Genomic DNA, 144,179 nt, shown 5'->3' with positions numbered 1-144,179 from the left:
AAAACTATAGCTCCTGCATGATTATATTTAAATTAATGTAAAGTTTTTGTTTTCAAAATCAAAATGTATTCATTTAATAAAAAGGTGTATACTAATTAATATTTATTAAAAAATATATTTTAGATTATATTATATGTATTTTCCATTAATATTTTCCTATAATTATTACTGTATTCAATTGTAAATTTAAATATTTTGTTTAAATTTAAACTATTCGGTCTTATTTATACAATGGTTTTTACTCCTCACAAATAACTTAAAATATATAAGCTTATAAAAATATTTTATTGTTCTATCAAAGCTCCGATACAAGTCTTTTAAAAATGGTTATCAAATAAAATACATAATAAATTATTTTATTATACTTCACAATAAATTGGATTATGATAATAGTTTATGTGTATTATACTCTAATGCATTTCAATATACTTAATTGCATTTTTATTCTATAAAAATGCATTTAAAAATTATTTCCTGAGCAATTCAAATTGTATTTGTATTATAAAATAATTATACAATATAATGGCGGTGAGACATAACTCAACACAAGGTCATAAACAAAATTACAGTATAAATAATGTTTAAATAAATAAAATATGGTGTCACGTCCATCATGTTATCAAAAAACATAAATAGAAATATTAAATAAAGGTAAGCATGAGTAACAGACGATGTTAAGAACACTATAATGTGAAGATTATGCTATAATATATTTTTTTGGAAATCATTAAGGTATGCGTCATAGATCGTTGGCTAGGATTTAATCGAAATAATATGTTACATTAATTTACCGGAGAAACATAAAAACCTACCCATATATTGACATAAGTTAACATGAATTAATCTTATGCGTGTGATACCCAAATTATAAGGGTCGTTTCAGAAACAACGAATAAACATAACTCTATCTTGACGACTAAACGCACCTGAGAACCCTTTTCCGCGATGGCGAATTTCCGAAAGTGGGAAAAAATGGATAGAATGAAACAGGTTGATATGATGTATTGAATGTTAAATTTTAACTAAATTAGCCACGAGTTATATTAGCGTTATTTGGACATTTTTCCCAACTATATAAGATTAAAACTTTCGTGGCCAACTTTAATTATTGCGGAGAACAGCAGCAATCATAAATGTTGTTTTTTTCTTTACTCACTACCCTCTGCCTGCTCAAGACGTATAGTACAATTTTATGGTAATTCAACGATTACTATTGCGGCGTACCCCAGAAAATCCTTCTCTTATTTAGCATATTTGGCCGTAATGCGAATCCGATTTCCGAGCTTTCAGACCCCTTCGCTCCGCCATGCTGTTTTCTTCTACTGTATTGTTAGCGCCATTCAATTTAGTATACGAACACTCGGTGCCGGTCGAGGACAAATGAAGACCATCAAATGCATGTACGCTATTTGGCAAGACTCTCCAACTTCAGTAATCCACTGCAATCATCACGAAATTCGTAAAGACCTATGCAGAGTGAGAGTATATATTATTGCATGATCCAAACTCCGGCGATGATATTATTATCCACCGGCGGCTGTGACAATAACACTAATTTAATACTGTGACCGACTTTTAAACTATCGTAACTCCGAGTCGTACACTTGTCACGATTTTAAAACCTATAATAACACAAAGTCAACTTCAATCTAACTTTGATTAGACATTATATCCTCTGGGAGTTGAGCGCGGAAATTATATAGATTATTCAGCTGTCTTTACTCGAATTTGACGATAAATTAACAAAAGTTAACGAGTAGAGAAAAAAAAACCATAATATACCAAATGTAAATCGTATAGTCACTGACATATCGTTATTTGTGATGTTTTCACTTCCTGAAAACCTAATTAAAGAAATGTTACCAAAATGGTATCTATTACAATGAATTCCTATCTCTGCGATAATAACAATTCACGGAAAATAATATTTAAGTGCGGTGCAATAATGGAATGCCTTTTATTCAATAGTTTTGTATAAGAAAGAAAAAACGACTACAAAACGAAAAAATTGACAATACTGAATTTATTAGGAATAATATCATCGTTTCATATAAGTTATATGATATTACTATAAGATAAAGTGTTATATAAACCTGAATGGTATTACGTATTATTGATATTATAGGTCATGTATAACTAATAATAGCAACAATACAACACATAATATTAAATTGAATCTTAACATCAATTTTACATAAATAACACTAGTGTAATCCAATTTAAATTTAATAATTTTTACCGATCTACAAGTATACTGCACAATACATATACATTTTGGTTTGACACTGAACACACTACTAAAAATAAATTAAAGATGAATCCAAATAGGTAGGTACATTGTAATTAATTTCAAGAATACTTTTCAAAATTAATCTCAAGCCAATACATAATATATATGAAATAAATGAGAGATTCATTCAACTACGAGCAAAACTCTAAAAGCCTTTATACAACGCACATATTATAGAATGCACTATAAGAGAAACGACAGGAATACTCAAGACAATTGAGTGTATAAACGAACAAATAAAAGAAACACCAGACTGTAATTAACTTTGCGATTCAAACAGTTTTTTAATCAATTTTCTCAAATTCACTAACACATCAACTTACAAACATCGACGAATAAATATTAAACACTGATTTAAAAATCAAGAACCGAAATAAGACGTTTCGAACAAGACATTCGTACTACAAAGTACAAAATACAAATGAATGTTTTACCAATACTTTCGATTTATGTAAAAATAAAATCAGATGATAAAACTCTTGCTATGAATATGATCATCAATAATCATTGAACATTTATCTAGTATGAAATACGGCAATATCAATGTTAAAGTAAATTAATTTAAAAAAAAAAACAAAGAACGAACATTCAGTGGAAACGATTACGGAATTACTGTACAATCAATTTAAAAGTATTTTATGAATATCTACTATAAGATTTACAGTAAAATACCTTTAAATTAAACAAAACATTATTAAATTACCTACCTGTTTTAAGTGAGTAATAATTTTAAGTGTTTTTTTTTTACTTTTACATTGTTGACGTTTTTTTTACAAAGTAACAATAATTGTTCGCTATTGATGATTGAATTTCTACCAACATTCATAATATTTATAACAACATTAAATCAATTGATTTTAACATTTTTTTAAATTTTATTTGAAACTATAGAACCAATAAATAAAATACTCAAAAAATATTAATTTAAAATTGGATATTGTAAACTGTTTACAAAACCTTAACTATTCAAATTATACATCGCATAAAAGCTAAATTATACTTATTACTGTATTTATAAAAATGTATAAAAGAAAAATTAAGTTTAAATTCAATCTGTAATTTGAGGTTACATTTTTGAAATATATTCCCTATATCTACAGTCATTTCAAATAAAAATCACAAAATCATTAATTATCTTTGTTTCCAAATTTAATCGCAAAATATTTAACATTTTTATAAAATATATTAACTGTATTACAGCATGATATAATATAATTTGTACTCAAATCTAAAATATACATAATACAATGTTTACTGTTTAGCCAACGCCCAACTCTTAAATAAACGTTAATTATATTTAAAAACAATTTTAATAAAATGTAAATTAGATGAATCCATGCAAAATAATTTTGGTTTTTAAATAAAAATTGTAATTCACTCCATTTTTTTCATTTAAATTTGATTTGCTTATAAATTGTTCATAAATTAAATTCATAATATTAAAATCAATTCTAGTTTTTTTGTACATTCCTGTTTTATTAATAATAGAGTTCACTGTATCAGATTTATATCATTTATTTCCTACACTCATTCTATATACTTGTATAATATTATAGTGACATATAACCGTGCATTTTATTTTAGATTTTATTTACTACTATAATTTCATAAATTTAGATTATTGTTTGTTATTAGGTACACATATGACCTCATTTTTGCAAACTACTTATTATTTAGATTTTGTAATGCTGCTCAATTTTTTTCTATAGCTTTTAGAAGTCAAAACAATATCCTGCAATCAAACATAATTAATAATTTAAACCCTGTTTTCTAGTTCATATGTATATGTAGTATAAATACGTAAAGATAAAACATGAGTGGATAAATTTTACATGCAAACGTCAACTTTTTTTTTCAAACAGTTTTACATCAAATTTATGATATTTAGGTCAGCCACAAAATATACCCAATTTACAAAATATTATTTATATGGAAATGAGGTAAGGATTCAGGAAATAGGTAAATATATTTTAATATATAATATTATTCGGAAATATTAATGATAACTAAAATGGTTAAAATTTTAAAAACATAAACAAACCAGTTGGTCGTAACATAAAAATGTATACACATAATTTAAAGCAAAACGTAAACGGTTTTTTATTGTTTTACTCGTAAAGTGAGAATTTTATTTAGTTTTAAAAGTTTTATCATACTATAGCTATATAAAACTAATGCGACCATATCTAGAAAAATTTCGTCTATTATTAAATATTATGTTTAAAAGAAAATCTATTTGAAAAACAAAACGTGTAAATATCTTGGACTCGAAGATGACTGACCATCCGACACGATAAAGTTAAATACTATTATATTCTTAGCTTAATACCAGCAATGCTTGCTGTATCACTGCAATAAATTGGAATACCACCACGTGATATCAGAATTGTATTTTGATGTGGCACTGCCATACTGATAATTATAATAATTAAAAAAATTTTCACCTGTATAAAAACTAAGAAATAGTATTTTCATTTGGGGTACTCCTACGTCATGATAATCTCATGTATTATACAAGAAAACGAGTTTTCGATTAGTTTCGTAAAATTGACATAATAATAATATCACCGACCTATTAACATTCCATTAATCTTGAAATATTACGTGTTTTACATATTGTATTCACACCCATCGATTGTTATGCGTTTACACGCATGTTCGACATATTTTAACGTGAAAAATCGAGTGTTGGAACGAAAAAGAAATTTCCGATACACATTATATTACACACGCGTTGTGCAGTCTGCGTGGTGATACTATAATATCACACGAATCGATTACAGAATGCAACCGCCGTGACCCGAACCGGACCACATCACAATGGGCAGTGATAATAGCATGAGATATTCGTGGCAGCCGATTGACGGATGCACGTTTCCTCGTCGGCATCACAAGACACATATTATATTTATTATTATAACTAAGTACACGCGTATAGAGTAGGCCGTCTCGATGACCTCGAACACGACTACCGCGTTGACCGCTGGCGGTATATAATATGGTATACCGCACACGATTACACGGGCGGGCGGGTACCCTGAAAACCACGGTTCAACTGGTCCGGAGACTGACGCGAAAACAATATTATGTGAGCACTTCAAACGGCTCGGCAGACGGCCCAAATCGAAAACGTCCGATATGCGCGATTCGACGACAACAAACCAACGCCGCACCGTCCCCGGGCCAAGACGGTGTTTTTGCAGACTGCTGCAGCAGACGTCGTCGGCTCCGAACGGTCGTAATGGCATTTTTCACGGTCTGCAGTCTGGACCGGAATCTCCGCCGCGTGTCTCGGCAGTTTAATTTCCAATTAAACCGCAAATGCGATGTTTACAGTGTACAGAACATCGAGTGGAAAATACACAACGAGTTGTACGCACATTTGGCAATCACTTCGTGTTTTCGCGTCGTGTCGAGCAACGTCGGCGGGTCGGCCTATGATACGCGGAAAATTATCGCCGACACAAATATAGCTCTCAAAAATAACTGTTTGACAATGACTTTAGACTCGCGCGCGCGCGTGTGTGTGTGTGTTCAAAGATTATAATAATGTGCGCGACGCGCACCACTTGCATGTACGCCAGATCGAAGTGATCCGACTAAAATGTGCCGATTTATTTGTTGTGCGATCTGTACACTCTGCGTGTGATACTGACGATCGTAATAAAAATGAAAAATAAGTATTTTATTTCAGGATAATAATTTTGGTCGTATTAATCTGCCGTGCACGTGGTAGACTCTTTATTCCGGTCCATTCTCTCTAACGCGTGTTCATTTTTCTTATGTTTTCCTCCGGAAACCTCGAGCACTAATGCATGTACGAGACGAAAAAAAATATTTATAAGTAAAATAAAGATAGTGGTCCAAAATATTACTTACCTAGGTACTCAAAGAAATTGGTTTTCACGCGCTCAGACATAACATTTGACCTCAAATAAACAGTTAGGTGCATGGTAATTGGGAATTAACCATCGTTAACTCCGAACAACCTATATAAATTGTACAAAACACAAGTAATCATCATAATATTATTATCGCTCTAAATGGAATTACGAACACTCTCCCTTTTCAAACTTCGTTTCTTGCCATTATATGTACCTTCCTATATGTATATGACATAGAATGTAAGTACTTATTTTTTATTAATATTCTCCGTTAAAAGTGCGACAATATTTGACTATTTATAGATAGGTAAGTAATTGGTTTATCCGCCTTGTGTTATCTACAGGGCCGAACTTCCGCCTAGGCCAAGTAGGCAGCTGCTTAGGGGCCCTTGCTTTCCTGGGGCCCTCAGGGAAACACACACAAAAAAAAAGGTATCACACACATAAATTGATTAACACGGAAAATAGTTCGTGTATAATATAGAATATTATTGAGAGGAAGTAATTTAGAAATTAATATTATTATGTTGTGTTTTAGTTTTATGGAACCGTATATAAACATAAATAAATACATTTCATGGTGTTTATCAGTGATTGTTTCTTTCTGTTCGATTATATTTATAGCCGAAACCCGTAAATAAATGTATAGCGGTAAACACTAAACATTTTTTTTTCGGAGCGAGCAATATTGTTATAATAATTGTTTTATCTATTAGTATGTTGAATATATACAAATTAAAAGCAGTTTTTATTAATATATATTTAAAAGGGCCCTTCTTTAGTAGCTGCCTTGAGGCCCTGAGACCCTTAAGTTCGGCCCTGGTTATCTAAGCTTGTTAGAAGTTAGGAAGTTACGGTCTTACAGACCAGTTACTATATTCTATTATATGATTGAAGAAAGTATAAACATTTTAATTAATATCCAAGCACTGTGTAGCAGGAAAGCAAAATTCTTCTAATTGAGATGCGTAGATTAAAAAAAAAAAAAAACAATTTATGTACATCCTTGCATATTGAACGACTAAAATACGTTTTACTTCATTAATTAGATAATCTTTTTGAAATTGAAAGTATGATTTATTTAAATAAATTTTAAGATTTTGAGCGAAACGATAAATGTATTTGTTTTACAATTTTGATGTTGTTTTTATTTTCGTCTGGTGACACTAAAGCTTCTATATTCAATATTAAGGGTGATCTTTGGCTAAAAATTTGATATATTTGTTATTTTAAAGGTTAAAAATAAATGTCCAGTACTTTTCTGAATAATCGCGTAAAACTAAAAAAAAAAAAAACTCTTAAAACGCAACACAAATTTCGACAGCATAAAATTGGTCAATTGACCATTATCCCGTCCATCGGAAATTTTAATGCATAAAAATATACAATTATCAAAATAATTCTATTTTAATGTTTGAAGTTCTCGGAAAAATATTCTGCTTAGGAATATGAAATTTAAACTGTACGACTGTTCAAAGCAGTAAAAAAGCCTATTACCGAATTTATTAATTTCGAGGTAATGGACGTTAAGTGTTGAAAAAATCACCCGGCAGCCATACAATCAATACAATTCAATACAGTACAATACACATGACTATTGTAGTATGTAAATATTATAAAACGCAAAAATATTTTTAAAAAACGTTGTCATATTATTCTTATAAATTTAAATTAAATTAATTTTTAATGGTTAGTACTCAAAATCAATATTGCGTTCGTGCATGCGCTAAAAAATATAAATTGAATTTCTGCGTGTTGCGTGGGTTCTACTAGGTTGTATTCTTGTATATGTCACATTTTATAGTATTCAGCATTTTTTTTTCTCGTCTAGAGTTTAACATTAGGGAGTAAGGGCTAATTAACGCACAGCTCTTTTTTTTACTTATTTTTGCCTATACTCATTTTATATTTTGTGCTATTTTATACAGTTACACATTATGCATGTTTAATGTCCACCCATGTACAAAGGCTCTCAAATAGGCAACGCCCAACCAATGTAAATTACACTACCTCTTCGTTCGGTTATGATTAATGGCATTAAATGCGAACAAGTTATACACCACCTATATCATTTCAAATATATTTTTTACGTGCACGGATCTCCCCATTTGTCAAAGATTATCCCGCTGTTATTCAGACATTTTCTACTTATCCTTTATTCTATGCTTGTGTGTATACAAATTATCGCTTTTATACGCGCGTATACGGAGAATACATAAATCGGCTATTCAAAACACTTCTTATTAACATGACGAAACACGTCCGAACAATAAATAATAATTCACACACTATGAAGTATAACATACGGGTATATTATATGCCTACACTCGCAAAATGTCAAAAACAATTATTATTCACATATTCATTACATTTCAATAAGTCGTTTGTACTCTTTCTGATAATGTTGTTAGTATATAACGGTTTGAACGAGTATTATACTTTTACAACGCTTCAAAAGCTTCAAAAAATCATCGATATTAATTTTCTTAGCAATCATCAATAAATTACTCGCAGTAAAACGCTCATTAGGCATTTGACATGAATTGACAAGTGACGCCCAGCCAACAATTTCTGGAGAAATTACAATTTATTGTTTTTCTCACTATTATGTTTATGATAATATAAGCCATACACATAATATTATTGTAACGGAATTGGAAATTGTTGGAAATTATTATGTATAGTCTAATATCAAGGTTCATCAACAATATACTTGAAATCTTATTAGAGTTAGTGGATTTTATGTGATTCTAACAAAACTTTCATCACGATAATCCTAAACAAAAACTATAATAGTTTTCAGTTATATAAGCTTTAATCGTTACAAGCTATATGTTTGTAAGCTATTGGCAAAACTTAAACGTCAATATTCAATACTCAATTCAAAATAGGCGTCAATCCATATATTTATAAATACATTTTGATTTTGTGATTTTAAAAATTTGTAACCTAAAATTATTTTTTTTTTTTTGTTGAAAAGATGTCAAACACTAATTTATTTAAAACTGTATTCAATATTATTTTCAAAATATAACCACTTAGTGTTCACTGTTAAAATGTTAATATTCAATTAAATAACGAAAATTACCATAAACAAAAAATTAAAAATTGATTACCAAACCTCATAATTACATTACTAATCGTATACAACTTCTTAAGCCTAATTTCTACAAAATAAATTGCTTCTCTGATTGGTCATTTCAAATACTTACCATTTTTATTTTATTTATAAAGTACAATTAATAAATGCATATATAATTATTGTATAGTCAATGATACATTAAATATTATGAATATTATTTCCATATTTATTAATATTGTCTTTACTTGTGATTTCAAATAAATATCATACTTCATCTTCAGCAATTCATTAGAAAACCTGGTAATCAATTTTACTTATAAACTACTGTTTAATCTTGTTAAAAGAACTATTTAATTTAATAATATTCTTTTACTTATTTTAGCTGTATAGCTAGGACAAAAAGTTTGTATCATTTAAAGCAAAATGAACATCTCGAAAAGTACTGTAATACTCAAATTTATCTCATCATAAATAAAACTAACTTATTTTATATCTGTTCAAAAGATTTTGTTTGCACGAGCTACAAAAGCAAAAAAATCTTCTAAAATGAACCACTAGTATAGTACTTATAATTAGGAATTTCTTTGGAGAGATTATTTTATTTCACCTAATTCTTTCGTAAATGAATTAAATATTGTTTTTAAATTAAAATGAGCAAATATAATATAGGAACAATATTTTATTTTAAATATAAAAAGTTTTACTTTTAAATTTCAATAAACAATTAACAAATTCAATGGTACATAGAACTATTTGCATTTAAATGTTTTGTACTTTTAAATAGTTGTATAAGTAATATATTTATTTATGTTGTATACAAATAGAGTGTACTGGTTTTCTTTAATCATTTAAAGTTTAAATTTTAAACTAACGATAAATGATTATTATATATATTTACATATATTTTTGTTTTTAAATTTCAGAATTTTTTATATTTTGTTGCATTTTATTCCAATAGATAACCAAAATACATAAGCTATGACGATATTGTTACTCTGATATTAAAAGATAAATTTGTAAGTAGATAGGTAGTTTACTTGATCTATTTCTTTAATATATGCATTAAAATGTATGTTTTTATTATGAAAAAAATATTTCAGAGACATTTGCAATATGTTTGTATTATTATCCGTCTTAAAATTAAAATAATTTGTGAACTAAAATATAATTATTCGTATAAAATTATTCTATGTATATAAAGCTATTTAATAAATATTATTCTGATTTGGTCCATTCTTCCAACTTTTGGATTCTTATGTCAATGTTTCAAAACTCTTTCCAGATTACAGCGAAAGTTACTGAATATTTGAGAAATTATTATTATTATTTCCAAAAGCTAATTCATAAAATAAATTACGAGAAAACTTACCGAACAAAAATGATTTAACTGACAGACGGAGGTTTTATATAATACATATTTCTACGAGGTAAAAAAAACAGTCGTAGGAACAAAACAAATTTTGAACGATATTTCTTAAAATTCAATTCCTTCAGTTAAACTGAACATAATATATTATTTGTTCAAATGCCTAAAGAATCGTTTACGATTTGTCTTCAACTTGCTAAAAATTGCATCAATATACATTTCTTATTTCGCTTACTGTACGACTTAGTGTACGTGTATACTGCATAGTGAAATATTTACATGCATACATCAAAACTCAAAAAGACCAATAAAACTATTTTTCTAAAATGTAATAAATGGAAAAGAAATATTTGAATTCATTTCACATAAGCCTGTAGGTAATATATTCTTCAGCTATTTATCATAAAATAATATGTTGTAGCATTAATATCACATTTAACATAGTTATGTAAGGAAATTGAATGTGTCAACTTAAGTAATATCATCACAAGAAAATAAATATTAAGTACCTATATATTTCCCTGTATGAAATAATTTTTTTGCTTTTTTATGATTCAAATTATAAATAATACAACCTACGAATGAGCAAAATGCAATTTTTTGTTCATACTATATTATCGCTATTGAAACCAAATGATTTTAATTTCTAAAAATCCGATTAATCCTTGGTGATGTCACATCGTGGTAAACGAAAACAAAGTCAACTATAGTTATTCGAGCAAGAGACGCATTTGAACGTTACAATGCAGTATATTTTGTAAATCTCGAGGGTCTTAAAAATGTGATTGGTTCGATTAAGTGCGTTCGATATATTATACGGCATATACGCTTGCCATTATTCTATCACAAAAGGCTGAATTTTAGCCCGACGCTTTAGAACGGTCAACCGATCTCTTAATTCGCCTGCACTATCCACCCTGCAGCCGCCATGGCTAGTTGTAATTTTTTCGCTGCTCTCTACGTTTACCCGAGACTGTAAATTTCGGATTTAACCGGGCAGCGCTGTGTGGGTGGGTGGGGAAACGTGACCCGACATCGAAAGTCCGATTGCCCCTATTTATCCTCGTCCCACGCAGTTGACCCGACCCTACGACTCACCCTCCCCCCTACCGCCTCCACTGGCTACGTTTTTGAAACACTGTTTACATATACATATATATATATACGTATAATATGTACGTAATCGTATACATAATGTCTCCGGTCGGTAAGTTTTATTGTGCTGCTAAAACGAGTAGAAGGGGTAGGAGAGGGAGAAAGGAATAATCTCTTTTAACCGTGACCGAGCCACGGCGGCGGCCGTCGGGACGTCAACCCAGGTCTTTCCGGCACGAAAGCTGCAGCCGCGGCGGCGGTGACTCCGGAACGGTCGCGGACAGGATGGAAAGTGGAGGTGAATGCGATGTCGAGGATAGGAAAATCCCGTTTTATTACCGACCTTGTGTGTGTGTATGTTTGTGTGTGTGTTTGTGTGTGTGTGAAAAGATATTTCACCATAAAGTGTTTTAAAGACCCGATAATGTGCATGTGATAATGGGCAAAGTTGGACGGACCACGGGGCATGAGAGGAGAATGGAGTGAGAGGATAAGAATATAGGTACTCTCGTGGTTGGAGACGGAAGGCGATACGATACGTACATACAATTGATAAGAAGACGGGGTGCGACGGTATTATTAGAGCAGATCAGCAAAAGTTTTTCCGGAGAGAAAGGAAACCCCTATAGGTACGGACAAAGTCGCCGAAGAGGAAACGGTGAACCTTCTGATACAGGTGGAAAAGGATTATTTCGGCGTGTGCCGGTCATCCGTGTGCCTACACTGCAGGTCCTTAAATCTAAAATGTGGAACGACATGATTACTATGATAAGGACGTGCTCGGTCAAAAGGTTTTAAGACACATTTTTACTCCCTCCTCCCACCCCCTCTTGTTGGAGTGAGGGTAACACAAATTAATATTACCACGATTGTGGTTATTGATTCTTATAACTGGTTCGAAATATTCGGCCAAGACTAAAACAGCTACAATAGAATTTTCGATCACCGCAATCTGTTTATACACACGTGTGACGATTGTAATATTATTAGGTACATTGGTTATTGATTAATGATTACGAATGGTGGTGAAGCGCATTGACCAGGAATTTAATCAGTCAGTTGTTACTTTTAAACATTAAACATTCGGTTTTGTTAAAAACAAGTTCTACCTATAAGTAATTAGTGGCTGGTTTACGGATTCTCAAATGCCTCTTTTATGATTTAAATGCTTACCATAATGTATTTATAGTTTTATGACATATTTAACATAAATAAAAAAAAATGTGTTAAAATAGTTAGCCGAAACAAATATTTAATTTAAAAACACTCAAAGAGCAGCAGGAACTCAGTAGATGATAAAGAAATCAAATGAAACAGCAATATTTTTACCTAAGGTTTATTTTATATTTCAATCTTTATTATAATAATAAAAAAAAAAACTTTTCTTCGAGATGATATAAAACTGTAAGATGTAAATACTTAATAGTGTTCCCTCAAAAAAACCTACAAACTGCGAATAACTTACAACTGTAATTATTACCTACTTAACATCGCTGCATAGATAGGTACTGATGTCCGAATAAAAGATTTTGAATAAATCTCCCGTACTGATGTATGAAAATTGGATTAATTATTGTAGGGACTACGAATTAGTTTCTGTAATGTTGAACATAAAATAAATATATACATTCGGAGTAAAATTGTGGGGGGTACCTTGATTTTATCCTCAGTTTTAACAATAACTTTTAAGAAGGTCGGAAAAGTTTTTGATGCGGCGGCCGGCGAATCGTGGTAGTTGGACCGGAACATTACTTTGGTACCAAAGTCTTTGCTAAACAGCAAAGTTTTTGCTGTTGTTCAGCGCGTTCAGAAATGTGGGCTACTGAGGATTCTAAGAAATTAAAATACTATGCCAAGCACAACGCACTCAAAACTGATATATTATGTTTATACACAATTATAGTGTGGCATGACTACTTAAAATCTACAACAAACCATTTTTTTTTAAATAATACGAATATAGTTCCAATAAAATAACACAATTTAGTCCATGTTTTTTTTTTGTGCACGAAGTTTAGTAAAAATTGTGTTTTAAGAATCGTCCCCGTTCCGAATCCTCCATAAATCAGATAAATAAATTATAACTTGTACTTTAAATCTTCCATGTAATCAAAAATGTCTGGTATAAATATATGTGTATCACTGCAATATGATAACTACCAAAAGTTCTAAATTTTTTTCGGATATTTAAATAATGGTGTTTTGCGTTTAAAAATGGTTACTTTAAAAATGTATTGTTCATCCGTGTAAGACACATAACTTATCCGAAAACACTTTCTCTCCCCGCCGTAGCCTTATAAACTATAATTGTATTTATTTATTTTTTTGGAATTATTTTTTATTTATTATTTGCTTTTAAACCGATGAATTCTCATTAAAAATGATGTATTGCGCATTTTAAACTATCCGCAATTAATAACTCCTACAGCGATGTCGCTGTAAATGTATAAAATAAATGATCTATATAAAATCTCAAACTATAGCAGTAGTTTATTCCATATCAAAACCTAACTGCTCGGTACGTTATTATTGTCTTTATACGAAAACAAAACATTTTGTTATTATATGATGGACACAAAACACGATTTTACCATCATTGTTATACATTATTTTACATTCCAAGAAGAAATTATGTGTATTGAAGTAAGAAGTTATTTTTAACAACATAAATATTACCATTTTTCGACGACAATCTAGCAGTATAATTTATTTCATAGACGACTCACACGCTGTTTTTAAATTGCTTTAACTTTCAAGTTGTATCCAATTATGTTGTGTTGAATGATGTGCGTATATCTCGAAAATTTTTCCAACAAGTCACAGCCTCAACATGAAAGTCGATTTTTGTTTTTTAAATCACAATACATAGATAAGTAGTAAGTTAGTACCTACTCATAAATTATAATATTATTATTATAAATGTATGTGTATAAGTCATCAATAATGAAGCACCACAACGGTAGAACTGTGCAATGAATAAGTTTGTCGTATAAAATACAATTACCTCAAAAATGTGTCTAAATAATTTGAACATTCCAAGATTTTATAGAAAATAATAATATAAGTAAAATACCTAGTTCGAGTTCTAAAAAAAAACTAAAATCCTCAATATAACTATTATTCAATTACGAACAAAATATGATTTTAAGACGCTCGTCGACTTGTTAGCAAGAACAACTTATGAGAAACCTTTGCATTAAATTTTCAAACTTCATGACTTGAAAAAAAATTCCAGAATTCTATAAATATCTTAAAAAGTTCCAAAACATATTTTTAATTATAATATCATGTCATGATATTGTGATTATAAATATTTTAACTGTCCCTAAAGGTAACGTCTGATACCATGGGCAAAAAACACATCATTGTAAAAACGAAAATTGATCTACCAGCTCAGAATCTAAAATGATAAATACATAATGGGTACTTTTAAGTTATCAATTATTTATCCACGATGTTTATGATAATGGTACCTACCTACCCCTCGAATAACTATTATTTTGATAGTCTAGTTCATACATAAAAGCCATTTTATACTTATTTAATACAATTATCTTTTAGTTGAGTCATAATTTTTTTAAGGAAGTACAGACAATTTTACGAACTACTCCATTGAAACAACATACTCGTAAAAATGAGTTTAGTAAAATAAAGTCTCAAAACAGGAACCTTCAAGTTTAATAAATTACGTATATATATTAGATTTACACGAGACGATAATATGTCTACGTTTTTATACACTTGTACGGAATACTTCTGAGAAATTATACAGACATTTCATCGTACTTGTGGTATCAAAAAATTTAATTTTCTTTTGGTAAAATTTGAAAGTATAATAAACGAAAAACTATTGTTCAGAGTATCTAATATTCTGTGGAATATAAATAATGTAATACGCTAAAAATAATATGACATTTAAAATAATTTTCTTTAAACTATCTGACTATTTATGCTAATCCTATACTTCAGCTTATACTTATTACAACATTATATTATAACAATATAAACATAAAACTTTTTTTATATTAAATTATAATTTCAAAAACTTAATAACATTATTATATAATAACCTTTTTATTACATAGGTAGCAATGATATTGTATGGATAATTTTTTAAAATGTACAGGCATCGATAATAGTATATAGTTTCCATATATAGATTATAACTGAATTTTTATCCAATGAATTGGATATTAAGAACAGACTATAATGTGCCTATATTTTTTTCTCCGTATAAATATGGATTTCGTCTCCATAATATAATATGTATTATCAATATATCTTTATTTTATCTAAAAAAAAAAATTGTAAAGTATTCTGTCGCTTTGAAACGTGCACGAATACGTCGAAATATATTTTTCTGTTAACAGTCCTCCAAGTTACACTTCTCGGTATTATTTACCATCAACTATACGAACTGCATGTTGTTTTAAGGACCGTTGAATGATTTTTTGACGACCCAGTGTCATTATCATAACAACCACAATATGATATTTGCATAAAATACACGATACAGGGTGTCCTGCCATACATGGCTCGCCTAATTCAAAATGTAAAGACAACGGAGTACGCCATACATTTATATGGGTTTTTTTTTTAAAAAATCACCTTAAAACCACCCTGTACTTCGGTATTCATATTACTTTGTGGTGCGCGTGTGTGTGCGTCCGTACACCAATGCTACACTACCTACATTCTGCAATCGTATATACCTATGTAGTTTTTTTCAATCTGTCAAGTTTTACAACCAAAAAAAAAAAAAAATAAAGGTTCTCGGAAATGTTTTTTTGCGATGATTTTTTTTTCCCTCTCGCCTCGATCGACCGTTTTGGCACGATTTATTTTGTTTTAAGTCCACGCGGCGGGGGCAGGCATATCGTTGCCGGTTGCCAAACGTTCGGGAATGATTCCAAACGGTAAGGAAAAAATAGTCGGCACAATATCGTACCGCACACCTGTTTACTATTTCGCGCGTATGAACAGGCAATGCCGGTGGTCCGCGGACACACTAGATCCTACCGTAAGTAAAACAAAATATATAAAATAATAATAACACATAAACGCCACGGTTTTCCCCGTTACCTATATCTATTAATGCGTACAAAAAAATAATAACAATAGCGTTTAACACCAGTGTACTAATATAATATTATCAGTGTGGTTTTCAGCCTTTTGTTTCACGACGATACCGTAGGTATAACTTAATTCCGAATAAATACGACGACCACACTTAAACGATCAAGTCCATAGATTATCGTTGCAAATAAAACGTCCGAATAAAAAATCATCACGGTAGGTATTAATCAACTCGCCGGTAGTAAATAATAGTATATATATTATGTATAATATATGAGTTGCGCAAAACCGAAATCGCATATGGGTATAGGTACCTACAGGAAATGATATATTATACAGCTTTAAAAATAATTGTTATTGTCGTGTTACCGAAGTGTCCAGCACATTTCGTTTTCACTTGGTCACCTGCTGCACACTCCGCTTAATGAAAATAATGAGTTTGACGTTGTTATCACGGTGTGGAACGTCCATTTATCGCGTCTCTTTTATTTTACTTAATGGAGAGGGAGCGAGCAGATAACACGATAAGACTTTTATGATCAGAAATAAAAAAATTACACATTTATCTTGTATAGATAAACAAAACAAAAAAAGTCTGATGGTTTTGAAACCGGGAAATCAACCCCCCATCCTCTCCCATTGTATAACACGACCGGGACAAAGAAAACTTACCTGCTTAATAACTTACATAATACCGTAAATAATATTAATTTTTCTTTTGTCTTAAATCCCCCTAATTAATGCGCCTGATACGGTTCGATTAATCCCGCTAAAAGTTTATTGCCTTTAGGCTATGCGATATTATCCGTATTTTTTAGAAAAATAATTTAATTTTACGCTAACTGTGTGATATTTTGAAATGAGATAAGTTATTAAAAATCCACTACATTTCACATCCCATTAGATTTTTATTTTAATCCAATTTTATATCATATATAGCTATTATATTTTATGAATGAATACTTATAAATTATAATGTATTTATCATTTATCATATTATATAAAATAGTAATAATCTCCGTTTTAACGGCGTTTGAATGTTTAAAATTTAAAAAAATTATGATTTCTGAAGTATGTTTTCAACCGTATACATTACATGTTTACTATTATTGATATTATCATCTATTGTCTATTACACTAACCTACCTCAATACCAGAAATGGTTTGTAATGACAAATTCATGTTGGTTGTGAACTATACCTAATTAAGAATTAAGAAGTATACCTTTTAATTTAATAACTTTAAGTTCAAACAAAGCATCTACTTCAAACATATATCATATCTAGTAGTTATCTTATATTTTTTAAATCATTCATGTATATTTTTAGTAACGTATGAATTTTTTTTTTTTTGACACTGCCGCAGTGCTATAAGTGTCTTTAAATTAAATTATTTAAATCTTTGCTCACTTGCTTATGCATTTTATATTTTTACTGCGATATCTAATTAGAACCTATATTTTTTACAGTTGGCCAAGTTCCTATTTCGGCTTTTTATATACCTCTTAAGTAATTTTCTTCATCACATCTCTAGACAGCTTTATTCTTCGTAATTGGTAAAGGGACGGACTCGTACATAAAAAAGAATAATATAAATTAATCAATTTAACTGCCACTCCAGATGTCACTACTGAGCACTTCACTTATTCTCTCTGTGTTCTTAATATCTCGTAAAATTAAAAAAAAAAAAAAGTCAAATAAACAATAATAAAGTTTTCCGTTGATAAGTAGATACTTATTTTTAAACAAAACGGAACGAAATTGTTTCGGATAAGTTTTATGCATTTGGATGTACCTAGTTGTGTGTATAAAACGAATAAAAGTTGATTTGATTGGATAGGTAGGTACTAACCAATAATGATTAAATGACACGAAAACAATAATTATTTCCGAACGAACACGTTAAAAAATACGTAAGTACCTCCTACACGCTCACATATTCATTATTATAGTTTTATTTCCCAGGTAAATAGGTGCTAAACCCAAACGATTATGGAGCAATACAAATATATACCTAATTGATGTAAAAATTAATCACCGAGTATATGGGTAGGTTTACGAATCACAAAAACTCTAAACACTAATTCATATTATGTAACTGACAATTTCAATTTGAGACAGTGTAAGTGTGCCTAATAAGTATAATAAAAAACATATCAGTATAATAATTTATTATTTATTATGAAGGAAAGTACGCCTATAGATATATGTTTCCATAAATTATTATTTTTAGAAAATGTATATAAGACTATATGGAGTCAAAGATATGAATAGGTTATAATTTTTCCAACTACCTACCAAAGTCATAGCATTATACTATACATCTATTGTGTTTTCTACGACGGCATCGCCCGACTATATTTAAAATCGTATTATAAAATATCATACTTTGCAACCACACCAACCATGAACAATAAAATATGACAATATAAATCATTTAAGTTTTCGGGCGTATGGTGATATCTTTCTATGCTTGGTAATTTATTCGTCAAACTTAATACTCAGCTGTGCTGTGTATAAAAAAAAATTGTCAGTTTATTTTTTACTCCGAGACACTGACAGTGCACTCTCATTATCCGAGATGTGTAATTGAGATGATAACATTATAATACAATTATGCATCGAATTTATGAAATTCGTGTAAACTGGTACACCAGGAGACGCGATGAGTACCTATACGTCAACAGTTATTATTACCTATTTTTGAATATTAAATTAGAAGTGAAGAAAATTATCGAACCTAATAATATAATAATGTTATCAATGTGAATGTGTTTTCCGAATGCGAGCACAGACATATATTATTTATATAACATATAAACGACCGAATATCGAGATTTAATTAAGCGTTTCGTTTGCACGAAAGAAACGGTCCAATAAAAACGGGAAAACAATTTATGGCCATTTATTCGGATACAGCGTATTTTTTGTGAACATTATACCGTTAGATAATACTATTATCGGCAACAAAACTTGATGTATTTTATTTCCGTAAACATTTCAAACTAACAATATCAACCATTCAAACATCACAATAAATTACCCAGAACTTCAAATGAAAAGCAATAACAGTATTCTGTCTCCAGTTTTTTATATATATAGTATAATACATTTTCTATTCACCTCTCTCCTCCCCCGTAATGCACTCATACTCTAACCACATTTGACCTGCACATTTTATATAACCCACATATATATATATGTTTTATTTATAAAATAAAAAACGTATATATTCATTTCTTCTGCGACTTACACGCACGGTTAGTGTAAATGTTTCTTGCGGAATTTTTACGAGTTGGATATGTAGTTATACGTTTTTTCCAAAAATGTGGAATTGAATTGGGCTTATAAATAGGCTTATATTTTATACTTTTCAAAACTATAAAACTAGAAGAATGTTGATGGATTATTTTAAATTTCAGCCACGGCTTCGATCAGAAATACAAACAATAGTCAGTGAAACTTAATTAAATTTGTAGTATTTTGATTAGCCCAATCAACCCGCGGAGTGTATTCGAGCCCCGGGAGCATCGGTCGAATAACATTTTCAAACTCTACAAAAACCGTGTAAACTTTATACTCGAACCGTTGGCATATGGGTACTATTATTTAGTTAATTAATTTACTATTTACGCGGTAAAAAAAAAAAAAATGATGAAACCCATTTAATTTGTACTTTAATATTAAACACAGGAATTTAAATGTAGTCGGTACCTATACGTACATTTAATTTGCACTAGCAACCCTTAAAGCCAATAGCACCCTTTTTATGAACTAACTTTTTTTTTTTAATACCTAAACTATTACAAGTACTGCAACACATATGACTGAAAATTTAAGCAATTCATTAAAGTACGTGTACCAGACTTATACTTATCTATGAAAATAGACGCGTGCTTGTAGAAAATAAGCTCCTTTTTTTGCATTTTGGCGTTAGTGCATTGTTAAAGATTTTAAATCCCTCTAGAATGCAACCTCATAATAATTATTCTTAGCGGAAGTTTCTTTTGAACTATTTTTTTCTAATACAATGAAATATTTGTATTCATCATTATCATACTGCTCAGCGACGTGAATTTTAAACTATATATAACAATAAGACTCGATAAGTTTAAAAAAAAGTCAGTATTCAAAATTTAAAACTAATTAACCTAGGCCATTGATCCGAAAACATGAAATATGTGTTGTAATTAATTAAAATAATAAAACGCGAAAATGTAACCGAAAACTATATCGAACCATATGAGAATGTATATAGAATGTTGTATTGTGTAATAAAATGACAGTAAAAATCACAATATTCATAATAAAAGCCGCATTTTCAATTCAAAGAAGTTCGTATAGAATTTAAACTTATATAATGATATAAACTCCGACAAATTGTATTTTACCCTTAAATTCGATTTTATAGTCAACATTTTAATTCCATAAATCCAGATGTTTTTATCTACGTCGTATACCATGTATAGGATAGACTAACAATTTACGACATGAAATCAGATATTCCGATGTTCTGTTTTTGACGTGATTTTTTTAGCCTTGAAATAAAATATCAAAACAATGCCTTTAATTACATTATACGAAGGGAATTCTTTTCCATCAATAATAGTGAGCACCACATCTCGTATTAAAATTTAAAAGAGCTTTAATAAAACAAAACTTTTGTGTGAGTACACGTCTTGTTTGACAGATATCTTAAGGCAAAATAGAATATTCATAACGTTGTCAAAAGTCTAAAAAGTTGTTTATGCAAAATGTTACTTATTTAGTATTATTCTTCTGCTATAATCAAAAGACTTTTCCGTAGAAACGTTTTTATGTATCATCTTTCAGTGTCTATAATTGATGTTAGCATTCATTTTAAATTCGTGTTTTCTTCTATATATATTGGGTCCAAAACATTACAACAAAGATTTGTCTTAACGTCGTATTGTACTCCGTATACGCACTTCCATCACATTTTCGCGCTTTTATTTTAAATTATTGTAAATGTGTATGGTTTTATCTTAGACTATTTATAAAATTTGATTTGGATACTATTGTTGTCTACAAAATACAAATCACCATATTCCAGATAATAAAAGCCAACCAATTTTTCGCCATATAATATAATATGGTAGGTACATGATATTAGTATAATATGATATCTACTTAAAATTTGGAAAGCAACACATTTTTTCCATTACAGGAACAATGTGTTGTATATTATCGTTGCTATTAGCCAACACCTCAGTTACGCAACGAGACATCGTGGTTTTAAGGAGGGGGTGTGATGTATAGTCATTTAATCAATTAATTACCCATACAAAAACTCACGTCATGTTCTCGAAAATGTATTATAAGTACAATCGAATTATTTGAACATAAAACTTCTCGTGGTTAAACACATCACGATTTAAGGGTGTCATTTTATCTCCCAATAGTCAGTACACACTTTATACGATGCAGGTAGGTACATATTATAATAATATTATCCACGCGACCGACGTGTACCTACTTGTTCTCAGTGCAGTATTTTTTATTTAATATTTCAATAGCATGGCATAAAATTAATTACCCTTGTGCATTTCTATGTTTAATATTATAAAAAAAACCATACCACATACTGAGTTGTAATTAAAATGTTATTACTTATTGTAATATATGTGGGTAGAATATTTCCGACATAAAATAATATCGCAACTATATTTATTTGGCACGCACACCGCAACAGACGCATATGAGTAATCGAAATGTAATTTATGATTTATACTAAATAAATCAACTTGTAATTACTTTTGTAGTGAAAACGGTCTTAAAATTAATACAACCCGAGAGAGAATTTAAACAGAGATATTATAAATGTGTGTATGATGGGCACGGGATTAAGACCGCAGTTGCAAAATACACGTAAAAATATTAGTTTTGTAATTTCTATCCACATTGGACGTATAGAATACTTATACTGCACAGTCGACCTAAACATCAAAGGAGGGTTAGCAATTTAGCTTGTATAATTTCGAAGGGAGCATCAATTGTCCCCATAATTTATTTTTTATTTTCATTATAGTATTAAACGATATAATGATAAAAGTAATGAATAATGAGATTAATTCCTGATATTGTTATTAGTATATCATTTGCATATTTAATTTTTTTTAATCGCGTAATCGTATTTAATATTATAATCAAACATTTCAATATGACGATTGGCGATGTACTGCAGGGAAAAAAGTAAGTTGACGACTTCAGAGAAAAAAAGAAATATATTATAGAACGTCGTCACTAAATAAACGTGTGTTAACTTTTAAATCCTGTGGATAGTTTTGACTGTATAACGGCACCAAGCGCAATAATCGTCAGTTTTAACTGTGAACAAAACTTTTAGAAAAAAGTTTCTGTTCCATAAGCATAACCGCGGCGGGTGGTCTTAAACAGTCCTAAATTATCGGTAAAGGTGAACACTTTTAAACGGTAGGTATACAAGTAATAATTTTAAATTAAAAAAAAAAAAAGATTGTATTGTTTTTTGGTCGTTGTAAAGAGAAAACATACAAAATGTCTATATAGCGAACGGATTCATCGAACAGCCACTGCTGATGACGAGCGGTGATCACAAGGTGATTTGGTACGAATATGGTTTCGAATGTTTAAAAGTAAAAACCTCAGACCTGTAAAGAAGATGTATTCTTCTAAGTTATATATATTTTTTTATATTTCTCTACAGTAAAAAAAAAGATTTTTGTCTAAAACTATGGCATACCTTTGACCAATGTTTACGAGTCCTATAAAACTCGTGCATAATAATTGTGTGGCGCGCATTTGAAATAGTAACCTCTTCGAATGATGGCTTAGGAGACGAAAAATGAAGGACATCCGTTGTTCACGATGTACGTCAGTTGGCTTCCGGTATTTTCATAATTTACGGAAAATACCGGTACAATAACGTCCTTTTTTCTATTGTGCTATTTAAGGTATTTATATTATCGTATATGATAATCATATGTTTAAACATTCATGGTGGTTTATTATTGGTCTCTCAGACATTTTCAAAATGCGTTTTCAAAATGTTTGAGAAAATGATACACACATGTAAATCATATCATAATAATTATTTCGACGCATGGATACACGTATAGATTATCAGTGTACACAAATTGGTTTCGTCTGCAAGACATCAAATGCCGATACGCCATTTAACATAAAAGTATAGGTATCAAAATGGTAAATTAATGGTAACTCGGTTTATCTGGTAATAATTATTGCATATACACGCTCATTCATTAACTATTAATTATTACCGAACTTGCATTAAAATGCCTTTAAACCGTAATGTTTAGCACCACTGCAGCAAATAATGACAGCAGTCTACTGCTGCTAGGTCACTATTATAGGTATTAACAATAATAACACTAGTCGTTATGAGCTACGAAATTACAATAGTATAATCATTAATCAATCGCTTTGATGTCGAACGAAATTTATAGTTTGATCATATCTGCTGTGAGTTGTGCTCGTGACAATCGATACATGCACGAGTGCTTAGGTCATTAGCGAATGAGAGGTACAACATAACGTACACCGCAAGTAATCAAAGGAAAAATGCAATCAACTGCCTTCGAGTCAAAAAATAGTCCAATTTTTTTCCGATAAAACGCACGCTTTCTACACGAATATTCTTTTTTTTTTTTGTATCAGATGAACCTCATCGGGTCTATTTTCCGAGATATCAACAGTGTGCATAATAATTATTACGAATTATTGTTTTCAAAACGTTTCAATCGTTAAATCTCAACGTCGAGGCGTCTTGAATAGGCGTCAGTGACTTACTGGAACGTTTAAAAAAATTTTCTGTAGTGGCGACACCGACGGCGTGCCGTTCAAGACCAGTGTTTGCATAAACAAATAAACATTTCCGGGCATCATCATCGGCAGAACAAGGAAGATGGCTAGAGAGGGGAGAGGCTGAGCTCACCCAATAAGCGTTTTAGCCCCCCCCCCCCCAATTGGCATTCAAACCAAGTCCTCTTGGAAAAAAAATAATTGTCGTGCGTTCAATGCATATAACAATAATTATAATAATTAATAATGATGTACATTATGTAAATTATGATGCATAATATAATAATATAGATAATATTTTGGATGTAAATATGGTTATTGCGGTAATGAATACAGTTTTCGCTAGAACCATCGAAACGACGCACGAAAATTCAAAATATGGTTGGTTCTTTTTTGCGTATGCGAAAAATTAAAATGTGAGTACGTATTGTATGATGTAGAACAAAATAGATTCAGTGATCTATGCTTTAGGTGGAAAAAAAATAATAAGATTAATGATAAACCATACAGGCATTCGTAATTACACAATAATAATATATTAAAATAAGTGCTTACTATAGCTATATAATAGAATAAAAAATATATGCTCATATTATTGTGTATAGAATAAAAAATATATGCTTGCGTTTTGTTTTTTTTTACAATTGATTTTTGAGGATTACTTTTAATGACTACAAAAGGGCCTTTTATAACCATCTGAGTTTGATCCTGATTTCCTAGAACTGCTGTGACCACTAAATCCAACTTACGCCCGTTAGCACTATATAGCTCGACACACACACACACACACCGCAAACCGATTTGTGCACTTTTGCCTCCGTTTCGCTAGTGGAGTGTTGTTCAAATCGTTCACCACTGACCATTCGACTCCAAACATGAGTCGGCCACTCAATAGGATCAAATGAAATAATATCATAGGTTACTGTACACCGAAACCCAGGTGCTCCCACAGTTTTTGTAAAATACGAGTATACTAAAATGAGTCTTGTGAATAATAATATTACATTAGATCATTACGTCGATCATCGATCATTATTGTAGTTGCGCCGACCTATCATACAATAATTTCAACCACGTACAATAATACCTCAAATTTAGCCGTACAAAATGGTTGACTCACAAATATTGAATATATAGTGACAGCGGCTATAAAAATAAGGTTAAAATAATTTTAACTATATGTAAAAATATAGTGGTGTCAACCGTACAATGATGTATCACAAGTATATAGCAGAAATGAACTAGGTACCCTTGTCCGTATATGGGGGAGGTTCCCCGCCCTCGCCGAAATTATCTCGGATTGCGAGTGGACTCGGAAATTTAACATCTGTTTTTTACTGCGGTTTTGTAAATTTTTTTATCTTCGCATACGACATTGCCCATAATTTAAACGACATGCGTGTCATCGCAATCGTGGCAGTTCCCCGACCCCACCCCAACCCCAACCCATTTCGAGGCCAAAGTTTTGACGACTTGACTCATTCGTATGCATAACGGTTTTCTTTTTCTTTGTTTTACGCAGGGAAACGTCAATGGCAACGACAATGTGAAGGTGACCGGATACGACTAACGTGACAACGAAGGTGGCGGCGGCGGCTGTGGATAACGACGCGACGCGGTACACTAACCCGCTGGACGCCATCCGCGGTTAACTAACCGACCGAATGGAATATCCCAGCGTCCTGCAGCAGCTGGCGGCCGGCTGGCCGTCGATAGAACCGCCGTCGAGCGCCGTTGGCGGGTACAACGGCACCGACGGGTGGCCGTACAACAACGGCACCGGCGACAAGGACGCGCAGTACTGCGACGACACGTCCGGGCACGAGTCGTCGCTGTACCTGATATCCAAGATCCTGTACGTGATCGTGTGCGTGATCGGGCTGGTGGGCAACACGCTGGTCATATACGTGGTGATCCGGTTCTCCAAGATGCAGACGGTGACCAACATGTACATCGTCAACCTGGCCATCGCCGACGAGTGTTTCCTGATCGGCATACCGTTCCTGATCGTCACCATGTCCATGGAGTTCTGGCCGTTCGGCAACGTCATGTGCAAGGTGTACATGACCACCACCAGCGTGAACCAGTTCACCAGCAGCATATTCCTGATGATCATGAGCGCCGACCGGTACATAGCCATATGCCATCCGATTTCGTCGTCCAAGGTGCGCACCGCGTACGTGTCCAAGATCGTGTCGGTGACCGCGTGGACGTTCAGCATCATACTCATGATACCGGTCATCATGTACGCCAACACAATGGACAAGGGCAACGTCAAGAGCTGCAACATCATATGGCCGGAGAACGACCTGTTCAGCGGGCAGACAGCTTTCACGCTCTACTCGTTCGTGCTCGGCTTCGCCATACCGCTTATGCTCATATTCGTCTTCTACATACTGGTCATCAGGAAGCTGCAGACGGTCAGTATAACGTGAACGTTGTTTGTTTTCTTTTTTTTTAATCATTTTTTTAGGTGCTATGGCGAATGCCGATGAACTCGTAGTTGGTATATTATACAGTCACCTGAGCATCAGGATATAGGCATGCGAGTGTATGATGGTGACGATCGTTGAGATTGAGGTATTCGAGATGTCTAAAAACTAAAAATAAGCTATAGAGACTCCAACGAGAGATTTCCCGAGAGTGGAGCACCTATCAAGTTACGAGATCCATTAAACGTAGAAATATATACGTGCTCTGGGTCTGGGCGACTCTTTTATCGAACAACAATCATTTTTCCTCGCTTTTAAAATATTTGTTTCCATAGCCTTACATTATTATTGATATAATATTTCTTAATCTTAGGTACTTATTTTTTTGATGACAACATACATTATTAATTCCTTATTCCCGAACAGTATGTCTTTAGGGGTATTTCGATACATATACATAATACATAAAACGATATTATTATAACAATACGTCGACTGATATTCTACTAAGAATATGAAAGTAAAGGTACTCTTGTAATATTCGAAAGAGTAAAAAAAAATATTGTTTCGTATCGACTTCGGACATATATAGTTACATAAAAGTACAGTATAGGTACCTATTATCCATAATAAGTGTACCACACTACCACGCTATTCAAACACACTCGCGTGGCTTACCACGATTTAATAACCTATACTCAATTATGAAATGATGTGATTATTATACGCTCTTACCTCTTCGTTATGTTGTGTATTGATGTCACGTCATAATATACTAATAGGTATATTAAAATGTTTATAAGACACGTTCTCGTGTACAGGTAGCGACAATACGCCCATTTTAATAGAATTGCAGGCCTCCAGCTCATTCTCGCGCGATTACGACTTGACCACAACGACGTAAATTTCTCGCTGGAAAATTTTTCCTCGCCGCCGCTAAGGAGGCCGAGTGGAGGCTATGATGTACGACTTTCCGCGGTCGTTATACGCTCAATGTAATAGGGTTTTCGCACTACCGCTTTTCCTCGTCGTCGGCGGGTGTACTGCTGCACACGTACAACAATAATAACTGCGCGAAAACCTCTACGCGAGTATCACGTTGAATACGTTTTAATTTATTTAACACTCGCGAGATTCCTCGAGCGTAGGTACAATTATTTAAGATCCCGAAAAACACTCTCCGTCGAAGCGATGAAAAATGTGTCGTGGTGAGCGCGTGTTCGCGGGTTAATATAAGCACTTAGTTTAGCCACCGAAAATATAAGAATTTCGTACGAGTGGGTACGCTGTTGCATGTAATATTATTAATTATTACGGTGTAGCGTTTAGTTGTAGTAATAATAATAATAATAATAATATGACATATTATGTGCAATTCCACACGTCCACGCCGGTTATTAAACTGGCAGCCACCTAAAGTAAAGATTGACATTTGACGTGCGTGCACGGTATTCCGGACAGTTGAGAAAAAAAAGATTGTTGCTTCGAAATCGCGATTCATATCTGTCTCGAGCCGTGGGTATTGCTACAGTATACTATAATAATAATAATACAGTATTGTTGTAATAATTATACACCTAGCGATATCCTAATGCACACTATGTGGTATACATATAATATCGGCACGAGTCTTGAATCGACATCAGAAATTGGTAGTGATATACTGATATGGTGTGATGACTTTAATGAAAAGTTGTTTACAGGCCACAACAAGGGAATAGTGTTTGGTTTCATAACTTTTGTACGCGTTACTTCGGAATTTAACACTTTTACGAAGAGTCAAAAGTTTCATGAAAAGTAGCTATCTATAAACAGTAAATTGTAGTTCAGATGATATCAAATGTTCTAGTCGTTTCACAAAAAAAAACGTAAAAGGGACCGCCCGGCTTCGGCAGGCACTCGTCTCAGTTCACTCACCCTATCACTGCAGTAATGCTGTATATATATATATTAATATATATGGTTTGGAAGCAATGATAAATCATTGTGTTTAAAAAAATTACGCTTTTAAACATTTCTTCAAAACTGTGATTGCTGCTCGCATTATTTCTTAACGCGACCGCGGTCGATGATAACAATAAGCATGATGATAACAAAAAAAAACTCAAAATTTCTAGCTGTCTGGTACGCGTTTCCCGCTCCGCTCAGCACCCATGAAATATTTAAAGACGCATATGTATATAGTACATCGGTTTTTATTGCACACGTCAAGTGTGTGGGACCCGCCGTTGCAGCAGAGCCCGTTACAGTTTGTTCCTGTTATGCAGTAAAATATGAAATTATATTGCTAAAAGTAAAACATAACGTAGGCATTGCAGGCTGTACGTTTTGCGGGTGTGCTCGCTGCAATTCGCAAACGTTCGCAAACATTACATGGCGAAACGGTCGAGAAAAAAATTTTAGAGTTACGCGCGCCGAACACCATGCGCGCGTTTTCCTCAGATACCTCTATACCTATACACGCTTATTATATTGTGATTTATCGATAGATATTAAAGCGTACGATTACGTGGATAAACAAGTGCGTAAAATATAAATCAAATCGCGACCACGTCCGATAAAAACCCAACAGAATTGCCGTACGCGTTCCAGCGTTCTAGGACATTCAGGTGTCACCTATCGCAATAAAAATGAACTACATATAACATATACGGAGGCATAAAATATATCGTTAGCAGTTTCATAAACTACGTTAGCTCATGTACTCGTTAGCTGTTTTTCATTCTTCACGTGTCGAAAACATAAAATTTCTTATGGCCATTATAATATTATACTGCCGATAGAGCTAGGTATATAATATATAGTCACTTGGTATATGTGCCCGCGCGTGTAAAATCTATACAATTCCAAATCCAGTAAAAATTATTTCCCTATTTCATATATTACATTATAGTACAGGTTTTCTGAGATAATTCATTGTTACGCATCAGATAACAGTACAAAACAAATAAAAACCTCTATTGATATTATGCAATATAAGTGCTAACTACATAGATATTATATCGTACGAGTCTTACTGAAAATATAGTATTACACATCACTATATCTACTAAAGGAATTAAGATACTATACAGACATACAGTATACGCCCTCGACTAATACTTGATTTTTAGGAACTGGATCATTTTGAAATATTTTTAGCTATATACGCGATGTTCAATAGATTGTAAACAATATTATGATTTTAACTTATAACCGTAGAAGAGAACAAAGACCTTCTTAAACATCTGTCATGATTCAGTCGGGCTGACGTTATCAACAACTTTTGCACTTTTAGATACGTTTGATGAAATAATAAATGTAAAATTAAACGATATAGAAAATGTATCATTTGTTAGACTCATATCATCGAACACTGAAATATATTTATGTATGTATTTGACGAAAGAAACCAAAACAGTTATTACTTATTTGTCCTCAAAAGTGGAATTCGCTTTTACTCTCGTAGTGATATACGTTGGCATGTCCCACCGTTGTTGGGAGTGTCTGAGTCAAATAAAAATATGCTTCAAAAATAATTTCGAGTATTTATACAAATATTTGTTAATTTTTAAACCATGCTTACAATCTACATTCTAGTATTCCAAGTTGAAATTCATAATAAAATGTATCCAGATTATTCGGGTTTTGAGGATAAGGTGGTGACTTGGCGATTTTAGGTCTAACCACTATAATAATATGATGTTATGATGTAATATTGTTATCGATAACCAACTGAACGTTTTATCAGTCATATTCGTCATTGTCACCAATACGCAATAATGTTATCGATTAATAAGAAATACGAGACTTGCTGAATTAGTAGTTTTAAAAACAAATTTTCGCAACATTCTGGTTAGCTAATGTTATTTATCTTGTTTTATTTATTTACTTATTTTATAATACAGTTCATCTTTCTCTCAATTTACAGTTTATACATTTAATACAATTATCAAAACATTTTAAGATTTTTTTTTTTTATTGATCTTAAGTCGTTTTTGTGTACGTGTGGCAAGGATTTGTTGCTAAAAACCTATGTAACACCGGGGGGTACATACACTCAAAACGCGTACCAAGCACATTTTAAGTATTATTAAAGGAAAGCAGAAGGGTCTCGGTGATAGAGAAAAAAACAATACAATTCCGTGTAATTACTCCTGAAATTCAATAATTATAAAATAGCAGTTTATTCAAATTTATTTTTGAATCAATTATAATAATATAATTAAATTGCTTATCTACTATTATTATTATTATTATTATTTTTGTTATTATCATTTATCAATTATCAGTAATTAGAATATTTTAAATTAAAAAATATACTATTGCTAATATTTGGTATAGTTGTATAAACTTCTTGGCTATTTAAATTTTAAATTAATACAGAATATAATGCGAGATGTAAATATGGCAGTGATAATAAGATAAAAATGATGCAAAAACCATAAAACCAAAATAATATTATGTATATTGTAAGTATATTATAGTATGTTTATATTTTTTTCCTTTTTGTTCAATCAAAAATATATTTTAAAATGAATGATTGAAATAATAAAACTTTAAGGTATCAACCAACTATATTATACCTGCACAATATTAAACATGATGGATTCATATACAATTATAATAATATGTTTCCACAGAGTTAAAAAATATATATATTATAGTACCTACCATAAAATATTTTTTGATAGCAAAATGTCAAAGTTTTCAATTTCAATTTACAGTTCTATTATTTTTTTAAGGAAGCCATTACTTTAAAGCACAAATAACTTTAACTTAAATAATTCTGACTATAAGATATTAAAATAGTTTTAAAAAAATACTAGTATTAAAATCGATAAGCTTATTTCTTGAAAAAAAACCAAAAGGTAACATTAATTGAAAATGTAGACAAATTATTCCTTTTGATAAAGATTATATACTGCTAGTTTAAATTGAAAACCAGAATTAGTCACTGATAATAGAATGAGACATATTAGGCTGTGTGTAACAATAGTTTGTTTTTATAAACTTAACAATATTGCAACAAACTTTACAACAATGCATAATATAACATAGTCAGTTTGTGTAATTGTATTTTTATGTTAAATAATAAAAAGTTTCTACATATGGATATTCAAAGTTCAAACCAATCGTGGATTTTTTTTAAGTACAATTTTTATTAGAGCACTGAAACTATTAATTCTTTATCTAAATTGTTCTCTTTTGTACATCTAAATTCAGGTGATTTTTAATACGAATAAGTTAAATAGTTTGAATATTCTAAAAAAAATGTAAAAAGTTTAAAGTACAGATGATAACCTGAGCTTCACAATTAAAATTACTATTTTCCTGGTGAGAAAAAAGCAATATTACCTATATAATACTCACGTTTGTTGGTATAGGTAATTTAGAAAACTTTTTACAAAAAAGTTATAACCATCGCCGTTTCGATAATTCGTAATTTTTCGTTTTAAAAATATTTGGACAAAAACTGTATCCATCACTAACCTTTGGATTGAATTTTAAGAATTTTTCTAAGATACCATTAAGCGATAAAAATATGCTATAATATTATTACATAACTCTAAACGTCTATTTTAACGACGCCAGGAAAGAAACATATGGTCGGGATTGATTATAAAAGGGTTTTAGTATAACTATCGTCTATCATGTATACAGATATTTTGGTGTGTACAAAACCTAGTCGGGCTCTCTGCTCTTTCGACTATAATTGGGTCAACCAAATTATTGTGTTCAAGTTTTGTTTGTCGTCGCGCATAAAACACTATATTACCAAGGAAGTATTTACTGTTTTAATATTTTATATCTATATGTGTAGATGACATACATATTCCCAATCGTCAATAGATATTGGGATCACTTGCAATAACTGAGTAGTGAGTACTTAGTACAACATGACAGCAGGTACTCGATACTCAGTTAAGACTCAAACATTCAAGTTGCATATTTTCCTAATTCATTGTTTTAAATAAAGATAATTCACAAAAGTAAAAAAATTGACATTCATAAAAATAACTAAGAGAAAAATTTACTTTTTACCTAACATTGTACTATATGTATATTATTTATCATATAAATTAAATATACCATCTCTTACTCTCTTAACAAAAAAATAAAACTACTAGTATAAAAAGTTTTGACGTTTTTAGTTTAATATTCAAACATTTAAAACTAAACGGTAACAAAAAATAATAGTTTTAATCTGTTTGTAATTTATAAACAGAAAAAAATCGAATTTTTGAATAATTACGATTTTATAAAATCTGCATTCGGTTATGCCCACGTTCAGCCAATGTCATAATAATTTTATAACGAGATCTAAAATAAATTTTGCTCTCAAAATATCAATAATAGGTATAATAACTGTTAATATCTTTAATTATTATTTTTGTTTCTCATCTTTTATTGTAATGTTAACTGTGTAATTCGTTTAATGTAGGCTGCAATCATTTTCGAGCTATCATTGCAATTCAAAAAGCTAATAAAAAAAAAAACTATTAATACCTACATAATATGTTTCCATAGGACTACAATGGGAGTATACATAAAAACCATGTGATGCAGGTACTTCGTCACCTCGAGTCTCAGAAATTATACCATATACGATATTTAGTATAATTGTATTGATTAATGTTTAATTTATGAAATAGAATTGATTTGAATAATTATTTTGTGTAAACATAATATTATCCCTAACCTAATTCAACAGTTACAACTTACAGATGACTATTACTGTATAATAAACTACCGAGCGTTATGGAATATATTAAGTTAAAAATATCATAAGTAACGTTTAAAACCTCTGTTGTACCACCAACAATTATCTGTAACGAAATTACCTTCTATAATCTGGTTTAGAGTGCGTTTCAATCGTTTTGATCAGATTTTTCTGTTTTCTCTCATTAGGAACTTTATCTTTTTATCTTGTTTATTATAATAAAGTCATACACTTATCAATATTTCTTAAGTGTATTACAATACCTGGGCTTTTTAAATCTGAAAAGTTTCATGAATATGTAATCAACATTAGTTAGAGCAGACACGTTTACTTTACAATTAAAATTACCTAGACGTGACAAAAAGATTCAATCAAATGATCGCGTTTTAATCATACATACAAATGTATATGGCAAAGGTTTCTAACAAGTAACAGTTGGACGATTTTATCTCATAAAAGATAATAATGCATATTGCATATTATATACAAAGTGTGGCCAAACTGCGGCTTGTGTAAGTAGTATTAATTTAGCGACTCTGGCTCCATTTTTACAGGGAGATTAAAAAAGTTCAAGGAAGAATGTCTGACTTACAGTCATTCCAATCTCCTTACAGTTTTCTTGAGAAACGTTTAACCAATTAAATTCAAAATTTACCAGTCACGATATTATTTAAGACATAATTAATTTAAAATATTTAGTGAGTTATTAACGAACGGTTGTACTACCAAGTTGTGTTATATTTTTTTCCGGTAAATTATCTTATTGAATCGATTTTTTTCAAGTATCTATTTTCAGTTTTATTAAAAACAAAATTTTCCAATGATTTTCCATTGTTAGTTTATTTAGTAAACTAGAAAACTATTGTAAACAATAAAAAACAATAATTCTTAATTGATTATATTTAATATTTGTTGTAAAATATAATTCATTGATCAGACAATAAATAAACAAAATTATTCTTATTTATTTCAGAAAATTTAAAAAAACGTTTTAGTTAATCGTTTCTCAAAAAAAAAATTACAAGAACATTGGAATGACTGTAAGGCAGACATTCCTACTTGAACTTTTTTAATACCTTTCTAAAAATGGAGCCAGAGTTGCCAGTTTGCTACATTAATACTACTTGTGTATTTCCGTAAGACGTTTGGACGCAAAACATTTTTAATAATATACAAAATAAATTCTATATTAATATACAATAATATGTATTTTATTATGTAATAATTTTTTTTTTTTTTTTTGTGGTATCGAGAACCAGAGGGGGGACCGCGTTATTATGTAATAATTGTCCACAATATATTATACCATATAATATTATAAATGCAAAAATAACTCTGTCTGTCTGTTACGTAAAATTACAATAATATTTAACATTGTTAGTTACAACACACGGCTAAGGGCTACACCACAAAACTATATCAACCCCTGAGATGTGGCTAATACGGTTGAAAGTCAACTGTGTGGACATAAATTTGAAATGTGGATTGTTGATTTTATATTGTAGCCTGTAGGTATTATTAAAGGAGGGTTTTCTTTAGAAATTCAACCCCTGGGAAGAGGGAGGCTAAGTTTGTAAGGAAAATAATATTTTTATGGTCAAATTCACTTGAAACTTACTCTAATCAACACAAATTAATGATACTCGTATTTCGGCATTTTTCAGAATACAAACTGAGAGGTAGTGTTAAAGTTTTTAGTCTTAGGTAATGATTTTTCCTTAGAATAATTTGTATTGTTTTTATTTGTCACTATTTAATATTAATAAATAAATAAGCAAAAACTGTAATTTTAATTTACAAATTTCTTATAAATTGAATAGTTGTTTTGGCATGTATAGTTGTTATTGTTGTTAATAGTTTAATAATACTATAACTCGAAAAACCTCGGACCAACCTTAGATCCGCATGATTTTAGATTCAGCACGTCATTCGGTCTTAAGAGCTAGAGATACATTAAAGCTATCACAAGGCCGTTTAGTTTTAGACACTGAGCGTCACACGTCTCTTATATAGGCTATAGCTACTGAGACGCCAGAAAGTACAGTGGTCAGTGACTGAGTCAGATATATCATCGTCCTTACATGTCGAGTAAGCATCTCCTCAGGCGTGTGTTTTCATCATATTGCGACTGTGTGCAATTATAAGATTCGATGGCTTACTGCTTATGCTGGGGCCTCCAAAACTCGTCTTGAATACCTACCCTTCGATTTTCAAATTATTAACATTATTTTTCAGCCTTGTATTTTTTTTTTCTTGATAAATTATAGGTTTTATTAAATACTCGCAGTACCTGCAGTCCTATTAGATGTCGCATGCATCAATCAGCAGTGTGAAAAACGGCGTATCTTCGTCTTTATATAATACATAATATACTCTTCTCGTTTGTATTTAGGTGCAGATGAGGCATGTAGAGAATGCATATACGCTATAAGAGCTCGTTTTCAACGCAACACATCCCTTTGCCGAGTAATATCATATACGAAAGCGGTAAACCTAATACGTACACACACACACACACACACACGCCTTAATATATAATAATGTACATAGGTATAAGGCACACTAAACCGAACGGTATATAAAAGCGAACTTTCCGTCGTTGTCCTTTTGAAATCGCTTTTCTCTTTGCCACCGCACATAATCGCCTCGTCGCCGTCGATGCGTGGGTCGGTCGTAGGCTCGTAGCCTGTATCATCCCTGAGCATGTACCCGACTACCCTACCAAAGCCGGCTGCCGTCGAAAGCGGTGGTTAAGGGTGCAGCGGTATACCACAGCCGCCACCGACGCCACATTTTATTAAAAACGCATACCAATAACCACTGCGGACACCACCGGGTGTACCGGATCGTTTTAAAATATAGAATCAATTATAATAATAATATGTATATTAATATAATACAACAATATGCGACTTATAATGCGACTAATATACAACTCGACGAAATTACAAGTGTTTAGATTCGCACTGTATGCACAACAATATACTGTATGTAACATGTACCTATATAAAATGTATAATATATATATATATATATTTAAGTAATATATGTGCGTATTGGTGCGTAAAGACTTTCCCGTCGGGATTCGTTAATTAGCGCGCAATGATAAAACATTAAAGCTTTTATATAATGGCGCGTAATTCAAAGTGATTAGAGTAAGCATTTTACGGATTTGTATGCACAAATCATGGCAGTGGCTCGGCGAAGTCAAATATATAAACGGACAATACACTTTTTGAATGACCCACCACCCCATGACCACTCAATATAATTATGCTTATTAGATTTTGAAGTTATTATTCTTATGAAACATCATATTCAGATAAAGTTATAGTCTTATACTACAATTTCTCACTAAATCCAGTACTCGCCCAACTGGCACCCGCCCCTTTAAAATTATAAAGAAACTACGCTTCAAAATCACTGTCGATTTTGCTCTAGCACTATTCTTCCCTACAATTCGATAATATGTACATTTGGACATTTGGTCTAATATTGACAACAAAATAAACTGTAGGTCCCTATAGTGAATTTAAAGTTATACGTTACTGCAGCCTTCATTATTTTTAATTTGTTTATGTTGTAATACCTTCTTTGGATTACAGTATGATTCAAATATTTTTAAAGCTTTATTGCGCATCGTCATATTTTTTTTCATCTTAAGCATGACATATATAATTATATAAATACCACAATCTATATTATATATTATTACGTTATAATGTACCTACTACAATACTACATGTTAGTATACTATATACCTAATTCTAATATACATAACTAAGTCGTTATCGAAATTGTATTCTCGAGTCAGTGACACGTGGTACCACCACACCTTACAATATGAGATATATTTCATAGCCACGAATGCAGAAAGGTCTTTAGGGGACTTGATCAAGTCCCCTCCATAATGTCACATTTATTATATTATTATGTGAAGCATCCCGCGGGCCATCTTAATGAAAAATGATAAAGGATATCAGTGCCCACCTCCCCCCCCCCAACAATGAATTTTTCTGAAATGTTGAATATCATACTATGTATTAGGTACCTACGTATATTATTATGTACCTACTTATCACGTGTGTCGGTCGCAGGTGGGACCGGTGAACAAGTCGAAGGAGAAGAAGAAATCGCACCGGAAGGTGACCAAGCTGGTGTTGACGGTGATCACGGTGTACGTGCTGTGCTGGCTGCCGTACTGGATCACGCAGGTGGCGCTGATATTCACGCCGCCCAAACAGTGCCAGTCCAAGATCGTCATCACGATATTCCTGTTGGCCGGGTGCCTGAGCTACAGCAACAGCGCCATGAACCCGATCCTGTACGCGTTCCTCAGCGACAACTTCAAGAAGAGCTTCCTCAAGGCGTGCACGTGCGCCGCGGGCAAGGACGTGAACGCGGGCCTGCACCAGGAGAACAGCACGTTCCCGCGCCGGAACCGTGGCGGTTCGGAGCGCGGCGGCGGCCGGACAGGGCGGGCCACCACCATACTGTGCCAGGCGGTTAGCGGCGGCGGCGGCGGTGGCGGCGGCGCGGGCGGTTGCTGCAAAGACGCCGACGGGGGGTGTTGCGGCGAGACGGGACCACTTGTCGGACGCGCCGAGCTGGTCAGCAAGGAGAACACGTCCACCGCGCTCACCATGACGTCCCGGTCCACGTGCAACGACAATAACGTGCAACCCGCCCAGTTGTAACGGCAGTCGGCTATAATATTATTATTTTTTACTCGTAAATTTCTACGCACTATATTATTATATAATATTATATATAAAGATACCTACCTATTAAAACATGACAACCTATTCCTTTTTATACGATACATACATAATATAATAATTAATAATACCTAAGTATAATAAAAATAATATTAGATACACACTATAATAGGTAGATCACTATAATAATTATGTTCCATAGAGTAATAGATACCTTTTTTTTTTTTTTTTCGTTTTTGAACCGACGGCGCCGCGGGAATTGCTTTCGCATTACTGCCGCGGCTGAGTAATAGATACCTATAATATATAGATCTGACCTGTCCCCTAAAAATGTACGTACAACAACTATACCTATTTATAGTTTATACATAACAATAATAATATATTTAACTAATAATAGTCGTAACTCACATATTATTATTACCTATATGGCTGCTAATATTTCATTATTTTACATAGGTACCTATAACCTATAATACCTACTTAATATAGTTGTATTGCTGAGGTACCTACCGTCGAGTTTAAGAGGAAACGGGACTTTTGTTTTATATTGTTTCTCATACCTATGTGGCTATGTACGTCCTTTACCCGCTTTTCAACGATCGCGATTTCGAAATAACTGTTTATGAATGTACATCATTATTATACCGAATTTACCATAATACGGAATATGAGTATATTATGACCACAAAGGTACCCACCCAATAATATGGTCGTATCTTGTTTGAAATATAAACCATCTATAAGTATACCTAAGTAGGAGTACATTGCATTTCTTTCTAACATTGTCGTGTACGTAGGTACATACGCTTAGCCAGTGATTTTAAGATATGCACCAATTTTACGTCATAATAATGTTCTATAACTCCTAATATAATATTATATAAGTAGGTGTGTATTGTAAAAGAAAAAAATATTGAAAAATTGTTTTGGTAAAATCGATTATAATAATGGTAACACAAATAAACAAAACAAATATTTACTTTCAATATCAAGTGTTCTGTCGTTACCTATATATTGTATACATACCTATATTATTACACTATTATACAGCGCCTTAATTTATTTATGCTATTTGTACCTAATAAGTGTCGGTCTGGCTCATGATATGGCCCAAAACAATATCTTTCAATTGTAGCTATAGGATCAATCTATTTGTTTTCGCTATATGCCTAACTAATTTTCAGTCCAATCTCAAAAACATGGTTAGGTATTTAGTCGATACTTTTTATATTTTGACGTCGATATAAATAAAAGGAACTTATTACAATTAGAATAATACTAACAAAACCAAATATAATAAATATTAATGAAATCACTGAGAAGTGCCTATACCTAGACATTACACGATATGCTCAAATTCTACCATTTTGCGTTAAGCCTCCATAATATCGAAAAAACTTCAGACTGGGGTGGGCCTGACCGATACTGACTAAGTGTCTACAACAACTGTCTATCATAGTGATAGTATCATATTTAAACCTCTATAAATTATTATAATATTATTACTCGATAACTTGGATTGGAAATTACTAACCAGTTTTTTATTTCCTAAAAGGATGCTGTCATTTTTTTCTGGTACCTACATAATATTATGATTTAAGATAACAATAAATGTTGATAACAGCATCTGAGTATTTAGTAAATAGTAATTTACTTTTAAGAAGGTATTGATGTATTTGACGTAAATATACCTATCTACCGACCTATTTCACTCGTTGACTCCCTATTTGTAAAATAATATTGACAAACAGTTAAAAAACGATAGCTTATAATAGTAGCATGACCGAATCGATTTACGTTATCGTTGTCATTATTATTCCCGAAAGCTTTTCAACGCGTTTATATATGGATTTGAGGGTTTCCAACAAATTATTGCATGCCGCAATACAACGAGCTAATTAATAAATAATAATATTTATTAGCGATTTTGAAATCAAGACGATATGATATAGAATATACTAATATTTCTCAACATAAATAATTCTCTAGGGATCGTGATCTGTAAACTGTTAAGGACTAAGGAAATATCATTATCAAAAAAAATGTATTTTATATGCAATCGCGAGACAAATGTAGAGAGTGGTAGGTACCTGTCTCAGAAGGTATCTACCCAATTTTTTTATTGTTCTACTATAAAATATTACATCACACGTTTAGTTAAAAAATATCAAGACGTAACAAATAAAAACAACCTCGAACTATTTTTAAACCCGAATGAAATGATTTATTTCTTAAATTTCAAATGCTAACTCATCTGAATCTACGTTTTTAATTAACTGTTACCTATGACGTCCTAAAGCCAAAAATGTATTAGTGGATAGTCACATGTAATAATAACTATTTTAAGAAGATGAATGAACTTGAGGTCGTTTTCTCGTTGAGTGTTTTATATGATAATTTATATGATATGTATATAAATCTATCTAGTCATTTTTTTAAACTTAAATTTTTAAAAATGTAACATTTCTAAGAAATTAATTTATTATTTTGTACTTTAAAGTTTAAACTCACATAAATTACATTTAAAATTTGACCGTCTATCTTATTATTAGATAAATTTAAATAAAAACAAAAATTATATTAATCATGGATTTTACGTTAAATTATTCACACTTCAGTTGTACAGTAATTAATTCATAATGGACAGCCTATGGAAAACAAGCTACTTTTAAACAGATTATTTAAAATAATTCCAAAACAAAAATTAAAAGGAGAAAAAAGTTACACCAACGTTATTATGATTTAAAACAGATATGAAACCAATACTTTTCAAAATAGATACATGTAAACCTAGATTTTTATAGTTTTTCAAGCAATTCATTAATTTGTGGATGCATCTTCAGAAAATAGAAAACAATTTAAGCAACCATGAAATGATCTTAAATTTGTGGAAGCGTCTTCAGAAAATAAAAAACAATTTCTAAAACCATGCAATGATCTTGAACCAAAAAAAATTGCATCACAAATAAATGGCACATATTACATAATAAACCATATATTTGTTAATTTTTTTCATAATTGATCAAACTATACCCGGGATATACTATAACTAACTCGAAAAACTATTAAAAAAATTAAAGGAAAACATAATAGGTATTGAGGTTTAGTTTATAAAAATAAACTAAATAAATGTTTAAATAATAATAATGGTAAATATTACCAAATCAAAATGTACAATGTCAATTTTTCTCAACTACGCTACTTAATCCATTTAATTTTAAGAAATTTATCTTTTAACCTATGTAAAATAAAAATAAAAAACGTTTATAAATAATATTACATAATATGCACTTAACATAATTTAATAATATTATATAAAATAATACTAAGAATTAAATGTGTCAATTTACATGTTTATATATTATATATATGATTATGATTTGGTATTTACAATTATGATTCCTATGTACACACACTTATTCTTTTAACAATTAACAATTTTCAACATATCAGAAGAATTTAATGTGTACATCCTATGGTTTAAAATAAATTTGTTTATTATATAATATAATACAGTTTTAGATATAAGTGAAAAATAAACTATAGGCTTTATTTATTTGTAATACTTTACACTGTACTCATTAGCATCACTTTTTAGTTTAAACAATTATTATTAGCATAACCTAAGTACATATTATATCTGTGTATTACACATTTAGAATAGTTGAGTGTAACAATATTCAAAATATTGTTGAATAAAATTTAAGTCAAATAGATTTAAATATATTTGACAAGTTGAAATTCAATATTCAGCCTCTTTTAATTGGTGAATTTATTTAAACCATTATGTATATTTAGTCACAATAATAACGCAATGATATAAAAAAAATTTAAATGTTATAGTTTTTTAAACAAAATCCATACAATAAATATAAATTTTAACTAATCACAATTAGAATAACAACTGTGTTTGAAATAATTTTTTTTTTTTTGGTGTGAATAAATAAAACGAAACTGGATATAATTTCAATATATTAGGAAATTATTAAAATCTATCAAGCATAATATTGCGTGGAATACACAATCTTCACAACTAATATTAATATGGTAACATCATCTTGGCCACCTAATCTATCTAATTAGATACAAAACGGCAGCATTGTATTGTATTTACAGCAATGAACATTTAAAATTATATGCTAGCTTAACATACAAAAAAAATCGACATACAAACAGAACATTTTACAACTAAGTAGTAGTACACAAAAAAAGAATATAATCATTTATCCGATGTGCATGGTTTGGATGTGTCTCATAAGCTCTTTTCTATCCTCAAATACTTCATCGCAAATATCACAAGAAATATTTTCTGTAAATACAGGTGTCATTTCTTCAGTGCTTAGCTCAATGTTAGCACCAACCTCCTCAACATAATCTGTATCAAACACCAGTTCTGTTTCAACCAAGCAATCACCGTTTGAATCAACATTTTCCACAATTAAAGACATACGATCACCGTAATCACCATCATTTTCAACATAATATTCTACACCAGGTTCATCAGGAAAACCAATGTCGCAAATGTCACCAATATTATCTAATTCTTCAACATTAAACATTGATTCAATACTAACTCGTTCTAAAGTATGGGATGTTAAATCATCCTCCTCTACAAATATCTGATCTTCAGGTTCTTCTGGATTATCATTTTCTTTCGATTCCTCTCCTAATAATGAATCCATATCTGTCGGATTAGATCTTGAAGAATAATAAAGAACAGTTGAACATGTTCTAGTACACTCTCCTTCTTTAAGCACAAATGTATGCTTTTTTGGTAAAGGTTCTGATTTGGGAACTGGACGTTTTGATTCATTTGATACTTGCTTAGAAGCTTTTTGTTCAGTTTTCACTAACTTACCATTTACAAGTTTGTATGTTTTAACTGGAGTTCTTTTGGGACTAGCTACAGATGGAGGATCGTAAGGCATATCATCTTGTTCCATGATTGATTGTACAGCTTGCTCTTCTGCTGTAGGTTTCGGTTCATCCTCACAACTCTCTGTGTCAGACTGTCCTGACATCATAAAGACTTTTTCTACTAAGCACCATGTATCTTTGCGATTACCCAACTTACTGCGACGCTTATATTTGCGAGGTCCTACCTAAGATAAAGAATCATATTCCAGTTTAATTAAAGTATTCATAATACCCAAAATTTTAATTTTTAAAAACATACAGGCACTACTCTGGATCTTTTAGTATTTTCATCACTGTGTTGAACTAAATGTGAACAAAGCTCCATAGAAGATCGAAACAAATAACCACACACTTTACATTCATAAAAATTGACTTGACCACCCTTTGCCTCAGTGCCAGCATGATGTGCACGTATGTGTTCACGCAATACAACCTAAAATTGTATTACAATAAGTATTATTATTTAGTAAATATATGAATATTTGAATAATTGTACTCTTTGATTGAACGCCTTTGGACAGACAGGACAAGCATATGGCTTTTCACCCGTATGTATTCGTTCATGTTTTCGAAGTGTACCACCATCAGCAAACGCTTTGTCACAATATCTACAACCATAAGGTCGTTCTCCTGTATGTATTCGTATATGTATTTGTTGAGATGATCTAGATCCAAATACCTAAATAAAAATAATACATTTTAAATATTATACTAGTTAACATCAAAATCAAACACCAATTACTTTATTTTATACAATTTACATTGCAAAAGTCAATTATAAAAATATTGTTAAAAATCGGTTGTATAAATATGATTTAATAAATGTATTGAAAAAAAAATATTAAATATTAATACATTTATATGTTTTATTATGATAACATACAAAATGTGTGTAACAAATATTTAAAGGGAGCAGACAAAAAAACATAATTGTCAATTTTTATAAACTCAATAATACATACTGACTGGACGAGCTAAAGGTATGTTTAATTGAACTTTAAATGCAAACAAAAATAATCAAACCCATGTATCTTTAATATTTGCTGCTATTAAACCAACTTAAATGGACCCTTGTATTAAATTTCAAATTTTTTTTCTTAGTAAAACAACAATAATTAAAATTTTTTTTACATAATTTGAAAATTTATTTAAAAATATGAATTGCTCAAAAATTTTTTTTTAATATCATACATAGAAAATGTTATTGATAGCTTTATAAAAATATAATCCATAAAATTAATAAATCAAGACAATTGTACTCACTTTGCCACAATTGGTACAAGGAAATATTTTTTCAGTCAGTGAATTTCGTGAAATACTAACAGTATTTGCATGACTAGCTTTGTGATTAATAAGTGCTCGTTTATCAGCTACTTCTTCACCACATATGTCACAAGTAACTTCTTTTTCTCTATGAGTTACCATGTGTCTGAAAAATAAAACTTGTATTTTAAATTTATTGCAATTTTAATTTGTTTATACTTTTTATATATAAATAATATATAAAATAATGTTGTTAAAAATGCATTACTAATTACCGTTTAAGACGTGCTCTAGAATGAAATCTTTTACCACATATTATACAATTATTATCAGATGTGTCATGAACCATTAAATGTTTTTGGAGAGCTTTATCGTCTTTACATAGTTTTCCACAAAGTTTACACGAATGTTCAGATAATGAATCAGTGTGAATTTGAGACACATGGTCAGATAGCTCATCTGTACTATCAAATGTTTCACCACAAGCTAAACATTTTGATTTCTAAATAGTAAATAGATTAAGATATATAAATATCCATGTTACAACTGTATAAGTATTTAAATTAATTTTTAAAAAAATGTATAAATAGTAAAATACACACTTCTGAAATATTTGTAGGAATCAAATGTTGCTCAGTATGCACTTCTAACTCTAATATAGATTTAAAAAACAATCCACAATGTATACACATTTGTGCTTCTTCATATATTTCTTCCTCAACGTTTCCAAGTTCTTTTTTCATATGTTGCCTAAAAAATAAACAAAATAAAATAAAATAATTAAAACTGTTTACATTAACTATTTAACTCTTATGTTTAATTTAAATGGAGTTATCAAAAGTCATAATAATATTTATTATTTAAGTGTATGTGTTTTTCTTTTCTTAAGTTATTTATTAAAATTTATCCTAAAATGTCTATTTAAGTTCAATCTTATTATCAAATATTAATTCAAGTACTTAAGGATGTTTATAAATTACTATCAATGAAAAATTAGAAAAAAGTGTATTTTATTTTCTAGCTATTCTGTTTAATTCTACTTAGTCATCAAAAACTGAATAATTTACCTTTGATGACGTTTTAAAAAATCAAATCTGTTAAACACTGCCCCACATGAATCACAAGAATAAGAATCATCGGATTTAGTATTAGCCAATATTGTAAGCTCATAAGTATCTGAATTTGATTTTTGAGTAGTAACAATATTTACACCATCATCAATATGACTTAGGCGAGCATGATTAAGAAGTGCTTTTTCACGTGTAAATGAAATTCCACATGGGTTACATGTATGTGGTTTTGAGTAAATTTCTGAATTCCAACCAAGAGAAAGTAGGCGATCTTTTATTGGACGACCTTTTCCTCTACCCCGACCTTTACCACGGCCACGGTTTTTGATATTTGATTCCTGATATATGTCTCCTTTATCTTCAGAATCTTCACCAGGTGTAACACTCCTTCTCTGTATTGGATCCATGAACATTAATTTGTTCATTACTTTTGTAACAGATACATTTTGATTATCTACAAAAAATATTATATTTAAGTTATTATTCATAACTTAATATAAATATTTGTAGAAATTAATTGTATACCTAAACCACTATCTGATGGATTATCAGGACCAATATGAATTTTCATATGATTGGCTAAATCACATTTACGTCGATAACGAACACCGCATAATGCGCAACAAAAGGGACGCTCAGATTGATGGGTAACCATATGGTTCATAAGATGTGATTTTCGATTAAATCTCCGACTACAAAAATCACATGGATATGGATTAACAGAAGATGAAGCCTCTTCGCCTTCAGGTATTGGTATGTCAACATCAACAGTTGATGACATACATTCAACTTCTGTTTCTAATATGCTAAAACAAAATAAATATCTAAATAAAATATGCTACTTTATTATTGGTATTTATCAGTTATCACAACTAATTGATTATGTGGGGTACTTCTGTTGATGTCAAAATTAAGTTGTAGTGACTACCACATTTTTTCTAACTTATTTGTCTTATAACCAAACCAACAATCTGAATAAATATTACATGCAGTTCTATATTTAACATCAACTAAGAACATTTTTAAGTGTCCATTATTGAGGTAAACTCTACCAGCAATGTTCTTGTGCTTAATAAAAAACTTCTGTCAATTTTTACTATTATTTTTTTGCTAACAATTTTAGACACATAATTCTTACATGTAGTTATATCAATCCATTGTTGCATAAACACAAATTTTATTGCTGTTTACAATGTTTTAGGCTAGTAAAACATTTAAAATTTTAAGTCAGTTTCTCTGTCAAATCAAATATAAAATGCAATGTACATAAAAATAAAATACGACTACCAACACACATATTTACTTTTTTATGCAAGATTTAACTCTATACTTCCAAAATATTTGTTTTTGTTACTATTGTTGAGTATTGGATCACTAGAATCAATCAGTTTGTAAGACTATAGGCACAATCCTTGATCAATAGATTGAGAGACACATTTTGTCAGCCACTATGCTTGATCAAGACTCAGATTAATTAAATAGCATAATAATTTATAACATAATTAATATTATAATCCAATATTTTAGTTCCAGGTTCATTTTTTCATTGTGGATTTTAAATTCACTATGATTAACAAAACAGAAATTCTGTTAGTACTAGGCGCTATTTCCAGCAGCTTAAAAAAACCAGTAAAACTGGAGGGGAACACACTTATACTTACAAAAGATAATAATTTAAGGAGATTCTGGCGCAGTGAATGGGCTATATGATGCAAACGATCAAGAGGATATCTCGTCACAAACCAGATATGATGACACCTCTTATTGGACAACTATGTAAGAGTATAAGTCTCCAGGGGGCATCAACCCTGTCTTCGACATATCTTCAAAAATATTTGCATATAACGAATGGAGAACCCACAATAGTTTTCTGGAATGGATCAACGGATCTGACTATCATTAAACTTTTAGGCTTAACAGGAATAATAAAATACCTAAACATAATGGCATATAGTGATAAGAATAATGATGAGTTTAATTTGAAACTAAGAAATATAAAAAGTAAAGAAGTACTATATTCAGGTTATGTGGAAACGGTAAGTAAAAAAATGGCAGGATGTCAAATCTACTGGAGATACACGGTCTAGTGTGTGGTAAAGATCCATGCATTGTAAAGATCTAGTGGCTATTGTAATTTTAACTAAATGTATCATTGAGTTTATTATTTCTGAAATCAAAAAAATTAAGCTATATAGGTTATGTAAGAGATATAGAAAAAAGGAATTAAAAAAATTGTATTATTATTATATGATGAACAAAGTTATAGTATACAGTAGAGGAAAGAAGAAAAAAAGTTCTTAAATTGTGTATTGAGTTGTTATAAAAAATCAATGAGAAAAAAGAATATAGAAAGTCAAAAAGTAATAACACAGGGTTGTGCATATATACTCTAAAACCTAAAAAATAAAAGAATATTTATAGATAATATGTTGACATACAGAGTAATGAATATAATTGTATTATCTCATAGGTAAAGAGTGAGAGTTATTATAGGGTGAAGGATTTCATTAATAATTTATATTGTATACTTATATTGGTACAACAACTTGTATTTCAAGGAAATAAACATTTTTATTTATTAAATATTACAAGCATGCAGAATAGATTATTGTAAATGGTATATATGTGGATGTATGTGTCATACATCTAAAAAAAATAATGTACAACAAAAGTTATTACATTTTTAATTATAGTCTTTAATTTATAGAGCAATTGTAAGAACTGTAATAGATTTCTGTCTTACAGACATGCACCTTTTTTAAGGGGAGGTATTGCAGGCTATAAATCCTATAATTTTGTAAGCCAATTATAACAAATAAAAAGGATACATAAGAAGCATACAGCTAATAAAATAAGAGCAACCTTGCACATGATGCAAGTACCTATGCAAAGTACTACTCAAAGGTTCAAAGACCATCAATGAACAATGCAATGAGAATGCTACTAATTGCAGTAATTATTCAAAACACACAATTTGGTCCAATACCACAGATCAAGAATCACTTATAAGGGAGCAGTAAAATGTATATATTTTTTTATTTATTCAGTAAAATCAGATGTACTACAGCAGTTGAGTCCTGAGCACCTTCACGCCACCCACATTGACATAGCTTGTGTATTTACTTATAATAAACCATTATTACATTAACTGTTTGAAAATTGTCTTAACTATTCATTGCAAATTTACTATCACCTGTAACTCTGACAGTTGGATTACAACAACATTAAGAATTGTATTTTGTACTTACTAAGAAAAAATAAAAATAACCAGAAAACATATGCAAATGCATTTAAGCCCTTGTTCAAATTATTAATGATAATGAACTAATAGATTTACATTATCAATAAATTCAAGCACATAAAAGAAAATAATACAAATCTTTTAAACCACATTTTCATAAAAATTCATTATTGAAACAAAAATTACTCATGGGCATTTAATAAAAATGGTTACAGTTCATACCAGCTATATCATAATGAACTTCAAATATGAACTAAGTACCTAGAGTATGTAGTTCAAAGATCAATTGTTTAAAAAAACACTGTAAAGTATAAAGTTTAAATTTTCTAAATAGATACTACAACTTTCTATTACTTTAACACTCAAATAACAATACAATAAAAAAAAATGTAATAATTAACTCACTTTTAACTTGTGTAACGTAATATTCATTATGAGTTACGACTATGTGTTGTGTTTTAATAAACATCTAATTTTAGATTTAAGATGTTTAATAATAATATGATAAATATACTCTGTCTATGTCTTACACTAAATTGTCAAAACCATCGGTGTTATTATAACATAGTTGATAAAAAAAATCTAGTAAAAAATTTTAAGTTAATTCAGTGAAAAAGAGGGGAAATGTCAGGTAAAGAAACCTCTGCAATGACTGAAATCTTTCAGATGTTACAGGTAATAAGAGAACAGCTGAACAGGAAATTTCACCTGTATCTCCCAGAAAAAAAACTAGTCATTCATTGAAGGCCGTCAATCGTTGGTTAAACATGAACAGAGTATACTCATTATTAATTTAATTAAAACTCACGTGTCAATATCAGTAGAGCGGTTCATATCCCAACTTTGAGTGATTATCTCCTGCTCGGGGCATTCTTGAACAACAACTTCTTCTTGGACATCAAAAAAATTTTGGAATTCATCTTGACCAATCTGTTGACCGACTTCCTCATCACTAGACTCAAATAAATCACTAGGGTCGACAGGCTCTTGTTTGATTTGCTGCCCTTGATCCATTTCCTACACAATTCAATATAGTTTTAGATGAAAATGTAAAATGTGATTAGGAAGTGTTAAGTTTAGATTGTTAAAACCAATCTGCTACCTTAAAATTATCACTGAATGAAGATATGGCAGCTAAGTATTGTAACCCATCGGCATATGGCACAGATTCCATGACCGCTCTAGTCCTATTATTGAGCTCATTTGCGTTTGCACCAGTATTGGTGAAATACGAGGACCCAATGGTTTGGATTAAACAATTGTCAGATGACAAACCGTCAATGTCGTCCGGATTGAAAAACTCGCTCTTGACAATAGAGTCAACAACAGTGCCCGGACATAAAATACCATCCTTACAATCAAAATCTAGTGTTTGGCTACCAGGATGGACAGACACGATTTCTTCCACAAAGTCAGTGTCCATGGTCTTAACTGGGCGGTCGGTTATTGGGATATCTAAAAAGAAACATTTCTTATGTTTGAATGTGAACGATTGTGAAAGATTGTTCATGTCCTTGAGAGTACCTGAGGACTAACTAATCCACATCTAACACCGAACCCTGCCGAAAGTCAAATATTAAAAAGGCTTGGGTACACAAACACTGAAACCGGGTATATAATCCGATTCCGATTTCTTCAGATCGACCACCCACATCATATTCTAGAATATACGGATTGAAAATTAACGTACGCAATAAAGGTACGTTGATACGAACGACCGTGATAGCCATTAGACGGGGAAATGGTAGTAGTACGTTGGTCTGTGACAAGTTCATCAGTTGGTCGTACACAACACTACGAATTCGGAAAGTCAGAAACGACCGACCCAGTCGTATCGGTCCGACCGAATAATAGGTAGGTTTCCCACCGAAGCACCGAGTAAATATTATTATTTACAAGAGTCCCGACTGTAAATCTATAACCTAAAAAAATTCTGTTCTTTTCCTCCATTATTATTTATTTTTCATGGTTAGTTTTTAATTATTGTTTTTCGCACATATATATTAATAAAATAAGCAGTCCTGTATACGAAATTCAGTAGTTCTAAATTATATTCATTGTTTTTGCCGTCCGGCGGGATAAGAAACCCTGAGCAGTGAGCACACTCGAAGTGGCGAATACGTTCCCCGACCCAAGTCGAGTCATATCCACCATCAACGGACATGTTTGTTCCATCGACGATTTTGTATTTTTGTCCCTAACCTAATAAAATTTCGACAATGTCAAATGTACTCACCCCGCCACGCAGCCGCTCGTCGGACGTCTGCCGAGTCACGTTATTCCGGCCCGTTTTCCGCCATGGAACGCGTATTTTTAACGCTTAAAAGCCGATCGACGGTAATAAGACGCCATTATACGTATACAAATATACAAAATACATTCGTCGAAAGTACTCCACCGACCCCCCTCTCCGCCACCACCCGAATATCAACGTTGTGATGGGTGTTGCGGTGCCGACGGGCCGCGGTCGACCACTGCTCATGGAACAGAAACAATCGGCTGCTGGCCGAGTGGAAGTTGAGATATAGAAAAATGAATTATTTATACCACACGATGCTAATTGATAATACAGAATATTGTAGAATAATAGATTACTAATAATCGGGGAAATATAATTATTCATTTCTCAATGCTTGTTCTATGTCAAGAATAGGGTTGCCATAAAAGTTCAAGTACTGACCGGGACATTTACAAAAATAATTTGAACCTTTTTTTTTTTTTTAATATTAAAATTTAGAACACAGTGTAATAAATATATATATGTATATAGAATAAAATAATAATAGTATTGAATTATGAAAGACATTAAATTAGAAGATACATTTGATTAACGAAATATTATTTATTTATTTATTTTGAAATATTATATTTTTCTGACTTTTTCACCTGTTTCAATAGCTCTGGTTTTCCCATAGCATTAGGATTTAGGAGTGTCCAACGTGTGAAATTCATGGTTTTAGAATACAAATATAATTTTTATAAAAACATAATTTAATATAATTATTGGTACTAATATTATTTACACATAACCGGGACTCTTGTAGGGTCTAGTGGGACGACCGGGACCGAAGTCATGAACTGGTGACATGTCCCGGTGTACCGGGACGTATGGGAACCCTAGGCCAGAACAACCTTGCAGTACATTCATTATTCGTTTTATTCCGATATTTCGCTAATATGTAGTGTTTTATACTGTATAAAACCGAAATAATGAATATATGAAATTACCAAAGGAGTAAAAGGTATATTCGGGATGTACACTATTACCACGGAATATCAATATATTTTCATTTATTCTGCGCTATTACTATAATACTATGCACAGTATACACTATACACCACTGCAGTCGTAACCGTGACGGTCGCTAAGCAAAGCAAATGCCATTTTTATAATTATTGTTGTTACTATGATGATGTCATGACTGCAGGCTGCAGGCTGCAGCAGAAGTGCAGTGTTGTCTGTTATTTGTGTGTTATTCAGTTATGAGTTATTGCAATTATTGCATAACTAGTAACTACATAGTGCACAATCTACTAATGTCTAATCTGTATTCTGTGTAACGCACTAGCCGCTGCCGCTCGTCCGACGGCTGAGTTTTGTAACGCGGCTCGTTATTCGTCGACTATTCTCGGTTACATACGGTCTCAAACAAACCGTTACGTTTCGAAATCTAGAAATCCAGAATCCCATTGGCCCGTCCCGTGTTGGTGGGGGGGTGGAGAGAATGAAACGTTAAAATGGCCACCTTTGTCCGTGTCGACCGTCTTACAATTATTATTGTATGCCACGACAGATACTGAATTACACTGATATCGTTTTTTTATTATTGTTGCGAGATTTTATTTTGAATTCTCTCCTATCGCAGATTTACGGAGGCAATTCCGTTTACCCACTACATAGTCGCGCATCGTTTTAGGCAGTCGGCGTCCGAAAAAAAAAACATAAAATATCTATTCACGATCTAACGATTGTGTAGTGCTTCTGGCTTCATCGGATTTCATCCGTTTGAGAGTCCATTGAGACTAATATGAGTTCCGTAAGTATTATCAACTTTCGATCGTTGTTATATTCTTTGTTTGACGTTATTTTCCGTTATTAGATTTCCAACGTCGAAAACCTATCTCCGCAAACTATTCGCAGGCTAGTCCGGGAACAAGAAGAACTCATTAAGGACCCTCCGGAAGGCATACGGATTGTCGTCAACGATTCCGATGTCACCGACATCCAAGCATTCATCGACGGTCCCGGTATGTTTAAAAACATCTAAAGTTTTGAAACCATCAGTTCTGTTTTGAACGAAAGTGTTCTGTTTTGATTGCACAGCGGGTACACCGTACGCGGGCGGTCGGTTCAATGTAAAATTAGTGTTGGGCAAAGATTTTCCACATACACCACCTAAAGCATATTTCCTTACCAAAATTTTCCATCCAAATGTAGCTAGCAGTGGTGAAATATGTGTCAACACTTTGAAGAGGGATTGGAAACAAGATTTAGGAATAAAACATATTCTTCTTGTAAGTTATATAATATATTTCATTAAAAATGTTTTCTAATCTATTTATTTTGGTTTGTAGACGATTAAATGTTTATTAATAGTACCAAATGCAGAATCCGCTTTAAATGAAGAAGCTGGCAAACTTCTATTAGAAGAATATGATCAATATTTCCAAAGAGCACAAATGATAACAGAAATTCATGCTCCGGTATACATTTCAGCTTTTAATATTTATATATATTTTTTACATTTTAAGATAATATTATGATCCATTGATCTCATACAATTATAAATAAACAATTGAAGAATTATATTATAATATAATTGGAGTACATATTCAGTTAAATTGTTAAATAATATCAAGAAGAATGATTATTATAATATACAATGCAACTCTTGAACTGTTGATTCCAATGTTTCATACTACATGTATTTTATCATTTTTTACCCAAACCTTAATTTATAATTTAATGAATTAAAATTATTAGGTTATATTAAATTTATTTATAATAATCCTTATTGCAGATACCTAAAAGTATGAAGATAGGACGAGAAGAAGATTCAAGTGATGGTCCATTAGCAAAAAAACATGCCGGTAGTAAATCATTAGAAAAGAAAAGAATTTCTAAAGATAATAGGAAAACATTAAAAAGACTTTAGATTATGAATATTTAAACTTGTATCATATTAATATTAGGTGAAACTCAATCGAATGTTGTCATTATATTTTATATTTATTTTATAGCTCCTTGAAACCCTACTAAAAAAATAGATTTTTCCAATTTGTGTGTATTTATTTGTTCAGTTGCTGTGTAATAAAATTAAGATTCAATTATCTTGTGAACAAGTGTTAAGCTAATTCAAAATTTGTAACCCGTGTATATAAAATATTTAATAGATAATTTATTATAATATAAAATGTTCTAAAAATTGATTATATTTTGTTCCTTACTTATGAGAATGTTTCAAAAATAAATTATTCAATATAAGTACACATTATGTTCAAATTTTGCTCATAGAGCTAGGTAAAACCTCTCGTGATTAGATAGAAAAACTATTTATAAAATAGTTTGCATAATGAGTTAAACAAATAAGTCAACCTTCTCAACGCTTAATGACAATGTTTTGCTTAAATTATTTACATTGAGGATACATGTTATAACCCACTTTTTTAGTGATCTAGAGGAGTTATTACATTTTCAGACATTTAAAAACAAGTGATTCGCTATGATCTAAGAGAAGATCCTGCATTTAGAATAATTTATTAAAGTTATTTTAACGGTTGTTATTTAATTTACAATTTTTTTCTCCACTAAACTATTTGCTACTCTCAGTTCAAATCCAGCTGTCAGCATCCCCCACTCACTTACACATTCTCATTGGGTATCAGCATTAAAGTCGGATGATGCGAAAACGACAGGGCTTGTAGTTAAATCTTTGATTTTAGATTTACAATGTACATAATATACCAAACCAGCAATTCGTTGATTGGATTTTAATAAAATCAATATACCTCAGTTCAATGACATTAACAATCATAATTAATGATGGGAAAAAATTAAGAGGATTTTAAGCCATTTCAATGATTGTATGTAATAACGAATACAAAAAATATGTATTACAATAAAAAAGTTTATATTTAGCATAAAAACTTAAGGGGGATAATATACAAATAATTGGAAAGTAGTTAAATTATAAAAGTGTATAATTGCAGGTTCAATTTACTTTAACCTAATAGAAAATATTAAGAGTTATTTTAGTTAATAACTAGTAACACTGTTTTAATTGTCAAACACTATTAAACTTAAAAATAGATATTAGAAAATAAAGAAATAAGTACATAAATCAATCAGTTATTCTTGCTTTTAATAAAACTATCAAGTTGTGCATCTAATTCATCTTTATTTGGCATCTTTTTTTCATTATTCCTGCCACCTCTGTTACTGCCTCCACCTCGTCCTCTGCTGTTGCCACGAGTATTACCGCGGCCACCTCTGGTGTTACCACGGTTACCTCTAACTCCTATAAAAAGCAAATGTTAAAACATTTTGTTTCTAAAAATACAGCAAAATTAAGACATACCACCACGAGTACCCCTGACAGGTAATTGGGCTGGTCTACTCAGACGTGTAGCAAGATTAGCAACAGTAGATAAGTCCGTAGCAAGTTCTATCTTCATGGGACGACCTTAAATGTACAATTGATAATTAATTAAAAACACAATGAAAAATATATTTAAAATAATTACCATCCAGAGGTACGTTGTTATATTGACGGACTGCTTTTAATGCAGCATTCTTACTGTCGAAAACAACATCAGCTGTTCCTAAAGACCTTCCTGATCTGTCATAGTGAACTGTAGCAGTTTTTAATGGTCCAAATTCATCAAAAAGTTCCTGTAAAAAAAACCATTAAAATAGATCTTTTAAATTCAATACACTTAATATAGAACCATCCATGCCAATACAAAAACAATCATTCACAAGACAAGTTTTAATATTTTTAAGTCCAGAAAATCATAAAATTATCAAGGAATATACTAAAGTTTAGATTACTTTTTAAAAAGTCTCTAGTTACTGAGAGGAAATGACTGCGGCAAATAGTTTTTATCATCAAGTAATATTACTTATATTTTACTATTAGTAATCATTACTTTATTATAATCAATCAGTTGAGTAGCTTCAGACGACTGATGTTGTTTATAAGATGATGATGAAGATGACGAAAATGATGGTGTTGGTTGTAATTAAAGCTTCCTTGTGTAATATTAGGTTTTCTCTTAAATTATGTACATTGATTTTTAATATCTGGCTGAAGAAGTTAGTAAGTTTTTAAATTCTATGTTTATCATTGCAATGTTTTTTCAACAGCTTTTCAGTTCATTAATCTTGACAAGATGGTTTAATAATAATAAAATGCATCAACAAGATTTTTTTTTACATTTCTTTTATTAAATTGCATTTCAAAATGTTTTCATAAAATGTGTTTCATCTTTAAATTATCTTCTTCTAGTGTCGATCAGTGTATTTTAAGTTACAATACTTCTTTTCTCAATATTTAATGATTCATCTATCATTTCTTCTGTGAAATTATATGATACTTTGGTTTTGATAATTGTAACATTTATTTTCAATCTATTTAACTCTTGCAAATATAGTGTATACTAGCATTTCTAATGATTGAATGAAAATTAAAAATTCTCAATTTTTTTTTGACTGAACATCATTCAATTTTCTTCTTGGAAGTAAAATTATCCGTAATTCTGAATTGTCCTATGTATATGCAGCAATCGTCGAAGGGAACATATTAACTTGAATATCAATAAAAGGTGCATCACAGAAGATCCATTGAATTCAACAACAAAACAACAAAAACCAAAAACTCATCAAGATATTTTTATTCAAGAAAAATCACCAAAATTAGTTATTATCTCCATAACTATAGTTCCCAACTATTTTATTTCCAAAGCAGTACCTCATAAATTTGCCATTTTACTGTGTAACAATACTATTCAAAGACCCAGAAATTGGTATCATATTCATAAACACATCATTCAACATAACTTTATTATTGAATGGTTGTTCAATAATAAGGAAGTTTTTTATTTAAAAAAAATTAGCCTAATATAATTTAATTTTATACTTTTGAAAGTAATAGCACAACAAAATTGTAATTTTTTGCAACAGGTACACCAAATGTGTAATTTTGAATTTATCTTCTTCTAGTTGTGATGAAATGACTTCTGTTTAAAGATGTAGATGTTGTTATGTTTTTCTTAAATGTTGGTGTAGAATCAATTTGATGTAGATAATATGTAGATAATTTTCAAATATTATAAATGTGATGTTTTTAAAACAAAAATAAATTATTACAATTGGTGTACCTGTGAAAAATACTTTTCAAAAGCCATGTGCATTACTTTAATTAAAATTGTCACTGTCCATACTTGTCAATAATTCAGTGAAGCACTCATGACTACCATAATATATTTTAAGACACCATGATAAATATAGCAATTTTAAAAATGTCAACTCACATACTCAGAAATGAGTTACAGAATATCATATTTAGTAGTCAGTGGCTTATTAATATTGGGTCATTTTTCCCAGAATTAAAATTAGGCAAAAAAATTGTTTCATTAGTTGTAGTGAAAACCGAATTCTTTTGTAATAATTTTATCTTGAGTAGCCAGGTATAGAAATTATAAAGAGAAAACACTGTCCATGGGTCGTTCTCGGACGGCAGTTTACAACACAAATGAAACCCCAGCTTTGAACCAATAGTGGATCTAACAACATGTGGTGAACATTCTATCTAGGTATCTTCAAGCTGCAATCGGCTGAAGATGCCTGGAAAAATAATGTTTTCGAATTTATTCACATTAAATAATAAAATAAAGCCTAAAAGTAGTACAATTTTCAGATCTTTTGTTTAAATAAATTGTATTATATTCCTAGGTTATGAAAACTTTATCCACATTTCAATCAAGAAGAAATTAAGGTGTTCATCTTCTTTAAGGTTTGTTAAGTTTTTTAGTCATTTAAATTACAATTGAAATTAAGTATAGGACTTACATTTTTCAATTAATAATAAGTGTTTAAATAACAAAAATTAACATTATTTCTTCTAAAACATTTATGATAGTAATTTATATCATTCATAGTGGTATTTGTATATTCATAGAACAAATATAAAAATTAAATTAAATTATTAACTTACTGTGCCCAAACATTAAGATTTAAGTAAAACGAAATAAATGTTTGAAAATTAATTAAATTACCAAATTAAATTAGGAACAAAAATGAAACAGGCATTTCAAAATGTTATTAATAAGAAAACATTGACAAATCAAATTACATTTTAATCTTAATCAAACCTGTATATCTGTTGATGTAACTCCAAAATCCAAATTTGATATGACTATTTTATGAATACTGGTAGTAGATAGACCACCCCTCATTTGTTGTCTTTTAGGTCCTTCGTACATATCATGAGTCCATGATCCATTCACATCACCCTAAAAAATATAGTTATAAATAAACATATATACTTTAAACATTCATACATTCATATTATTAATAATGCAATATTAAACTAGGGAACGGATTTATATGTAATAAAAATACAGAAATATGTACATAATATATAATATGGAAGTATAATTTATGAAATATGAGCTAAAAACATCCAAATACCTAAATTTAATCAAAAAAAAAATACAAATATAATTATTAAATTTTCAATATGATTTGAATTATCAAAATTTCTTTTAAATTACCTATAAAATATTAAATGTCGCCTATTAGGTCTCAAAATATTTTTAAAACCGCTTAATGATTGTTCCACATCAACCGATGTAATTAGAGCATATTTTAAGCGCATAATATCAGAAAGCGATAATTCCAAATTTTTAGAAGGGCCACTCATTACGTCATTAATTGGTTTAAAATCAAAAAAGCTAGGATTTTTTTCTGTAACAGCATGAATTATCTTTTTTACAACATCTATTGGACCGCTAACGAGTTTTAATTTTGCAATCGCTAATTCAACAATTTGCATAATATAATCACCTGTCATCAATTGTCAATCGTATATAAATGTATACTATATTAAGACATCTACTATATCTATATGAAAATTATAAGATAAAGACTATAAAACTAAAAATAACTACTAAATATTTGCTCCACGTGGATCGTCATAGTTCATAATGGCTGTTTTTGTCCACTCCAACATGGCTTGAGAACTTTTGAATGATAAAATATGTTTAAAAATATTTACAAATTAGTGAAATATGTAAAAACGATGTAATTATACCAAAATATGTAAAATAAAAGTATTATAATTTTAATAGGAATGATTTAAAGCATGAACATTTCTTATCGAATCTTAAATATCTTGTTTTGATAAAAATATGCATTTACATATAAATATATCTATATATTACACATAGGTAACTCGTTTATAATACATAGACTATTACTAGATATATTTGTGTTCAACCTGTTCTTTAGTGATCATAGGACTTCAGAGTTACAAAAAAATTACCACCATGACACCTTAGTCTAAGAAAGCCATCACCACGTAGCTGAATATGATTATATAATAATAGGTAACTAACACAATAAGAATAACCAAAATAAAAATGAACGGGAAAGTGGTTCAATTGTATACGGGGGCAGATTTAAGACACTGCAAACTATGCGGCCATATAAGACAGCACATTTCTTAAACGCAGCAAAATAGTATTCAATTTTTAATTTGATTATGTATAGAAAAATACTAAATATTTTTCTTGAATTCAACAGGAAATGTTAGGTATTATGAAGGAAATTATTTTGTCCATAAGTGATTTTTTAGGTTAAGGGCAGCAAATTTTTATTCGGCATAGGGGCGGAAAATTGATTAATCCGCCACTGCTTGTGTAAGTGTATGGATCCTACTTAGTATTAATTACCTATACTCTATTCCACCTTCATGCTCGTCTGCGAATCCCCAGACTATCAACACCCATTCCCAATGGCAGAGTGAAGAGTAGAAGAGCAGAAAAACCAATTATGGTCGGGCAGCGACATGTTCTCTCACGGAACAGAGTATAAATACCGACTCTGTTTGCTAAATATTCTGTTATCAGCAGATGTTAAATGACAAAAGGCAACGCAATTCCAGTTTCAAACACCATTAGTAATTATTGTCACAATATACGTAAAATGGGGGGGGGCTAAGGGGGCTATAGACTTCAAAGGCCGAAGCTTTATATTGCTTTATATTGCGCCGCCATTCAAAAGCTCGCTAACTTCCACGTGTTTCTCACCTTAGAATAAGGACTAAATCCATTTGAACGCCTCGCCATCGGCCTGCCTCTGCGCATGGGGCCACCGCCACCGCCGCCGGCAGCACCATTTGATCGGAAATTCGATCCTCCACCGCCACCACCACCGCGTTTAACACCACCGCCTCTAGATCCGCCTTGTCTTCCGCCGCCACGACGTCCACCGCGGGATGTTGACCGTTTGCTCTTGATAAGTTCGTCTAAGCTCAAGTCCATCTCGAGTCGATTTCGGTGTAGAATAATTGGTTCAAAAAACAAAACGCACGAAGTTAAGACTCGTGAAAATAAAAGGTTTTGAAAGCACAAACCACGCTCGTTAGCCTGCACTGAAATATATTAAACAAAAATGGCCGATATACAAACAATCGTCAATAACAAATTACAATGTTGGTTGTTACGTAGTTAGAAGTAACTCTATTCACAAACCACGGTTGCCACTCTGACTGGCTTTGTACTCAGCAGTAAACCGGTCAATGTTGTTGGGTGCCCGTGTTTGTACGGTGAGTGGTGGGAGAGCCTACAACTTAACTGTTTTATATCCAAAATGATTACGTTGGTCACACTGATAATATGGCGCCAATAATTTGAATAACAAAGAATTATAATATATTTTAATGGGAGTATAAATTGTTCATTGTTGTTTTGTTACCAGATAAAAATCGCAGTTCAGCCACCATGGGATTTTTCAAAATTTTTTTGGCACCATCATTTTTAAAATGCTGATTTATCTAGGTTTCGAAAAGTAGATTGGGCAGCTTTTCACGGAAAAATCGTTTTTGACTGTACGTATGAGTATACGTCATGACTCATGAGAAGTTTGGTGAGTTTGTAAAATGAAAATGAAAATAATTTGTAAAATCATATTGTATAATGTGTGGATTAGTATGTAAATATAATCAGAGTTAATAAAATAAAGAAACAGTTTTAACCGTTAAATACGTAATTTTGTATTTTTTTTCAAACATGTTTTATTCAGTTAATTTTGATTAAAAATAAGCACGTTTCGTAACACCTTTCAAAAATTAAAACGTATTATTTTCGTTAAATATTACGTATTTTTGTTTTCACAACAACATCAACACTTATATATTTTGAATTTTTTATTAGATGCATACAAATCCATACCCTTAACTTCAGTAATAAACAGTAAAACAGTAAGTTTTAAATAATAACTATAAAAGGTAGAATAGGCAAAACAGTCGAAATTTGGTCGATTTAAGTACCATCGTGACCATTGAGTAGAAGGCCAATGGATTTTTGGAGGAATTGGACGGGAATCTGGGCTTTGTTTTTTTGATCCTGTTGAACGTCGTGACAAGGTCACGGTGTTGTCATTAATTAAAGACTGGATTTTGCCGGACACGTCAATAATTAAAGATTGTTGAGAGGTACAATTAAGTTAAACCTGGAAGTTGGAATGGGATTCGCTTCCAGAATCCTATGCTGTATTCTTTAGGTCTTTATTCAAAAACATACCCACCCTACCATTGCTTCAATCGCTAAAAATGAGCCACGCTGCCATAACCAAATTCACCAGATTACGCACCGGCCACAGCCTGCTACCACGCCATTCTTTTAAATTGGGATTCAACAGCAGTATTTATTGTCCCCTACTCAACTGCGGTAGTGATAACTGTGATTTCCAACACCTACTCTTGAATTGCCCATCTCTCTCAATCCAAAGATCTCGGTTAAAAAGTCTCTTTTTCACCTTCGGTATACATTTTTCCCTCACTAACGCCCTTTCAACAAACAATATTAAACTAATTATACGCACACTAAATTTTATAAGACAATCAGGCCTACAAATTTAATAGTATGATCTTTACAAATACCATGTACTTATATAAATTGTAATTGTCGAGATATCATAATTTAACATTAAAATCTCATTAAATAAAAAAAAGTTAAACCTATACAAACAAATTTAAATTAGAAACTAAATAAAAATAATAAATTTTCCATTTTTGTGTTGCTAAAATTATTTAGGCTTATGATTATTAAGAAGAGAAGGAATCGCTGTTCATTCGATTCAATTTGTCAATCCAGATACCGGCGCACACACCAACAATGTCGAAGTTATGTGGCGCCACTCGTAAGCATAACTCTTGTCTCTCATAGTACTGGGGAAAGTACCCGCGAAAAAAAATATTACGGTTACATGGCAAAATGTATGTTCGTTAAGCGTTTTCGTTATCAAAAGTAGGACATATTGACAGAATTGTTTAAGTACGCTGGTCAACTTTAAGACCCACTCTTGATGAATGACCACCCTAATATGAGGAAAATAATGAATCTGATAAGAGTAGTTTTGATCCAGTCGACGAATAAAACTAATTTTGTAATTATTGTTAAATATGTAGAAAAATAATAAAAACAGTGAAAACTAATCATTAGCATTGTAATACGTGGTAATATCCAGCGTATATGGTATATCTGAAAAATATAAACGGAGCCGGTAGGGCACGACTACTTGTCATAGGTACTTATAAGTTATAACTGTATACAGTAGTCAGTAGAGTATATATAAAGCGACGGTACAGTCATAATTTAATTTTCAGCCTATGGATCAGGTCACCCATAAAGTTTTTTTCGTTTACACTCGTCCAAACTTCTCCCGGAACTTGGAAATTTACATAAGTTATATGTATATGCTATAACTTTGAAAATAAGTTCGATCGACAAATTATAATTGCAACATCGTTTTTGAATAGTCAAGATACATAGTCCCCCCCCCCTAAAAAAAATTCAAAATTTAGGAATTCTCGAATTTCAAACCGTTTTAACTCAAAAACTAAGTGTTTGCTCAATTTTTTTTGCCACCATAATTTTTAAAACGTTTATTTACTTAAGTTTCGAAAAAAAAGTTCGAAAAAAATCCCATGATAGCTAAACAACAATTATATCTTTAATTTTTATAAAACGACTTCTGATGTTGGACAACCCCCCCCCCCCTTAAAAACATTAACGGGCTTTCCCTATGATATAGTTTATATTCCATTATTCCATTAAATATTAATATACTTAGATTGAACTTAATGAAATTATTAAATAATACTTCTTAGTTCTTTTAACTGCCCTATGGCATCAATGTTTTTAATAAATTATTGTTAAATAAATGGAGATATACGTAACTACGAATTTTGTTGATATTTAACATTTTTTATGTGATTTCATCTCCGATTTCGTCTTCATCAGTGATTGGTTCTTTAGTTATAGTTTCTAAATCGTATGTAACGACTTCTTTTTTTTCATCGTTTGGAAGCCAATACTAGTTAAAAATCTAAAATAGGCCAAAATACACAATAGATAAATTGTATTTATTATTTATCAAAGAGAAACTGTGAAGATTCGAACATTTCCACGCCGCCATACTACCGGTTAAGATGGTTAAGTTATATTTCATAATATCATGATGGTACCTATTATTGGCTATTACACATCGGCACGTAGGTAGTTTTACAAGTTACAACTATAGTATCCCGACATAGGCTTAATTCACATAGGTGCCAATATTAAATAGGTAAATAAAATGATAAACATAAACATACTAAATAAAGTAACTTTATTATATAACTATCACTAAAATCTAAAATTCTTAATCCAATTTTTCTTCATCTCTATTTCACATTTTCACGGAACATACCATTACTCTGTGTTCTATATAATAAATAATAATTTATCGTTCTAGTCTCGTTTTTATAGAGTTTTAACTCTTAAACAGATACATAAAAAAAAAGTTCACGGTGGAAATGATAAGTTCAACATTGTGGTGTCTACTCAAATAACAGACAAAACTAAAAATAGTAATATAACTAGGTAGGTAGGTACCTACAAATTTTAAAGCATACCTCTAACCCACTTAATAAGTTAGTGGACCTACTTTAATGAAAACCAAAAAAATTGAAATATTTGAATGTAATAACTAGATAATCCAGTCTCAGCCCTCTAATTTTCAAGATACACATGTCAGCAATTTCTGGAACCTTTGACGATGCTAACATTCCGTACGTAATGTATGCTGATATCAGATGACATTGGTACTATAGTAATTTCCACACTTCCAAAAAAAAACCATGCTTCAGATTTTCTAAATCACTCTTTTTATCTTGGCGAGGTCACCTAGTATAAGATAATGGATATCAAATTCTGTTTTACTTTATTGAGCCTTCCCCCCACTCAAAATTGAAAATTCCTGGGTACGCCACTGGCTTCAAGGTTGTAAATGCAACGGTTTATTCTATCACTATTTTGTTTAGACGGTGCCCAACTTCCAGTGGTTCCCGGTTCCACTGGTTCCTAAAACAACGTATTTCGGCCTTATTTTGGCTAGCAATATACGACAAAAAGCTCATTTATGCACATATCTTCGATCTTCCTACATTAAAAATAGGTTGATTTGCTAAGGTCTCTAGCTAGAAGCAAATGGGTTCTCATCCCTCTTCCTTACTCCAAATTTACAAAGCAGTCATTCGATCCAAAGTCGAATATGGATGTTATATTTTAGTTCTGTCCCCTTTCCCCACCACAGAAAACTCAGTTATTTACAGACTAGCGGTCCAAGCACCGCTTTTGGGCGCTAAAATCTATTCCTACACCTTATTTTGAATGTAGAGACCTCCTGTTCACCATTTTTCATTAGGCGTCGTTGGCTAAATGGAAAATGTATCCAGAAATATTCATCATTAAAATAAGTCTCTTCCATAATTCATATATGGAACTCGGTTAACACTAAATGGAGATTCGTTCACAGTTTAACTTCATTACTTTCAGTTATTCAGTCACTCTCCGTGTTTCTTAAACATATATAAAGTTCACAAACTTTCTCTCCATAACGTAATATTAAACCTTATGAATTATGATGTCCTTCTGACACCTTCAGTGATGATTATGATTGCGCCTAATTTTTGTAGCTACGTTCGAACCGAATAACGTACACTGCCGCATGTACAACTAAACGTTTATTTTGAACAATTTTAATCCGAACACCCTGGTCTTCGGAGATGATTCTGGGGCATTTTCTTCCTTCACAACGGAATGCTTTGACATTATTGAAGCTTTCTCCTGTACAAACATTTAGTTCTCTATCCTCCAGTAACTATTGTGTATCTTAGTACCTATCTCTAATTCGTATACTAGCCTTCTACCTACCTACCAGCAAAGCCTTCCTCTCTCACTTCTCTTAGTATTCCCCAATTATTTTAAGAATTATCGCATTGATGCTATCTTTTATGACCCGGTCTTTCACTATCTCCTTACTAAGGGCTCTTAGACATAGGCATGGATATTACAAGCAATGTGCATGCTGACTCAGTAATGCCTCTCCCTCAGGGCCACCACGGTAATTTTATACAATCCTTAAACTTCGTAAATTCGCTCACAAATTTTGGATGCTGAAATGGAAAAACCTTCCAGAAATTTCACCTCTAAAATATGCAAAAAACATCCTTCAGAGCTGTGGTTTCTCCCTCTAAAGATCAGTACCTAACGCTGTCATAGTCAAATTATCCAGGTTAATCACCAGCCACAACCTATAACCCTACCACTCTTAAAAATCAAGGCTTAAAAACAGTCCATTTAGTCCAGTAGGGTATTGCTACCTAACTGTGGAGTGGACATTTGCGACCTTTAACATATACTCATAAATTGTCACTCTTTCTCATGTGACAAATTTTTATTTTTATTAATAACCTGTTCCTCTCAAGGTCTCGACACTTCTTACATCAATGCTCTTTCTTTCAATAATACATCATTAATATAAGCCATCAATCATTTTATACTAGACAAATTAAAAAAATTAACTGTATGAATTTTACATGTGATCTCTTTGTTTCAGTCCTTTTTATAATTATTTTTGTTTTATCGTTGAGATACAATAATAAAAAGTATATCATATCCATGAAAAAATCTCAAACTGGATATGCCCCCTTCCGGCTTTTCAAAATTTAATTTAAATAGACTAGACTTTAGTGTTTCTTAAACTGTGATCTGCGGAACCCCAGGGTCAATGCTTTTTGTATCAGTCAATTAATATAAAAAATGACAACTATCTGCCTGAATGCTTAAAGAAAAAGAAAAAAAAATCATTAACAAATTGAGTATTTTCTATATTATACATTTCAAATCATCTGTGTCTGAGAATATTGATTTCTTATTGAAACCTAAAATGAATATGCTATTTAGTATTTTAATCAAAGTGAAATAATTAGGAATGCCTACTATTATTATGCCGGTATGTATAAATATTTTCAATTAATTCATTTTATAAATAATTATTAAAACTTAGCAGAATATGTATTTCTTTATTCATATTTCTTTGTAAAATTATTCACTATACTAACACTAATATACACCACAACTTTGATATTAAGTACAAATTAAACCAACAGCATAAATAAATGTGTTATTATATAAATATATATATATATACGTGCTATGTGAGCTAATAACCCCAATCAATTATCAAAAAAATTATTATTGGGTCTAATTAAATAAGTAATAATCCAAGACAATATCAGTATCAAAAATGGAATAAAACCAATAAATTGATGACAAAAAACTCCCCTTAGGCATAAATTTATACTAAAAATCATGATTCAATAATCCATTATGATTCTATAAAACTATCGGATAAATTACAATTTAACTATGAATTCTTTCAAATACTATTTGGTAATACCAAAATGTAATAAAACTTTTTTTATTTTATTTAATATTTCCTTTAATGTTTGAGTATAAATAACAATATGTTTATAAATTATAAGTGGAATGAAAAAATAATTATCATTAAACTACAATGCAGAAAAATAACTTATAAAATAAATGTAAATAACATATTACGATTGAACTAGGAACTGAATTAAATATAAAATATCAGTTATCAATTTCAAAATGATAGCAATGTCTTGCCTCAGAAATTTACAAAATAATAGAACTGATTTAAACAAACACTATATTTTATAATATATTACCTCAGTTCCAAATGCAACCTTAATTTTTAATTTAAAAAAAAAAAATAATAAATATAATTTAAAGAACTATAGGCTGTTTATCCCTGTTTGCCGAAAAAAAATATCAAGTTAGTATTTTTAATACATCCACAGCCTTCTATTATTATATATTACACATAATGTTGACATTCTTTTTATCAATAACACATACATTAATTTAATTATTAGGATATTAACTTGAGACTAGAACTAGACGCAAAATTAAGTGATTCACTTCATTATCAACAGAAGTAAAGCACATAATAAAAAATTCACTTAAATAATATATTTTTAATTTAAAATCTCAAGGATTATATTTTCTTAGTCACTAATTGTGATGATCAGACAATGTATGTATTAAAACATTTAAAACCAACAATTAACTAATCAAAAAACTTAAGCAACAAAAATAAAGACAATTTCATACAAAATCTATTAGCTGTAAGGTTGCAATTATGATAAAATTTTTAAAAAAAACACTATTAAAATGTATGTATTCTTAATAAAGAGCACTTAACACCATGAAAAGAAAGGACTTTTATTTTGAAATCTTTGAGTAAATGTATCACTAAATGAACGAAACTTGGAAGTAGTTCCCACATGACCTTTAGACCTGAAAAATAAAACAATAACTATATGTAGTTTGTACAAAGCTTAACAAAACTATTATTTTATAAAACAAAATTTTATAAATTGAATAAATTGATGATAAAAGTACTTATTCTGTTTCAAATAAGAGTAATCTCAGTTAGTAGGCTTCTATGTAATGCTAGTAGTGCTGCGTTCTCTGAATTTATTATTTTAACGAGCACCTAGCTTACTTGCATTTTGCTTAAGATCAACACTGCACAGTTCAAAAATTGTTTGAATGTAGCCAATTGTCAATAAGAAATAAGACAATGAAAACCAATTTGATAGATGGATCCTAACTCCTTACCCATCAGACCTTTCTGACCAGTAAAAATTGGTCACTATCTGAGGTTACCCTTATTTAAGATAGAGCACAGCTAAGTGTAACCTTTGGGCATATCTTAGTTTATCTTATTGCCCGTAGCCAATCCAAAGAAGACAATAATTGTATAATAGTATAATCATTATACTTAATATTTGCGACAGTGGATTACTGAATTGTATATTAGGTCCAGTTTATTTTAATCATAGTAATTGTTGTAGAAATTATCAAAAATAATAAAATATTAAACTATATTCAGAAAAACAGTACACCCGATAGCAGACGAAAACATTAAATGTGAGAATATTATCTAAAGCAACATATATACTCTATCAAAAAAATAAGAATGGTAATCGGCGATAAACTTGGCTAAACTTGTGTGCAAGGGCAGGCAATCCTACACTGATAGTTGACTCAAGGGAGGGGGGTGACAAACGGTATTGCCTGATTACTTCCCGACAAAAACTGATCGCCGCTGCTTACCATTTTTATTTGGGATGGAGTATAGGATTTTATTTTTGTATATTTTTATTTTATAGCAAGTTATAAGCATTTTAAAAACTATACATATTTTGTAAATTTTAAAATGGTCACAATTCTTTTCAAAATTAAAATATGATAAAAAGCCTATATGCGAGGCCCTTGATATTCTCACTCTTTGATTTGCTATAAAACTAAAAATAATAGAGTAAAATGGATTATGCTGAACAAAAAATTTGCCGATTTTGGTATGTGCAATTAAAATGGAGACACATGTAAGACATAAATATGATGTACTCTAATACTTTCTTAACAATAAGATTTATAAATGATTGTTATAAAAAAATGCTAATTTAAGAGGACATTATATTGGCATGTGTTGTCTTACAAGTGCATAACATAGCAAATCATGTTTACTTAAAAATAAGAGTGAATTGACCTCTCATAATATTTTAAGGCAAGATTATTATTCAGTACATGTCATTGGCTTTTTATTATATTTTAATTTTAAAGCGAGTTATGAGTATTTAAAAATTTTAAATAGTTTGCACATCTTGAATACTTACAACTCACTTTAAAATTAAAATATAATAAAAAGCTTATGAAATTGACTAAATATTAGATAATAGTCTTACCTTTAAAGTATATAAGATGTCAATTCACTCTTATTTTTAAACTAACGGAGCATCTGTTGAGCATAAAATTTGCTTTGTTGAGCACTTGTAAGACAAAGGCGACATATACAGATATAATGTCCTCTTAATTACTCAGTTGAATACTTTTAGAAATAAATTAAGACCAATATGTTGTTATTAATGATACATATTTTTAATTTTTAATATGGATAGATATGTACATTGAATGTGTACATATAAATAAGATCCACAAATCAAAGCAATTTAAATAATGAATTTATTCGAATAAAAATAATTGTTAGCTGTAAAGACTAAATTATAGAAACTGAATTAATATTATTTATCATTACCGTTCAACAATGACAGCTGGCATTTGAACAAGTTGTACAGGACTTTTACCATCTTTAAGAGCTTGAGTCAAATTTAATATCTGTCCACGCATAACACTCATTTGCTTTTCAAACATATGTCTATCAAATCCTTTGTCCATCTGGAAGTTAAAATATATTTAAACAATAATTAGCTTTGCTGATTTAAAATAATAAAATAGCAGTATTATGAGTGACAGGGAAATATAGGCAATGTGAGTTAAACTATGTTGTAAAATATTTTGAAATTATGCAATACATAGAAAATGCTAATAAAAACATTTCAAGCATTTACAGTTATTTTTTTTCGGATTACAGCAAAAATAAAGATTGATTTTATAAACAACTGGATTTTAATTAAAATTCTTACTTTTCCCTAATTTTTATTTATCCCAATTATTAAAAAAAATTCTGATTTACTTACCTACTAGAAAAGATATTGAAGTATAATATCAAAGAATCTTTTCACATACAGAAATAAGTGTAATATAATATACCAGGGGTCACAAAATGACGGTCTGCAGACAAAATGTATAATGCCCACAAAAAAAAAATAAAAAAGTAAAAAAACGTTAATATTATAAGGTAGTAATTTATAATTTATGTTGATTGGTTTTTAAAAGCGTCTGCAGTATCGATGGCCCGAGAACAATTTCCAGATTTCTAATGTGGTCCTTCAAAACTATTAATTGGTGATCCCTGGTATTTACTGTATTGATATTAACTATCTAAGTATCAATTAAATGGTACAAAAAACAAATTAACTTCAAAATTTTGGAGAAAATTACCTAAATCTTTGTAATGATATTTTATAAAAATTAGCTCAAATTACTAACTTTATATTATTATACATTTATTTGTGTAAATAAATTCTTATGAGGATATATTTTACGAGACATAAATGAATTATAAAAGGGGAAAACTCAAACTTAGTTTATTTTAGTAGGATTTTTTGTTTTAGGGAGAATAGAGATGATGTAATTTAAAAATTCGCCAAATCTTTTTTTATATACAATAATTATTTTTCTAATTACCTTAAACAAAGTGTAAAGATCATCACACAGATCTTGAACAAAGTTCATGTCAGACAGATAAGGTAATACTAGTTCTTTTGTTTCCTTACTGAATGGAATCTTTGCTTGTGGAAGCCATGCCCAATGATAAGGGTATGCACGCCATGAGTCAGGGTGTTTAAATGGAAATGCCAAACCATTATCAATAGCTGCTATCTTTATATCTGGTTCTTGAACATTATTCCATTCCTATAGAAACATAAACACCAATGAATATTTAATTATTTAACTATTCATAAACAAATAAAAGAGTATACAATAATTTGGCTTACATTTGAGCTTTCACTGACTGTAGAATTTGTAAGGCTAGCATTTGGGCTTGAGTTTAAGCTCGGTTGATCATACCTAATCAACCAATTATCATTACCTCGATCAGTGTTTCGAATAATGTAATCTAACACAACAAGCCTTTCAAATTGAATTTGAAACCGGGATTGAAGATTTAATGGCAATGGAGCTAATTCAAGTCGCCTAAGCCAATATTCAGCATCTTTATAACCTTCCATGAATAATTGGAAGGATCCTATCTGAAAATAAAAGTGTAAAATATTTTTAACTATTCAATTAAATTTTAATTTACTTTACATACTTTGGGCCTCAGACCCAGTCTATTAAATCGCCGTCCCAGTTTAGGAAAATGATCGTTAATAGCATGTTTCATTCTAGTCTTCTCTCTATCTATACGTCCATAGTTGAATGTCTCACTAACCAACTTTGCAACCTTAGTTTTAGGTACAATATTCAATCCAAGTTTAATTGATACAAGACTAGCACCAGCTTCTGACAGGTATCCTTGATTAGGTATTAAACACGAACGGCCAAAACAACATGGACAACAGTTTTTATGTAGCCATTTGATCCATTTGGGATTCAACAATCCATAAGGTTCTTCATCTTTTGGTTTAAAAACACCAATAGTTTTCTAAAATATAAAATAATTTGTTTTAATAATTTTATAAGCTAAATTTACAGTAATAAAAATCACAATATGGCTTATAGATTCCATTTGGTCATTCATCTGGAATTTAGAACTTCGGTAAACATTTAAACAATTTATTTTAATATAAAGTATGTATGTAAATGAAACTTACATGATTTGTATCTTTGACAAAATAGCTGCCACTGGACCCTTGATAAATGCGTTCAGGAAAGACGCTATTATCTATAGCTAATTCTGATTGTTTAATAACATAACTGAATGCCGGATCATCTACGAAGAAATAACATGACAAATTAACATTAATTTATTTGCATTTTCTTTACACATAAAACTTATATAATATATATAAATATTACCATATTTTTCATAACAATCATAATCAACTATAGATATATCTTCGAACATCATGAATTTAAAACACTATAAATTATAAAACAATATTAAATTGTCTAAATTTATCATGTGCTTTACTACTTCATTAAAAGATACTAAAATAACTTCATACTCAAATACATATAATAATGTAAACAATGATTTGAGTATTATCAGTATTCTAGATAATAATATACAGTATCATCCGTTATAACTTATATGTACACAATATTGACGCATTAAATTGAGTACTTATAGAGGTGTGGTATATAATTGAATGCATTTCTCATCAAAATATAATCTATTACAAAATACTTAGATTTAATACTACACACAAACATTATACAGCTATACCATAATATCAATACCTAGTAGCAAACAGATATGAAAAATAACAATTAACCTTTACTTGTGAACTTTCAATATTAAATAACTGATTACAAAGTATATTACGATATTAAAATATTTATACACACATACCTAATGCTATAATATAAAAGGTACCTTAACTATATATTTTCTAATATTATTTAAAATGTTTAAAGACATTTTATAATTTGCATTGTAAAATTGATTATTATAGCATGTAATGTATTTTTTTTGGAGAATAAGCCTGCTTGTGGTTGATTAAATAAAATACTATTTTTAAGAAAAACCAATTTTTGTAACTTGAAATAATTTAGACACTGACTGAAAGAAAGTATAAGTGTTAATTTTTACCCAATACCAATTTCCAAATATTACTTTCTTAACTCTCAGTGATAATTTTTATTGTTTCTTCTTTATCCATTTTAAAAATATATCTTAATCTTATTTATATATTTTTTTTATTATCCAATAGGCCTCAATTATAAAACAACAAAATTGTTCACATAATATCTACTCTAAATTAAAAAATGGAATTAAGATATTTATTCTAAACTCATAAAACTACAAATTTCCAACAGTTACTTAAATTAATTCTATTACCTACACTTGAAAGTTTTTCATTATTTCTACATTCAAATTGCCAGAGAACATTTTTTTACGTCGGCCATGAAGGAAAAAATCAAACTAATTGGTAGGTATATAAAATATTATATTTTTGAAAAATATGTAACACCATAAATGGTTTATGCGGTATATAATTCACTTGCCATATGGTAATTATCCCTATAGGTAGTTTTAATACAATATACATAGATATAGTGATGACTCATTGTAGCATAATACTCCTATACAATTTTATTTACAGTATTTTTTTTAAATAGAAACTTCAACAAATGTTAATTGTTACCTAATTTAATTAGCATGGTAAATTAATCAAACTAAATAGATTTAAACTTATTATTACACTTAGTATAACTTTTTGTCATAGATATTCTATAAATCTATAATGCATATTTATTTTAAGTACAAAAATAATTATAGAAGTTATATTTATTCTATTTTAAACTACTTTCAATAACAAGATAATACAGACAATAAAACACCTTTAGATTTAATTGATTATGGTTTAAAAAAATGCTGTTTTAAGCACCGGGCGCCCTGTCTGATAATGAGCACCAGACGGGCACTCGGTCGCACTGTAGGAAACCAGAGCCCCGGATATTTGTAACCAGGCGAGCGCTCAGTGCACACTGCCCCGGTTCAAACTGTGCAAGACAGAACAACGGAAGTATAAAATTTGTAAATATATAAAATATGTACATTGATGAGTAGTCCGTAGCTTATAAGTTTAAAATAGTTAGTAGTTACATTGATTAAATATATTTAATCAATGGTAGTTATCACATATTAAACAACGATTTAGAAAAATTCATACAATAAAAAAACGTAAAATTTGATTCCCTAAAATTGATTCTTCACACAATGAAGATATTAATATTGTTAAATGTTGGTCTTAAGAATAATGATACAAACAATACAAGTTTGGTAAAACAGAGACAATGAAGATGTTTTAGTTTTTTAAAAATAATTATGTAATTAAGACTCATTAACATCCACGAAATTGAAGTAATTACATAATTGAATTAGCTATGAATGACTATAATTTAGCAGATTGATGTTAATTGTTAATTATGGATAATACCTAGTTGTATTATGTATTTGGTCATTACTTATTACACATACTATTAGAGGTTGTTTGATATTTTATATATTAATTAAATAATTAGTCTTATTACTAATATTGCTTAATGCATATGTACATAATATCATAATATTATAATTAATAATGGTGTAAATACTGATAATCAATGAGGCAAAACTAAATACCTACTTAGAATTAATGTAGGTACTATTAGCAAATATATACTATTAACAATATAACACCTATGCATTATATTGTTATATTATCATATATAGTTTAAATTGCATTAATTTAGTTACCAGGAAAATGATTATAACCCGGAGCATGATCCATGCGTCCCAGTAGAGGTTGATTCTCTCTATCTTTGGAGTCCAGATTGTCGCTTAAAGGCTGTTCAAACTCAATGTCGGGTACGATTGGCTGGTAAGTAGATGTAGTAGGTGACGGCTGTTGTAGTATACCGTTGGGTTGCAAACTATCCTCGTTCATTTAGACAGTCGGAAACAAAGACTCACCAATACAAGGACACCTGGGAATTTGGTATTAGGCCCACGACGAACAAGGTTAGTCATAAATTCGATAATGATGTGATAAACTAGGCAGCCATATGAATTCAATGAACAGCATAGAAAATAAAAATGCAAGAATAAATCGAAACTAAATCAAATTGAATAAAAATAATTATTGATATTTTAAATTGAAATGTTATACCTAGTAAATCGTAATTCGTAATAAGAAATAAGAATATCTAACAACAAAAATTATTAATATTTTTAAATCAAACACAGACAGATGTTTTTTTGAAAATGAACATTTTTGCTTGATCAGTTCAGTTTGCTTTACTAGTTTGCGTATTACTACTATCTCTGTCCTTCGACGTTGTCTGGCAGATAAATGATAATGAAGGGAACAATAATTGATTGCACATATTGTTCCATGAAACGACAACGTTGTAATTCGTTAATGAAAAAATTCAATAAAAACTTTGTTACGTCATAATTGATAGACTGTATGTTATATTTTAATATATCTTTTTACGTATAATTAATAAGTATTAAATATCAACTAATATCTGAGTAATAAACATTACTGATGTTTAGTCATGTTAATTAGCATGAAAAAATAAAGTGTATTTTGTAAAGGTAATTTGCAGAGTTCGGATTTTGAGGTAAATCCTTTTTTTTTTTGATAAATAATAAAAAGTAAATTCTTACATAAAAGTAATTAATTTCTATGCTAACGATAAACTTTAAACATCATTTTTTCCTTAAATCTTTTTCAGCAGGTGTCTTTTTAGGCCTTTTTTCCTCTTTTTGTTATTTTGTGTTAAATTATCAATTAATTATAATAACATTTTGAAAATATTTACAATGAATATATAAATTAACAATAAATGACAATCAATTAATTTTATGTCCAAGACGTTATATTACGATGCAAATTGAAAAAAACTTGTAAATATATGATAACAAGTCATAATGTGTGACATTACTAGCTCAGAGATGTATAATATATTATATATATACATATATATTTAAATTCAACATATTTTCCTATGAGAAACTATTTTGACTCTTTTTGAACTATTTATAGATATTTATTAATTTCAATTTTTTTTTTTTGAGTAAAAAATGTTTCGCTTGGTCAAAAAATTTAGCATTTAATACAAGGTTCCAAATAAGATGTTTTTATTGAAGTAAAGAAAAACTGTGTGGTATTCTACAAATAATCTTTTATAAGCGACTGATGTTTAGATTTATATGAAACTATGGACTCTTAAAATAGTTGATACCTACATATATAGCAAAATACAACCGTGGTAACCACAATAATAAGTTTCAAAATACAATTTTTAAATTTTTTATGATAATTGTGAACCTGATAAGTTGAGTAAAAATAATCTATAAACAGTATAAACATATTATGGAATAGGGGATGGAAAACACGTAAACTCATATTTAATTAGAAGTCACAGGGTATTTTGAACTTACAAAAAATTACATTACCAATTTAAGTTGTAAGTATAAGTATGATTGTCTTAATGTGTTTGTTTTATCATATTTAGCATGTAAAAAAAAATATTCACATTTTATAATAAAATCAATAAAATCAATTATTTCTTGTTTTTTTTTTTTTGTACAATATCCAAAGTGAAAAATCTAGATAGTCTCTCTACTGTTTACTATTTATAGTAGGTGTCATCCTTGAGTAGATCACTATTATAATGGATGAGTTAAATACTTAAATTTGAATTTAATGATAAATTATTGCAAACGAAACTAAATTAATCGGAGATCATGGGTCACATCTATTTCTCAAGATGTTTTTAATTTAATCATATTACAGTAAGTTATTTATTTGTCTATAAGTAAATATGATTTGGTTTTTTTTTTAAATAATTTATACCAAAACCATTGTATTTATTATAAATTATTATTATTATTGTCATTAACTTATTAATATTAGGTAGCTTCAGATTAATTTTAATATTTCGAAAATTACGTTGTATATATAATATTTGAAGTGTCAATGTCTCAAATCCCAAATATTAAATTTTTTTTTGATTAAAAGGAAATAAGTAAAATTGTTGGTGTAAGATCTAGTTTTTCTACCTATCATATTATATATTTTAAAAAGGTACATTTCCCGAAATATTTTAATTAAAAACTTTATATTTTATATATAGAGACATATTTCTGTTAACTAAAACCAGCCAGAATAATTTGAATTATAACCAGTCTTTGTCAATGTGTCTTAACTTATAAAATCTGATGCCTATATAATATAGAATCTTGAGTCGTAATAAAAAAACGATAAAGTAATGTTATAAACAGAACTCTATTCTGTCCATATTCGTTTATCTATTAGCATTGATTATAGAATAGACTGTTGATTTATAATATAATATTATTAGGTACCTATATAAACAACTATGTTTTTATTTTTTCCATCAACATACCTTGTTAAAGACAACAATATTATTTAGGTGGTGTAAGTGAACCTTGCATCATATCATTTTTAGATGTTCAAGTGTGTACCTTGAAATATGATGTATTTTAGTTTTTAGGCCCAGTATTAAAGATTAACTCAGTATTTTTAAAATTGAATACTATTTCATTGTTGAAATCAAAACATTTTATTAAATGGCTGAACATAGTTGTTTGAAAAGATTGATTCTAGCTAAATAGTAAATGCTCATATTAAAATTAAAAAAAGGGGGTAAGTGGATGTAGCTTTGCTGTACATTATGTGTTTAGAAGGTTGCTGCAATGGATGGTATTAAATTTGAATTCAATGATATATCATTGTATATGAAAAATGATAATGAGCCGAGACGGTATGTTAGTCTAGGACATTTTATATTGTTATTACTTTTTACTTATAATATGGTACCATTGAAAGTTTTGCAGCTGCTGACAATTTTGAATTTATGGAATTAGTTGATTATTTGATAATAATACAATTGTCGATAATAAAAGTAATAATAATAATTGATAACGAACGCGATAAACAATATTGTGGTTGCTGTAATCATTGATTATTCTATAATCAATGCTGTAATTAATAATTGTTTATTGATACAACGCCATCTATAGGCATCCTGTCGAAATATTATTTTAGTCGCCGAATACTCCTATGCCGTGGGCTATCTGTCTATTCTATAATCAATGCTATTAGTTAGGACAGCTACGGCACAGTGAATAGGCAATTTTGATGATTCAATGCATTGAATATCAAAATTTGTATCTAAACATATTGTATTCTTTATTAACCACGTAACTCTAATAATTATGTTATATTAAGAACTTTAATTGTTAAGCTACAGCCTAAAATATTTGTACTCTAAAATATAAAAAAAAAATTGCTATATTTATAAAATATCGTGTATGTCACACATTACGTTACTCGTCAACTCACCCTCTTGTCACTCGTCAGATCACGCGTTACGTTACTTTGGTGGGCGCCGGGCTTAAGAGGCTCATAAAAATATTGTTGTGGATTTACGATCAACTTTTTTTTTTAATTTCTACTTACACAAACTTATGGGGAATATGTCACCTTACTGAGAATTATGTTTTTCCATGTGATTTTGAAGAGTACTGGGGACTTTTAATTTTTACCTCCTGAATGCACCAACTTGATTTAATTTACCAAGATAAAAATCAAACAATATTTCAACTACTTATATTGTACACCGACATGAAAAGCAATTAAAAATAAAAACAAATCATTGTAAAATTAATACATTCATTGCTCAGCTCAGAATCTATAAGTTATATTTATAATAAAAATTACGAAGAATTTTTTTTGTCTTGTTTTTACCCTAAAAATATATGGTCACATTAGTTATACATAAGTAGTATGTAACTATGTACGTATAGAAGTAGTAAGCGTTAGCAATGGCGGCTCGTGAGGTTCACCTTAGGTGGTGCAAAAGAAATGTATAAAATCTCTATGGAAGATGGTAAATATATTAATTTTCTTATAGGTGCTACAAAAATACTGTACCTACTTACTTATCTAAATCAATTTTTAATAATGTACAGTGTTATCGTTTCGACGATCGACGCGACATCGTGATTTGATAAAAATAGGTTTGGTGCACACCACGATTTAAGGTAGTATCTTAAATCGTGGTGCACACATTAAATGTGCTCCAAACTCCCATATATTACTAACCGATGCGTCGAGACATGTAGCTAATATTTACACGGCCGCCTGGAGCACAAACAATTTGTACTACGCGAATTATTTAACTTATAAAGAATCACTTCTCAAAATAAAAAAACTTTTTTTTTTACAAACCGTGTGCATAATAATCAATTATTTATTAGTATATAATATATTACCTTAGGAATCTAATTATTTTTTTGGGTGGTTCACGTGCTCCTGTGTACCACGAGCCGCTATACGTCAATACCTACTCGTCCAAATTCCAAACATCATTTACATAACATAAAGCCAAAATAAATACTTTAAAAAAAGCAATTTTTTGTATACTTGTACTGTATTTTTCACATTTTTGCCATACATTTTAGTCATGATATTAATTATGATTATTTATGGATAATTATTAATTAATAACACTGAATCATAACACATGAGTCCATTACCAATACAGTACAGTAGAAGAAAATAGTTTAAATTTATATATCTGGTTTGATAGTTGTATGTACACAACAAAGTTTTAAAATGTTAACTATTTTATTATCAAATAACAAGTATTAACAGTATATTTCACACTAAGAATATATAACATCATAAAGATTTATTATTTAAAAATAAAATGATCAACAAAATAATCAAATTGAATAAATAAAATATTTTTACATAACAAAAAAAAAGTATATTTATCTAAAAGTATTGATAAGTGATCATTACAAAAATAGATATTTGCTTCAGTTAAAATTAAATTAATATTGGTAATCAATATAATTTTTTGAAATATACTAGATACCTATTTGAAAAGGACTAATACGACATTAACATTCAATGAAAAAGAGAATATTTAAATTTAAAATAAAACATTTAAGAAAAAATAAAAATATCAATAAGTAACAGAGAAACATAGCATAATTTTAAGTTTTCTAAAAACACAACAATAAATAAATAATAGCGATTAACAATTATTAATCTGAATATCTAAGTTTTCAATTAAAATGGTTCATCATAAATTAACTACTTGGAACTGCTAAATATATAAATTTATATTTATACTTAATATTGGTTTAAAAGCTTATTCATAAAAAAATTCTTGGTAATTTTTTAATTAATTCAATGATCTAAAGTACTTTAATAGTTAATTATTATTTATTTCTACGTTCTACCTAATCACAAAAATAATTTGTATTTCTTTAATAGCATTCACAAGTTGTGAATACATCTTTAAATTATATTAATAACTACCTAATACTGATTTTTTAAAAAAAAACGGATCTCTAAATAAATATAGAAATTTATTTAAAGTTATGTACAGAGCCTGGAACTTGATAATATATTACTTAGGAAGCAACATATTCAAAATCTGGTTGAACATGAATTTACTACAGAAGTTCAAAATAGATACATTCATCTTAAATCAAAAATTATCTTTTGCATAAACTTATTGAATTATAATTGTCTGTAATTGTTGAGTTTTAAAATTAAAATTTCAATGCATTTTTATTTTGATATAACCACCCTATGCTTTTTATATATTATTATTATATTTTACAGGTATAATATTGATTAAAGTGCTAATAATAATTAAATCACCAGTATATAAAAAATAAGATAATGTATTGTTTTGCATGATTTAACTTTTCAAATAATCATGCAAATTTGAAAATTATTTGCTTATAAATGCATTTTCACTGATTATTTAGTCTATTTTTAATGCGAACTTGTGAAATAATATGTATTGTAGCATATTAAGTTCCAAGCTCTGAATATGTATATTAAATATATATATAAATATATTTATTTATTGTTTATATGTTATGAAATCACTAAATTACTGAGATCTCTGTAAAACTTTCTAACTCAACCTAGCCTTATCATAAAAATAATTTATTAAATTTAATTGTGGTTAAGATTTAGTTAATTGTTAGCTTAAATAAATATTAAATTATATAATGGCACAAAATTTAAGTCTATAATATATTCCTTGCTCAGATTTTAAAATAGTAGTATAATAAAATTGTTTAAAAATAATTTACAGAAATTAATTTAACTTTGAAAAAAATGCTTATAACAATTAAATTAAACTAGGTAGGTACTAATTTGAAAATAATGTTTTTCAACTATTAATTAATACTTATTCCTAACATTCAATGTAAATTACAGTAAATGTTTTAATATATTTCCATACGAATCTTCTGCAATTATAGTTATACCATTATTTGCTAACTGTACTGGAAGAATGAATGTACGTTTGTTATTATTTTTAACAAATTCCCATGAGTGCATGACAAGGCCATCCTCTCTTCTTAATTGAACTACTCTTAACCCATTTCTTGAAGTCAATAAATTTCTATAAATTGAATGCATTATTAAAGTTTTATGATTTGTTTTAATATCTATAAATTATAATGATATATAACCTTTTTGCTACATAATCAATTGTGTGTTCATTGTTGTTTTCTTCTTTGAAATCATTAAACCATCTGTAACCATAATTAAGATCCATTTAAATTAAAATAAAGTACACAGATTAACAAAAAAAAATTATACTTATGAAAGGAAAGTATCGATGCACATCCCATAGACCAACATATTATGTGTTTTGAATCATACTCATCTATTGTTTCATTTTCATTTTCATTTGTATTGTTATTATTAGACATATCGTCCTTCATATTTATTGTATTCGAATAATTTTCAATACATATAATATATCCTTTGTTGGCAGGCTTTATTTCTTGAGCAATATTTTTATTATCCAATGTAAAAATTAAATGAACATTATCGAATCCTCGTCCCATTATGCCATATTTAGAATGGCCTAAATCGAATGTGTGTCCCAATTCATGCCATACAGAACCTAAGGTTGTGCTAAAGCATCCACCAAAATTTCCTCTATAAAATCAATCAGTTTAACATTCTCCTTTACAATGAAAAAAAAAATAATAAATACTACAAACCAAATTACCTGAAACAGCTGTCATCCAACAATGTGCCAGTATCGACTTTTGCCATGTTCATGAAACATGGTAAGACTTCCTCTAACTTACTAGGCCAAGTGTAAAGACAACCCGTTCCAAATAATGCCAGTCCACCACCACCCAATGCAACATGACCATGTAAATTTTGTCCATCCCAATAAGTACATGATAGGAAAGCTAAATATTTTTGAGTTTTAGAATTTTGACCAGCAGTCAACTCCCTGGCAATATATTCCCATAATTTCTCAGGATGCATGTTAAATACTGTACGCCTTGTTAAAGAGCTTTTAATTATACGACATTCTTTTTCAACTTTAAATGTTTTCTTTCCAAAGCCTTTTTCATACATTTTTTCAGCTGTCAGCATTTGAATTAATTTGGAGCATAATGTTATTTTAGTGCAAGCGTTTTGAACAGAATTATCATGATCTACAGGGGCCTAAAAATTAAAACAAAAATAAATACATCTAAACATTGTTGAGTATTTGTCATTTATTTGAAATATACATGAGTAGGTAATTAAGATAAATATTTATTTAGTTTATTAATTTTTTGATCATAAACGTTAAAGCCTAGAATTTACCTGGAATCTACCATCATGATCAGCACAAATTACGTAAACTGGACACACAGTGTAGTTAGTAACTCTTTGTTTGTATACTAATTTTGTGTGTAAGACTTCATTGGCAAATTTAAAAACCAACATATTATCGCCAATTTTTAATTCTATTATTATTTTAAATTTATTTTTATTTACTGTCCAGCGAGATTCTGCTAACTGTTTACCATTGTGTGAGTAATGTTTAAGTATAATATTTGATTCATCGTGTGAGTCAACTAATCCTTTAATCAAAATAGTTGAATAAGTAAATATTTCATTATTTGTAATGTTCGTCAAGCGTATTTTGTTCATTTTAAATTATTAGACATATGAATGAGACAAATAAAAGTTAAAAGCGCATTAGTAAAATAAACGTTTCAGAAAATATTAAAATATGTATGTAGGTAGGTACTTTAATACAAATGTAAGTATTGCAGTATTCGATAAACGAGAATAATAAATTTAATTTTTAAATCCGCGCTCGCGCAGTATCAGTGGCTGTAGTTTATATCACAAAATAAATTCTAAATAGGATCAATATCGTTATCACCACAGAACTTAACAATTTGTTGTAAGTGATAAGTCTAAAGAGCGGATTTTAAAAATTAAAAATATGATTATTAATATTATTATTATTTAAATTATTATTATTATACTATTTAGTGTGAAACAATATTTTCTATGGTGCAAAGTATTAGATTGAAGACGATCGCCATACACAATATTACCGCAAGTTTAAAATAAACGATCTAATAATTAAATGTTATTAATTTGGCCACACTCACAACTCGTTTCTCAAACCATGGATTTATTTGAGACATGGGAAGATCAAGAAATCCAATTCGATTTAAGTATTAGGTAGGTAATTTTTATTTAGGTACCATCGTATACTCAATTTATTAGTTAAATAAGTTTCAGTCATTTTTCTTAAAATTATTTATAAATAAATTTCCTAATAGGTAATATTATAATATTATATTATTAGCCGATGCCACTTCATGGGATAATTAATCACACAAAAACAGTTTTTCATATTATAATTAAAAAAATTTATTTACCTCAAAATGTATTAAAATTACGTTTTTTTTGTTCAAGCAAAGCGTTGAAAATGAGAAATGGAGAAAAAATAATAGATCGTCTAGAATTTATTGAAGATACAAAAGGAAATAGTGGTGATAAAGGAGTACTTGTTATTACAAATTTGAGAGCAATTTGGCATTCGATGACTTTAGCCAGAATAAGCTTATGTGAGAAAAAGTATACAATACCTCCTATAGTAGTATAAAATACTACACTCATAAATATGTAATTTATTATATTAATATTATTTTGTATGCACAATTTATAATATTCTATATAGCTATTGGCTACAATTGTATACAGGATATTTCTACAAGAATAGTGAACTCGGTAAGCGTTAAAACACTTGTTTGTGTGCAAGAAACCAAATTGCTTAAAAATATTTATATATTTTAGAGATTAAAAGGAATAACAGAAGCAATTTATATTCAAGCTAAATACAATGGATTGAGGTATGAATTTGTCTTCACAAATTTGATACCTGGTAATACAAGGCATTTTACATCATTTATAGGAGTTTTCAAGTATGCAATTACAAAAATTATTTTACAATAATTTATAGTATCCAAAACCGTTTGCAATAAATTTGGTTTCAGAGCTTATAATTCTAGTAGACTTTACCGAGAATTAAAACTTAGGGGAGCAATATTAAAGAATGGGCGTTTAAGGCTATTGATGTTCGAAAAAATGTATTCAGCTGTTAATGGCGTATGGAATTTATCTAGTGAACAAGTAATCAGTTATTACTTATTATCAATAAAAACTTTTATTTTTTCAAAATGTATACACATGATTGTTATTATATTAAGATTTCTACATAAAATATATTTATTACCAGGGAAACTTGGGAACATTTATGATAACAAATATTCGATTAGTGTGGTATGCTGAAAGTAATGAGACATTCAATATATCGCTTCCATACATTCATATAAATTCAGTATAATAAAATTTTTTTTGTAAAATAAAAATAAAATCTAATTTAATAATTTCTGGACTAGATAAAAATTAGGGAATCCAAATTTGGTGAAGTGTTAGTGATAGAAACAAATGGTTACAGTGGAGGCTTTACACTTGGATTTCGAATAGATCCCAAGGACCGATTACGATCAGTTACTAAAGAACTATCATCATTGTTTCGCATTCATGCTCAAGCGCCAGAATTTGGAGTACATTTTGTTACTACCGAACAGGTTCTTTTTTGTTTTCAACATATCTATTGCATACTTATTAAATTATACTAAATATATTTTAGGTAGAAAATAATGAACCCATAACACTACAAACACTCCCAAACTATGATGAGTTTGAAGACGAGAATACAATAGGTGTTTCAAGTACTTTAGCTGCATATAGTGTAAGTAAGACAGGTAAAGAAGATGGACTACCACAGTATGATTCTTCATTAGGTTTAGCCATTGAAACATTGCCAGATGGTTATACAATGACATCTTTATGGGAAGTTATACCAAGTACCAATAATAAATAACACATAACTATTAAAAATGTCTTATATTTTAAGTGAACAAATTACAGTAGCTTTTAGTATTTAGCTTTAGCATACCAATCTGTATGAAATATAACGTCCAGCAGTTTCAGAATTTCTTACAATTTTTACTACCTGTGAACAAAAAATAGATTTACTTAAATGATTTATATTAGTTTTATTCAAGATAACAGATGTGTACTATTAATTTTTAACGATAGTGCTTGAATTACTATAATGGATACTGGTAATTTGTAAGACCACTAAAATGGCATATATTAGTATTTACTTAAAACCCTGTCGCAACTTTTTTGTTTTCACACTATATAAATATATCTTTTTATTAATCGCCAATTGGTTTATGTCAAATTATATTATTTAATAGGATGTCAGATGTTTGTGAATTATTTGTTTTTTCTCTCTGACACAAGCGCAACATAGCACATTTACATTCAGCAGAACTAAATTTGTGTTGTTAGCTTTCATTTAAAAGATGCAAAAACAAAGATGATGTTCTGAACTTTAAGTTTAATGATAAATGGTAAATTTACTCAATACTAAAGCTAATAACACTGGGTTGGTTCTCTTGAACGCCAATTTGCTATGTTGAGGGTGGATCAGAAAAAGAAAAATAATTTGTGCTGAAATCCTTTAAAGGTATATTATATAAGATATTATAATTGTTATTGTGCTATACAATGGTAATCAAGTCATGTCTATGTTGAACAAACGACTATCAGTGATTTATAAAATATATCAGACAACTGTTAGTATATTTATTATTTTGTAAGTAACCAAATAAATGCCAAACTGTTCGCAAATTGAAATACAAATGTAAGAGAGTTTTTTTTTTTTTGATATATTACACAGTATTAAATTTTTTAATAATGTATCTTAAATATTTTACTATATTTTATTCAAATAGACCGACCTTTTAAAAATTATACCTTAATCGTTATAAGTATGGCTACACTACATCTGTTATCATATATTATATTAAAAATATTATGTTCAATCTTACTTGTCCTCTTTTTAAGCCGAAGTAACGAGAAACTGGATCACCTACTTGAATTCTCATAAGCTGATTTTCTTTTAATTTGCTGATTTATTTCAGTTAAAGAAAATAAGATACATACAAATAAAATTGAAATAATAATATGGTTTATTAAAAACAAATACCATACAACTTCTCACCACAGCAAACATTCTAATAGACAAGAATTAGTGTTACATGAGGTAATATTAATGGTATTTAATTATAATGATTATAAACTAATGTAGTAATGTATTACTATAACCCATACCAAACTTGCAGTAAAATTATTATATGTTCACATTCCCGTATATAATCAAGACCGTATAGGGAAGCAAACATAAATATGATGCCTCTAATTTATTAAATGCTATTTTTTACAACTACATAACTAAAAAAAAATTGTATACACTAGTGTAAATGGGTGTAGTTACCATACACTAATAAACATGTAAAGAATGAGCGCCTTCATACATTTCCACGTTAAGCATACACTCAGTTTGTGTATTTAAGTAAAAAGCATTGTTCTATTCCTGGGGATTGCAATCCCAGAGACAAGGGGTATTTGCAGTGTTGGTCTGAAATAATTAAATACATGTACAATTGTTTTTAGTATAACTAATACTAGCAAAACACACTTAATATCGTTCTTCTTGTTTCCAATAATACAAATAGTATTTAACTGATGGGAATTGTCACAACACAATAACACACAAACAAAAGTAGATATTATCTTGTCAATAGATGTGGAAACTACAACCAATGACTCTCCCCGGCCATTCAAGTATAGATGGTATTTAATTAGACACATTCAAAATGTTTACTTTCCGTAGCAAGTGTATACTAGTTATTTATACAAAAATTGATAAAATATTTGCAATTGGTAAAACCAATAGTTACGTTAAAATTAGTATTTATTACAAGAGCTCATGATGACTGACTTTATTTTTGAACTATTTTGTGGGTTGTGATATTATAAAGAATAAGAATTGATGGTATAAGATTTATGACACTTTTACCCTCTCTCATAAAAATAAATTTTTAATCAGAAAAAGAGCAATAGAGTACAATGACAAACTCAAATTATGGCATTGGGGCCAAAATGTTTAAGTAAATGCTAGCAATAAAAATATAAAATATTCTAATGAATGTTACCTTTTACCTAGTATTTTCTACTCTCAATTTATTTGTATAAACAGTTTATCATACATACTTAGCGCTTAAACAATAATGTAATTTATTATACCCAGCATACTACACAATCGTATAATTCAAAAAAGGATACTATCTGCACAACAGTTCTTGTTTCTCATCTGGTGTCAAAACTATGTGTTCAGGCACTAGTTCATGTTCAGTTATATTAATTAGAAGTTCCGATTCCAAAAACTGTTCCAATATGTATTTAGGAGCCATATCAACTAAAGACTAAAAAAAAAATTATAATCTGTAATGTTCAATACACATTTGTTATGTTAAATTACCAAGTGCCATTTATATTTTATGAAAAATTAATTTAAATTTTAAGTACTATTAATTATTATGTGAAGATAATGATTCTCATTATCTACACGTAAGTACAATTTTTTTTAAAAACTATTATAATTACATACAAATTATTTTAGTAAATGTACACATTGTTATTTGTATTATGAATCATTTTAATGATTTACATGTTATATAACCTACTAAATTACTAATTTTTTTGTATAATTGAGATTATTAAGAATCAAACATACTTGTTTTGCACTTGGAGTCATTCCTTGTTGAACAACAATAATAGCTCGAGTAATGGTTTCTTCTTGCATCCTTTGACAGTATGTTTTTATAGTTTTTATACCAATTTTTGGTTCTTCGGGAAAGAAAACAAACATTTGATCTGAAATTTATTACAGATTATTAAAATATTGGAGGTTGTATAATATGGTACTTGTTATACCTGTAGGATCGTCATTATGTGCCACAAGGACTATTAAATCACTCCGTCCGGGTCTTTTTTCACTGTAAAAATGACAGTTTATAGTATATTGTACATAATACATTAGAGTACATATAAGTATATTATATTTAAGTAAATTTTAACAAACCTAGGTTTATCTCCAAATTGTTCTTTAAACTGTTCTAATGTTTGATCCAATTCATCCTGCGTGACTAAATAACCTCTGTCATGGCAAAGCTATTATAAAAAACAATTATTCATTAATTAATGGTACTTTAAGATAATAGTACTTCCATTGGTATTCAATTTATGGATGCAGCATTGTATACAAATATGGTAAACCAACACAACTTATACATTTTTTTCTTTCTAGTTTTAATGTTAGTTTATTTATTTCTCAGAAGCTTCTGTGTTAGTTAGAACCATAGTTTTCCTCTATGTTATATTGCCCTAAAATTGCTAAAACTGTATGTTTAATAATGATAGGATTGTCTAATTATAATATGTTTAATATCAATATGTACTCAGCACTGTTATACCTGGTTATACCTATTATCTATGTATGGTAGACATCCTAATTCTGTTAGCTTATTGATCTTTATGATTCTTTTGAAAAATTAAAATGTATTTCAATATAATATGTATGTCTATCACAAATATAATTTTGTAAGTCCGGATACATACTTACTCAAAATGTTGAGAGTTTAGGGTAATAGGCTAAAGAACAAAATAAAAGGCAATCGAAAACTCATTGATGCATGTAAGATTCATAATATTAGTTATGTGCATTTTATTGGAAACAAAAATATTCAAGTAACAACATTTAGTTTACTCAAATTATAAAAGACATTGTGCCCCCTTCACAAACATTTTAGGTAATGAAAAAGTACTATCGTAATAGGTATCTACATGGTAATAGTTAATTTATGTTTTGAATCATTGTTTCATAATAGAAAAAAAAAAAAATTGTAATACTAAATAGTTCTAAATACTACAAATTGAATTTTTTGTGTTCCGAATACCGCAGTTTATAGGATACAAATTACACAGTAATAGCCAATTATTCCACCAATTGGAAAATCAAGACCATCTTGTCATTGTAAGTGTACATATTGGTGTAGGCATATAATTTCGTCTTGGTGTATATCTTACCTGCATAACAGTTTTTCGAATACGCCACAGTTTGTACGACTCACATTCGTCATCCATTTTGCAATTTTACTTAATAATTTAGAGATGGGTCGTTCGCGAACGAAGTAACGAACTATAGTTCAATTGAACTATTCACCCAAGTGAACGATTGGACCTAGTTCACTAAAAGGTGAACGACATCGTTCACCACTGAAATCGTTCACCCAAAGAACGTAAAACGACAAAACGACGAACGAAATCGTTCATTCGTTCATTCGAGAATCGAGAAAAACTTTTTACCGAAACGACAAAATGGTAAATATAATATAATTTTCGCTCGTTCAATCGTTCATTTCATCAAACCCCATGAGGCATGAAGTATGAACTAAGATAACATTATCTAATATCTATTATATATAATATTATCTCGAACCGTCACTTGTTAGTTGTTACAAATAAATAACAATAATATGTTTTTCACTGCACGAAGCCGATAAACATACTGAAATACTGAATTAGGTACTGAACACTGAACAGTGAATGAGTGAAACAATTTTTTTATTTCAATACTAATTAATTATTAAATGTCTTACCCCACTTAATAAAATGTAATAATATTGATTAAGAATATAGAATAAAACACCCTATGGACCTTTACCCTAATCTTGGTTTTTAACCAATAGAGCCGAAATAGGTATTGTAAGGGACTAGCCACAGTCCACAGGTGTCAGGTACCATTGTTATTTGTTATTAACAATGGATTTATGGATTTATAGATAGTGTCTACACTCTACTTAGAATTTCGTAGAAAACCACAGATATCTGAAATATCGAACAATATAGTGGACCTCAGACAGTTGGTACGTTTTTTTATAATATTATAATAAATAAACTGAATAACCAGGTTCGCCCGCGTGCAGTTTTTTATACTAACTATTTAAATAATTATAGCAAATTCAATGACCAAGAAAATATAATTTTCGATCAATTTTTCCATTTCTACCCCTTTTAACCCATGTTGTGGTTGAATTTTCGAAAAATCCTTTCTTAGTGGGTGTCTACATCACAAAACGAAACTTATATATTATCTGAAATACAGTAAATCTTGCTTAAGGCGCTGTTTCCCAACGGTCCTTTTTTTCAATTCCCACATACGACGCTTTCCCGCTCTAGAGTCTAGAGAACTGGTTCCTTGAAGAGCGTCTTAAGCTAGTTTTAATGTATATTGTATATTTACTGTTTATTATGTATATTGTATATTTACTGTTTATTATGTATATTGTATATTTACTGTTTATTATGTATATTGTATATTTGTATAATATAGGTCCCTAAAATAATATGCCCCCGGGGCAAAAATTATCTTAACCCGAGCTTGGTTAAAGCAGCTTGTATGCATGGTATAGAGACTATAACAATTAAATTCAAATATTTTTGAATATATTTTGATACTACTAAAGAGTAAAGACCTTAAAAAAATATATATAAATAAATAAAAAGTACAGAGAGTACTATTTGTCAAATGTGGGCATTAACTTGTTAAAAAGTTAAAGTTAAGTTAAAAAGTTAATTTTTTACACAGTGTTAAATATCTTGGTAAATGTTTGTGTATAACAAAGTACTGAATCACGGACGTTTCGCACTTTCGCCCCCGCCATTTCGTCCCCTAATAAAAATAAGCTCACGGACGTTTCGTCCCCATCTATTATTAAGGTAGGACATTAATTGGTCGCCGGGAGTTCATATTATCGACGTTGTCGTCTTCGTCCCGGGGGCAAAATGTCCTGTCACAATAATAGACGGGGACGAAACGTCCGTGGACTCGCTTTTTTGAAGGGGACGAAACGTCCTTTTACCTAAAATACTATGGTGGCTTATGACTTAAAAATATTCTACCTTCAAAAAAATTAACTTTTTTTTAACTGAGATAAGTTAATTTTATTTTCTATCTTAACTTTTAACTTAACTGAAGGCAATTTAATTGAATTAACTTAACTTTCAACAGTTAATTATTTTCATTAACATGCCCACCATTGCTATTCGTATGGGACATGGGTTATGTACGTATTCTTTCAATGAACTAGTTCAATTAAGCAAGTGAACGACGAACGATGAACTATACGTATTCGTTCAATTGCATGATGAACGATGAACTATACGTATTCGTTCAATTGCATGATGAACGATGAACTATACGCATTCGTTCAATTGGATGATGAACGATGAACTATACGTAGGTATATAATACGTATCGTCCGGGGGATGAGGTGACCGAGTGGTCTGACGCAGCCGGTCGCGGTTCGATCCTCGGCTACCGGGCGGCATTTTTCTCCGGACAAGTCGCGGTGACCGGAGAACAAGTGCTGCCATCCCCCACCCCCGGGGCGTGGCAGAAACTTACGGGTGCCCCATTCGAAATTCTGCCAAAAACAAACACACACGTGTTCCCCCCTATCGTCCCAAAATATACAATACAAACCTACAATACAAATCCTACTACAGCTAATGGCCTCAGTTGCCGAAGCTTAAGATCAATAAAAAAAAAAAAAACAAAAATACGTATCGTTCAGTTCGTCCGTACAGTATATATTTAGACGTATCGTTCAATGAACTAGTTCGGTAAACTAGTTCAATTAAGTGAACGATGAACGAATGAACTAGTTCACCTAAGTGAACGATAAATCCCATCTCTACTTACTATTTATCTATATCTCCTAATGGCCTAACCGAACACTTTGACACCGGGTAAGATTTGCTTATTGTTAGTTTTGAACACGAATTGAGATATTTATTCGTGGTGTAGAACTACACCGTGGAATTACGGTTAAAGAGCGGATTTTAAAAATTAAAAATATGATTTTAATATTCTCTAGAAAAACCTTTAGCTGGTAATAAATATTATTTAGTATTTTTACCTAAAATAATTTAAAATTCATAGACTAGTATTATAATAGTCAATAGAAACATATTTTGTACGTAATAATAGAGTTTACATTAATCTTTATATGAGTAATATTTACAAATATACAATTTACATTTACCATCCAATAAGTTATTAAAAAATTTCAATCATTTTTATACATATTAAAAATATTTTTTTTTTCATGACAATAATTTCAACTCGAAAAATTAACATATATAATTTTTTCATGAATAAATTTTTCAATTATATTCTTTAATATCGTATATAGGATGTATATTCTCCAATAAATTTAAAAAATATGCAAGATAAAAGATTTTTATCGGATTTTGTAACAGATAAATCGTACATATTTTTCACTCCTGTGAAGCTGCATGAGTCAATATTATGTTAAAACTTAAACATTTGCTCTCTAGTTATAACTTTCTAATGTATGATGATATAGCAAATTTCCATTCGCCAGTGTGCTGTTCATTTTTTTAATATTAGAATGAATTTACCTAGTATTAGAATATGATCTAAATCTAAGAAATTGGCCTATTATCAAACTTTTATGTTAAAAAATTATCTGTGTTGGTCATTTTCAAACATTAATATTTTACATAGGTACTCTAACTTACTTAAAAATTAAAATATCTTAAAAACCAATTAAGAAGACACAGATTATGTTTTTACATAAAAGTTTTATAACAGGTAAATTCACTTTAATATTAAGACTAACACAGCACACCATTGAAACTGGTGAACAAAAAGTTCCCATGTACGAGCGTAAGAAGGAGACTACATGTACGGGTCAGACATCTTTTTACAATGTACAGATCAAGATTAAGATAAAACAATCAATACGTATTTCTGCATTGATATGCTTTCTAGTGACCCAAGTATAAGTCTGTGCACCATGTTTTATAGTTTACACGTAGTTATCATCTAAAATCTAAATCTCATCCATGCAGTACATCAGATTCATCATTCATGACAAAATAATTTGTCATAAATAGTTCAATAGATGAAAGATTATAACATGGACATATTATAATCAGTGTCAGAATTGGGAAAATTTAAAAAGGGGTACTCTGTTTACCTATACAAAATTAGCACCCTCGTCACTTTTTATACTTCGTTAGTCATTATAATGAAAAAAATAGTAGAGGAACGCTAAGCTAAAATTCTTAAAAATTAGTCAAAGTAAGCACTCCCCCCCCCTTTCCCCTAAATCACTTCAGCACTGCATACTATACTAAATATATTATTATAAAACTGGATTATAATTACAGTGGACGCCGCTTATACTAATACTCACATTGGGACCAGCACAAAGTGAGGTTTTTGTTTTTTTTTTAGTTATAAACTAATATTCCGGAAATATATTGGAAAATGTGAAAGACGATACAATTTGTTGTCCATACACACATAATAAAGCAAAAAACATTAATTAATTTCTAAATTTTGACCAAAAATGTTTATTTTTTACCATTTTTTTTTACAAAATTTGAGTCTTAAAAACGAATTGTTGAGTCTTATAACCGAATTTTTTATAACGTATTTGGATACATCCAGACCGTTTCAGACAATTTTGAGTCTAATAAGCGACTGAACATTATATCCGTGAGTCTTATAAGCGGCGTCCACTGTATTTATAATAATTAAATTAACATCATAATTCATTCTATTTTATATGACTTGATTTAATTAATGTGAATAAGCTGATTCAACTTTGATATTAATTGTCTGTGTCTGTATCAAAACAGATCCTCATGATCCTGTGTATAAAATGCATTATATATTATATTAAATCCATAATTACATAAATTTTGCACTACAAGATAACTAAAATGACTAAAATCCATAGTAAATTACCAAATCTGTCACAGCACACAAACAGCAATGGCTCATAACACTCATTAGTTTAACAATGATTAAAACCACAGTTAGTTCAGTCATATCAAAGAGCGATTACCATAAATAGTCTACAGTCTAGACTCTATACCAATAATTGAAGACTACTAGGAAAATAAAACAACTTAAAAAAAATAATTTAACTTTACTTATGGTAGACAGAATTGTGACATAAAAATTATATTATTTAGATAATTTATAACGACCTCCTGTGAAAATCAAAAGATGTTGTTTAACTTTTTCGTCAAGGAAAAGACGGAGCTGTGTAAGGCTACAATCAACACCAGTTCCTTGGGTGGCAAACATTTTCAACATTTGATGAATTCTATCTAACGGCAATGAATCCAGATTGGTCAACATACCCACAATATATGACCAGAACACCTATATTTATAAAATATTCATTATGTAGGGTTAAAATAATTTTTGTGAAAACCTATAGAAACCTATAGATTTAACTGTTAATTTTCAGTATTTTTTGTATTTTAACAATATAAGAACCTGTAATTCTTCTTCTCTTTGGTCTTGAGCAGATGCCACGGCACTTTCCATTTCATCATCATCGTCACCATAAACAAATTCGGAATTACGACCAACAAAACTTGTTCGATTACCTTTTCCAGATATGCTTGTAGTTGGAATACCATCTTCCACAAAAATAAAGGTATCAAAAGTCTTCTCTCTCAACAAACCCTATACAAATTATTTAAATTAATAATTTTTTAATGATCAATATGGTGATAGTATTACTTGATTTTGCCAGAATCCTATCCGTCGTCTTAGGGTTGTAGCTGGTACACGCATTTTTATACTTAAGTCATTAATAGTCCATTCCTCTAATAAAATGTATTTAAGTTAATTTTGGTTTTAGCTATTAAATTATTGAGAAAAATGCACACATTATAATGATAATAGTTAATAATAGTATAGATAAATATAATCAACAAATTAATATTATACATTTTTATACTTTATTGTTGTTTGTACTTTTTTGTGGCTCAATTGTTTTTACATTAAGTTCTAACCAAAATACATTTATTATGTGATTTGTGTTGGTTATTATCACATTTAATATTCATACTTTTAAATACTTATTTTGTCAAAAACATATTATAACACATTAAAAATTGAATTATTGAGCATTTATATTATTATTATCATTATTTGCTGGATATAGATAATTTTTCTCATCATGTAAGAATGGATCACGCTAGATGAACACTGACAATAGAAAATCACAATTTTCATTGATTTACATCAGCAAGTTACTATGAGTTGAGTTGCTATGTCTCTACCTATGCAGTGAATATGAAAGGGTTCATCCTACTGTTTGCAAAATAATAAGCTACTTTCCATTTTTGTTAATGGATAATCAATCTATATATTTTCAAATTAATTTATAAGTATTACTAAACATACCTTGCTCTTGGAAATGCCATATAATTGTAGCATGTATCGGCGAAACAGTAAAATTTAATGTTTTATCTTTTAATTCTAAATCTATATTGATGATTCCAAGATTAGGCTTCCAATTTAAAGTTCTGTTACCCTATAAAAAATATTTTTAAGTGAATATAGAATAATAAATAATAATACACTTATTGTAACTTTGATTAGTTTTAGTTTTTTATAATAATATTTCAATTATCTACTGGCGACTAGTAGCACAATGTTACTAACTTTGAATGATTCAAATGCTTTTGTATAGTTATCCAAGTGATCTTGAATAACTGAAGGTAATTCTAAATTAAATTTATCTTTGAAGTTAGGCCAAAATTGATTAGATACAATAATAGCTCTAACTGGAAACTCAAGTTTGTTATTTAAATTATTAGATGATAAATTTGAAGTTGGATCAGAATATAAATGGTGGTTAATGCGTTTTGAGTCATATACATCTTTTAACATTACAGAACATGAATGTAACAATGAATCTCCAAATCTATAAAGTATAAATGCATTTATTAATGAATATTTATAAGATATATATTTTGGAACTATTTTTTAGGTATAAATACTTGCCTCAATTTCAGTAACTCCAAGTACCTAATCTCATCACCTATATTGTCCATAAACTGTGTAAGTAGGCGATCAGCTAATAAAGCTCTATATTCATTAACAAATAATTCTCGTGTACCATAAATATCAACAAGCATCGACACGGTATCAGAATTTCGGAATCGTTTAGAAGATTTAGCTAAAAATAATTAAATTAGTATAGTACATGTACATTGATTCAAACAAATTAAAAACTTACACGGATTAGCATCTACTGGATCTGGCACCCATTTAGCCCATTCCGCCATACTTTCTTCTTCACAAACATCATCTTCATCTAAAACGTTTTCATTTCTCACTAGTTCATCAGTTAAATAATGACCTTCTTCTGTAAGAGTGGTCATTACACATCGAACTGTATCCTTTCGACTTCGTAAATATGCACTACAATATAATTATTGTGAATATTAAAATGATTAAAAATACTAAATTAATAATAAGTTTTTATACCGTATTGGTTGAGTAACTTCTTGCAAAAGTGCCCCACAAGGATCGATTTTCCTTAACACTTTAATGGCAGCAGTATATGCGGTTATAATGTCAATGGTATTTACAGCTGGATGCAGTAATCTACTATGTAAAGCATTTTGTAACTTTTTACATAGGTCAGATTTAAAATCAGTCTTTTGAAGTGTTAATGATAAATCAATAACAGCCGGTTCCGAATCTGGGTATTCTACAAATATTAAAATATATTTAGAATTATTCATTTTACTATTACATACAAAATAATTTACCAATTATAATGTTAAATAACTGATCGATTCTCGTTCTAGTATATGATTCATAAAGTAGGTGTTTAAGTTTCCTCATAAATATTTTTAAGTTGGGACATTTACGTTCTATTGTATATCCTCTGATTGCTGTACTACATTTTGGATCGTATATATATTGCATCCAGTTATAAACATTTGTATCTATCCACTAAAAGAAACAAATATACTCAGATAACACTATGGAATGCAACGGAATAATCATAACTACTTTTTCTAAGGATGATACATGGTGTTCTCCAAAATTTTCTTTAGTTATTTCTTGAACTTCTGTTTCAATTTTTTGATGAATTAAATCCATAATCACATCACCAGCTAATGATTCTAAAATTCCAATAGTGATCATATACCTGTCAAAAAATAAAATCCATTATCAGATAATTGATACTGACAAAAACTTAAATAGAATATTCACTACATTAACATTGATACTATGATAATAATACCAATACCATTAGATGGTAATTATTTGAAGTTTATACTTATACTTTTACACATACAGTTACATAAAATATCCTGTGCGAATTTAAAACACATTAGATATCTGGTAGTGCACAATTATTGTTTTGCACCGCATAAAATGAATTAAAATGCCTTAGTAGTGAATTTTAGAGTCTGCAGCTGTTTTTATAACATTAAATTATGATATAATTTACCTAATTTTATTAAATAATGGCGAAGTTAGTTTATATATTTGATGCATATCAAAATGTATTTTACATGCTTGTCCCTACTATGCTGAAATAATTTGGATTTCTAAAAAAAAATTCTTAAAAATTTAAAAATCAATAAACAATAATATTATATTAATATAATATGATGTATGACTGCACCTACATAAGAAATAATAATTATAGGAAATGCAGACTAAAAAAAAAATAGTTTGACTTTAAGTATTATCCAGTTGTGGGATAAATGGATTTTGGTGGATGGTTTAAGCTACAAAAAGAATGTTTACAAAACATTCCTCACCGAAATCAGGCCATTTCAAGCTACTGTACAAATAGTTTATATATCACAATGGTTAATTCAGTTAATTAATGAAATAAAATATGAATATTGTAATAATATATAGAATACTATTGTTTACCAGTTAGTCAAATGGAACGTTTCCAATATGTAATCACATTTACAATCAATTATTTCAAAACAGCAACCATTGCAATGAAATGCTCCTTCTTTAGATGTATTTTTTTTATCTGAAAATATTTTAGTGGTTTTATAAATCTAAATAATAAATTAAAAAATGCATTCATTTAAATTATCAATTTTATATTTAGTAATTTATACACATTACTACAAAATAATAGAAATAATATCTATAATTATTTTAGAAATAAATGTACAAATTAAGTTGCACCCACATGTGTTGTCTCCATCTTTTAGATGTACAACACATGCGGGTGCGACATCCTCTCATAAAAGTAACATACCTCCAATAATATCATCTTTAGTGAAGACTTTCAATGCAACTCTATAGAATTGATAGATTATTGTATTATAATCGCTAGGGAGTTGAGAATGTAATAGAGCACAAATTTGAGCATTCAAATTTCCTAAACAATTTATTTTATTGTTTTCAAATAACATCTGTAGGCGGTTTGTTGTATCAATATATGATTGGGCTAAATTAAATAACTCATCAATTGCGTATTTAAATTTATTGAAACCAACAAAATCCTCAGGTATTTCACCATGTGTAGTCGTAGTGAGATTGCTTAATTCAATGACATCATTGGGCATAAAGTAAAGCCAAAATTCATTCATTTTTGACATCAAATCTTGTTTTATTGAATGCATAACCATTCCATGGACAAAGTTACTGAGTTTATTTTCTACAATGATTTTTTTTATTGCAACAAATTGTTCATCATCACAATGTTCAGAATTCTGTAAAACAAATAAATCTATATTATTACATTTGAAGTTTAAATTTGTTTGTTATTACTCATTACAATACATTAGTTTAAGAATGAATTAAACATCAGTCAATTGAGCTTAATAAAACATTGTTTGACTTTTTACTTCTAAATTTAATTCCAATTAAACTTAAGACCAAATTAATTGAATTTATTACAATGTACAATCATACTAACCTCTTGATCTTTTGATAATATTGGAAATCCTAGGACAATAAGAGTCCAGTATGATTTAGTTGAGCTTGTATCCATTTTGTTAAGTTATACAAACATTTGAATAACAAGCAAAACAAAGATCTCGATTTCTATATAATATTAGGTAAAAAAGAATTAATTAAAACGCCAAGTTACCTATAGTTAAACATAATAAACAATAGCACATACCTAACTGAAATGCATTTCAAAATTTAAATATTGCCGTTCAAAAAACTAAATAATAAACATTTCTTATTTCTAAAACTCAGTCTACAAGTAAACAAACCGTGTTTCAAACTTTCAAAGTTTAAACTATCTTAAATCGTGATAACAACTAACCTGGCACGTTGATAACGTTATCTATATAAAAAATACACACAGATTTTAACGAATGGATCTTCGGAGGAAAAATTTTGAGTAGTATGTAAAATTGCCTATATTTGGCCCCCTTTTTCGCTGCTAAAATAAAGACGTGGTAACATCGATAAGACTATAACATTCATATCTTCATTACAAATTATTACAAACATTTTATTATAATTAGATTTAATGGTATTAATGTATTATTCATTGGTAAATTTAAATTAAAATAGTAACATAAATACATACTATTATACGATCGTAAGATTAATAGAATACATTTCGAAAAAAAAACAATATTCATGAATTTTACACTGTCTTAAACAATTAACAAAAAGTTTAAAACAAATGTTATGATTAGGTTTACCTACCTAATATTATATTTTGTACTTTTGTTATAAAACTAACTGTTTCAAGTTTTAACCATGGGTCCCATCGACATAGATTTAGTCATTTCCAAGTACTAAAATCATTTATATTTTAATATCTGTAAACATAAGCATGCGATTTCCAAATTGAATGTTGTTATGAATGATGATGAATGTAAATAATGTTATACTCTTACCATGTATTGATGAAAATATTATACTTGGACTATTGTGACTATTTCAATTTCAGTTCTATAATTATATTTACCTTGTTTACTTTTTCGTACCCATTCCAAATGTTAAAAATTTCAAAAAATAAAAAAACCGGCCAAGCGTGCGAGTCGGACTCTCGCACGAAGGGTTCCGTACCTAATTCGTACCATTATCTATAAGAACGGCAACAAAATCACATTTGTTGTATCCCCCTTAAATATTTATTTTATTTTATTATTAGTATTTATTGTTGTAGTGGCAATAGAAACTTGAACCGTCTAAGTATCACGGTTCATGAGATACAGCCTGGTGAGTGGTGACAGACGGACAGTGAAGTCTTAGTAATAGGGTCCCGTTTTACCCTTTGGATGCGGAACCCTAAAAAATGGAATGTAGAAGGTAGAACTGATCACAAAATTCTTCGAACTCTACGAAAAACTTCCTTGGGCATGAGATATATTTACAAAAAACCTAAAAAGTTAGGATTGCCCGGGAATATGAGTGTAGGGAAATTGGAAATGCAATGAACGTAGAGGGATTTGAATCGGCGGAAGTGAAGACAAAAATAAGATCTTTGATAAATGCTTTTAGTCTAGGATTGACTAAAATTCAAAAAAAGCTAGAAATCTGGAACAGGAGTAGATGATACATATAACTTTATTAGCCAAATGTTAAATGGTTTCCTATTGCTCATCGAATTTTGCACCAAGTACCTAGTACAAACGAGAGATTCACAATCAACTAAAATAAATTAAGTATATTAAAATTTAAAAGCTGTATATTTAAAATCTATAATTTGATACACATTATTTTAATTTTATAAAATGAAAATTTAAAGATTTTATTCATTTCAATTGTAGGACAGGTACTTCGTAGTTTTAAACATTTTAATGTAACTTCAAAATTATTTATTTGATTATTAAAAATAAATTGATAAAATTATGATAAATTATTAATTTAAAATTGATGTAAGTATTTAAGAATACTAAAAATTAAAAAAATCAATTTAATATTATTTCTTGAGACAAAGCATATTAATTTGCCAAGATTTTCTCTTTTTTTCTAAATCCAATTTGAAATCTTCAATAAATAATGACACAATTTAATTCCTTTTCAGTTGATAATTTTTTATTAATTTCAAAGTTTAAAAAATAATCGAAACACAGAACTACAACAGTCATACAAATTTACAACGAACGTAATGAAATGGCGAGATTTTGGAAACAGTTATTGGCGATACATGTTTACTGGTGTATATGATGGCGCCACAACAAACATGAACGTGGAAACCAGTATTATCATCTTGTTTCCCTAAATTTTGCTTCTTTGTGAGTATATGACTCATCAAAGCTCGTTGTCCAATAAGCATTAATGACTAACTATTGTCCATTGACAATAATTATTAATTACAATCGCATTCACAAACGTAATTCAACGTTTAGCATCAGAATCATTCAGAAATTATGGATGCTGTGGAAACAAAATTTAGAATCCTATAGGTATGAATAATACAACTATAATAATAATTGTTATTTGATTTCCTCTCTAATTTTCTCTAACTTTTTTCACATATTTAGTTTAATAAAAATAATTTGTACATTTCTGGTTTGATTGTGTATGTTAGTTGATACAAATACAATAGGATAGCAATATAATAGCATAAAAAAAAAAAAAAATAGAATACAAATTTGAAATTTTGAAGATAAATTGGCAAGTGTGCAGTGGGCTTTATTTTGTTTAAAACAATGTTGAATTGCCCATAACAAAAAAAAAAGTAAGTTTGACGCATAATTTAAAAGCCTTTTTTCATAACTTAAGATAACTAAATACTATCATTTGACTCCGGCTGGTCACTTATTTATGGGACACATTGTATAAACGAGAAAAAATTTTTTTACTTAAATCTATTTAATGGGATTAAATAAAAACAAATAACATAACTAATTATTATAATTAACTTACTACAGATTTGCCATCCTTACTTTAGTGAAATCAGCAACACCAGTAAATGGTGTTAACATATCAATCTCAAACCAGAATCCTCATAGAATATAAAATGAATTATTTTTTGCATTAAAATAGTGTAAGAAATATTATAATGACATACAAATATTTAACAGATACAATAATTCAAGGATCTTATATAACTGATAGAACACTATATTCGAGACTATTTTATTTTCAACAGTTGGCTTTCAAATAAAAACCGCATAATTACTAAATAATATAATAACATTAACCAAGTTAAGAAAATATTTGTATACAAATTTCACATAATTGAACAAAATGATTTACTATCTATTTCTGTATTACACTCGTCTAATGTATCCTTTAATGTTGAATTTGGTCTTCGCTTTGCTATATAATCTGGCAATGGTTCATTCCAGTTTTCTGGTGGACTAGTTCTATTTTCCCATACATTATTTGCATAGAACGATTTCCATCGATTGTTTCTCTTAATTTTTTCACTATTAACCAAGGTTTCCTTTAAAAAAGAACAAATTGTTATTATTATATTTTTAATGTAAAAGAGTAACAGGGATAATATATATCCTTAAAATTAGTTACAGCTGCTTGAATATTTTTGTCATTTTTCCATTTTAAACAATTTGTATAGTCTTCATGCCAATGGTTGCAATCTACTGTACTTCCATGAACAAACATCTGATGTAATCTTGATGATATTGAAGTACACTCACCATATTCACTATTATACATTTCACATGGACGTATCTGGAACAAATATTCTTGTCCACATAAATATTCATCAAAACATATTTAATAGAAATGTTAATTAGTACATAATATCTAAATATACAAATACTTCAATTATTATAAATTATAATTGTTTGGGTATATAGCACAACTAGTTATTTTTCATTCTTTTTAATATTATAGTGGCATATTATTATTTAAAATTAGGATATTTTTTGATAGACTTAAAATTAAAATCAAATGGTTCATATGAATCTAATACATCAATGTTTACAATCTACAAGTAAAATAAATTTTATCATACTATAATGGTGTACTTTTTAATTTAATTCTACTTTTTTATATTATCACAGAAAGATTTTATAGTTACCATCCATAAATCCAAATCTTTTGGTTTTGTATCTGTATTTTCTTCGTTCATATCTGTAATTTAAATAATTGACGTAATTATACAATTGGTAATTACTTAAGTACAGAAAAAATAAAAATATTTTATACATACTCATATATTCTTCTAGAGCTATAAAGTAATAAGCTATACTTTAAATCATATATTATAAATAATAGTTAGTATTGGAAGTAAAATGTTTTATTAATTGATATATATTAATTAAAATTGTAGTCATAAAAATGTTAACACACTAACACAGAAAAATAGAATAAATTTAATATTTTAATTTCATAATTTCTAAAATAAATGATATTTTCTGAATCCTGATACCTGATATTAATTTTCGTTTTTCATTGCCGGCATGAATTGATAAGATAACATTATGAAAAAGTCAAAGACGTTTCTTATTTTGAGCTTTGAATATTTTTGTATGTGATAACATTCAGCACATCTCATTATCTCGGATAGATAACACGAATTGGATGTTTTAACTTTTAACAAGTTATGAATTCACTTACCTAACACCTATATATGTTTTATTTAAATCAATAAATTATATAAAAATTCTAGTTCCTAGTCTCTAGTAAATATGATTTGTAATTCATTTAAAGTTTGTGTTGCATTGTTATCCATCGTATTGGTAAGTTTGCCTAATGCAAATGGACAATCAGAATCGAACCGTGAACTATATGACATCGAAGGTACAGTTATGCTGCCTAACTTAACAACTTCCTGGTTGGCCGAAACTGTTATACAACTTAAAGGAGGAGAAGCAGTCGGTTTTCTGAGGTAAAAATATTTTACACAATGGCCAAAGTTAAATTTTTAAATAATTTAAGTACACTTCATTAAAATATATTAATTGGTTTTGGATTATATATTTTTGACCTGTACTTACAAGATTATAATTTATTACTTTTTGATTGATATCATATGACAAATGTTTTATGTGTTGCAAATTATGATGTTATAATTTATGTGTTATCAATTTTAAGTATACACCAAATATATTACACTCCCAGTATACTTTCAAAACTAGCCATTTTTCAAACTTATAATTTTATTCACATTTCAGTCAAGTATGTTATACATATTCTTCACTGTTATTACACATTTTTTAACGAAATATAAATTCAGAAAGATAATACAGCAGAACATACACCCATTTTGTATGATGTATATTATTTTCCTACTTATTAGTTTATTTTTTATTTTTATAAAAACCTTCATAAACTAAATAAGATACATTTTGCAGGAAAAATGGTTCTTTTCTTATTTCTAAAGTACCATCTGGATCATATATTGTTGAAGTAGTCAATCCAAATTATGTCTATGAACCAATTAGAGTGGAAATTAATTCAAAGGGCAAATACCGCGCCCGCAAAGTAAATTACATTCAGTCATCTCATGTACATCAGATGCCCTATCCATTAGAGTTTGTCAACTACATGCCTGCCAAATATTTTTACACTAGAGAACAATGGAAAGTCACAGATTTTCTTTTCAATTCAATGGTAAGCCTTTGTCTTTAAATTCTTCAATGACTTCAGTTACCCAAATAGAGGTAATTTTAATAAATAACAATTTTAATGTTAAGGTGTTAACAATGGTGTTGCCACTTCTTGCAATATTGGTTTTGCCAAAGTTAATGAATGACCCAGAAACAAAGAAGGTTTGAGTTTTGAGTAATTGCTCTAATAGATAACAAGTATAGTTATATCTTTAAATATTTTTTAGGAAATGGAGCAATTGACAAACTTAAAACACGATATGCCTGAAATGTCTGAAATGATAACTTCTTTTTTCACTGGAAACTCACCAACTGCCGAGAAACAAAAAGAAAAAACCAAGGCCATAAAGAGTTCAAAAAAATCCAACAAGAATAATTAATGTGTAACAAGTGTAAATTTACCAAAATTATGTTAAGGTTAGGTATTTTGTACATATATAAAAAATCATAAAAAAATTAATAATAGTACGTGTTTATACAAAAATGTTATATAAATAGGTTGACATAATATGTATTATAAATATATACACATAAAATTTCTATAAACATATAATTGGAAAAATAAATTTTTTTTTATAGAATTAAAAAGAATGCATAATATATTTCAGTTTTATAGAATTCTGTACTTGTATATGGACATGACATTGTCGCTTATATTCCAATTTATTGCAAATGACAATATATATAAAAAAAACAGCAGAATAAATGGAGTCAATAATACTTCAGTTTTTTGCAAAATGGGTAAACCTGGAAAATAAATTAAAAAACACTTACATAAATTAAATTAAACATAATAATTTATATGTGGTAAGATGTATTTCTATAAAATAATACAAAATTACTAACAGCATATTTATCAAGTACTGTTTCAAGATAAAAAAGTTTTTAAATACTTAAATCGTGGATAATGCAATAATATAAGTATTGTTATATTTTTTAATGAATGTAGGACAATTCTTCTAAGGATTTTTTGGTGTACTAAGAATTATTTAATTAATTAATATAAATTAAGTACAATTTTTTAATGCAGATATTTTCTCCCATATTTTTTTAACATGTACTTTTCTATTGAATAGTTAAAATTGTTATCTGTAATTTTATGGTGAAGAATTTACAAGTAATTAATATCAGATGATAGATAATTAAATACTTTAAAAATGTCTATTCCATTCTATTATATTATATTGTGTATTGATAAGACAAACAAATTGAAAATTAGATAACTGTTTCATACACATATTAGTTTTAAAACTTAAAAGATACAAAATATTCAATACTTACAGCTGTATCCTAAAAATGTTATATACAGATAATAACCAATTGCTATAAGCCATAGTGTATTGCCAATAAATAATGGTAAGAACCAATCGTGTCTGAGAAATACTAAAGAAAAACAAAAAATTATTATTTAATATTTTCATAGAATCGTTTTATATAGTATAAAGTAGAATCTGCTTGTATTTTTTTATTATTTTAATTTTCAACCTTCTTTTACGTCTTCTTCCTTAACATTTTTAACTTTTAACAATTTCACCCAAAGTAATAATGACAGTCAGTTATCGCTTATCACCATTCCACCCATAAATAGTCATATACATTTGACTTGAGCAATCTTTACTAAATATTCAAAAGCTTGTTAAATGGTACACTTATAAACACTATACATCTAGTAATACTTATAATATATATGGTGATCAAATACTATTTTTTTGACCAGGGATTTCAACTATTTTTTCACAACACCCTAACTTAGATATTTATAAACAGTGACACACTTAAAATAAATTATTGGAAAAAAATAAACCTGTATACCTAAACTATTATATTTACATTTAAATTTACTTCACTGAAAATAAATAATATTAAATTTTTAAAAAAAAATTGTCAAAAGTTTTTTTAGTCACACGTGATTGTACTACCCACACTGGTTGAGCACAAAGCGCTGAAACTATTATTTAAAGCAGCGGTTCCCAAACTTTTACGACCACGGCACCCTTAAAAAATTGTTTGTGTTTCGCTGAACCCTAATGTCTAATCCAACTCAACTTCAATTTTTCTAAATAAAAAAGGAAAATCAACTCTCTATAGTTTAGTCTAAACCCTCAAGTCTTAATAATATTTTTATGATACTGTTAATGACTTTTCATTATTAAACTTAGTTTAAAAAAAAATTTTCAATCAAAAATGTTTTAAATAATAAACATTAAATAAACATAATTTCCTCAATAATCTCATACATCTGGCGGAACCCTAAGGTTCCGCGGAACACAATTTGGGAAACGCCAATCTAAAGTAATAAATAAAGTAGTTTATAATACGTATGAAACAATAATACATACTGTGATAGAAAAACAGTTGAAATATATGAGATATTACTAATGTTGGAACAAAAGCATTTAAATGTATATCAAATGCATAAGCCCATTCAACATCTTGTCCTTTGTAGTTAGATTTAATTAAATATCTGTTGGCAACTAACCTGTAAATTATAATAAAATATTAATAATAATATAGAAGTGATCACAAGAAGAGTAAATACATGGTTTTGTTTGACTACAGTTGTAGATCATTGAAATAGTTTGTGTATGATGAATGTTTATCATCAAGGAATGACTTTGTACAAATGTAATTTCATAAGGAATGTCATAATATGTTTGGAACCAAAGTATGAAACGGAGAAATTAAGTTACTGAGATTTGATTTATTTGATTTTCTATTTATTGAATTCTGTTCTCATTGAAATTAGTTTTAATAAACTATATGACAAAATATTATACAAGCATCAATGATTTATACATTGATATGTTTAAACAACATGAAATCATTATTTAGCTTGCATTTAAAAACATTTTTATTTTGCCCCCTACTAAAATTTCACCCATTGTGTACAATTTCTCTGCGATGTGATGATATATAATTTTGAAATATGTGAACAATTACAAAATAAATTTATTTTAAGTACCTATTTCTTCAATATTGGGTTTAATTGGTCTGAATGAACACAAATATTAATAACAAACGTTAATAATTATTTTTAGTAGGATTTTATTAATAGATAGCCCTTATTCTGTGTCTTACAGAGTAAATTAAAAATACATACCATAACACAGTACTTATTATGACACCAGATAACAAACAGTCAACTGTTACAATATATAATAGAAATTTTAAAAATTCAACGAAGCCAAGTCTTAAGACGTAAGTAAACGCTATTGATGAAACTGAAATAAATTAAATTAAATTAAACACTTAGTTAAAGTAGATATTTTTATATATTTACCGCATAGGAGTCCACTTAAAAGCACCAAAAATGCAGGGTCATCACGAGCAAATTGTAGTTTTGTTTCTATGAAAAAAGTTGAAATAAAATGATACAACATAATATACTGAATCGAAAACCCTTACCTTTTCTGTGTTGAAAGTTTCGATATACTTTCTGAGGGTTGATAAACAAAAATGTCATTTGCCAGAGTGCAAACTCAAAATCCATTTGTTTAAAGTTTGTTAACTTCCGCAAGTAGCGGTAGCGTTTCACAGCAGCACTCATACATGTTCTGCAACATTTTTGGATTTAACTTATGTACCCTACTTGAGTAAACTAATGAATAAATACATACCGCTGTGTTACTGGTGAAGGTAAATATGTCAAAGACGATGTCGATCGGAAGGAATTTACGCTGCTTGGCATTATATTATACGAAACACATTCAAAAATAATAGTGTAACTTCAATTTTAAGATTTGTTAGTATTTTGAAGTACAATTATTTAACTAAATATTAGAAAAAAAAGGAAATTAAAGAAGTGTTAAAAAGATTTGTATTTAATTAAGTACCTCTATAAATGTATTAATCATATAATTTTTGTGTTGAAACTGTTCAAAGGTAAAAAGTATGTTAATTTCATATTATTTTTCATATAACTTTTTAGTATTTGTCACTGAGACAGATAAGATATGAATCAGTACTATTTACAAATTACAAATGATATGTTATCACTTCTTATGATTTTGTTGTTGGTATTTTAAAGATTAGATGCTTTGGTATACATTCTGAAAGTATAATATTACTATATATTATGTTTATGTAGAATGAAGATTTTAATAAAAAAGGATAATATTGAATTGGAAACTGCAAATTAAAAATTAAAGTGTAGATCGGAATTTGGAGTTTGTAATCATTGATAAAGGATTGATAAATTCAATTATTTCATGATAACACATTAACGAGACTACATAGTTGTAGTATATAGAACATGGGCCGATATTATGTACTCATGTTAAAATATTAAAAAATTAAGTTGATTGGATATTTTTTATTGATGAGTTTTTAACGAGGACATTATATCTTGACAACACGGCTTAAGATAGAATTAAGCCGTGCTTGACAATCATTGACAATAATTAGACAAAGAAAACCTTAAACATACCAATAAAAACTAGTTAACATACTAGGACATTAAATATTATGCTAATATGGTGTTATATGGAATGGGATTTTGTTTAATTAGGTAGGATGTGAGCGCAATTAGAAGAGGGTTAATGATTGACTATAGTTCTTGAAATTTGGTGATGATGTGCAGAGGTTATTCGGGTGGTTGAGTGTTGACGGTGAGTTTATTCAGATTTCAGACTTGGAAGTCCATAGACGGACCATGCATAGATGAAGTGTATATAATATATGCATAGCCGCACACGTCTTAACTCTTTGTCTGATATTGTATGTATGAATAAGTTGTTCCATAATTCTACAAACTACAAAATGTATATAATGCCTTATAGTCCATATTCCATACACTTCAGTATTAAACAAAATATGTACCCATTAAATGTAAAAATCTATTATTACATAAACAGCGCGATGTACACGTCATCGTCATGTGACAGCAACGGATGCTTTTATTACCTATTTTATCTATCTCTTTATGATTGATGCTGACATTTTATACGAATAGCATCTAATGATGTTGAAGCTCAAACATATTAATATAATTTTATAATGAAATATTGGTAGGTATTCTTTCAAAACTGAAGAATAAATCACTATTAACCAATGGGATGAAGCCTGAAAGGAGGACAATATTATGTCATTGCTGTATCTCATCGAATCAGGGGATGAAAATTGTCACTTTTAATTCAATGCATATCTTAATTGTTGGTTTCTAATTCATTAGGTTCCAGAATTGAACATATTGGTATTGTTTGTTTCGTAATGCTAAATATCTTGACTTCACCATAGAATAAAGAATATGTGCTATAGAAAAGTTTTTCGGATTTCAGTATTCTACATAATTTTTAATTGGAAATTGGAATTCAAATACTAATAGCTATTAGGTAGGTACCTATGGTAACCAGTAACAATATCAAATTCAAACATTTCAGGAAAACTAAACATTTTTATCTCATTAAGTTGCAAATCGCAATTGGTTAGTATTCAAATAAAAATTATTTAACTATTTACAAATTATTTCTACGCAGACATTAGGATTGACATTTTAATCGAAGTTGATGCAATCAGTAAGAATAAGAATAATAATAAAGTATTAAGTTGATACCAAGAAGACTCTCGATACCTCATTAACTTTTCTTTCAAAAATTTCTTTAGAAGGGATTTAAATTCAAATTTTTATACTATTGGATATTCATACATAAAATATTGCAGTTATACTAAAAATATTAATAGGACAATTGAATAATATGTATGTAATAAGTACTAATAATGTATATTACTTATCACACTAATCTAGGGACACTGAACAGCCAGTACATGCTGTGACCCCGAAAAAATCGTTTCTTTAGCACATCTCCATGAGATGCCATTTTGAACCAATCTCAATTATGAGGCGATGAGCGGAGATACGTAAAATCGAAATGTTTTATTGATGGACCAATTAGAAGTTATTTCATGTTGAACCTATTCACAATATTTTATGGCAGATAAATACTAAAATATAAGTGAGGAATTGTAATACATGCATTGTTTTGGGCTATATAGATCTAATTTAGACATATAATAGTGTATCTCCTAGTGCAGAATCAATGTTTTCTTATTCTATGCAAATTCAACACATATATTCATGTGACGAGTTACACCATAAAAACCTACAATACTGCTAAGTTATATTATAAATACAAACAGATTATTTGTTACTTGAATGTTATAGAAATGGATACTCAGTCCATTTAATAAATAATTATAGGTTCAGCTGACTATCAATTCTTATTGACATTAACAGCAATAATACATTAAAACATGATTTCACTTTTTAAATATTTTGTTTTTAATTATTCAAAAAAATAAAAATACACATATTATGTATTTAAGACCTAGGTCTCTCCTTCTTTTCTTTGTATAAAGCGAGTAATGAAACATTTGCTACTTTGACAACCTTGAAACGAACCCCTGTATGAACAAAATAATAATAAACAAAAGTTCATAAAATATTAAGCTTTAAGAGCAATAAATATCTTACCGGGAATATCTCCCACAGCATGACCTTTTCGCCCGAAACCTGCTACCAAAACTTCGTCATTTTCTTCAATATAATTTAAACAACCATCTCTAGGTACAAAAGCGGTGATTTTCTTTCCATTCTTGATAAGTTGTACACGGACACACTTACGGATAGCAGAGTTAGGCTGTTTGGCTTCAACTCCACTGTAATTAATACATTTGTTTAAATATACTGATTTAATTGAACTTTTATCATCTGACAAAATGTATCATGCTTACACTTTTTCTAAAACAATTCCCTTGGCGTGAGAAGCTCCTCCGAAAGGATTGGCCTTCCATCTTGTTCCTAAATGTGCCTTTTTGTAGTCCTTGTCGGCCCACTTTTGGACACGACGATGGTTTACATGTTTACGGGCCGTACGAATACCACGAGGTTTACCTATGTATTGATGTAATAATTAGCTTAATGTACAACTTCAACAGCTTTAACGATTATCAACCGTGTTTAACATCTACAAACTCAAGTGAAATAGTGTATACTATATCACGTCAATTGAACTTAAATTATTCAGACACTATTATTATTATTTTTATTTCGGTCTAACTATTAGACAATTTAATGCCGATCAGCGATTGACAAATTGGAGATGTTAGCACATGGTCGATAATTTATTTTTTACAATGTTTCAAAATATTAACACAAATTGCTGTACTTACCCATGATGTGTCACGATTTCAAAAGAGTGGATGAATCGGAAGAATTAGTTGAAGAAATGAACGATTGAACACGAAACGTGAAAACCACGAACGTACACAAAACGCACAAGACCGAAATGACAGAGAGATCAGAAACTGTGTGAAGGAGGTACGATGCTAAGTTGTAGCCGACTCTGTGTACAGTATGACCAACGTATTGAACTAAATAATAGTTATGGTGAGCCTGTATGGGATCGTTCTAACCACGGTCGATTGCTACAATCGTTAATCAACCACAGTTGTGAGTTGTTGTAGTTAGATAGATGGCGTTCTCTTTTGATAAGTGGTTAAAAGATTTAAAGATAATGAATAATGATAGTAATAACTTGATATAATGGTCAATTTAGTTGAATTGTCAAACATTTTAAATATTTTTATTTTTATTGAATATTCAATATTTTTTAAAGATTTTTTAATATTTATTGCTTAAACTATATTTTATAATCTCTAGAACGTAACAAAATAGATTAACCTTATCGCAGTCTACAGCTTATGATACACAATTTGAATTGACATGTGCTCCATTATACACAAGTGGTGAATAATTGGACGATTGTGCGCATTTTGGAAGTCTACAGTAATTCGAATTACAGTTTTTACGAGTGTTGAACAATTATGAACATTATAATGTCAGACAATAGACTTGTGTTGAAGTCTTCTATTCAAGAATCATTGAAGCACTCGTGCTTAGAATATAGTGTGGAAAAGCGCGAAAAATGTTCCAACACAGAATGCTTCATTATTGTGATGTCACTACTAATAGCAGCATATTCATATTTAGTAAATTCTACAGTATTATGTTCAAAGACTGTCTTCATTTCTGCAATTGTCTTGTTAATATTTGGGTTAAGGTTTAGTTTTAAAGTTTGTAATGAATCATTACTCATAACAGCTCCCATTGGATTACAGTTGACCACAACTTATATAACTGGACATCAAAGGGTGTTTTCATTACCTTGGCAGAGTATTGCTGATGTTCTTATTGTTGATGTTATTCACACTCAAAAAGTATTATACTACTTGGCGATTAAAACACCCCAAAATGGAATAATAACATTGTTTCAGAAAAGTGCACCAAGGTTACATTTTTTAGAAATAATATACAAGGACGTTTACAAACTATTAGAAAACAACAGATGAAGTGATTTGTGGATATCAAACTTAATGTATATTTATTTTGTAACATTATAAAATTGATTATATGTCCATTTTGGAAAAACACGTTTATACAAATTTAAACAAACAGTGTCTTGAGATTTTACTTGACCGTCAAATCCACATTTCATGTGTCCATGAGTACCTAAGATTAGAAATAGTGACATTTAATACAAATATGAGTCATTTTTAAACATGTTTATATCCAATTATTATTTTATTTTTAAATAAACAAAGTGATAAGTTATAAAACATACCTAAAGGTTCTTTAATATGTCCTCTCCTTCCATACTTGGTACGTAGCTCAACTGGTCTAAACCAATCAATATCTTCTCGATTGAAAAACATAAACCTGACAACAGCCGAATGTTTATGTACCTTAAATGGATGACCGCTCAGAACTGTTCTTTTTACAATCACACGATCTGGATTTACTGACAAAACATTTCCATTTCCAATTATTTGCTAAAAAAGTAATAATTTAAATTAAACTTAACAAGAGTACAAATAAATATTAAATGTATTGTTTAAAAGAACCAAATAATTTAATATGAAAAAAAAATTTGAAAACTTACAAATGAACCATCTTTACAGTACTTCATGGCTATAACTGAGGAAGGTGGATAGACAATAGGTGCAAACATTGTAGCAACAACTATTGAATCTTCATGGAAAAATCGTTCATACTAAACCAATAAGATAAAATAATAAAAATAACTCAATACCTACAGTTTTTAATTTACTTTAAATTTATTTCCATTTGTATGCTGACTAAATATAGGTTCTGCAGTAAATCGACGAAAACCACATTGGAATATAAGTTCCGATTTAGATTTAATTGGTTCGTCAAAATGTACTGTAGATGGTCGTTTCAGAACTACATTTAGCACAGACATTTTTTGCTCATGAGGCATAAGACCAAATAATACAATAGGATTACGGGCATCTCTTGAATGAAACATTTTAGATGGTATATTTTTCACATGAACTGTAATGTACCAATCTGGCTAAAAAAGGTTTTTTAAATTAATTATTGATTAAAAAAAAAAAATTCCACATTAAAATTCTTACCATGGCACCAGTTGTGTTTTCTAAATTTTTAAACATCCTTTTCCTTGTTCTATCAAAATTTTCAAACTGAAATATTCTAGCATATTCAGCAGGTAAATTTTCTTTAACATCCCATGGTGATGTCCGGAATGATTGTAAACCTCTATACTTCTGAAAGCGAATTCTAGCTGGCATATCATTAGGTGTATCTACTTCATCGGGAAACATTTGATCAGCTTTTGCTTCTAAAATAAATTGTTTATTGTATATGTAATATGTATATTTAATAATTTTAGTCAAAGATATTAAGTTATAAAAATGTGTTACAATTTTTTAAACAAATCCAATATTTAATAGAATAGAATTCCACAATCCAAGTATAAATTCTTTAATATAATTGGTGTGTTTAATCTACCAAGTTTAAATACTTACTTATATGTATAAAGAGTTTAATTTTACATTTAACAATAATTTAGATAACATTATGTTGGTTGGATAAACCATAATTAATATTTTGAATAATAATTATAACACTTTAATATTTTAATGGCATGATTTCATATTTAATTTAAAATTAAAAATACAAACCTTTAATTTTAGTTAATATTTTTTCTTCTTCATTTATATCAAACTGCAAATCATATTTATCAGCTTCAATCGGCGCTTCAGAAGCAACAGAAGTCATAGACATAGTTTCCATTTGGTCATCTATTACACTCTTCATTTCATTATCAGAAGTTTCATCTTCGATTGAATAAAAATCATCGGAGCCTTCTTCAGATTCTGAATTATCCTCATCTGTTCAAATAAAATACAAATTAAAAAATAAATTAAAAATCTATTATTCTAATATATGAATTTAAATCAATATTCATGTAAAAATATATACCATGGTCAGATTCTTCATCAGGAATCCAAGCTGATTGATACACAGACATACCCTGAGGTACACGTTTAATCATGCGTTTATTTTTAGATGTTGCTTCTTTCATTTCTTCATCAGTAGGCCAAGTTTGTTCAGCATCCATTGGATCAGGTATATTTTCACAAACCAAAGTATCCTTTAAATATTATTGTTTAAACTGCATATTTAAAATAAAAATTCTTTTTTTAAAAACCACATACTTGTAATCCAGGATTAGCAGTCTCCAAGACTGTAGTTTGCACATCTTTCCCAGAAAAGCTCTTGATAAAATCATTAGAGGACAAATCTATTTGTTCCATTTGAAAGTCACCCCACCCAGGAATATGTACTAAAGAATTAACAGAAAGAGTCTGTCCTCTCAAAAAACCGCTAATTTTCATAGTACCTACATTATCCTAAAATCAAATTATGAATAATACATTTCCTTAAAATTATTATTCACATTAAATTAATTCTATTTTGAATATACAAACATCAGAGCTAGGGATAAAAGCCAATTCTTCAGCTAATAAATGTGGTCGTCTATCACGGAATGTAATTGACCTTTTTTTTTGAGAACTTATACGTCTAAGAACATTTAGAATGTCTGTTGATGTATCAATTTTGCTGACTTTTTCATCAGGTAGCCAATTTTCTATATCTTTCTGAATGCACTGTTTTGCTTCATTTTGTTTCTATTAAATAATTGAGAATAAATATTAAATATAAGCACCTATACTTTGTCCAGCAAGAGGATAAGCAGTGGACTGATGGAAATCGGTTCTTCTGTGACACTGGTTTCGATGGGAGAGTGACACACATAATCAGCGTGTTTTCTCACTGGACAGAGTATAATATGGATTAAATAAAATATTAGGGGCTACAAACTTTGAGAGGTATTTTATCGAGGTCTGTAATAGCTACAACCGTTGAAGGAAGTCCTTGTGCTAATATACAAGTCATTAGTAAATCAACATCTTGATCAAAGCCACCTTCAGCCGAAACCATAAACAAAATGGTGTCAACTACTTTAAGTGTATCTAAAAGTCCAAGAACACTGCTACAGTCGGGTCTAATGAAAGTAAATGCTTGTTTGAATTGTTCAACCCTAATTAAAAAAAAATTCATGAAATTTAATAAATCAGTTTTTATTCCCACAATTCACCGAAATTGATGGCCAATAATATATGATCCCATATTCAACATAATATTAGGCAATGTATTTTGCCATCATTAAGATATTATTTCACTTGGAATTTATTCAATAAAACATAAGTGGCAATATCTGGTAGGGTCATATATTTTTTACAATCAATTCCAACTGGTGAGAGTACAACAAACTAGTGCCATATAATAAATATTAATACTATATTGTGTACATTTCAAAAACAATAATTATATTATCATAGTAACCATAAATGGGAGTATCCTTCAGAAGCAACAGCTGTTGTTAATTTTACATCGGCCTTTTGTAATACATTGATCATTTCCATCAGTTTTTCATTAACAAACACATTATTGCTTAGAGGTATAACAGCAACTAAGTGAGGTACATTTAAAGACCTACGTTTTTCATTCAAAACATTTTCTGTTTTAGTTTTACGTAAAATCTTAGCTTGATGTCTACGTTCCATACGACTTAACTGGTGATTAGCTTTAGATTTGGCTGAATTCTGTGCTGAACGTCCTAAATTAAAATATTTCATTTTTATAAACATTTCAAATTTGAATTTTCTACAGTATTTTTAAATACCTTTTTTCAATATTTCTAGGATTCCTTTACTCCTGTGTCGACCAGTTTTATGTTTTTTATTGTCCTGTTTAGCTGGCCCAGGTCTGTGGACCGCTTGATCATGGTTTTCCGGTTTCATTCTAAAAGTATTAATAAACGAAGTGGCTATTAACACGTTCGACGTGAATCCATGAACTACGCACTATACTTGCACTGGACAATTTAAAAGCTAGTCTCAGTCAGTTGTACTTAGTCAGTTTAAATCTGATTTTTGGTTTTCAGACCATGCGTGAATTGCACATGCATGCATCCACTAGGTTTAATATCATAATATTATCATTTATCAGCGATTTTCCAATTTTCTATAGATAAGATAGAAACAGAAGCTCAATTCAGTGTTGCCAGACTGTGCACTAAGTTAAACTAAATATTTTACATAAAAGTAAGCGAAAAAAATTCAAAATAATACGTGCTAGAGAGCCTTAATAAAACGAAATATCTAAATACCTTAACCACGGAACTAGATAAACTTTTTTTTTATTCTTCTACAGTTCTACTATTATACACACACGTGTTCCGAATCTTACAGTAACCCAACAGTCCCAAAACGCCCCTGGTTAATAACCACGCAGTTGATGCCATAAACAATTAATAATAATAAAAAAAAAAGAACTACTATAGGTGATGCAGCCTCTATTTCTATGGACATTATTTTTAAAAATTAATTAGTTAAATTATTTATTATTATTTATTTTATTTATCTTCTTCTTATTTTATTATTTATTCTTCTACTATAGTATAATAATTAATAAGATAGATTGAACTAATTTTCGGAAAAAACTTTATATTGGTATATTAAATATAATAAATAATAATAATTATAGATAGGTAGGAAGAGATTTAGTGATATAATTTAAATTAGTATATCTTTAAAATTTATTTCTACCTACCTACCTGTTTAGTAAATAATAATATACCTATGTAGATTTAAAAGGTTTTAAGACGCTACGATTATTATTATTTCTTACACAGCAATATGTTCAAGCTTTTTTGCTTCACCTTTCTATATTAGGTTTACCTACTGATACCCATAGCTGCAGTTGTAAGACAACTACAAGTATTATACAACAATACCTATAAATCTATGGCAAAAGGCAATTGAAAATATTCGGTTCAGGTTAAAGAATAATTTCATAAAAATCAGTAAGTACAAATATTTCCAGTTCGGATCAGCGAAGATGGGTAAGTTTTTCATATTCTTTTGGGGCGAATGTGATCTGTTAATATAAAAATAAACTAATCTATTAATTAAAATAAACGTGTAAATTGTATATCTACGCCTTTTTTAGTAAAAAATAGTCGCTAGCTGAAAATAAATAACAATTAAACTCGATAACTACGACGGATGCTTCCATACAGGTCGGTATCGACGTCGAATAATAAACAATTATTATAATTATTTAGTTTAGTCAAAAAATAAAAACAACTTATTTTATCTGAATATCTAAGCGAATGTATAAGTGTGTAAATTAGTTATTGATAAAAACTATAGTGTTCTTTTTGCAACTTCGAGTCGCTACCTACTATAATGAGTAGGTGTTCTTCAAAATTGTCTACCAGTGACAGCGATCAGACGTTGGAAGTGATGACCAAATCAGAAAACTGTCGATTACCCATTATGTCATCGTCATGGGTAAGTACTTAGGACCGGAAACATATAATCATTAATAAATTCTTCGGTAAAATGCTATTGAGAACAGTACCTACCTACCTACTTTGGTTGAAATCTGCAAATATATACTTTATTACGCGTAAATAGTTAGTATGTCTTTGTACATATTGTGTGTTTCTGACGTAGATATTCCCTAGCTCGCAATGTATGCATCGCAAGCACAGACAACACGAACGAAGAAACACCAGAGTCGTAGTCATAAATAATATGTACAATTAAAATATGTACCCATATAAAAATAGAGCTATACATATTAACTACTGCACAGATGTGTTGTAATGTCCAAAAAAAATTGGTTTTAATATTTCACGTATAGTTTCATTTCATTATAAAACCTATTTAATGCCCTTTACCACAAAATGTTCAAAGCCCCACAAAAAATTCTTAGGAATTCTTCTGAACTGGATAACTAATGGATAATAAAATATATGAATATAATGACATCTGCATGTGACCAATCGTGAATTAATGCCACACCATAATTTTTCAAATATTCAATTATTTTTATAAAACCGAGGAAGAAATTTTGCTGTAAATCAGGGTCTTCTGCAGTGTACCTTGTCAATGACTATAGGCTGCAATAATGGACGCATTCAGCATTGAATTCAATAATACATTTCAATGAATAAAACGTAAATACGGATCTGTTTGATATGAAATTTGTATTATAATATAATATGTCTTTGTATTTATCCTATTGAGTATTGACTAATATTATAATAGAATCCATGGTGATTGACAAAGTCGTTACAGAATACACAGTCAATTAAATATTCTAAAATTTAAATTAGCAAGGCAGACATGAACAAAAAACACATATTACTGCATTCCAAATGGTTTTATTTTTCACGAATTACAATATTTTCAGACTTACGTTCAGTATTTGAAGCGTTTCCACATTAGCGTCGTTGCAGCGCACATTCGTCCTGGATTCCGTTGAATTCCGAAAAAGTCGATGTTTAAAGTAAGTTTGTTTTAATATTCTTTTGTGAGGCTTAGATTTACTTTTTATTCTTCAAATAAATATTAATTGTGATGAGAAATATGCAACCCGAATATCGTAATTGACGATTGTCTTCAATTTTCGTATTTTTGAACGCGCATATGTGCAGATTTTATTTCTGAGCGTGAAATGCATAAAAACGGGAGAGCAAATAATAATACAAGCCCCGTCGTCGTTTTCCCGGTTCCCTGGTCATATAGAATAGTTATAATTATAATTTAGGTACTTGAAATAGACATATATTTTGGTTTAATTAATAAAAATACCTGTTGTAAGTTATAATCGATATGTCATAGGATACAAATATTTTAATGCTGCAGATGTAACTGGAAAAATTTTCCAAATCCAACCTTAGGAGATACAAGAAACTATTTACTTAGAGTATCATTTATTTTTTTGTTGTATTCAAAGACGAATTTACGGGGATGCTGTAGGGAGATACACAGTTCTTGCCGAGTCTATAGTAGGTCAATAGTTATAACCAAGAATTAATTAAATATAATTAGTGGTTATAATTAGGGCAGAAGACTTAAAAAATAGTAGCTTTAAAAAATCTCCAAATATGCACTAAAATGTACAAAATATGCATTAAACAATTAGATTATATGTATGAATATATTTTATTTAAATTTTAATGTCTGCGACCGACGTCCCCGTGGCTCTTATTGTTAATATCTTATGCAGTGAACAATATCTACATAAATAAAATTAATAATCGGAAAATAAATCTAATCGGCAATCCTCGAGACATACCTCTAGGAAAAGCATGCGTGTGGGAACAGTCAACAACCATATTCATATGATCAACATTTTAAATAATTTTAAATTCAACATTATTTTGGTTGTATATTAAATATTTAAATTTAATAAACACGTCGATGGTAAAAATATTGATAAATTATTGAAAATATGCATCTTAACGTATATAATTGAAGAAATATGCACCAAAAAAAAATAAAAAAATAAAAAAATAAAAACATGCAAAATACAATTTCAAAACTGACTTTGTTTCAGCATGAAACGTGTTTGTTTCTTACTCTGCTATTTTTGTGTTGGTGCAAAACAAATATGCAAATGCTACAAGTCCTCTGCCCTATATATAATATAACTATGAAATGATATTATATTTCGATTAAATTTATTTAATCGAAATATAATATAACTATGAAATATAATTTATTTATAAGAGGTAGGTACCTACTTACATTATTTTGAGTCTTATTACTGACGAGAAGCCTAACAGTGTTAAGTACATCTTTTTCGATTTATTTGAATGTACATCAACTTCGTTCCCAACAGTAACCTATATAATAATTAAGTAATAAGTACATACTTACATTATTTTGACTCTTATTACTGACAAGAAGCCTGACAGTGTTTTTTTTTTTTACTTATTTGAATGTACATCAACTTTGTCCCAACAGTAACCTATATAGTATATACATATAGTACAATATATATATTACAATAATTAGGTATTGATTCATGATTGTATATCAAATATCAATGTATCATACAATTTACAATGCTATACGAACCAATACAGCAGCAGCTGATTTATGTCTCGTACTGTAGCTCAGCAAATGAAATCGTTAGATCATTTTTCATTCGAATCTACACACTAATAAACAATTAAAATAATTGAATGTTTATGATAATAGTATAATAGTGTTAGTTGGGTATATGGACCATTGAAATATCAAATAGAAAGATATTGAATGTGGCGTTTTCGTTTTTTGAGCTGATACTCATATTGTGAATTCTTTAAACTTTTTTATATTATACCTATTTATAATAACGTAAAATTAAATAACTAAAAATGTGTATCATAATGGTATAAGTGTTTTAAATTAACTTGTAATAAGGAATTGGTGTTTGGTTCTATGAAATCACTTATTTATTTTCCTCAATCGGTAAATTGTATTTGGGGGAGTTCTCCAGCTCAGTCACAAATTTCACAAATGTCATATATGATATATATAATAACATCAAATTACAATAACATAACTATTATAACATGGTAGGCAAGTGTTATTTAATATGATCTTGTAAAATAGAAATTTTTTGTCTGTTTCTCATCGGCTTAACGAATTGTCCGTTGACAGTTAGATAATAAACGTTGTATTAGTATTAATATACGTACTTTATTTCCATATAAACTTGATTCTGTTTGGAATTTCTTCGGTAATTTAAAAACCCAAAATCAAAGTAGTTAATTCACTAATCTAATAATATTATCAAATGTCAACGATTGAACGTTTGTGATTTTAAACAGAGAACAATATTACGCATGTTTAAGTTAGTATGTAATATTTATAAATTTAATGTATGTAGTAATATTAAAAATGCACGATTTATAATATATGTTCCAAGAAAAGTTAAAAATATAAAAATGTTTTTACAGTTTAGAAGCTTAAAGTTTAAAACTTACTTTGTACCATATATGAATATAAGTGCCCGGGAAATACATTTTTTAATAGTTTAACAATAGCTAAAAATAATCAGAAGAAATAATTTAATGCATTTTTACGCTTGTTATTATTTATACTGATATAGCCCTGAGCAACTCCCTGCAAGATACCCAACCGTCGCCCGTATAGGTTGTTGGAACTTTTTTATATTGGCTACTCATCGTTACATTGTGATATAATAAGAAAGCTTATCAATAATATAACTGACATTCTATTGAATAAATTGTACAAATATCCTAGTTTCTGTCCCCACTTGACCTTGGCAGCAATTTGGAAGACATTTTTTTCCGCGAGGCGCAACTAGTAACCACCCGCTTTTGTGGATACACACTAAACACTGCAATTTACAATCTCCAATTTTTTTGACCAAAAAAGTTATTTTAATAAAATTAGTTCCTATACGAATGAATATTTATAGAAAGGGCACATGTCTATCAAAGTTTAAAATATGTATATAAAAAAATCAAATAACTAATATTAAGAAAGGGGGGTGGAGCTCGGGCGCCAGGAGGTAAATGCATTTCAAAGAGCAAAAAAAATTTTTTTTTAATATGTCATATAAGTACATAACTTATTTTTGAGGCCACCCATGGTGGTCAATGTTTAAACAGTTTATACAAAGATTGATGAGATGAAAAAAAATTAGAAGGAGAACGTGGGCGTCCGCGAGCAGATGCATTTCAAGAAGCAAACAACAAAGAATTTTTAAAAATACATCTTATAAGTGCAAAACTTATCCAGAGGCCATCGGGTGGTCAATGTTTGAAAAATGTATACAAAATAATTGACTAGTATTTATTTAATGGAAAAAAAATGGGGAGGGAACATTGGCGTCCGGGGACAAATACATTTCAAGAAAAAAAAAATATATATCCTAGGGACACACACTAAAGAGTCTACAGTCTATCATCATAGATTAAATATACTAATATATTTGATCTATGCTATTATATTCAACAATCTCCAAATTTTTAAGCCAAAGAAACTATCACAATATTTAATTAATTTAAGTTAAATTTAAAAAAAATGGTGAGGCGATCACGGGTTTAACACTCTCATTAAGATGGCTGGTCAATATTTAAAAAATGTATACACAAAAATCCAACTTAAGTTATATTAATGAAAAAAAATATGATCTGAGGTCATATTCCTTCAATGCATTAAAACATTTATAAAAATGAATGAAGTTTATCATGGGCTCAAAAATTAAATTAAAAAATGTTCACTGGCTCTTATACGTAAAAGCATTATTTATAAATGTATAATCATTGGAATGGTAAAAGCATTTTGCCATTTTATGGAGGAAATAAAATAATGTTTAATATTAAATTAATTTGTGTTTTAAGCTGGGACGGCAGTCAACCAAAAAGGTTTAAATACAAATAAACTTTAATCTGTAAAGACATAGTTATATCTCTGTTTTGGTCTTTGTAAATATGTGGGTAACTGGGAAAGAATAGATTTAGTGCAAATGTGCAATATGGAAAGAAGTGGGAAGGTGTAATCTATTTAGAATTTTATTGCAATATAATTTTTAAATTTAATCGAAAGACCTTATAAATTTTTTATTTACAACGATTTATAAATATTGAAAACCCTACAAAAACTCTTTATATACCACCAACTCTAACTAATTTTTATGTTAGTATTTTGTTATATTATAAAACCAATTTTTATCATTTTTGTGGTAAAGAAATCATTAATTGTTCTTTGTTAACAAATCTTTAATAATTATAGGTACTGGTACAACGCTATCCGCCCGGCTTTGCTTAAAAATTATGACAATTAATTAGGTTCAAATTATCCGTTGTACCTTTATTAGTCCTTTGTGCCTAATATTTCAATATTTTCTTTCATTGTCACGTTTATACAATATCGAATACCTTGGTAGTTAGTAGGAAAAGATCATTGTAAAGCTCACGACCAGTAATGATAGTCCACTACCATCACCACAGTTTCAACTATCAATAGGCTTATGAACCTTTTTCTGACTTACTTAACACTCATAATAACTGCTGAATGAAAATCTGTTTAATAAGTTTCATACTTGTAAGATATACTTGATCACTTGGAAGTTGGAGACAAAACTTTCAGGAGGAACGTCCTCTTAAAAGCAAAAGCTTATAATTGTTTTTAGCTTCATATGTTTTGTAAAAATATTGGAAGATGTTGAGATTTGGAACAACTTTATAAATATATTATTAATAATAATTCAAATGATTGTATTTTGGATTTCTTGAAGCATGATCTGGGAAGTAAATTCTCCCTCATTCCACCACCAACAACCGACACCACTAAAATAATTATTATAACAGTTCTAGAATTTATAATATCTCAACTTACACACGTATTGTTAGTTATTACTATGAACTATAATATCTTAAACAATGTAGAATTGTGTTCTTATTTTTATCGGTCTAAACTCTAAAGCGTTGGCAACTATAGCCAAAAGAATTTTATGTAGATTCATGGTTGGTTTTGAGTTACACGTGCGTATGTGAATTGTGAGGCCAGTATTCGTAGCTAAAAATCCAGGTGGTCACCCACCTGCTAGCTAGCGACGCTGGACGATGCCTGAAACAGATTAGGGACTGCGGCCAACCACCACGCCACACCTGGCCATGATTGTATTTTTATTATTTGTATTGCATAACACAATGTGTAAATACGTATTCATTGGACCTTGATCGAGGTCTTGTATTTTGTTAGTAGGTATAATATAAAAATATCTAGGTTTCCATTGATCATGGCCAAATAACTATTAAGTAATAATCTGGTGATAATAATGTTTTGTCTCCCAACATTCACAGCTTTACTATAGTGACAAGAAGTTGTGATTCACTTTTGACGGAGGCATTTTATTGGTTTTAATCAAATGTTACTTGGAATTATTTTTTTTTTAATTCCATGATTATCATTGTTACATTTCAAGGAATTTAATTAAATTAGTTACAATAATAATATGTACGCAATGCGGATTATAAATAGGTAAGAGATAGAAAATCAGTAGGATTAGGGGCATCTATACTCTATTCCAAAAAGTCTGGAAAAAATTGCACATGCAGGTCCGATGTGATTGGCTACAGATTCAGTTACTCCTTGTGATCAGGCCACTGACAGATAACGTGACACACTTATGCGAAACCGGACGTGTTTTCGTTGTACATTTTTCCAGACTTCTTTGGAATAGAGTATAGTTGATTACTCAATACTCATACAGTAATAAACTCTTACAGATATTTTCAAAAAAACTTTTAATTTGATATTTTTTCATTATTTTCAAATATAGCAGTATAGGTATCTATTGTAAAATTTGTTTCTAATTTTTGAATATTAATACATAGTTTATTTTTATCAATACATCTGATATTATATACTTTATACAATTGATTAGTATAATTTCACAAACATAATAGAATTATAGAATATTACAGTAAAAATGTATTTACAAAGCTTCTCATAGAGCAATAAAAGATAACTTTCTAATATACAGTAAATAAATATTATTGAATTATGTATAAATCACTGTTTACCAAATATTGGCCAATTATGTAAATTGGTATTGTAACTTAATTAACTAAATTATGTATGGGATTATTATAATTTAGAAATATATAAATACAAATAATAAAAATTGTGTATCAAAATTATAAGCTTTTTACATAATGAATAATAAAAGTTATTACTTAATACATAGAGATAAGGCTGTTAACGTGAATATTATAGTTTCAATGATTTTGTTCAGTTAAGAAATTAGGACAGACTATGTCAAACAACACATTTTTACATATAAATACAAAAAAAAGAGAAAAGGACTAGAACATTCTGAAGAATTAGTAAGCACATTTTTATCATTTATCAGTTAATTAAGTTGAATTGTTGCCGTTAACCGTATTTGAGTAAACATAACCTTGGTCTTGCAATATAGACAATCTTTTTTCTACTGCATCTCGATCTGTGTAATATAAAAAAAATATTTGAATTCATTTATATTAAAATCATACAAATCATCATGCATTTATTACATCGTGTTAATATTTCTTTGTCGCTTGGAGAGTTTACTTGCTGGGATAAACTATGTAAGAGTATTTGAGCTGTCTGATAAGATTTAAAATAATCATATGGTGTGTTGCCCAGTTCTTTTAATGCTGCTTTTGCACACTAAAAAACAATTATTGTAAGAAAAAAACCAATTGTAAATATGAGATCAACAATTACTTACAATTTCAACAGCATAATCATACAATAACTTCTCAGCAGTTGTAGTAGATGATGATGTATTGTGTAGCATATTTGGTACATTAATTTGTTTACAGTCGTCCAAAACTTTATGAAAAGTTTCATTAAGCTGTTGTACCACTAAAAATAAAATGAGCAAAGTTTTTCATTAAAATTAAAATTATGTGCCGATAACAATTGTTGTTAATTTATTCTCACCATTTTTAACATTTGTCGAAGGTTGTAATCGACCAGCTTTGAGTTCCGACGTAGCAATACTTAAGCTAGAACTAAGTAATTGTAATGCTCTGATTAAAAGCACTAATCGTTCATAACGTGGTCTTTTAGGAGAAGCACATTCAACAATGCATTCAACCAATGCCAATACAAAATTAAGTTTGGCTAATGTTTCTATGTGTTCTTTCTAAAATGTAAAATAATTGTACAATTAAGGTATTTTCAAAATAATTTATGTAATTAGTAATTTTAGTTTTACTTCTAATATTGTTTCTTGCGGAAGTTCTGGAAAAGTTATATTTCCAAGTTCTAAATAAACAAATGTTTAAAAATAATGATTATTGTTCTTAATATTTGAAATAACTAGGTATAAACAGTATAAGGGGTCAAAATCGAAAACAATATTATTAAGTTCAAAATACAAACAGAATTCAATATTATATTATAATACCAATATTTTTTTTTAAACCAGAGAATACAGGCATACTCAAACATACTGTGTTTATCCAGTCTTCTATCACCTCACACGTATAATCAGACTTACAATGTTTGTGACTGACTGGCTTATATATCTTCCTATACTCATCCATCCACCCAATTAACTGATTGATGTCTAAAAAGAGCTTTAACTTCTTAAATAAAACACTTGCCCAAAAAAGCCATTCTTCTCTTAACGTTCATCCTCAACTCAATTCTTCGTCTCTCCCACATTCCTCGTTCTTGGAAACACTCCATAATTATTCTAATTCCAAAACCTGATAAACCTCCTGACCTGCCTTCCTCATACCGTCCTATCAGCCTCTTACCTTCATTCTCAAAAATTCTAGAAAAGATTATACTAAAGCGATTAAACCCTATATTAGAAAGCCATAATATAATCCCCCACACTCAATTCGGTTTCAAAAATAAACATTCGTCTATCCATCAAGTTCACAGACTAATCGACATAATTGCACAAACTCTCGAAAACAAACAGTACTCCACTGGCGTCTTTCTCGACGTAGCTCAGGCGTTCGATCGCGTTTGGCACGAAGGTCTACTATTTAAAATACGTTTTCTACCAGCCCCCCTGTTTTTAATTATAAAATCTTTCCTTCATAACCGGTCCTTTGTCGTTCGCTGCGAGGACGAGTTCTCACAAATCCACTACATAAAAGCAGGCGTCCCCCAGGGAAGTATTCTAGCACCTACTCTTTACAATATATTTACCTCCGACATTCCTCACTTCGAGAACACCACTCTTGCTACTTTCGCAGATGACACAGGCATAATATCAACTAATGTTGACCTAACCATAGCATCTGATAATCTTCAATCCCATCTCAACGAACTACAAAACTGGTTCAACTTGTGGAGAATCAAAATAAATCCAAATAAATCTACCCACATAACCTTTACTCTACGTCCAGACCATAGCCCCCCCATGACTATCAACAACGACACGATTCCCAAAGCACAAGCCACCCGTTACCTAGGAGTCCACCTCGACAGTAAACTCACTTGGGCAGTTCACATAAAAGAAAAAAGGAAATCACTCAACTTTAAACTCCACAAAATGAAACACCTTCTTAGATCTAATCTCCCACTCAACACAAAACTCCTAATCTATAAACAAATTCTCCGCCCTTCAATGACTTACGGAATACAGCTATGGGGCACCTCCAAAAAATCCAACATTCAAAAATTCCAATCCTTCCAATCAATTTGTCTTCGTCTCCTCACAAACGCACCCTGGTACGTCAGCAACCTATCACTCCACTCTGACCTTAATATCCCATACATAAGCACCCTAGCCTCCCATTACTATAAATTATTTCACAATAACACAGTAAACCACCCTAATCCACTCATTTCCAATCTCTCATCCGTCACTCTCCCAGATAACCCTCCACGTCGCCTAAAGCGAAATTGGCCCAGGGACCTCCTCAACAAATAAAAAAAATAAAAATAAAAATAAAAACATAAACAAAAGTCTAGAATTGAAGTAGTGTTGCTTGGACACTCCCTTCCATCAAGCCGTCCAGTTTTGTATATATAATAAATCAACCATATTACTCATTGTATAGTTAATACAGATTGTATATATTCTCTTTTAATAAAAAAAAAAAAAAAAACTTCTTAAATGACCCACCAAAAACAATTTTCAATGATAAAATTGATGTTTACTACAACACTACCACTAATAAATAATAATAATGTAAAAGCACATCCCCTATTAAATCATTTTAACCCTGAACCCTTACTCTAACAACCAGTCATTTTATGCCTAAATCCTTTCTTATCATATCAACCACCCTCTCACAAGGAGCAAGATAAACATTAAAAAATCAGTGGCAATCAAATAATGGAGGGGTGGATGATAAGGATAAAGCCCTTTGTGGCATTTTTTCAATATTTATGATAGTATAAATTATATTTTTAATGACCATATAGTGCATGTTAAAAAATCAGTCACATCCTCTTCACCCACCATAGCAAAATCACTTGACCACCACTGCAACAAATTAATGTCTAGCTTTTTTGAGGAACTAAGACGCTAAATAACTTAATCAGATTAATAATATTTATATGTACCAGGCAAAGTCATAGTGCGGTTATTATTACTGAAAGGCAGGCCGACTGTTCCTATTTTTTGGTTTGTGTTAAATGTAAATTGTTGTGTGTTCAAAATTGGCGAACTTAGAACTAAAAACAACAGAGTATAAACATAAAATTAATAACAATTTTAATACCTCAAAGTTAGTACATTATTTACCCGATTTCTTTAATGGAGAACTTGTTGGTGTAAAGTTCCATGTATTATATGGTGGCGTTTCTGATATTCTTCTTCCTGATGGAGGAGTTCCGAGCATAAACTGAACCTTGAATTTTTCAATAAAGAAAGGTAAATAAAGACAGGTTATTTTAATGTATTAAAACAGAAAAACAGCTGAAATATGTGTATTTTTAGACTCTCAAAATATTATACATGTGCTACATTACACCATATTGACATTACCAAAAGAACTAGTTAAATCTTACATAAATGGTATAATAATAAACATAAAAACTACTTACTGATGGTGGAGATATAGAAGAAAAATCTGGCCCACATATATTCTTTGAAGTTCTTGGATTCATTGTAATCGGCTGAGATCTAGGTACAGACTAAAATATTTAAATTTTAATATTATATTGAAAATCTTAAACTGCAAATATTTCACAAAAGTATTCATGCAAGTTATTCAAAATTAATCGATTTCAATTTAGCTAAATATTACAGCAATCAACAAATGTAATGTAATTATTTTTATATTTAAACAAATACCTTGCATAGATGGTATTATTATAATTTATCAGTAATCTCTAACTTGTCTAACACGTGATTTGTATATGTATTTATAACTTTGTTCCAAAGTGAATAACAAAAATATAAATAAATATAAATATATAAATTATTAATCATTATTTATTCTTTTTAGTCTAATCAGTATAATTTTTAATATAGTAATAAAATTGAATCATTTATCTTTTTATGTTAAAGCTTTAGAAATTGTGTTCAATTTATCATATAAGTAAGTTAGTTGTCAATTTAGTTGTTAAGCAATCAATTAGATAATCAAGTGGATTATGTTTAACATGTACTATGTAATTAGCAAAATAAAATATAGTCTTTTGATATTGTTTTAGAAGTATAGTAGAACCCTGTTAGAGAAAATCAGGAAATATATAGTACATCACCAGTATATATATATTTTTTTTTTATGTTGGTTAAAACTTAATCCCCCTCCCTCTATTTGCACCACACAATAAACTAAAATAAAAATATATATCATGCCACTGTGCACAAATGCAGTTCATTAAAAATGAGAAGAAATTATTTTTTCTTTTTAAACTATAAACAATTTTTCAGTCTATAAACTTACTCTCAATGGAGATCGTGGATTATTGTAATCTTGTTGAGTTTGTATTGAAAGTGTACTTGGTCTTGGAGGACTAGCACTTATGTCTTTCTCGCTATGAAAAGAAAAGAGACAACAATAGAATAAAAACAAAATAACTCAAGAGGCAACTAATTAAAAAATTAATTAATTACAGGTACAAGTTTAAGTTAATTCAATTTTTAATATTTGTTCATATTATAATTTTTAATATATATAACAATATATGATAACTACATATAGATATTAATACTTAATTCATATATCAGTTTTATTTTTTTAAATTGCCTTGTTCTTAATTATACAATAATTCAATCAGATGACTTACTGATGGTATGCAGGTATGTTTGAAGGCACTATTACATATTCATCAGAAAGATCAGGACTGACGGAATATTGATAACCTAGAATTTTGAGTTGAAACAATTTATTTATTTTAGCTGTTTAACATTAATAACAATAAAAGCATTAACTGTTAAACTGACCTTGATCAAATCCAGATGGCGTTTTGGGGCTGTTAGCAAGTGGAGACGGCATAGTAACTGGTGGAGGTTTCATTCTTAAAAAAGGATGATCAAAAAAGGTCTCAAATGATATTCTATCTTTTGGATTTCTCTTGAGAAGACCAAACAATAAGTTTGATAAATCTGACGATGTTCCTGGAGGAATTCTAAGATTCAACAAAAATAAAAATAAAAATAATTTGTTCTTCACTAAATTTTGGTATTTTGCTAATCAAATATACTTCGGCATTAAATTGCTAGTTTTTTCATAAATTTGTTTCAATCCTGCAGGTGAATTTGCGAAGAATGGAGCTTTACCAGCTAAGCATTGAAATATGATTGTACCTAAGCTCCACAAATCCGCCTTAGCATCATACTGTAGTGACATAATTACTTCAGGAGCCTAAATTGTACATACAATCAAATACAAATTGAAAAAAATGAATTTTAAATTTTATTTATAAGCTGGTTGAATTAGTCTTAAAACAAATCAAATTATATAAATTTACCATGTACATAGGAGAACCACACATTGTAGCTGCCATTACTCCTTCATCCAAGCATCGAGCAAACCCAAAATCAGCTAAGAAAAGGTGTTTACAGATCAATAACTATACAGTAGGTATACATGAGTGTTTAAAATGAACTTTTAATCATCGGTATACTCTGTCAAGCAAGAGAATGTGCGGCGTGCCGACCAAAATTGGTCCAGTTTTGTGCATCCACTTGTTTACCCAGCCTGGTGTTCTCCCTTAGACCATCCAACGACCGACTGCAAGCTCTAACGACTGGACATTCGTCTTAACAATGGTCATCTTCAGAACACCCAGAGAAGGGGAAACAAATCTCCGTCGTCAGTCTGTATGCGCAGAACTGTCATGGTCTCTTGCCAGACAGAGTTTGGTTAAAAATGTTTAAATTCTATAGTAGTGTTTTATGATAGGATGCTACCTACCAAAAAAATATATGGGTGTTTACCATTTTTCCATACTGATTAATAAATAATAACTATTTATTAAGCTAAAATGTACTTAATGTCTGAATGTATTGCTGATGATCATCATTGTCAACTATTTTATTATGTAATAATATGGTGCTGTATTTACATCATACCAGAAAACTTCAAATACATTTTCGTGTTGAGTTTTAATGGACCGCTGCTATTCTTCTTTTAGTAAATTTATTGCTTATCACTGCTTGGTGGAAAGACATAACACAAACTTAAACAATTTAATATCTAAAAGAAGTTCTTGTGGGATATTTACCGGTAATTTACCAGTTTTATAACTGTTCAGCTATTATAGTATTGTACGACTTTTATAATATGCTGTTTATCCTAATAATTCAAGTCACGCGTACTTTTCCGTCATAAAATTAAATAAAAATATAACATATATAAAATTAAGTACATCATATTTTTCAGTAGGTAGCATACAACACGAGTATTTTATTTTTAATACAAATAATGATAAGTAAAACTACCAATTAGTAATTACCAATTTTAAGAGTGATTTGATTAGGCTCTGGATAACGGGTTTCTCCAGAAAACTTCAATAGGATGTTTTGAGGCTTTAAGTCTCTATGAAGTATTCCTTGTTTATTAAATTCATACATTGCTCCAGCTGAAATACAAAAGAATTAGAATATTTAACTTTTTTTTATCAAAGTAATATAATTATAACTTACCAAGTTGTCTTAAAAATACTTGTATTGTGTCTTCACTTAAGCATCCTTTAACTGGACAAGAAAAAAAAAACACAATTTTAAACCATTATACAAATATTCACATATTATTATTATTTTGATAAAAACAAGTATTCTGATAAATTTTTAATCATTCTGAAATTTTTATTTTTTATTCTATTTTAGAATTGTAAAAGTAAATATTTTTCCATCTAGAGAAAGTTTATTGTAATAAAATAAATATAATTTAATAGCTATTTAAAATTAGCATTAACAAACAACAATTTTTAATACAAATTAAATTTTCGGCCAAATATTAATAAATTCATAGAAATACCATTTAAATAATCCTGTAAATCCCCGCCATTGCAATACTAAAAAAATTCACAACATATTAATTCAAGTGTTTAATATAATATAATAGTTTTAAATTAATGTGAATGTTGACATCCATACTTCCATAACCAAATGAAATGCTTCATCAGTATCCTAAACATATTATAAATAACAATATTTTTAGCTAAATTAATTGAATTTAATAGTATTAAGTATTAACATATAACTTACCAGGCATTCTAGAAGATGTACAACATTATCGTGTTGAAGAACTGTTAATTTCTAAAATAAACATTATTGTTAACTACATATTACAATATATTAAATATTATTACATGTTAATAAATAAAATATATCATTGGATCATTGTTATAGTTTATACAGTGGAAGATTGAAGTAAGGTGTTATCTAAAACACTTATTAAACTAACAGCTATCAAATAATAAATATACTAGTTAAAAAATGTCTCATGAAAATGTGGAGAGATGCGTAGCAATAACACAGACATTAACAGCTGCAATTTAATAAATGACAATGCCTAATATTAATGAAAGCGAAAAACTAGGAGATGTGTAGCATGCAAATGTAACGCCACCTATTTTCAAACCCTGCACACTCACTAGACCATGTATAGGAATAAGATACACTGGTCAGTGTCTCAACATCTATTTTAGTATAAAGATTTAATTGCCGGGAACAAATAAAACAGTGGTTACTCAATGAGTTACATAAAACAAAAAAACTTAAAATAAAATCGTGATATTTTATTGAAATCTAAAAAAATTTGTTATTCAAAAATTAAATTTCATGAATTATTTTTCAAATTTGAAAGAAATGCAGGTGACACTAACTCATTGGTTCTTGATGAAGCTTCATAATTGGGGCTAATCACATAATTGAAAGAACATAAAAAATAAGTTACTAAAAAGTGAGCTGTATAAATGAAACATAATTGTATACGTGTATAACTATACGATAACATTTTAGGAAGCAAGCTATTATTTTTAAAAGTACTTTAATTTTAAATAAGTTATGTTTTAAGGATAATTTATAACAAATAAAAAACATAAATTTTAATACTTACCCTTAGAATATCTATTTCTTTCTTTAATAGGCTTTGAGTTTTTGGTATATTTTTCTTCATTATTGTTTTAACAGCTACGTCCATATCAGGTTTCTGTTAAAACAAAATGTATAGTATAGAAAAATTATTTTGACATTTATGCTATTTTCATTTGTAATTACTAATTACTATTTTAAATAGGTAATAATTTTTGAATATGTTATTCAAAAATATTAGTGAATAAACCTTGATCTGAATATTTTGTTGCTTAGATCATTTAATTGTTTAACAATTATTTTTAAGAATCCTATAATTTGTATAGTGACTTACTTTCCTAGAGCGTCCCTTGAAGACAATAGCAAAAGCTCCAAGTCCCAAGCGATTGGCACTGTTGTATTCATAATCACCAATAACTTCCATTTTTCTTATTCAATAACTGGATTCTAAAATAATTAATATTTGGATGCTATAATAGATAAATAGAACACATTAATGTATCAATAAGCCTGGCTCTCAAAAGCCAAGGTAAATCTGGAGCGTTATTTAATTGCACTTAAATAACGTCTTCAGTTTATTCATTATTTGTTTATGGGTAAATTCAAATAAATAATTATGAATGAAAACTTACCACAAATGCAAGATGGTATACCTAGGTATTATTAAATGCGTAAGAGTTAGTTGTAAGATCTCAAAAAGTTATTCTATAACAGTACACAAACTAAATAGGTATGGTGTTGACTCGATTACATGATAATGTATAATATTTAAATGTTTTTAAAACAAATTAGATAATGATAGTTAACATTCCGTGTTCTCAAATCCCGTACACGATATTAAGTATTAACTACCATTTCTTTTATGGTAATGGCAACAACAGTATAAATGTATAGTCGAGACTTAATCGCAAAATTCACATATTATTAAATGTTGATGGACATTATCATATTTTATCTAGTGTTTTACATGAACTTATCACGTCGTTGTAGTCAGTTGTAGTTCATGGTTTTTGTACAAAGAGCCTAGTAGATGAATAAATAATAATAACACTGACTATTATTAGGTATATACCTAAAAAAAGTTTGCAAAAGTCGAGATGAATAACTATTAACTACAGTATGACATGAAGTTGGGAACGTGTTATTGAAACGAATTGTTATCAACAACGTAATTTAAACTAATTTTTCGTAAGATCAGTGATTAGAATTCTTTTTGGATTATTTGTGGTAGACAGTAGACCGCATTTGACTCGATCATTGAATACATTTTGAACATTTGAAGACTGCATAAAACGATTTTCACATGTTCAATGGGTCTGGTTTTTTCAGGTATGTTAGTGGAGTGCTCATAAATGTTTGTATGTCTGACTGTTAGAACTGGTGTTTTGCTGTTTGACATTTATTTTAATCATTGTTTGTTGTTTTGGAGGTCACAGTAAAAATTTTTATTTTACAGGCTCATTGAATAAAAATGATTGAGCTTTTTAGTCAGTCAGAGAAGTATAAAATACATCATGTATCATCTTGTAAGGGCCATTCAACGCGATGGTTTTCAGATCAACAAAAACGCCTATACTTGTTTGACATGTTCATTTATTAGAAGACAGGTAAGTAATTTGCATAGGTAATTCATCGTAATCAACTACAAAGTATTTAATTATTTTGACTTAAAATAGATTTCGCAATCAACATTGAAACCAAAGCCACTTATTGCTACTAACATTACAGTTGATAAGCATATACCCATATCGCCAGACATTAGACCACCGGCAGTACTAGAACCTGTTATTGAAAAAAAACTCAGTGACAAAGAATGGACAGAATCAAGAATAGATTTGAAAGATTTACATCAACATTATTTAAAACTTTCAAAAAGTCGACTAACAAGTAAAAATGTTTATTGCACAATATTGTGTTATAAATTAATTTCTGTTTCATTTTATTAGGTTTGGTGGTTGTAACGACAATGGCTGGTTATGCGATAGCACCTGGTCCATTTGACTTAGTAACATTCATACTTTGCAGTGTTGGTACTGGTATGGTATCTGGAGCAGCAAATTCTATTAATCAATATCATGAAGTCCCATTTGATGCTCAAATGTCTAGAACTAAGAATCGGTTACTGGTCCGAGGTATATTAACGTAAGTAATGATAATTCAAACAAGTATAACAATTTTATTTTATTCCATGTACCTATAAAATATCAATTCAAACTTATAAAATGTCTAGAATATCTGGCACTCAGTTTTAAGTTATATATTCCATATTATGTTTAATAGTACAATTTTGTATGAAACTTTCATTACTGTTTACTAATAGCCTATGCTATAAACCATCAAGATTTTATTAAATAATATAGTGTATATGGCTAAGATTCAAATATGACAAATGACAACTAATATTTGTTACTATGGTCATTGGTTCAACTTGTCAAGAGCCTTGGTAGTATTTGGCATGTGTTGTTACCTGAGTCGCCAAGATATTAATATTTTATTGTATCAAATTGAACTATTAATTTCAACCAGTGGCAGGTATATACTAATTCAAATTTGTATAGATTTCATTACAAAATATTCAATTGTAATAATTATTTAATGACTCCGAGATGAGGGTACAAAATTATATCTTATAATTATTATTATGGTTGTTAAATCTACTTAAAAACAGTTAGTATTATTATTAGATGTATTGTAAATCACTTACTGTGGTAGCGATTATTAAACTGATGATAATTTATATTATACTTAGATTATAAATATGAATAAAAATTAATGAAAGTATTTGAAGAAGACAAATATATTATATATTTTAACAAAAATGATATTACTCAGTACTCAGTTGCTTTATTAGATTTTAATTTAATTTTAATTGTGTAGACCAATACATGCTCTTACGTTTGCGGCAGTTAGTGGATCATTGGGATTAGCAACTTTATATTATGGCGTAAATCCTGTAACTGCTGCTTTGGGTGCTGCAAATCTGTTTTTATACACATCCATTTATACACCAATGAAACGTCTAAGTATTTTAAATACATGGATTGGTTCTGTAGGTAATTAAATATTAAATATTATTGTTATATATTTGGTAGTGTTGGTGTATATATTGTGCTAAATCTTATGTATTAATCATTATATAATTAATTGTTGTATTTCTAGTTGGTGCGATTCCACCTTTAATGGGATGGGCAGGTTGTACAGGTGGTGTGATAGACTCTGGTGGTTTATTACTCGCTGGTCTACTTTTTGCGTGGCAGTTTCCACATTTTAATGCACTTTCTTGGAATCTTAGACCAGATTACTCAAGAGCTGGTTACAGAATGATGTCTGTTACTAACCCAGGTTTAAATCAATTTATTTATTTTCCTTATAATCAAAAATATAAATGTACAACAGTATTCCTAGACATCTCCCAAGCTTTCAATCAGATTTGGCACTACGGACTAATGTCCAATCTTAAAAAGTTCCTACCCGCCCCTTATTTTTTTAAAATTAAATCTTATCTGACAAATCATTCTTTTACTGTCCACTTAGACTCTACCTACTCAATTTGTCAAACAATTTAAACAGGAGTCCCTTAAGTGACATAGGCTCTTTTTTGCTCTTTTCTTAACTCGTTTTTCACTCATGACATCCCTAAGATTTTCTATACATCATAATATATACACATATTTATTTTTTTTTTTTTTCATGTTGATAAAGGTTTATGTAGAAGAACAGCATTACGTTACACTATTGGAATTTTTGGTTTGTGTTGTGCAGCACCATTATGTGAATTGACTAACATTTATTTTGCGATTGCTGTTTCTCCTTTAAATGCCTATTTTGTGTACTTAGGTATGTATATTTGGTGTTTGTATTAAGAACATTTAATTTGTATACGTATATTTATGTATAATATTTTTTTGACAGCATGGAAATTTCATCAAAATTCTGACAGTAAGACTTCGCGTAACTTATTTAGATTTTCACTTATACATTTACCAGCCTTGATGATATTATTACTCGTCAATAAACATGGTTTATGGTCAGGAAACAGGTACATAATATCTAAAAACAAAGTAGTATGATACATCAGTATAAAATGTATTTTAAATTTTACAGCAAACAAAAAGAAAATAGTGAAGTAATCACAGTTAACAAGGATGAAAAAATCATTAGTTCAATTTTTAAAAAAGCCGAACCATTATAATTTATACATTGTTTAGATGTATCTTAGTTTCTTCATTGTTACTAATTATTTAATTTCAGTTTTGATGTTAAATAAACAGAATAAAGGAATTTTGTTGAATTATATGTTGTTTTTAATACTAAAAATATTAATAATTTCATCATTTTTTTTTAAAAATTTATTCAAGAAAATGATGGTCATTATACCATTTAATAATTTTAAACATAATTGTGTTAGAAGTAAAATAATTTTTGTAAAAGCCTTTGTAGAACCACAACACCCCTGTCAATAAACTAAATTTGTGACCTTAATTATTTTATATTTTTTATCAACTTCAGGACTGGAATGAAGTACCTCTTTTTTAAATTGACTTATTTCTAGGTACTAGGTATACCAACTTACTATACCTACCTATACTTATAGCTATTATTTAAATGTCTAAGCTCATTACGAAATGTATAAGTATAAGCTAGAAGTACATTAATGCCCATTGATTTTATGGTAGATACCAATTTAGTCTTATTATTTATTATAATGGTTTTTTTTCTGGTTGTAAAACAACTCTGAAAATCATTTGGGTATTTTTAAAATTGTATTCAGAAAATAAGTTGTACGTTGTTAAGGTCACTTTTATTATTAAATTCAGTGACTTTTTAAATATATTTAACCACTAATCAAATATTCTTTTCTGTAAAGCTATGATTACTAGTGTCGTAAAAATGTTTGCTCTTCTAAGTAATAATTATTTATCTATTTATGCATATGACACTTTCGGCTTAACAATAATTCAAATAGTAGCGTTAATTACAATATAAAATAGCTAGTAAAATAAATAAAATATAAAGAATAAAATATGTAACAACAAAACAATAGTCAAAATAATCAAAATAATTAAAAGTTAAATAAGTAATAATATAATTTTTATTCCCAAAATTTCAAGTTTGGTAGTATTGTGTTTCTAGTAAGAGCCTTCTTGTCAGCGCCTAGCTGCAGCAAGGGTAAGAAAAATAAAAATAAATCTTTTATTAAATAGACGATTTAAGCTTTTAAGTTTTTAGAATAAATGGTACAAATTTACATTCATAAGAAAATCACCATACTAGTAAGGATTGAACTGGTTACATTTGTATGTCTTAAGTTATGGTTAAATTTTGTAAAAGTACTGTAACACTTGTCTCTTTTTGCTTACAGCTATAATAAATTTAAAAACAATCATCAATCATCACATTTAAATAATGATTTTGAGGAATGCGACTCATATTTTATTAAAATTGTCTGCAGGTAAATAAATAGCTCCAACACTTAGGAAAATTAAAAAAATATCCAAATGATTTCTCAGAGTTGTTTTACAACCAGAAAAAAACCATTATAATAAATAATAAGACTAAATTGGTATCTATCATAAAATCAATGGGCATTAATACACTACTAGCTTATACTTATAGATTTCTTAATGAGCTTAGATATTAAAATAATAGCTATAAGTATTGGTAGGTATAGATGGTAGGTATAGTAAGTTGGTATACTTAGTACCTATTACAGTGTGTTCAACGACAAAGGTAATGTGAAATATTTCAAACAATCCTTTTTGCATTTGATTCGGATTTCGGATTTTATTTTACCGCATAAAAGAATTAATATTTAACTAAAACTATTTATTACTTTTACTTATTGTACTTTGTATAGATTGTAATTCTTCTAATAAAGCCAAATTAAAAAAAAAAAAAACTAAAATTAAAAATAGTTTGCACTTTTTCACGTACTTGCATAATAAACAAAAAAATTTTAATTGCTTCTCTTTTCGAGTTACGTTATTTGTTTGAAAACAAATTAGCTTCAATATTTGTTTTATCTTAAAAATGTACTATTTAAGTGGGAATTAGGTTTCAACAAATCACATGAAATCATATGGAAATTTGTAGAACCTTAGGACTTCGGTAAGTATAGTTAGTAATGTAGTACAATACTGTTAAAAATGCGACGAATACGTGCATAAATTGAAACTTCAAATTTCTCTCTCTCTCTCAATCAGTTAATTTTTTAGATAGAAAAGCATAATCGGTTTATATTAATACATTATACATACACATATGGTGGTAATCTATACTCTGTACACCCATGGGCTTTGGATATTAATTGTTAGAATGTTGTAGCTTTGGTTTGACATACATTCCGGTTTCTAGGGTGTACTGTAAAAATTCTATAGGTACCTATAATTTCAATTCTGATTTGTGGGTTTGTGACTAAAGCTGAACTTTAATAATATGTACTGTATAGGTAGGCAGGTATTGAAGGTTACGAATTGTGATATTACAGGGTATTGTCCATTACGGCATTATCTTGGCTGAGATCAGTCGTTATTCAATTATCGAAACATGTCATTTTCGTATTTACATGAAATATGTATGTAATTAGGAAATCAATACATTCAATCACGGAAATGTGTAAAGTATTGTATGGGTGTTTTGATGTACCTACGTATAGGTAACTAGGTATCTACATTTTCCTATAGTTTATAATGTACAACAGTATTGTGTTTGTGTTAATAAAGTCGGAACATCCTGAACGATATAGATATATGCGCATACCTATATTAAGCTGTTAATATCGGTCTAATGATTTCAATTCAATGGTTATGCTTACGTTTCAATTAATGCAAAATGCCGTTGATGTTTACGTTTTGTACATGGTTGCCTTTACGTCTCGGTACCATCATCGTCGGATTAATATCCATAGTAAGTGTTTAATTATATATTATAACCTATACAGAAAAAACATTCATATATATCCTATAGGTTCTGTGTATGATGTATAGCCCGATAGCCGTATAGGACGTAGGTAGGTATATTCTAGTGTTTATGATTATATGATTAGCTATAAATAGGCGAATACTGGTGCAGAAGTGCATGAATAATTTTTAGCATGTGTTCTCTCTCGATCGATTTTGTACGATATTTTAATTTTTATGTGAGTTATAAGTACCTATGTAAAGTATTAATATTTGTAAAAGCTCAACACAGATAACGTTCTTACCTAAAAGATTGATAATAGGTCAATTCACTCTAATATCAAAACTAACTGCACAGTGCACACTATTGAAGCTGGTGAACAAAAAGTCTCCTCTTAAACGCAGAGTACCTATCTATAGGTACCCACTATGGTAAGCACCATAAAAATATTGGGGACCTTCCTAACTGTTTATGTTTTGTACCAATTTACACTAGGTCCCCAGATTTACAATATCGAGTCACTATACTTATCTCTAGTCGGTCCAGCACATATATTAACATTATTCAATGAGGTGATTCACCAAGCCTGAACCCAGTTTTTCTTTTATATTTATTTCTCAATTTATTCAAACTCGGATTTTGAGAACTTTTAAGTATAGACACCTAACCTATCTTAAAATTAAATACTTGGATTTCGATACCATTTAGAGGAAGGTCCTATACCGATGCCAATTTATCTTTTCAAATACGAACCATCCTTTTTTCTCGTAAATTGTTAAATATATATTTTTTTTAAAGTTTGATTTATCTAAATTCAAATTCGAACGATTAGTTTTTGAGACTTATAATTATATTATAAACCTAGTACATGGATAACACGAGGTGATAAACCACGGACAACCCTTGATAATGGGTTTGGAAGATATGGAGGTTATTATAATTTATAGGTAGGTAATACTTGGTATCTTTATTCTGTATTACTCAATTGTAGAAATTAACTATATATTTAAACTATAAATTAGCCATTAGGTAATGATTTTAGTTTTGGATATTTTTTTTTAGATACAGTCGACTATAATCGAAATTGTTTGCGTTCTGAGTTTAAGCATGACAGATGCCATTTCTTATGAAATCAATAAAATGCTTCACTCAAATAACATGATTTATACGACAGAGATTTTGAAAGCAGTTGAAAAAGGTTACAATTAGACATTTTAAAATAAATAAAAGTAGGTACCTAGTTAAGTATACTTTTTATGAGGCCTGCACAGAAATTTTAGTTTTGGATGCCGGTTGAAGCCTTGGAAAATGACCGTTTCAAGCTACAATGCTACATATGTCGAAAATGTTATACTGTCCAAATGTAATACATGCATGTATGTGTATTGATAAGTTTTGTACTTTTGTCTGATATATTTATGAATCAAAGTATCTAGCTGGTAGGTAGGTTACTCCCGTACTGTTCTATGAAATAGTTTGGCGAGAATGGGATTACCGTAATATCGGTAGAAGTGGTTTCGGACTTTCGGAGGCAGCAGAGACATGACAAGAAAAGTATACGTGTGGCTTTTGAGGAGGGAAGACAATTTATAAAATAAAAAATCTCATTTCCCTCCCATATTGTATAATATAATAATAAATTGAACACACGCGAGATGATAAACAATGGATAGGTTAGATTCAATGATTAGGATTAAAAATAGAATATTCAACATGTGGTAAATAAATTACTTAATGAGCATGTTTAACATTAAATAAAATTATATGAGTATCCTATAGGTATGTATTTCTAATTTATTTTTATTTTTATAGATCCAAGGAATTATATTACAAACATTATGATTTACTTTTTGGTACATACTATTAGTTGTGTTGCGTTAATATACGGAGCTTTTAAGGTACCTTATCTTATTAAATAGGCAGTCGTTTAATATTTTTTTAGGTCATTAAAAATAATAAATTGTATCTTATTATTCATTATTCATTATTCATTATTTTCAGAAATCAATTATTCTTATACTTCCATACATAATTCTTGAATTCATATGATTATTCATCATATTTTATGCGGTTATAACATCTATGATTTTAATAAAAACTAATGTGTTGGATTTCTTATTTCTAATTTTTATTTCAGTAATTGGAGTATTTCTTTTACGTAAGTACATAAAAAAAAGTATTATTAATAACACTCTTTGTAAATAAACAAACTATTTAATATAATATATGTAGGTACTAGGTAGGTACTTTGTAAAATTACTTGTACCACGTGCCTATATTAAATAATTAAGTTAAGTAGTATAAATTAAAATAGAATATAGGTTAGGCACCCATACCTACATACTCATTTATTATAACTTTTAAGTTATAAGACAACTCTTACCGATGTTTTTAATACAAATAATATTCAAGATACAATTATATTAGTTATTTATTACCAGAGAAAACTAGAAAAGGTTAAATGTTTTTATACTTCGAGAAAATATAACAATAGTCAATAAGTTATAATGATATAATAATGCACTTTATGTCAGAATTTAAATTAAATCTGTAAACAACGGCAGTATTACATATAGTCAATTTTCGGTTATAGATAAGTAAAGTAATATTTAGAAATCTGTTTTTTAGAAATATTAATTTATTTGTGGTGTTGTCCGTTGAGTTTGGTGCAATGCTTGATATTGGACAAGAAATTATTGGCGTCCCAGCCACGAGAGACTTTCGAGTCGAATAACAACAATGCGTTACCGAGGACTGCGGTAAACAATCAGGACGTCGTATATGATCCGCTATCTGATCATTACGGGTGGAGACCATTCAAACCGAGCTACAGTTATCCTTATGAAAACATGCCACAATACGAGTACTAACTGCTTATAGCCACGCAACTACGCAAAACAATTAGTGTAAAATTCAGAGTACTAAACACTACTGTGTTGAAAGGTATTTTAGAAGTTAAATAACCTTCGAGTGCATTGATTCGGATCGTGAAATAATCACGTTAAAGATGACATTTGGGTATTGAGGTCAAAATATATATTTTTTCTATAATCAATTTATTTCACCTAATTTATGTAATATTTTTATATTAATCTATTAACACGTTATACAAAATGTACGTACCTACTTATATTTTACGCATCAATATTTACTGTTAAACTTGTTTACGCCTATACCTGGAACTTTGTAATTTATACACGATATATCCTTTTTCGTCACATGCATACTAAATCTTGACGTGTTTACTTATAAGTAGGGCTCTGAATTTAATGCACTAAAAAACCTTAAAAATGCATTAAAAATGTTAAAAATATGCAATAAAATATGCACTTAAAATGCAAAATATGCACTTAAAACGCAAAAAAAAAGGAATATAAAATGCCAAAAATTATAGTATAAAATGTATTAAAAATGGTTTTTAATTTAATTTTTATATTTATATTAATATTGGATTCAGGATATTAAACATTAGTACAAAAAAGTGTTTAAAAAGTATTTAAAAAAAAAAAATAATAAAAATGTTGATTGAATTTGATTTGACGATATGCCACAATAACTTATCTAAGTTATCTAGTTGTCTAGCAATTGCCTTATTTTATCGAATCGTTATCTTTACCTAACCCGTATATAGCGTGTGACTCGTGTAAAATATTATTTAATAAAATATAAATTTG

The 144,179-nt window shown here is 29.3% G+C and overlaps 17 protein-coding genes and 1 pseudogene across 36 annotated transcripts in view; 7 read left to right on the top strand and 11 right to left on the bottom strand.

The window, feature by feature from the left end:
- LOC111041632 (somatostatin receptor type 5-like) overlaps positions 1–40,193 on the top strand; it is a 212,237-nt gene extending 172,044 nt beyond the window's left edge. For 10 of the 11 annotated variants that reach the window (XM_022325950.1, XM_022325949.1, XM_022325947.1 and 7 more), the window contains 2 exons: positions 26,136–27,033; positions 37,846–40,193. In XM_022325950.1, the coding sequence (XP_022181642.1) occupies positions 26,278–27,033; positions 37,846–38,445 (1,356 nt within the window). In that variant the 5' untranslated portion in view covers positions 26,136–26,277 and the 3' untranslated portion in view covers positions 38,446–40,193. Of the gene's footprint in view, positions 1–16,639; positions 16,738–26,135; positions 27,034–37,845 lie in introns of those variants that run through there. The other variant, XM_022325952.1, reaches the window with a different exon arrangement.
- A 1,801-nt stretch (positions 40,194–41,994) lies between these two features.
- LOC111041690 (zinc finger protein 569-like) lies at positions 41,995–51,370 on the bottom strand. 4 transcript variants are annotated; one of them, XM_022326054.1, is made up of 11 exons: positions 51,197–51,370; positions 50,063–50,415; positions 49,769–49,977; positions 46,245–46,525; positions 45,717–46,173; positions 45,252–45,399; positions 44,925–45,151; positions 44,650–44,815; positions 43,883–44,065; positions 43,646–43,819; positions 41,995–43,571 (listed from the first exon to the last, which is right to left on the bottom strand). In XM_022326054.1, the coding sequence occupies exons 2-11, from the start codon at positions 50,381–50,383 to the stop codon at positions 42,693–42,695; spliced, it is 3,045 nt and encodes a 1,014-aa protein (XP_022181746.1). In that variant the 5' UTR covers positions 50,384–50,415; positions 51,197–51,370; the 3' UTR covers positions 41,995–42,692. The 4 variants fall into 4 exon arrangements, with proteins under 4 accessions (XP_022181746.1, XP_022181747.1, XP_022181748.1 ...); XM_022326055.1 differs by lacking the exon at positions 51,197–51,370 and adding an exon at positions 50,485–50,867; XM_022326056.1 differs by lacking the exon at positions 50,063–50,415 and having other exon boundaries at positions 51,197–51,368.
- Positions 51,371–52,678: 1,308 nt separating this feature from the next.
- LOC111041692 (ubiquitin-conjugating enzyme E2 S) lies at positions 52,679–54,390 on the top strand. Its single transcript, XM_022326060.1, has 5 exons — positions 52,679–52,997; positions 53,061–53,208; positions 53,285–53,475; positions 53,536–53,664; positions 53,982–54,390. The coding sequence occupies exons 1-5, from the start codon at positions 52,989–52,991 to the stop codon at positions 54,114–54,116; spliced, it is 612 nt and encodes a 203-aa protein (XP_022181752.1). The 5' UTR covers positions 52,679–52,988; the 3' UTR covers positions 54,117–54,390.
- Positions 54,391–55,271: 881 nt separating this feature from the next.
- On the bottom strand, positions 55,272–60,743 carry LOC111041691 (THO complex subunit 4-like). Its single transcript, XM_022326059.1, has 5 exons — positions 60,271–60,743; positions 58,333–58,473; positions 55,705–55,852; positions 55,539–55,643; positions 55,272–55,478 (listed from the first exon to the last, which is right to left on the bottom strand). The coding sequence occupies exons 1-5, from the start codon at positions 60,502–60,504 to the stop codon at positions 55,306–55,308; spliced, it is 801 nt and encodes a 266-aa protein (XP_022181751.1). The 5' UTR covers positions 60,505–60,743; the 3' UTR covers positions 55,272–55,305.
- A 6,587-nt stretch (positions 60,744–67,330) lies between these two features.
- LOC111041684 (phosphatidylinositol 4-kinase type 2-beta) lies at positions 67,331–74,890 on the bottom strand. 2 transcript variants are annotated; one of them, XM_022326047.1, is made up of 8 exons: positions 74,468–74,619; positions 72,082–72,145; positions 71,877–71,995; positions 71,375–71,707; positions 71,058–71,312; positions 70,747–70,974; positions 69,695–69,834; positions 67,331–67,890 (listed from the first exon to the last, which is right to left on the bottom strand). In XM_022326047.1, the coding sequence occupies exons 1-8, from the start codon at positions 74,492–74,494 to the stop codon at positions 67,791–67,793; spliced, it is 1,266 nt and encodes a 421-aa protein (XP_022181739.1). In that variant the 5' UTR covers positions 74,495–74,619; the 3' UTR covers positions 67,331–67,790. The 2 variants fall into 2 exon arrangements, with proteins under 2 accessions (XP_022181739.1, XP_022181738.1); XM_022326046.1 differs by lacking the exon at positions 72,082–72,145 and having other exon boundaries at positions 74,468–74,890.
- A 6,002-nt stretch (positions 74,891–80,892) lies between these two features.
- LOC111041662 (putative zinc metalloproteinase C607.06c) lies at positions 80,893–82,904 on the bottom strand. 2 transcript variants are annotated; one of them, XM_022326008.1, is made up of 5 exons: positions 82,395–82,904; positions 81,799–82,250; positions 81,381–81,701; positions 81,251–81,313; positions 80,893–81,180 (listed from the first exon to the last, which is right to left on the bottom strand). In XM_022326008.1, the coding sequence occupies exons 1-5, from the start codon at positions 82,722–82,724 to the stop codon at positions 80,988–80,990; spliced, it is 1,359 nt and encodes a 452-aa protein (XP_022181700.1). In that variant the 5' UTR covers positions 82,725–82,904; the 3' UTR covers positions 80,893–80,987. The 2 variants fall into 2 exon arrangements, with proteins under 2 accessions (XP_022181700.1, XP_022181698.1); XM_022326006.1 differs by having other exon boundaries at positions 81,381–81,725; positions 82,395–82,724.
- Positions 82,905–83,009: 105 nt separating this feature from the next.
- Positions 83,010–85,114, top strand: LOC111041663 (Bardet-Biedl syndrome 5 protein homolog). Of its 2 annotated transcripts, none has more exons than XM_022326010.1 (8): positions 83,010–83,270; positions 83,513–83,659; positions 83,773–83,822; positions 83,889–84,016; positions 84,089–84,224; positions 84,331–84,432; positions 84,494–84,685; positions 84,748–85,114. In XM_022326010.1, exons 2-8 carry the CDS (start codon positions 83,521–83,523, stop codon positions 84,979–84,981), a joined length of 981 nt encoding a protein of 326 aa, XP_022181702.1. In that variant the 5' UTR covers positions 83,010–83,270; positions 83,513–83,520; the 3' UTR covers positions 84,982–85,114. The 2 variants fall into 2 exon arrangements, with proteins under 2 accessions (XP_022181702.1, XP_022181701.1); XM_022326009.1 differs by having other exon boundaries at positions 83,508–83,659.
- Positions 84,990–89,282, bottom strand: LOC111041664 (DNA-directed RNA polymerases I, II, and III subunit RPABC1). Its single transcript, XM_022326011.1, has 7 exons — positions 89,100–89,282; positions 88,096–88,184; positions 87,948–88,009; positions 87,748–87,887; positions 87,297–87,436; positions 86,000–86,078; positions 84,990–85,113 (listed from the first exon to the last, which is right to left on the bottom strand). The coding sequence occupies exons 1-7, from the start codon at positions 89,154–89,156 to the stop codon at positions 85,048–85,050; spliced, it is 633 nt and encodes a 210-aa protein (XP_022181703.1). The 5' UTR covers positions 89,157–89,282; the 3' UTR covers positions 84,990–85,047.
- Positions 89,283–94,019: 4,737 nt separating this feature from the next.
- Positions 94,020–99,180, bottom strand: LOC111041714 (anaphase-promoting complex subunit 2). Its single transcript, XM_022326088.1, has 14 exons — positions 99,029–99,180; positions 98,822–98,949; positions 98,159–98,615; positions 97,816–97,924; positions 96,937–97,075; positions 96,690–96,876; positions 96,403–96,628; positions 96,152–96,336; positions 95,917–96,091; positions 95,575–95,836; positions 95,314–95,443; positions 94,645–94,730; positions 94,396–94,587; positions 94,020–94,278 (listed from the first exon to the last, which is right to left on the bottom strand). Exons 2-14 carry the CDS (start codon positions 98,894–98,896, stop codon positions 94,078–94,080), a joined length of 2,424 nt encoding a protein of 807 aa, XP_022181780.1. The 5' UTR covers positions 98,897–98,949; positions 99,029–99,180; the 3' UTR covers positions 94,020–94,077.
- Positions 99,181–101,309: 2,129 nt separating this feature from the next.
- Positions 101,310–103,171, bottom strand: LOC111041734 (UPF0545 protein C22orf39 homolog). Its single transcript, XM_022326123.1, has 4 exons — positions 102,998–103,171; positions 102,866–102,918; positions 102,349–102,513; positions 101,310–102,265 (listed from the first exon to the last, which is right to left on the bottom strand). The coding sequence occupies exons 1-4, from the start codon at positions 102,999–103,001 to the stop codon at positions 102,050–102,052; spliced, it is 438 nt and encodes a 145-aa protein (XP_022181815.1). The 5' UTR covers positions 103,002–103,171; the 3' UTR covers positions 101,310–102,049.
- Positions 103,172–103,351: 180 nt separating this feature from the next.
- LOC111041731 (ER membrane protein complex subunit 7 homolog) lies at positions 103,352–104,841 on the top strand. Of its 2 annotated transcripts, none has more exons than XM_022326119.1 (4): positions 103,352–103,675; positions 104,142–104,400; positions 104,484–104,558; positions 104,624–104,841. In XM_022326119.1, the coding sequence occupies exons 1-4, from the start codon at positions 103,476–103,478 to the stop codon at positions 104,774–104,776; spliced, it is 687 nt and encodes a 228-aa protein (XP_022181811.1). In that variant the 5' UTR covers positions 103,352–103,475; the 3' UTR covers positions 104,777–104,841. The 2 variants fall into 2 exon arrangements, with proteins under 2 accessions (XP_022181811.1, XP_022181812.1); XM_022326120.1 differs by lacking the exon at positions 103,352–103,675 and adding an exon at positions 103,891–104,062.
- Positions 104,773–108,537, bottom strand: LOC111041730 (protein unc-50 homolog A). The gene is made up of 8 exons (XM_022326118.1): positions 108,230–108,537; positions 108,014–108,166; positions 107,802–107,950; positions 107,677–107,742; positions 107,497–107,617; positions 106,736–106,875; positions 105,678–105,779; positions 104,773–105,143 (listed from the first exon to the last, which is right to left on the bottom strand). The coding sequence occupies exons 2-8, from the start codon at positions 108,082–108,084 to the stop codon at positions 105,007–105,009; spliced, it is 786 nt and encodes a 261-aa protein (XP_022181810.1). The 5' UTR covers positions 108,085–108,166; positions 108,230–108,537; the 3' UTR covers positions 104,773–105,006.
- A 2,112-nt stretch (positions 108,538–110,649) lies between these two features.
- On the bottom strand, positions 110,650–111,706 carry LOC111041735 (40S ribosomal protein S23). Its single transcript, XM_022326124.1, has 4 exons — positions 111,564–111,706; positions 111,126–111,285; positions 110,866–111,050; positions 110,650–110,795 (listed from the first exon to the last, which is right to left on the bottom strand). Exons 1-4 carry the CDS (start codon positions 111,565–111,567, stop codon positions 110,713–110,715), a joined length of 432 nt encoding a protein of 143 aa, XP_022181816.1. The 5' UTR covers positions 111,568–111,706; the 3' UTR covers positions 110,650–110,712.
- A 207-nt stretch (positions 111,707–111,913) lies between these two features.
- Positions 111,914–113,009, top strand: LOC111041732 (phosphatidylinositol N-acetylglucosaminyltransferase subunit H-like). Its single transcript, XM_022326121.1, has one exon. The coding sequence runs from the start codon at positions 112,218–112,220 to the stop codon at positions 112,740–112,742; it is 525 nt and encodes a 174-aa protein (XP_022181813.1). The 5' UTR covers positions 111,914–112,217; the 3' UTR covers positions 112,743–113,009.
- LOC111041729 (pre-rRNA-processing protein TSR1 homolog) lies at positions 112,745–116,778 on the bottom strand. 2 transcript variants are annotated; one of them, XM_022326117.1, is made up of 13 exons: positions 116,647–116,778; positions 116,465–116,583; positions 116,125–116,398; positions 115,600–115,819; positions 115,206–115,406; positions 114,933–115,127; positions 114,697–114,868; positions 114,396–114,605; positions 113,829–114,052; positions 113,501–113,764; positions 113,333–113,443; positions 113,015–113,222; positions 112,775–112,902 (listed from the first exon to the last, which is right to left on the bottom strand). In XM_022326117.1, the coding sequence occupies exons 2-13, from the start codon at positions 116,580–116,582 to the stop codon at positions 112,775–112,777; spliced, it is 2,325 nt and encodes a 774-aa protein (XP_022181809.1). In that variant the 5' UTR covers position 116,583; positions 116,647–116,778. The 2 variants fall into 2 exon arrangements, with proteins under 2 accessions (XP_022181808.1, XP_022181809.1); XM_022326116.1 differs by having other exon boundaries at positions 112,745–112,902; positions 116,465–116,726.
- Positions 116,779–125,460: 8,682 nt separating this feature from the next.
- LOC111041638 (serine/threonine-protein kinase unc-51) lies at positions 125,461–134,666 on the bottom strand. 2 transcript variants are annotated; one of them, XM_022325966.1, is made up of 21 exons: positions 134,238–134,666; positions 133,940–134,075; positions 133,631–133,723; positions 132,778–132,828; positions 132,667–132,699; positions 132,548–132,584; positions 132,214–132,264; positions 132,024–132,149; positions 131,037–131,110; positions 130,770–130,930; positions 130,510–130,694; positions 130,353–130,428; positions 130,010–130,100; positions 129,162–129,251; positions 128,860–128,965; positions 128,679–128,789; positions 126,364–126,413; positions 126,087–126,291; positions 125,872–126,008; positions 125,675–125,810; positions 125,461–125,604 (listed from the first exon to the last, which is right to left on the bottom strand). In XM_022325966.1, exons 2-21 carry the CDS (start codon positions 134,027–134,029, stop codon positions 125,516–125,518), a joined length of 1,992 nt encoding a protein of 663 aa, XP_022181658.1. In that variant the 5' UTR covers positions 134,030–134,075; positions 134,238–134,666; the 3' UTR covers positions 125,461–125,515. The 2 variants fall into 2 exon arrangements, with proteins under 2 accessions (XP_022181658.1, XP_022181659.1); XM_022325967.1 differs by having other exon boundaries at positions 133,940–134,052.
- Positions 134,667–134,805: 139 nt separating this feature from the next.
- On the top strand, positions 134,806–137,899 carry LOC111041639 (protoheme IX farnesyltransferase, mitochondrial). Its single transcript, XM_022325968.1, has 9 exons — positions 134,806–134,934; positions 135,062–135,212; positions 135,282–135,492; positions 135,552–135,747; positions 136,483–136,658; positions 136,765–136,947; positions 137,308–137,442; positions 137,518–137,644; positions 137,710–137,899. Exons 2-9 carry the CDS (start codon positions 135,120–135,122, stop codon positions 137,795–137,797), a joined length of 1,209 nt encoding a protein of 402 aa, XP_022181660.1. The 5' UTR covers positions 134,806–134,934; positions 135,062–135,119; the 3' UTR covers positions 137,798–137,899.
- A 2,313-nt stretch (positions 137,900–140,212) lies between these two features.
- Positions 140,213–143,802, top strand: LOC111041700 (annotated as a pseudogene).
- Positions 143,803–144,179: the final 377 nt, after the last annotated feature.

Source organism: Myzus persicae, unplaced genomic scaffold, assembly GCF_001856785.1.
Source record: "Myzus persicae strain clone G006 unplaced genomic scaffold, MPER_G0061.0, whole genome shotgun sequence".
In the NCBI taxonomy this organism is placed as follows: domain Eukaryota; kingdom Metazoa; phylum Arthropoda; class Insecta; order Hemiptera; family Aphididae; genus Myzus; species Myzus persicae.
Note: the sequence above shows the minus strand (reverse complement) of the source record. Positions and strands in the feature narration are given on the sequence as shown.

Excerpts from the sequence above, each read along its gene's own strand:
- LOC111041690 (XM_022326054.1), bottom strand. The coding sequence starts at position 50,383 with ATGGACACTGACTTTGTGGAAGAAATCGTGTCTGTCCATCCTGGTAGC. Across the intron at positions 46,174-46,244 it reads TCCATCAGATAGTGGTTTAG|ATAATCAAAATGTATCTGTT; the intron begins GTATACAATTAA and ends TATTTTTTGTAG. Across the intron at positions 43,572-43,645 it reads AAAGATCCAGAGTAGTGCCT|GTAGGACCTCGCAAATATAA; the intron begins GTATGTTTTTAA and ends TCTTTATCTTAG.
- LOC111041692 (XM_022326060.1), top strand. Across the intron at positions 53,209-53,284 it reads AGCATTCATCGACGGTCCCG|CGGGTACACCGTACGCGGGC; the intron begins GTATGTTTAAAA and ends TTGATTGCACAG. Across the intron at positions 53,665-53,981 it reads TAACAGAAATTCATGCTCCG|ATACCTAAAAGTATGAAGAT; the intron begins GTATACATTTCA and ends TCCTTATTGCAG.
- LOC111041691 (XM_022326059.1), bottom strand. The coding sequence starts at position 60,504 with ATGGACTTGAGCTTAGACGAACTTATCAAGAGCAAACGGTCAACATCC. Across the intron at positions 55,853-58,332 it reads TTACATCAACAGATATACAG|GAACTTTTTGATGAATTTGG; the intron begins GTTTGATTAAGA and ends TTTTTTTTACAG. Across the intron at positions 55,479-55,538 it reads TGTCAGGGGTACTCGTGGTG|GAGTTAGAGGTAACCGTGGT; the intron begins GTATGTCTTAAT and ends TGCTTTTTATAG.
- LOC111041684 (XM_022326046.1), bottom strand. The coding sequence starts at position 74,657 with ATGAACGAGGATAGTTTGCAACCCAACGGTATACTACAACAGCCGTCA. Across the intron at positions 71,996-74,467 it reads GGGTTATAATCATTTTCCTG|ATGATCCGGCATTCAGTTAT; the intron begins GTAACTAAATTA and ends ATTTCTTCGTAG. Across the intron at positions 67,891-69,694 it reads CCAGCTGTCATTGTTGAACG|GTCTAAAGGTCATGTGGGAA; the intron begins GTAATGATAAAT and ends TTTATTTTTCAG.
- LOC111041662 (XM_022326006.1), bottom strand. The coding sequence starts at position 82,724 with ATGAACAAAATACGCTTGACGAACATTACAAATAATGAAATATTTACT. Across the intron at positions 81,726-81,798 it reads TTGGATGACAGCTGTTTCAG|AGGAAATTTTGGTGGATGCT; the intron begins GTAATTTGGTTT and ends TTGATTTTATAG. Across the intron at positions 81,181-81,250 it reads ATTGATTATGTAGCAAAAAG|AAATTTATTGACTTCAAGAA; the intron begins GTTATATATCAT and ends TTCAATTTATAG.
- LOC111041663 (XM_022326009.1), top strand. The coding sequence starts at position 83,173 with ATGTTATTAATTTGGCCACACTCACAACTCGTTTCTCAAACCATGGAT. Across the intron at positions 84,017-84,088 it reads TCATTTATAGGAGTTTTCAA|AGCTTATAATTCTAGTAGAC; the intron begins GTATGCAATTAC and ends ATTTGGTTTCAG. Across the intron at positions 84,225-84,330 it reads GGAATTTATCTAGTGAACAA|GGAAACTTGGGAACATTTAT; the intron begins GTAATCAGTTAT and ends ATTTATTACCAG.
- LOC111041664 (XM_022326011.1), bottom strand. The coding sequence starts at position 89,156 with ATGGATGACGAATGTGAGTCGTACAAACTGTGGCGTATTCGAAAAACT. Across the intron at positions 86,079-87,296 it reads CAAGAACTGTTGTGCAGATA|CAAATTAAAAGAAAATCAGC; the intron begins GTATCCTTTTTT and ends GAAATAAATCAG. Across the intron at positions 85,114-85,999 it reads TCGGCTTAAAAAGAGGACAA|GTAGTAAAAATTGTAAGAAA; the intron begins GTAAGATTGAAC and ends TTTTGTTCACAG.
- LOC111041714 (XM_022326088.1), bottom strand. The coding sequence starts at position 98,896 with ATGGATACAAGCTCAACTAAATCATACTGGACTCTTATTGTCCTAGGA. Across the intron at positions 97,925-98,158 it reads TAAAGATGATATTATTGGAG|ATAAAAAAAATACATCTAAA; the intron begins GTATGTTACTTT and ends AAATATTTTCAG. Across the intron at positions 94,279-94,395 it reads AAAGAGAAGAAGAATTACAG|GTGTTCTGGTCATATATTGT; the intron begins GTTCTTATATTG and ends TTATAAATATAG.
- LOC111041734 (XM_022326123.1), bottom strand. Across the intron at positions 102,514-102,865 it reads AAGATTTGGATTTATGGATG|ATACGTCCATGTGAAATGTA; the intron begins GTAACTATAAAA and ends TATTTGTTCCAG. Across the intron at positions 102,266-102,348 it reads ACAAAAATATTCAAGCAGCT|GAAACCTTGGTTAATAGTGA; the intron begins GTAACTAATTTT and ends TCTTTTTTAAAG.
- LOC111041731 (XM_022326119.1), top strand. The coding sequence starts at position 103,476 with ATGATTTGTAATTCATTTAAAGTTTGTGTTGCATTGTTATCCATCGTA. Across the intron at positions 104,401-104,483 it reads ATTTTCTTTTCAATTCAATG|GTGTTAACAATGGTGTTGCC; the intron begins GTAAGCCTTTGT and ends TTTAATGTTAAG. Across the intron at positions 104,559-104,623 it reads ATGACCCAGAAACAAAGAAG|GAAATGGAGCAATTGACAAA; the intron begins GTTTGAGTTTTG and ends AATATTTTTTAG.
- LOC111041730 (XM_022326118.1), bottom strand. The coding sequence starts at position 108,084 with ATGCCAAGCAGCGTAAATTCCTTCCGATCGACATCGTCTTTGACATAT. Across the intron at positions 107,951-108,013 it reads CCTTCACCAGTAACACAGCG|AACATGTATGAGTGCTGCTG; the intron begins GTATGTATTTAT and ends AAAATGTTGCAG. Across the intron at positions 105,780-106,735 it reads TCAACTGTTTTTCTATCACA|TATTTCTCAGACACGATTGG; the intron begins GTATGTATTATT and ends GTTTTTCTTTAG.
- LOC111041735 (XM_022326124.1), bottom strand. Across the intron at positions 111,051-111,125 it reads GGAATTGTTTTAGAAAAAGT|TGGAGTTGAAGCCAAACAGC; the intron begins GTAAGCATGATA and ends TATTAATTACAG. Across the intron at positions 110,796-110,865 it reads TGCTGTGGGAGATATTCCCG|GGGTTCGTTTCAAGGTTGTC; the intron begins GTAAGATATTTA and ends TTGTTCATACAG.
- LOC111041732 (XM_022326121.1), top strand. The coding sequence starts at position 112,218 with ATGAACATTATAATGTCAGACAATAGACTTGTGTTGAAGTCTTCTATT.
- LOC111041729 (XM_022326117.1), bottom strand. The coding sequence starts at position 116,582 with ATGAAACCGGAAAACCATGATCAAGCGGTCCACAGACCTGGGCCAGCT. Across the intron at positions 114,606-114,696 it reads TGATGAAGAATCTGACCATG|ATGAGGATAATTCAGAATCT; the intron begins GTATATATTTTT and ends TTATTTGAACAG. Across the intron at positions 113,223-113,332 it reads ACTGTAAAGATGGTTCATTT|CAAATAATTGGAAATGGAAA; the intron begins GTAAGTTTTCAA and ends TTACTTTTTTAG.
- LOC111041638 (XM_022325966.1), bottom strand. The coding sequence starts at position 134,029 with ATGGAAGTTATTGGTGATTATGAATACAACAGTGCCAATCGCTTGGGA. Across the intron at positions 130,695-130,769 it reads ACTAGCAATTTAATGCCGAA|AATTCCTCCAGGAACATCGT; the intron begins GTATATTTGATT and ends GTTGAATCTTAG. Across the intron at positions 126,414-128,678 it reads CCGCACTATGACTTTGCCTG|AACTTGGAAATATAACTTTT; the intron begins GTACATATAAAT and ends TTGTTTATTTAG.
- LOC111041639 (XM_022325968.1), top strand. The coding sequence starts at position 135,120 with ATGTATCATCTTGTAAGGGCCATTCAACGCGATGGTTTTCAGATCAAC. Across the intron at positions 136,659-136,764 it reads TACATGGATTGGTTCTGTAG|TTGGTGCGATTCCACCTTTA; the intron begins GTAATTAAATAT and ends TTGTATTTCTAG. Across the intron at positions 137,443-137,517 it reads TGCCTATTTTGTGTACTTAG|CATGGAAATTTCATCAAAAT; the intron begins GTATGTATATTT and ends TTTTTTTGACAG.